General features: G+C 42.9%; 6 protein-coding genes and 1 long non-coding RNA gene across 11 annotated transcripts; 3 read left to right on the top strand and 4 right to left on the bottom strand.

The window, feature by feature from the left end:
• Nucleotides 1-4,440: 4,440 nt before the first annotated feature.
• LOC118315552 (peroxisomal succinyl-coenzyme A thioesterase) lies at nt 4,441-14,905 on the bottom strand. Its single transcript, XM_035642921.2, has 12 exons — nt 14,849-14,905; nt 12,063-12,119; nt 11,249-11,405; nt 10,980-11,079; nt 10,570-10,760; nt 9,619-9,788; nt 6,574-6,693; nt 6,249-6,331; nt 5,801-5,894; nt 5,375-5,455; nt 4,933-5,074; nt 4,441-4,841 (listed from the first exon to the last, which is right to left on the bottom strand). The coding sequence occupies exons 1-12, from the start codon at nt 14,903-14,905 to the stop codon at nt 4,705-4,707; spliced, it is 1,389 nt and encodes a 462-aa protein (XP_035498814.2). The 3' UTR covers nt 4,441-4,704.
• Nucleotides 14,906-17,421: 2,516 nt separating this feature from the next.
• LOC118315551 (peroxisomal succinyl-coenzyme A thioesterase) lies at nt 17,422-24,234 on the bottom strand. Of its 3 annotated transcripts, none has more exons than XM_035642918.2 (11): nt 23,748-24,234; nt 22,482-22,692; nt 22,247-22,346; nt 21,965-22,155; nt 20,996-21,165; nt 20,107-20,226; nt 19,668-19,750; nt 19,230-19,323; nt 18,804-18,884; nt 18,362-18,503; nt 17,422-18,270 (listed from the first exon to the last, which is right to left on the bottom strand). In XM_035642918.2, the coding sequence occupies exons 1-11, from the start codon at nt 23,826-23,828 to the stop codon at nt 18,125-18,127; spliced, it is 1,419 nt and encodes a 472-aa protein (XP_035498811.1). In that variant the 5' UTR covers nt 23,829-24,234; the 3' UTR covers nt 17,422-18,124. The 3 variants fall into 3 exon arrangements, with proteins under 3 accessions (XP_035498811.1, XP_035498813.1, XP_035498812.1); XM_035642920.2 differs by having other exon boundaries at nt 23,991-24,233; XM_035642919.2 differs by having other exon boundaries at nt 24,023-24,232.
• A 10,448-nt stretch (nt 24,235-34,682) lies between these two features.
• kbtbd13b (kelch repeat and BTB domain containing 13b) lies at nt 34,683-37,320 on the bottom strand. Its single transcript, XM_035643637.2, has one exon. The coding sequence runs from the start codon at nt 37,067-37,069 to the stop codon at nt 35,633-35,635; it is 1,437 nt and encodes a 478-aa protein (XP_035499530.2). The 5' UTR covers nt 37,070-37,320; the 3' UTR covers nt 34,683-35,632.
• Nucleotides 37,321-41,531: 4,211 nt separating this feature from the next.
• LOC118315827 (serine/threonine-protein kinase pim-3-like) lies at nt 41,532-47,262 on the top strand. Its single transcript, XM_035643420.2, has 6 exons — nt 41,532-41,877; nt 42,728-42,837; nt 44,681-44,731; nt 45,237-45,600; nt 46,083-46,259; nt 46,408-47,262. The coding sequence occupies exons 1-6, from the start codon at nt 41,805-41,807 to the stop codon at nt 46,590-46,592; spliced, it is 960 nt and encodes a 319-aa protein (XP_035499313.2). The 5' UTR covers nt 41,532-41,804; the 3' UTR covers nt 46,593-47,262.
• A 1,132-nt stretch (nt 47,263-48,394) lies between these two features.
• On the top strand, nt 48,395-56,543 carry ftsj1 (FtsJ RNA 2'-O-methyltransferase 1). Its single transcript, XM_035642306.2, has 11 exons — nt 48,395-48,454; nt 49,329-49,466; nt 50,909-50,978; nt 51,125-51,227; nt 52,234-52,312; nt 52,388-52,440; nt 52,513-52,566; nt 53,608-53,710; nt 53,970-54,053; nt 54,596-54,699; nt 55,683-56,543. The coding sequence occupies exons 2-11, from the start codon at nt 49,346-49,348 to the stop codon at nt 55,857-55,859; spliced, it is 948 nt and encodes a 315-aa protein (XP_035498199.1). The 5' UTR covers nt 48,395-48,454; nt 49,329-49,345; the 3' UTR covers nt 55,860-56,543.
• A 1,806-nt stretch (nt 56,544-58,349) lies between these two features.
• Nucleotides 58,350-74,093, top strand: LOC118315213 (bromodomain-containing protein 1). 3 transcript variants are annotated; one of them, XM_035642302.2, is made up of 11 exons: nt 58,351-58,713; nt 61,054-62,444; nt 62,798-63,173; nt 64,083-64,211; nt 64,428-64,740; nt 65,996-66,748; nt 66,837-66,963; nt 67,373-67,503; nt 69,305-69,399; nt 69,700-69,854; nt 72,350-74,093. In XM_035642302.2, exons 2-11 carry the CDS (start codon nt 61,072-61,074, stop codon nt 72,537-72,539), a joined length of 3,642 nt encoding a protein of 1,213 aa, XP_035498195.1. In that variant the 5' UTR covers nt 58,351-58,713; nt 61,054-61,071; the 3' UTR covers nt 72,540-74,093. The 3 variants fall into 3 exon arrangements, with proteins under 3 accessions (XP_035498198.1, XP_035498195.1, XP_035498197.1); XM_035642304.2 differs by lacking the exon at nt 69,305-69,399 and having other exon boundaries at nt 72,350-72,515; XM_035642305.2 differs by lacking the exons at nt 69,305-69,399; nt 69,700-69,854 and having other exon boundaries at nt 58,350-58,713.
• Nucleotides 74,094-107,987: 33,894 nt separating this feature from the next.
• Nucleotides 107,988-111,304, bottom strand: LOC118315458. The gene is made up of 5 exons (XR_004794858.2): nt 110,734-111,304; nt 109,506-109,596; nt 109,130-109,208; nt 108,707-108,992; nt 107,988-108,125 (listed from the first exon to the last, which is right to left on the bottom strand). It is a non-coding gene; the product is annotated as an uncharacterized LOC118315458 (long non-coding RNA).
• Between the last annotated feature and the right edge of the window lie 10,592 nt (nt 111,305-121,896).

The following is a 121,896-nucleotide window of genomic DNA, read 5'->3' as shown; positions in this document are numbered from 1 at the left end:
AGTGAATGTGTCTTAATGCAGTGACTTTGTTCCGAACATTGCGCCTGTGTTGACTTAAAATAAATAAAATAAATAGATTAAAATTTTAAAAACCCTTATCCATTTCCGCGTGCTCCTGATCCTTGCTCTCGCCCACAAGTCTACAACAACTTCTTCAGTCAAATGGGGCCAAGCCTTGCCCTCAAGCTCCCTTTTGTGAATTCAGAACAATATTGAGGACACACCCTGGTGGCTTTTCCCAATGTGACTTTAATGCCTTTAGACTCAAAGTTCCTAAATTAAGATTTTTCTCCCACAAGGTGCAGCGTGCTTCAAACTTATTTTTAACAAGCTTCAACATGTATCAGTGATGTCATGCCCTAATAGAGGATATTCTGACATTTCAATGTAGATGCCTCTTTGGTCACCCAAATATGGTATAAAGTTGATATACACGTCTTTTTTGGCACATACAGTAAGTTCTTTCAGCCAAGTGCTCTAGTGTTACATACAGAAGTTGAAACTTTGTAGCCTGACAGATTGTCCCCACAGATTGCCTGGTGACGGCCATCACTGGACATGGGAAACGTTCCAAGGCAGTTTTTAGCCTGCAAAGGTAGAGGCACATTGACTCTGCTAACCTGAAAGAGAAACTAATTGAGACAGAGATGAGAGACCATAGGGTCCTGGAATTGACAAGGTGGAGAAGCACAATGGATGAGCCAGAGCTTGGGTTTGACTGTGGGTGGATTCGTATTGTCATTCCTATCTTCTATTCCTTGACCTCAATGGAAAACGTCATGAGGTCAAGGAAAGGTGTGAAGGAGGATTCATCTGACTCCAGTCATTCTATACTATGTCATTATGAGACTGCAGATGTTATTGACTTGTGTCTGCCGTGGTGAAACTACAAATTTCTGAAGATGGACTACAAAAAAACGCAGCAGCTCCATCCAGCATTTTTCAGTGTGTGTAACGACTCTACCTACTGTGACACAGCGGCCCTGATGTAAATGCTTCATAGGCAACAATAATTTACATCATGACGTGCGTCCCTTCTCGGTCATATTCATACTCTTCTTCTTCTTCTTCTTCTACTTCGGACTAAATCATTTACGTTCGTGCATGGCCTGTCATGTTAAATATTGCTGCCACAATAAATTGTTTGGCGTCTATTTCTCCTTTCCTTTTGCATAGGAAAGTCCAGTGTACCCTATGCTAAAGGAGATAGGAAAGGAAGCATTGAAGCACCTTACCTATGCATTTAGAGAATCAGAACAGCTCTTCTGGGTCATTTCAGGATTTAGTAATTAATAATGAACACAAAAGTACTGTGGGAAAATAAAGCTGTGAAGTGGGAGGAGCCCCATGATTTTGAAAGACTTTTACCCCATTTCAATTCTCCTCAGTCCAGTTACACTTGACGCTTCTGCATAGTCTTAATATGGGGTGACAGACAACTCCAAATACTACAGTACCTCAGGCTTCGCTGGCAAGATCCTGTTCTGCTCAAGGCAAGGCAAGTTTATTTGTATAGCACATTTCAACAACTAGGCAATTCAAAGTGCTTTACATAAAACATTAAAAGCATTGGGAAGAAACAGATTAAATCACATTCAAATGAAAAAGAGAAAATAAAAACATGTTAAAGGGCCCATATTATGCCCCCTTTTACACAAGTTACATTGGTTTTCAGGTGTGTGCACTACATGTCTTTGCCATTCCATGTCAAAACACCTCAAGGATCAAGCCACACAGCCCCCTCCTCTTTCTGTATAAACAGCCCTGTGAGACTATGGTCGATTCCAGCGCTTTCCTGCTCACTCCTCGCCATGGAGGAGGCTCCGCCGGTAGCTGCGGCCTACGCCGGCCGGTAGCCGCGAGCTCTGCCGGCTACCAGGTTGCGAGTCTAGCTTGGTCATGCCCGCGGTCGTCGTTCGCTTGCGGGGAGAAAAGTATGGCGTAGACGCGATCTGTTTTTCCGCACTTCAAGGGGGGAGGTGCTGCTCAGGTTGGGGGCGTGGTCGCCCCAGTAGCAGGAGTCAACTTACGTCACTTGACGCCCGGGATGTGAATGGCTCGTTTACAGACCGTCTGCACGATCAACCCAAACCACGAATCAACGACTCATTGTTTTCTTTTCATTCTCCGTGGGCTGGCAGACACCCCAGATAACAAAATATACGTGGAGGCAGGCTGAAAAGGTGCCTGGAGCATAATATGGCCCCTTTAAAGTAGAATAAGACAGGTGATAAAAGTTACAGTGCAGTACAAGAAATGCATAGATAGTATTAACTGAAAGGCAGCGGTCCTGCAGTTTTTCGGGGAGTTTGTTCCAGATATGTGGAGCATAAAAGCCGAACGCTGTCTCTCCATGTTTAGTTTTGATTCTGGGGACAGGGAGCAGACCTGTCCCAGACGAACTGAGACGTCTGGATGGTTCGTAGCAGAGTATGTATTTTGGCCCTAAACCATTCAGTGCTTTGTAAACCAAGAGTAGTATTTTGAAGTCAATTGTTTGACAAACAGGAAGCCAGTGAAGGAAGCCACTGTAAAGATGGCTCTTTGCTGAGGTCTGTGGAGATTCTCATTCACCAAGGTCATAGTTATCCAAGGGTGTTGAATCAGGAGCGACTGGACATGGTTTTAATTTTATTTCTAAAGAGGCTTTTTCAGATCTAACTAAGTTGTGGTGTAACCCAGGTATTTAACCTCTGTGGAGTGTGGGCAGTGCTCGTCGGTGCTCCAGACTGTTATAACAAGTCGATGGAACTGTTGTAACGAGGGTCGAGTTGTTGGAGTCCCTTTGTTCACACTCTCATTGTTTTGGGGGTCACAAGAAGTTAAAGTCCCCCTCCACTCAAAAAAGTTTTTTTCTTCTGTTTCTGTCCTCTAAAATTTCTGACATTTACTATAGGGACTTGTATTTGAGAAAGAAATTGACACTATATCTCCTGGAGTAGGAGATTTCTGTGCACTTCTCTGCAATTTGAAATTCAAACGAATCCTGCATGGGCAAGCTAGATTAAGTACGTTGCAAAATTCAGAAAACTAATCGCTGTTGAATATGCAAATGTAGACAAAGAAACCAGAAACTTCCAGTGCACGCAGAGGCAGCGCATCCACGAGAGGACGGCAGGTGTGTCAGCAGACAGTTGAATATTCACAGTCTCAGAATTCCTCAATGAGGGAGAGAGTGGATGGTTTCCAACCCTATTTCAGAGCCTGTTTGTGTTTTTTGTGGGGGTAAATACAATGTTAAACTAAATATTAGGCATACCAGATTATTTTTATATACTTTAAAATGTGACTGGATGGGGATCTTTAAGTTTGAAAGGTTTCCGGGGAAGAAATGAAAGGACAGCATTGTAAGATGGTGATGCAGGCCTCCTCCTCTGTTTAGGGATGGTTTCTCTATTTTCGACATAGATGGCCCGCTTCACTCCTCTTTAAAACCATCAGTCTTCCCTGTCCAGAATATAGGTCTGTGTCTAGAAAGAAGCGTCCCTTGTCCTTTAAATGTAGATAGACAGTCCTGCCCCGAAGAACTGGCTCTCCTGTGTTGAGCCACGCGTTTGTCTAGTGGATGTAATTTCTCCAATATACAGGTTGGCACATGCCTCGCTGCACTGGACTGGATATCACATTGTCAGAGGGATTGACCGAATGGATTACTGGGAGATTGAATAACATTATATTGTAAATTAGCCTCCAGGATTTCCTAAATTGTATTCACCTTTGTTGTCACAAATACCACCAGATTCGCTCAGCCCACAACCTATTGTTTAAGACTTGCATTTTGAATGATGACCATCAGACAGAATTGTGCCACCTTGTTGTGACCTTCTGTCTCCACTATACAGTGAATAAAACTCATCTGAATCAGCCACACAATAGGACCTGAAGACGTTTTTATTCTTCCATGGAGTCATTAAATATGTATTTAAGGGTTTCTACTGCATTTTTTAATAAAGTTAATGTAATTTTTTTCAAAGCATCCTCACTATATATTAAACGCCTTCCAACACAAGTTCTGCATTTTAATTGTATGTTCTTTTCATTTTTTTGTCAAGCACTTTGTAATCTCTGGTTTTGATAACTGCTGTAAAATAAACTTTTGCTGTTAAGACATATACACTCACCAAGCACTTTATTTTGGCATGGATTCTTGATTTTCTGTTCTTGTCTGACAGGAGGGCAACCTGAAGATTTTGACATGTTGTTCATTTGTTGTAGAGTGGTGGTGTGAGTCACAGTTAAATTTCCGTCACCTCCAACCATGACCTCTCTCATGATCAGTGTGTTTCTGTCCGCAGAACCTGAGAAAAAAAAAAGTCAGCATGCTACACTTTTTGTCTTGATAATGTCTGAGTGTGCTGTAAAAAAACATCAACCTGTGTTTTGTTTTTACACATTGAATTGACAACGTGATGATGAGAACATAAACTGAAACTTCCGACCTCTATGTGCATGATTTTATGCATTAAACTGCCACATGATTGGTGAATAATTGCATGACAAAGCAGGTGTACAAGAGTTTGATTAATGCGTTTTCTAACAGTTCAACATCCATTGTCCTGATGATTCAGTCAAGAAAGTAGAAGGGCTTCAACTGAGAGTCACATTCAATTCAATTCAAATTGATTTGTACGGCGCTAAATCATTACATACATTATCTCAAGGCAGTAAAATTAGCAACTCTATTTCTAATGGTTATCACCTTGATTACAGGTTGGATAAAGAGGTAAGAAGAGGGTTTCTGATGCTGTACAGATTCTCCCTCAGAAAGACCAGCATCTTCTTCCAGGCATCTTCCTGAGCACGACAATGTGCCACCATCTCCCCACCCCACAGATACACCACTGAAAAGACAAAGGGCCACAGAAACAGTTGTCAAAGCTCGAGAGAGTTTCTGTGACTGTCCACAGCTTCCTAGTCTGAAGATAAACCTACTCTTTTGACGTGTGTTAATTGGGATGAAGTTGCTGGCTCTGGCGTGCGGTGTGTACGGAGGTTCAATCAGGTGGCCGGCGTTTGGGTACGACAGGACAGTCAGCAGGTGGCTGTTCCCCGCTCGCTCCATCATCTCCTTCATCTGAAAGTACAAAGCAGTATCTCATATTTCTCAGAAGGTTTCATGATATAATTGATTTCATTGTTATGTACAATGCTGGAATGTAATTGGTATTTTCTTAATGCTGGAAATAAAATCTTGTAAATTATTTTCCAGACATAATGCATTATTTACATGTACTTTATTTGTAAATGTTTTTTTATTTGATTTACTTAGTATTGGCCAAGTATTCATCAAATATCTGCCATTCTGCTTTCTAACCTGAGTTCAATCATCTAAATTTAAATCAGTTTTTCACATATAGGATGTCGTAAAACTCACGTCCATTGCCGACTCGTAGGCAGGCCAGTTTTGATCGTCCTCACCTACAACCAGCAACAAAGGACACTGGAGTCTTCCTACCTGCTCAAAGACAAAAAGCAGCGACATTTCAGATTGTCTTACCTGCTGCAGCTTCAAATATTTATGGATCACCTTCTGTCACCTGGAGGATCATTGAAATAATTTACCCACCAATATTTTGCTTCTTTATAGATCCACTAGGAAAACAAAGACTGAAGTGTTGACTGTCTAATTCCATAGTTGAGAGCACATTATGCAAACAACATTAACTAGGACAACTGACAGAAAACTGTTTCTATTAAAGACCTTCTTCGTCGTTGTAATTTCTGAGGACAAAAACCAGTAAAAAACAAAACAAACTAATCGTATAGGAGTATGACACTGACACTGACTGGTGGTACTCACATCCACTTTGAATGAAGGGTCGGTGGGGATGGGCAGCAGCAAGTCTCGAATGATCACCTGATTCTTCTCATCAATCCGAATATTCGCAGCATTTCTGATTGGACCCCCCCCCCCCCCCCCCCCCCCCCCCCCCCCCCCAAAAAAAGACTTCAGCTTCCAAACTCAGACGTGACTAAAATCAAATTTTGTATTTAATCCGTGTTTCATTTCAGATTCAGCTTGAAAAAATCTTAACAGTTTTAACATGAGTGGTTATAAAAACACAAAGTTGTTACCGGGGTGGCACTAGAGGAAAAATCATTTTGTCATTAAAATCTAAAGTAAATCTCCCCCTGGGGTGCATTAATTACATGTACAATTTTATGCATGCCTGCGAACATCTTTTACACCAAAATCAGGAAGTCCACTGAACAGAAACCTTCAAGTCACTGAAAACAGATCCACCTACTTATGAAAGAAATCCATTATTTGCTCCAAAGATCCATCGACTGGCTGCACATGACTCCCACTAATACATACTGCACACCTGAGCTGAGACACACACACACACACACACACACACACACACACGCACACACACACACACTTGTAAGAAGTTTACATAGGATCAGCGGAGAAAGAAACCTTAGATAAATGATCTTGAAAAAAGTTATGAAAAGTTTTTACTGTCCGGGGCAGGCAGAGAGACTGCAAAACACCTACCTACTCTGTACATCTGTCTTTTTACCACCACAGATAGAATCTACTTCTGTGGGAAACACTGATTGTCTTACCTTTATTACTTCAGAGTAAACAGCCATTTTGAGGGTGACACTGGTACCAAGGGAAAATCCCAGCATGGCAATACTGCTGCCGAGGACCTGAGGATGCTGCTGCAGGACTCTGTAGGCCGTCTGCAGCAGGAAAACACAGTGGGAATTTGTGTGGATTTTAATTACTCACCATTTAAGCAGCAGCAGTTTTGTGATACATGTAACCGAACATCCGATGGATGAACAAATCTTTTTTTGAACTGCATTGCATTTCATTTGAAAATCAAGGTCCCAAAGTCTGGAGTAAAAGTGAACAGAACGCAAGTTCAAAGTTGCTCAACAGTCATTTTTAAGTAGAAAAAATAATGGTCATACATTTTTCATCATATGATTTACAAGTGAAAAATAAGAGTTACAAAAGCGTACAATGATTTATGCGTAACTTTGTGTACTCAGATTACATCTGCGAGACCTATTTTCCAGATTTTCCAGACGGTCTAACAAGAGTTGTTTTGGGCCTGAAGGGTTTTGATAGTGGCTTCTGCTGCAAAAAGCCATTCAAAGTGTTCACCTGCCAGCTAGAGCTTCTGTTCAGGCATGACGGCAGCCCATCCACTGAAGTCTGGATGGATTTGATTGACTCTTGAATTAATGTTGTCTTCTTGTGATTATTACATTCATCAGGTGGACACAGACACACAGGAGTCAAGAAAGGTGTTTGCGTTGATGTATGTGGCTGTTGGATGATTTAAGTAGGCACCTATTTGCTTCCGTGTTAGGTACAAATATTTTTTAAAGGGCCCATATTATGCCCCCTTTTACACAAGTTACATTGGTTTCAGGTGTGTGAACTACAGGTCTTTGCCATTCCATGTCAAAACACCTGAAGGATCAAGCCACACGGCACCCTCCTCTTTCTGTATAAACAGCCCTGTGAGACTACGGTCGATTCCAGCGCTTTCCTGCTCACTCCTCGCCCCCCTCCCTTCGTGTTCCGCCTCGCTCCGCCTCGCTCCGCCTCGCTCCGCCTCGCTCCTCCCCGGGTCTGCTGCCATGACAACAGTCGCACGTAACAAGGCACATACACGACGTAGAGACCCGGGAGGCCCAGCGAACACGTTCTCCATAATTACACACAGAGCACAAGGGGCTGGGCGATAGAACGTTAACGACATCCCGGCCGCGAGTCTAGCTCCGCCGCAAGCCGGCAGCCGCGACCTCCGCCGCAAGCCGGGAGCCGCGACCGACCGCCGGCGGCCGCGACCTCCGCCGGCAGCCGGGAGACGCGACCGGCAGCCGCGACCGACCGCCGGCAGCCGCGACCGAACGCCGCAAGCCGGGAGCCGCGACCGACAGCCGGGAGCCGCGACCGACTGCCGGGAGCCGCGATCGGCAGCCGCGACCTCCGCCGCAAGCCGGCAGCCGCGACCTCCGCCGCAAGCCGGCAGCCGCGACCGGGAGACGCGACCGGCAGCCGCGACCGACCGCCGGCAGCCGCGACCGAACGCCGCAAGCCGGGAGCCGCGACCGAACGCCGGGAGCCGCGACCGACCGCCGGGAGCTGCGACCGGCAGCCGGCAGCCGCGACCCAACGCCGCAAGCCGGGAGCCGCGACCGACCGCCGGCAGCCGCGATCTGTTTTTCCGCACTTCAAGGGGGGAGGTGCTGCTCAGGTTGGGGGCGTGGTCGCCCCAGTAGCAGGAGTCAACTGACGTCACTTGACGCCCGGGCTGTGAATGGCTCGTTTACAGACCGTCTGCACGATCAACCCAAACCACGAATCAACGACTCATTGTTTTCTTTTCATTCTCCGTGGGCTGGCAGACACCCCAGATAACAAAATATACGTGGAGGCAGGCTGAAAAGGTGCCTGGAGCATAATATGGCCCCTTTAATGGAGATTAAATGTCATAGTTGTGTGAGTGTCAGGTTGTTATTTTGATAAGCCCTGTGAGACTACGGTCGATTCCAGCGCTTTCCTGCTCACTCCTCGCCCCCCTCCCTTCGTGTTCCGCCTCGCTCCGCCTCGCTCCGCCTCGCTCCTCCCCGGGTCTGCTGCCATGACAACAGTCGCACGTAACAAGGCACATACACGACGTAGAGACCCGGGAGGCCCAGCGAACACGTTCTCCATAATTACACACAGAGCACAAGGGGCTGGGCGATAGAACGTTAACGACATCCCGGCCGCGAGTCTAGCTCCGCCGCAAGCCGGCAGCCGCGACCTCCGCCGCAAGCCGGCAGCCGCGACCTCCGCCGCAAGCCGGGAGCCGCGACCGACCGCCGGCGGCCGCGACCTCCGCCGGCAGCCGGGAGACGCGACCGGCAGCCGCGACCGACCGCCGGCAGCCGCGACCGAACGCCGCAAGCCGGGAGCCGCGACCGACAGCCGGGAGCCGCGACCGACTGCCGGGAGCCGCGATCGGCAGCCGCGACCTCCGCCGCAAGCCGGCAGCCGCGACCTCCGCCGCAAGCCGGCAGCCGCGACCTCCGCCGCAAGCCGGCAGCCGCGACCGGGAGACGCGACCGGCAGCCGCGACCGACCGCCGGCAGCCGCGACCGAACGCCGCAAGCCGGGAGCCGCGACCGAACGCCGGGAGCCGCGACCGACCGCCGGGAGCTGCGACCGGCAGCCGGCAGCCGCGACCCAACGCCGCAAGCCGGGAGCCGCGACCGACCGCCGGCAGCCGCGATCTGTTTTTCCGCACTTCAAGGGGGGAGGTGCTGCTCAGGTTGGGGGCGTGGTCGCCCCAGTAGCAGGAGTCAACTGACGTCACTTGACGCCCGGGCTGTGAATGGCTCGTTTACAGACCGTCTGCACGATCAACCCAAACCACGAATCAACGACTCATTGTTTTCTTTTCATTCTCCGTGGGCTGGCAGACACCCCAGATAACAAAATATACGTGGAGGCAGGCTGAAAAGGTGCCTGGAGCATAATATGGCCCCTTTAATGGAGATTAAATGTCATAGTTGTGTGAGTGTCAGGTTGTTATTTTGATCTGCTGCCCCTTGTGACCAAAATGTTTAGGTGTTTGTGAAATAATGAGTTGTAATCAGATTTACCTCAATGTATTCATTGTCCACCATCTTCCCAGTTTCCTTTGTGATTTTAGGCGTCAGGTAGTCGAGAGCCAGGGAGGCTAAGCCGTGGCAGGCAAACAGTGCTGACCGATACTCAACTAAATTCCCTCCACCCCCCCACAGGTCCAAGACACCAGGGAAAGGTCCAGGTCCTTCAGATGCGTCAAACACAGTCAGTTTACGTGACAATGATTTTGTATGTTTATGAGCTTCTTGCTTCTCTGAATTACATTTAACTTTGACAGTTATTGTTCGTCCAAGTACCCACAAGGCATTGGACACATTTTTGTTTTGTTTGTCTACATCTTTTGGTGTGAATAACGGAACAAGCTGAATCATCACTCAAGCCATGTGAGTTACTCATGTGATTAATATCACATTACAAGAACAAGCTAATATAATACAAGACATTTACAAATGGGGTTTTTAAGGATGCAATATATCGTCTACTAATCTTAATCGACAAAATCCCCAAAAATGTAATTTTTGTCAAATTGTACACCTTTATATCTGACCCATCACATCACTGTCAGCAGGACTACACCCTGTAATATGGATGTGAAGCAATAGATACATATTTTGAAAAGAAAATTCCTCCATGTTTTTTTTTTAGTAGTGTATTTTTTTAATTAGGTTATGCAGGCTCACTCTTACTGTAAAGACTGATGTGTTTTTATGTGTTCTTTGTGTCACTGAGGTCCATGAGGAACATCATTAAATTTCCCAGTGTGTAAGAAATACTTAACCTGAACCTGATGTGTTGGATTAAATATGATTACAGCAGCAGCCTGTACAACATCACAAGGTTTTTTCCAATTCTTAAATTCCACATTCACTACAATGACTGCCTACTGCACATTCAGTTAAACTCCTCGGTACTAGTCTGACCTAAACCCACAGGACACCTCCCACCAGACTTCCTCCTGGTCCTACCTAGTGGCAGGAAAAGGGTTGCAGTGAGTCCACCCTCTGTGATCGGGATCCTTCTTATACCAGGCGCCATGTACCAGCGCTCCACCAATGCAATAGCCAGCGGCACTTGATCCACAAAACTGTCAGTCTCGTGACCCCGGTAGACTGAAACTGTGACCTCCATTGGAGTCTGGACGTTCATCTTCCTCAACCTGAAAGATGATGATGGCAGAGTCAGATTTTATACGGATAACTCAGGGTTTCTGCTATGTACATATTATTGCCGTCGCTGCTTCACAATTTTATGAAATGTCATGATAGTTGCAATCACACAGCGCTGAGAGGGCTTTTGAACTGAATTATTATTGGTAACTGTAACTGATCGAGTACTAATTTGTATCAGCTGAGTACTTCTGGCCTGGTTGGTGTACCTGAGTCTAGGTTTGCTGCCTGGAACTGGTCTGAGGCTCCACAGCAGTCCCATCGGTTCGACCCCAGAATATGTCCCGCCCAGACTGAGATCCTCTGAAACTGTCAAGTAAAAGGTGTTAAAGATGATCTTGATTTAATGTTCATTCTTTGTATGCAATTCCCAAATGTTATTATATGATTCGGTTTATTTTGGTATGTTTCGGTATCATTCAAGCATTTCTGAATTAATTTTCCTTAATTATCTGAGTGAAGGTCTCAAACAATATACCATTCACAGTCCCAGTGGCATTGGCAGTGTAGTGCCCGAAAGCCTCCCACTTGTCTCCTTGTTCACAGTGGTGGAGGGCGTGGACAGTCAGCTTGAAACCAGGTGAGACCTTCTGGACCAGTACGATGAACTCCTCATCAATTAGTCCTCTGGACGGCTGGACCGACAGATTCACCCAATATTGTTTCCCGTCCATCCTGAACTAAGCAGACCAATAAAATAACCATGTGCAGTATGTGTCAAAACAAAGGCAAAGTAAAACTATCTGACTGTGCAGATAATAAAAAGAAACAAAATTTAAATTAATTAAATACAAAAAAATAGACCCTGTAACTGAAATGTAATTTGTTAATAATATGGAAAATGGAACACTTCCAATTTAAATTCAATAAATTGTCTTTGGACAGCAGGTGTAAAAGATGTCTGCAGGCATGCATACAACTGTACATGTAATTAATGTAAAGGTTCCAGTTATCAGTGAACATGTATGCACTGTTAAATAGATCTGTATGACTTTTTCCAGTCTTGATGTTACTTTTTAAAATCCTGCTTCAACTGCCAATCAATGACTGCATGCTGTTTTTTGTACAGACAGACAGAGAGCCCTCTGAGGAAAATTGTAATTATGTTGACTTGATATGTTGACTTTCCTGGCACTAAGCTTCAGTCTTCCTCAATAAATATTAATAACTCGAGGGTCAGAAACCATGCTACATTTTTTTTGAATTGACAGGGTCATCTTATTGAAGGGGGAACCCCTCACAATGCCTAGAATTCCTTTTTTTCCAAACACGATTTGGAAATTTCATATTACTTGCAAAATAAGTAAATTATTACTCTTGGCAGAATAAACTGTTTTTGATGGACAATACTTTTAATTATCAGAGCTTCAGAGCCTTGTTAATAAGTGAAGCATCATTGTTTTTAGTGTGAGGTACAGTCAGAGAGAGCGGATCAGCCTCAAGACCATCATTAACATGTTCTCATACAACTCAGGTGTATGTGTATGGAGTACTTACTGTACAAGCAGACACAGATCAGACCTCAAAGCTGTAGTCTTCAGGTTTGTCGTCTGTCAGCTGATGAACTCGCCAAGAAGTCTGGAGACAGAAGTGTCTACAGTAGTAGAAGTAGAAGTAGTCTTGGGCTTGGAGGATAGACCAGGGCTTTTGTTCTTTGTGCTTTGGTCCCTTGTGGTTTGTGACTGTTCTTTGGTGGTGCAGTGGTTCCCTCTGGTAGTGTGCTAGGTGGTAGTGAATCCAGTTCCTTGTGGGTTTCTTTGATGAAGGAGGAGGAGGATCGGTTTTGGATGGTTAGCTGTTCGCGGAAGTGCTGGCGTGGGTCTTTAGGGGGTTATGTAGGTGGTGGTTGGGGCTGACTAGTTTTCTGCTGGTTGCTTTGTAGTTGTTCCTATGCTGGTTTGGTCCTGTTGTGGTCTATTGGTTGGTGCTTTTCAGGTTTGAGGGGATGGAGCTGTTTTTGTGATGGGTGTTGACTTTTTCCTTTTATTGAGTGTCTCCTTGTTTTATGTGGTGCAAATTTTGAGGTCCAAATATTTTGCATCTCCTGTGTGGCTTTTAAAGAAAAAAAGTAAATGGGGAAATAAAATATATTCATGTAAAACAAGTCAATGTGAGTGGATGTCAGTGGTGAGGTTGGTGTGGTGGTTTAGTGTGAGTAGTTGAAGTGCTGAAGTGAAAATTATTATTAAACTGAGTGTGAGCTACTATGTAAGTGAATGTGTCTTAATGCAGTGACTTTGTTCCGAACATTGCGCCTGTGTTGACATAAAATAAATAGATTAAGATTTTAAAACCCTTATCCATTTCCACATGCTCCTGATCCTTGCTCTCGCCCACAAGTCTACAACAACTTCTTCAGTCAAATGGGGCCAAGCCTTGCCCTCAAGCTCCCTTTTGTGAATTCAGAACAATATTGAGGACACACCCTGGTGGCTTTTCCCAATGGAACTTTAATGCCTTTAGACTCAAAGTTCCTAAATTAAGTGTTTTCTCCCACAAGGTGCAAAGTGCTTCAAACTTATTTTTAGCAAGCTTCAACATGTATCAGTGATGTCATGCTCTAATAGAGGATATTCTGACATTTCAATGTAGATGCCTCTTTGGTCACCCAAATATGGTATAAAGTTGATATACACGTCTTTTTTGGCACATACAGTAAGTTCTTTCAGCCAAGTGCTCTAGTGTTACATACAGAAGTTGAAACTTTGTAGCCTGACAGATGTCCCCACAGATTGCCTGGTGACGGCCATCACTGGACATGGGAAACGTTCCAAGGCAGTTTTTAGCCTGCAAAGGTAGAGGCACATTGACTCTGCTGTCCTGAAAGAGAAACTGATTGAGACAGAGATGTGAGACCATAGGGTCCTGGAATTGACAAGGTGGAGAAGCACAATGGATGAGCCAGAGCTTGGGTTTGACTGTGGGTGGATTCGGATTGTCATTCCTATCTTCTATTCCTTGACCTCAATGGAAAACGTCATGAGGTCAAGGAAAGGTGTAAAGGTGGATTCATAGGACTTAATCAAATCCGACAGCGCTGCTAAAATAATCTGACTCAGTCATTCTATACTATGTCATTATGAGACTGCAGATGTTATTGACGTTTGTCCGCCGTGGTGAAACTACAAATTTCTGAAGATGGACTACAAAAAACGCAGCGGCTCCATCCAGCATTTTTCAGTGTGTGTAACGACTCTAACTACTGTGACACAGCCGCCCTGATGTAAATGCTTAATGGGCAACGATAATTTACATCATGACGTGCGTCCCTTCTCGGTCATATTCATACTCTTCTTCTTCTTCTTCTTCTACTTCGGACTAAATCATTACGTTCGTGCATGGCCTGTCATGTTAAATATTGCTGCCACAATAAATTGCTTGGCGTCTATTTCTCCTTTCCTTTCGCATATGAAAGTCCAGTGTACCCTATGCTAAAGGAGATAGGAAAGGAAGCATTGAAGCACCTTACCTATGCATTTAGAGAATCAGAACAGCTCTTCTGGGTCATTTCAGGATTTAGTAATTAGTAATGAACACAAAAGTGCTGTGGGAAAATAAAGCTGTGAAGTGGGAGGAGCCCCATGATTTTGAAAGACTTTTACCCCATTTCAATTCTCCTCAGTCCAGTTACACTGGACGCTTCTGCATAGTCTTAATATGGGGTGACAGACAACTCCAAATACTACAGTACCTCAGGCTTCGCTGGCAAGATCCTGTTCTGCTCAAGGCAAGGCAAGTTTATTTGTATAGCACATTTCAACAACTAGGCAATTCAAAGTGCTTTACATAAAACATTAAAAGCATTGGGAAGAAACAGATTAAATCACATTCAAATGAAAAAGAGAAAATAAAAACATGTTAAAGGGCCCATATTATGCTCCCTTTTACACAAGTTGCATTGGTTTTCAGGTGTGTGCACTACATGTCTTTGCCATTCCATGTCAAAACACCTCAAGGATCAAGCCACACAGCCCCCTCCTCTTTCTGTATAAACAGCCCTGTGAGACTATGGTCGATTCCAGCGCTTTCCTGCTCACTCCTCGCCATGGAGGAGGCTCCGCCGGTAGCTGCGGCCTACGCCGGCCGGTAGCCGCGAGCTCTGCCGGCTACCAGGTTGCGAGTCTAGCTTGGTCATGCCCGCGGTCGTCGTTCGCTTGCGGGGAGAAAAGTATGGCGTAGACGCGATCTGTTTTTCCGCACTTCAAGGGGGGAGGTGCTGCTCAGGTTGGGGGCGTGGTCGCCCCAGTAGCAGGAGTCAACTTACGTCACTTGACGCCCGGGCTGTGAATGGCTCGTTTACAGACCGTCTGCACGATCAACCCAAACCACGAATCAACGACTCATTGTTTTCTTTTCATTCTCCGTGGGCTGGCAGACACCCCAGATAACAAAATATACGTGGAGGAAGGCTGAAAAGGTGCCTGGAGCATAATATGGCCCCTTTAAAGTAGAATAAGACAGGTGATAAAAGTTACAGTGCAGTACAAGAAATGCATAGATAGTATTAACTGAAAGGCAGCGGTCCTGCAGTTTTTCGGGGAGTTTGTTCCAGATATGTGGAGCATAAAAGCCGAACGCTGTCTCTCCATGTTTAGTTTTGATTCAGGGGACAGGGAGCAGACCTGTCCCAGACGAACTGAGACGTCTGGATGGTTCGTAGCAGAGTATGTATTTTGGCCCTAAACCATTCAGTGCTTTGTAAACCAAGAGTAGTATTTTGAAGTCAATTGTTTGACAAACAGGAAGCCAGTGAAGGAAGCCACTGTAAAGATGGCTCTTTGCTGAGGTCTGTGGAGATTCTCATTCACCAAGGTCATAGTTATCCAAGGGTGTTGAATCAGGAGCGACTGGACATGGTTTTAATTTCTTTCTAAAGAGGCTTTTTCAGTTCTAACTAAGTTGTGGTGTAACCCAGGTATTTAACCTCTGTGGAGTGTGGGCAGTGCTTGTCGGTGCTCCAGACTGTTTTAACAAGTCGATGGAACTGTTGCAATGAGGGTCGAGTTGTTGGAGTCCCTTTGTTCACACTCTCATTGTTTTGGGGGTCACAAGAAGTTAAAGTCCCCCTCCACTCAAAAAAGTTTTTTTCTTCTGTTTCTGTCCTCTAAAATTTCTGACATTTACTATAGGGACTTGTATTTGAGAAAGAAATTGACACTATACCTCCTGGAGTAGGAGATTTCTGTGCACTTCTCTGCAATTTGAAATTCAAACGAATCCTGCATGGGCAAGCTAGATTAAGTACGTCGCAAAATTCAGAAAACCAATCGCTGTTGAATATGTAAATGTAGACAAAGAAACCGGAAACTTCCAGTGCACGCAGAGGCAGCGCATCCATGAGAGGACGGCAGGTGTGTCAGCAGACAGTTGAATATTCACAGTCTCAGAATTCCTCAATGAGGGAGAGAGTGGATGGTTTCCAACCCCATTTCAGAGTCTGTTTGTGTTTTTTGTGGGGGTAAATACAATGTTAAACTAAATATTAGGCATACCAAATTATTTTTACATACTTTAAAACATGACTGGATGGGGATCTTTAAGTTTGAAAGGTTTCCTGGGAAGAAATGAAAGGACAGCATTGTAAGATGGTGATGCAGGCCTCCTCCTCTGTTTAGGGATGGTTTCTCTATTTTCGACATAGATGGCCCGCTTCACTCCTCTTTAAAACCATCGGTCTTCCCTGTCCAGAATATAGGTCTGTGTCTAGAAAGAAGTGTCCCTTGTCCTTTAAATGTAGATAGACAGTCCTGCCCCGAAGAACTGGCTCTCCTGTGTTGAGCCACGTGTTTGTCTAGTGGATGTAATTTCTCCAATATACAGGTTGGCACATGCCTTGCTGCACTGGACTGGATATTCCAGGTTGCTTTTCTGTGTTTATGGTGTGCAGTCTTTGGGATTAACCAGTCTTTGTCTTAATGTGTTACTGGGTTAGGAAAACAGATAAAACACATTTTAGACAGGCAAGACGGGTGGTTTGTAAGAGAAGTCTATGTCAAAATAGAGCAACAATCCTTGAACAGAGGAGGCGGCCTGCATCATCGACCATCTCTACAACAGTTTCGACGTTTGTCGTTGAAACAGTCTGGAGAACCAGTGAGCACTGCCCACACTCCACAGAGGTTAAATACCTAGGATTCACCACAATTTAGGAAGAGGTGAAGAAGCCTCTTGAGTGAGGGTGAAACGTCTTCAAGAAACTACAACCAAGACCAGTTCCTCCTGACTTGAAGATAACTGTGCTGAGACAAACTATTTTTTTTTACATTTACTGACATATACCTTTGTGTAAACTCTTGATTTACTTAGCCATGTGACCACAGTTTAACAGAAACCCACCATGCAGACAGAGATATCACATTGTCAGAGGGATTGGCCAAATGGATTACTGGGACATTGAATAACATTATATTGTAAATTAGCCTCCAGGATTTCCTAAATTGTATTCACCTTTGTTGTCACAAAGACCACCAGATTCGCTCAGCCCACAACCTATTGTTTAAGACTTGGATTTTGAATGATGACCATCAGACAGAATTGTGCCACCTTGTTGTGACCTTCTGTCTTCACTATACAGTGAATAAAACTTTTCTGAATCAGCCACAGAATGAAGACATTTTTATTCTTCCATGGAGTCATTAAATATATATTTAAGGGTTTCTACTGCATTTTTTAATTAAGTTAATGTAATCTTTTTCAAAGCATCTTGTAATCATGTAATATCTGGTTTTGATAACTGCTGTAAAATAAACTTTTACTGTTAAGACATATACGCTCACCAAGCACTTTATTTTGGCATGGATTCTTGATTTTCTGTTCTTGTCTGACAGGAGGGCAACCTGAAGATTTTGACATGTTGTTCATTTGTTGTAGAGTGGTGGTGTGAGTCACAGTTAAATTTCCGTCACCTCCAACCATGACCTCTCTCATGATCAGTGTGTTTCTGTCCGCAGAACCTGAGTAAAAAAAAAGTCAGCATGCTACATTTTTTGTCTTGATAATGTCTGAGTGTGCTGTAAAAAACATCAAACAGTGTTTTGTTTTTACACATTGAATTGACAATGTGATGATGAGAACATAAACTGAAACTTCCGACCTCTATGTGCATGATTTTATGCATTAAACTGCCACATGATTGGTGAATAATTGCATGACAAAGCAGGTGTACAAGAGTTTGATTAATGGGTTTTCTAACAGTTCAACATCCATTGTCCTGATGATTCAGTCAAGAAAGTAGAAGGGCTTCAACTGAGAGTCACATTCAATTCAATTCAATTCAAATTGATTTGTATGGCGCTAAATCATTACATACATTATCTCAAGGCAGCAAAATTAGCAACTCTATTTCTATGAGTTATCACTTTGAGTGCAGGTTGGATAAAGAGGTAAGAAGAGGGTTTCTGATGCTGTACAGATTTTCCCTCAGAAAGACCAGCATCTTCTTCCAGGCGTCTTCCTGAGCACGAGAATGTGCCACCATCTCCCCACCCCACAGATGCACCACTGAAAAGACAAAGGGCCACAGAAACAGTTGTCAAAGCTCGAGAGAGTTTCTGTGACTGTCCACAGCTTCCTAGTCTGAAGATAAACCTACTCTTTTGACGTGTGTTAATTGGGATGAAGTTGCTGGCTCTGGCGTGCGGTGTGTACGGAGGTTCAATCAGGTGGCCGGCGTTTGGGTACGACAGGACAGTCAGCAGGTGGCTGTTCCCCGCTCGCTCCATCATCTCCTTCATCTGAAAGTACAAAGCAGTATCTCATATTTCTCAGAAGGTTTCATGATGTAATTGATTTCATTGTTATGTACAATGCTGGAATGTAATTGGTATTTTCTTAATGCTGGAAATAAAATCTTGTAAATTATTTTCCAGACATAATGCATTATTTACATGTACTTTATTTATAAATGTTTTTTTATTTGATTTACTTAGTATTGGCCAAGTATTCATCAAATTTCTGCCATTCTGCTTTCTAACCTGAGTTCAATCATCTAAATTTAAATGAGTTTTTCACATATAGGATGTCGTAAAACTCACGTCCATTGCAGACTCGTAGGCAGGCCAGTTTTGATCGTCCTCACCTACAACCAGCAACAAAGGACACTGGAGTCTTCCTACCTGCTCAAAGACAAAAAGCAGCGACATTTCAGATTGTCTTACCTGCTGCAGCTTCAAATATTTATGGGTCACCTTCTGTCACCTGGAGGATCATTGAAATAATTTATCCACCAATATTTTGCTTCTTTATAGATCCACTAGGAAAACAAAGACTGAAGTGTTGACTGTCTAATTCCATAGTTGAGAGCACATTATGCAAACAACATTAACCAGGACAACTGACAGAAAACTGTTTCTATTAAAGACCTTCTTCGTCGTTGTAATTTCTGAGGACAAAAACCAGTAAAAAACAAAACAAACTAATTGTATAGGAGTATGACACAGACACTGACTGGTGGTACTCACATCCACTTTGAATGAAGGGTCGGTGGGGATAGGCAGCAGCAAGTCTCGAATGATCACCTGATTCTTCTCATCAATCCGAATATTCGCAGCATTTCTGATTGGACCCCCCCCCCCCCCAAAAAAAGACTTCAGCTTCCAAATACGGACAAAACTCAGACGTGACTAAAATCAAATTTTGTATTTAATCCGTGTTTCATTTCAGATTCAGCTTGAAAAAATCTTAACAGTTTTAACAGGAGTGGTTATAAAAATACAAAGTTGTTACCGGGGTGGCACTAGAGGAAAAATCATTTTGTCATTAAAATCTAAAGTAAATCTCCCCCTGGGGTGCATTAATTACATGTACAATTGTATGCATGCCTGCGAACATCTTTTACACCAAAATCAGGAAGTCCCCTGAACAGAAACCTTCAAGTCACTGAAAACAGATCCACCTACTTATGAAAGAAATCCATTATTTGCTCCAAAGATCCATCGACTGGCTGCACATGACTCCCACTAATACATACTGCACACCTAAGCTGAGACACACACACACACACACAAACACACACACACACACGCACACGCACGCACGCACACACGCACGCACGCACACACACACACGCACGCACGCACACACACACACACACACGCACGCACACACACACACACGCACGCACGCACACGCACACACACGCACACACACTTGTAAGAAGTTTACATAGGATCAGCGGAGAAAGAAACCTTAGATAAATGATCTTGAAAAAAGTTATGAAAAGTTTTTACTGTCCTAGGCAGGCAGAGAGACTGCAAAACACCTACCTACTCTGTGTACATCTGTCTTTTTACCACCACAGATAGAATCTACTTCTGTGGGAAACACTGATTGTCTTACCTTTATTACTTCAGAGTAAACAGCCATTTTGAGGGTGACACTGGTACCAAAGGAAAGTCCCAGCATGGCAATACTGCTGCCGAGGACCTGAGGATGCTGCTGCAGGACTCTGTAGGCCGTCTGCAGCAGGAAAACACAGTGGGAATTTGTGTGGATTTTAATTACTCACCGTTTAAGCAGCAGCAGTTTTGTGATACATGTAACAGAACATCCGATGGATGAACAAATCTTTTCTTGAACTGCATTGCCTTTCATTTGAAAATCAAGGTCCCAAAGTCTGGAGTAAAAGTGAACAGAACCCAAGTTCAAAGTTGCTCAACAGTCATTTTTAAGTAGAAAAAATAATGGTCATACATTTTTTATCATATGATTTACAAGTGAAAAATAAGAGTAACAAAAGTGTACAATGATTTGTGCGTAACTTTGTGTACTCAGATTACATCTGCGAGACCTATTTTCCAGATTTTCCAGACGGTCTAACAAGAGTTGTTTGTGGGCCTGAAGGGTTTTGATAGTGGCTTCTGCTCCAAAAAGCCATTCAAAGTGTTCACCTGCCAGCTAGAGCTTCTGTTCAGGCATGACGGCAGCCCATCCACTGAAGTCTGGATGGATTTGATTGAATCTTGAATTAATGTTGTCTTCTTGTGATTATTACATTCATCAGGTGGACACAGACACACAGGAGTCCAGAAAGGTGTTTGTGTTGATGTATGTGGCTGTTGGATGATTTAAGTAGGCACCTATTTGCTTCCGTGTTAGGTACAAATATTTTTTAATGGAGATTAAATGTCATAGTTGTGTGAGTGTCAGGTTGTTATTTTGATCTGCTGCCCCTTGTGACCAAGATGTTAAGGTGTTTGTGAAATGCTGGAGTTGTAATCAGATTTACCTCAATGTATTCATTGTCCACCATCTTCCCAGTTTCCTTTGTGATTTTAGGCGTCAGGTAGTCGAGAGCCAGGGAGGCTAAGCCGTGGCAGGCAAACAGTGCTGACCGATACTCCACTAAATTCCCTCCACCCCCCCACAGGTCCAAGACACCAGGGAAAGGTCCAGGTCCTTCAGATGAGTCAAACACAGTCAGTTTACGTGACAATGATTTTGTATGTTTATGAGCTTCTTGCTTCTCTGAATTACATTTAACTTTGACAGTTATTGTTCGTCCAAGTACCCACAAGGCATTGTACACATTTTTGTTTTGTTTGTCTACATCTTTTTGTGTGAATAACGGAACAAGCTGAATCATCACTCAAGCCATGTGAGTTACTCATGTGATTAATATCAAATTACAAGAACAAGCTTATAAAATACAAGACATTTACAAATGGGGTTTTTAAGGATGCAATATATCGTCTACTAATCTTAATTGACAAAATCCCCAAAAATGTAATTTTTGTCAAATTGTACACCTTTACATCTGACCCATCACATCACTGTCAGCAGGACTACACCCTGTAATATGGATGTGAAGCAATAGATACATATTTTGAAAAGAAAATTCCTCCATGTTTTTTTTTTAGTAGTATCTTTTTAATTAGGTTATGCAGGCTCACTCTTACCGTAAAGACTGATGTGTTTTTATGTGTTCTTTGTTTCACTGAGGTCCATGAGGAACATCATTAAATTTCTAAGTCTGTAAGAAATACTTAACCTGAACCTGATTTGTTGGATTAAATATGATTACAGCAGCAGCCTGTACAACATCACAGGGATTCTCCTTTTCGCCAAAAGGTTTTCACAATTCTTAAATTCCACATTCACTACAATGACTGCATACTGCACACTCAGTTAAACTCCTCGGTGCTAGTCTGACCTAAACCCACAGGTCACCTCCCACCAGACATTCCCCTGGCCCTACCTGGGGGCAGGAAAAGGGTTGCAGTGAGTCCACCCTCTGTGACAGGGATCCTGCGTATGCCAGGTGCAATGTACCAGCGCTCCACCAATACACTGGCCAGAGGCACTTGATCCACAAAACCCTCAGTCATGTGGCCCTGGTAGACTGACAATGTGACCTCCATAGGAGTCTGGACGTTCATCTTCCTCATCCTGAAAGATGAGGGCAGAGTCAGATTTGATCCTGATAACTGATTCAGTACTGATTTGTATCATCTGAGTACTTCTGGCCTGGTTGGCGTACCTGAGTCCAGTTTTGCTGCCAGGAACTGGTCTGAGGCTCCACAGTAGACCCATTGGTTCAACTCCAGAATATGTCCCACCCAGACTTGGATCCTCCGAAACTGTAAAAGATGTGAAAATGTATTTATGATTTTGAAGTTCATTCTTTCAATGTAATTTGCAAATTCTGTTAAATGTTGCGGCATCTTCAACCATTTCAAAAGTAATTTTCTGGGTCTAGGATTTGAAGCATATACCGTTTACAGTCCCAGTGGCATCAGCAGTGTAGTGACCGTACGCCTCCCAGCTGTGACCATCTTCACAATGGTGGAGGGCGTGGACAGTCAAATTGAAACCAGGAGGGACACTCTGAACCCGGACAATGAACTTCTCGTCCATTAGTCCTCTGGAAGGCTGGACCGACAGCTTCACGCAACATTGTTTCCTTTCCATCCTGAGCTTGGCCCACTGAGAGAACAACCAGCGAGGATTAATATCAAAACGTGGGCAAAGTAAAACCAAAATCTATGTGACTGGACTTTTGTCAGCCACTACAAAAGCTTGATCACCATTTTTGTGCCTAGATCTCGGAATAGCAAACAGCATCTGGTTGGTTGAACGTTGTGCTCTAACTGTGATAAGATGATGCAAGAGCTCTACTGGATTAAGTATAAGACCTTAAAAACATGCAATAAAATCTTTAAATCAATTATGAAATGGGCATGAGGCCAGAGAGGGAGGCCAATACTGGTGTGAAGTGTTCATGCTTTCTATCTCTAGTTAGCAGATGAATTTATTATGTACTCACTGCCAGACCTTTGCCCACATTCAAGGATTTACAGTAGTATAATCAAGAGGTAATAAAAACTTTTGGGAGGGAGATAGGCCTTTTCTTTGGCTAAAAGTCTTAACTTAAAGATTTAGTTTCTGTGGCTACATTCTTTCTGATACATTTCCATGGTAAAACGAAAACAATCTCTGTCCAGACGGACGTATCATGACTGATCTCCGTCCGCACTAAAAACACCTGACAGCACCTCTTTACGAACACAGCCAGATACGGCCTTTATCTCCACGCTCAGCACTGACGTTGGGTCCGTTAGCATTGTAGAGGGCAAGTAAACCCCCACGATTTGCCCCAAAAAATGACAAAAGCTTTCATATAAACAGTATGTCTCTATGACTCTTTCATTTTTCCTGAACAATTCCTCATTTATAACAGAAAAAAATGTCCAACTTTTTGACAACTGCAAACATGTTTGGCTAATGGTTGATGGACTGTATTGATTTAGCCCTATAGCCTTTTCTAGGTTTGTTGACCACCCAGTCCAAGTCTCTCTCACGCGCGCGCACTCACTCACTCACTCACTCACTCACACACACACGCGCGCGCACTCACTCACTCACTCGCGCGCGCACTCACTCACTCACTCACTCTCGCGCGCGCAGAGTGGACGACCCTCTTTAACTCCCGAGCCGCAGCTGCCCACGTTAATTAATCAACTAATGAGTTAATGTCTTACACGTGTCACTGACGTAGGCTGCAGCGGGATGAATATGTCAAAACGATCGAAACGGGAGAGACGTGCGTTATATCTCGTCATAAAGCATCGTCTTCTTCCGACCTCGGCGGTGCATTGATTGGTCAGTAGGGGTCAGTGGAGTGAGATCAATTCATTCCAATAGAGACACACTCAAAGGCTTAAATCATCTGAAGCGCTGCACACACATCTGAGTGCAGGCTCAAAGTCCACAAAACAAGTTACGTGTGCGAACTGCGCGCAGTTCGAGAGCAGACCGTGGCCTTGGTTGGAGCTGTTGTTTTCGGGGTCGTCGCCTGTCAGTTGCTTCCTTGTCTGTGTCCGGCCTGGTGTTAAAACCTCCTTTGACAGTCCGGAGACAATTCAGTCTGCGCCGAGGGAAGCGCACCGCACCGCCCTGTGCTGCTGGTCAGTGCCTCCTTCCAGCCTCGCCGTGTGGAGTTTCTTTCCCCTCCCACAGAAACACCACTCTCTCTGGACACAGGGTGGAGCCACACTCAGTCCAGGGAGGTGCCCGGATGTTCGAGCTCCGTTTTGCCTAAATGATGTAGGAAACAAAAAACACTTCATAACTTTTCACCTGTATGTATTTGTTGATTGATGCTACCAGTGGAATAAAAAAAATTAATATATGCCAACTCCCATGTAGGTTGCGTTTCTGCTTGTGACCTTCATTGGGGTCTCCATGAAGCACAATACAAAAAAATGTTTATCATCATCTAATAATAATAATAATAATAATAATAATAATTGTATTCATATAACACCTTTCAGAAGCAGCATCACACAGTGCTTTCACAAAAACTTACAAATCACAGATAATTAAAAGTCAGCATTCCAACATAATACGGGTTTCAGGTCACATATCTGTATAGAAAATATATGAAAAACGACTTCACATTTAAAGCAAGTCTATAGAAATAGAAAAAAGGGACCTTGAAAAGGTGAAATATTTAGAAATCGGACATGTCTGTAATGTGAATCCTTTTTTGAATGATTTTAGGAAATATTAATATATTGAGTGCATATATATATACACACACACATCCCACATCCTCTTCATATACCCCGTCTCTCACTGGGATTGCTTGTAAAGCGAGACAAGCTAGAAGAGTTCAGATTCAGAATACTTTATTAATCCCAAAGGGGAAATTCATTTTTACAGTCTATCCCATCCATGTAAATAAATAAAATAAATAGATACATGCAATCAAACCTCAACATCAGCATCGACATCAACATCATTAACAAGCCAGTGACAAGTGCACAGATCAGCAGGTTGCGTTGAGTAGCCTGATAGCTGTAGAAATAAAGTAATTGGCATGACGATTAGTTTTCTGTACAGGCACATAATAGTGCCGGCCTGACGGCATGACTAAAAATTCACTGGAAAGCGTTCGGTCAGGTTGAGTTATTATTTTTTTAGCTTTCTAGACCACTCGTTTCTTCCTGAGAAAACTGATATCTTGTAACTGTACTCCAGTGATCTTGGAGCAGACCTTAACGATGTTCTGAAGACAGTTGTTTGTCTTTCACAGATAACCCATTAAAGTCGCACACAAATTGAAAAAAGTTAAAAGAATCTCGATAAAAGTTTGATAAAAGTTACATCAAATGTTCTTACAGACGCATAAAGAGTTAAGTGTCCTTATTAAATGAATTCTCTGCTGTCCCCGCTTGACAATACTATCTGTATTCTTATTGAATTTCAACTGCGAGTCAAAGACTGTTCCTTGATACTTGTATTTTTGTACGATTTGTACACTTTCATTATGTATGATGCCCGCTTCTGGTTCGACGTTGCATTTTCTGAAATCTATCATCTCTTCCTTTGTGTTTGCCACATTTAGGTCAAGGAAATTGTCATTACACCAATCTGTATGCTATCTGTCTACATGATAAAAAGCAAGGGGGAGAGGACCGGAGCTCGAAGAAGTATATATATATATGCGAATAGTTTAATGTCTAGAGATGACGCTGCATGCCCTCTGACCTTTGATCCCTGAAAACAACGTGGGGGGGGAATATTTTTTAGGTATTGTCGTCTGGTTGTCTCTCTGCACCAACACGTCCATCTATTCTCTTGTGGCCCTCTGACTCTATGAGGGGCCATAAACATACATTAACAGGTACAAGCCTTTTCTTTCCTGTGGCTCTTCTGCTTTTAAGTTTAAGTTATAAGTCTTCCAAGTCAAAACAAAGCAAGATTGTCTCATGGGACATAGTCATTAGTTTTGTGATTCAATCCCAAGTGTGGCGTTCAGAGTACATCAGTTCACACCAGGCATTAGACTTTACCCTGAATGAGTTTCCTGTGCCTGAGAAGCCGACCTATATGCAAATTCACACGTACGTCATTTCTGACAAAGAAGACCAAATGATGTTCTTTTTAGCAAGTTTGACTGTAAAGTGCATGTGATTGTTTGTGTGTGATACATGACTGTGGCATAGGGATGGGCGTTTTACCATTTTCTTTTAAAAGGTTGAGTGATGAATTACTCGGGAGATTGGTGTATAATTGCTTATGGGAGGAGTATACAGTATAGAAAAACATTTTGTTGGGAGTGGAGCAGTTTGTGCGTGTGTGTGTGTTTGTGTGTGTGTGTGTGTGTGTGTGGGTGAGGGAGCGAGAGCAATGTCAGGAGGGACTGAGTGCAGAGAAGTTCTGCTGTAGCTCTACCAAAAAAATAAGAAAAAGAAAAGAAATCGTCACGTGGTCCATGTTGATGTTAATGTAATGTAAACACTCAGAAGTGAAAATTACTTTTGGTTCACTATGAAACTGCAGTGGGTCAGAGGATGTCAGCTGATCAGGACGTCCTTCAATGCGGCCCGGGACACATTCATGTTCATACAGCTAAAAAATGTGGCCACATGCATCCCAGATCACCTCCAAATGTCGTCTAGTGATCAGATCTGAAATGTGTCCTCTTGCGTGTTCACACCTGTACGTAATGTCAACTGACTTCCCAAAGCCTTTAGGCAAATATACTTCATTGATTAAAATAAAGTTCTGGCCAAGACAAAGTCATGATAGTAATGCTACATAATTTACTAACATGGAGTGCAAAGGGAAATGAAAGTCTCCTGGATAAAAACATGAATGCCTTTAGTCCCAGGCAGTGGTAGTGGTGTGCTTTCAGCCTTTAGTGGCTAAAATGAGTATTACAACAACAATCAAAAAGAATTTGCCTCTCAGCTTGTAGACCAGATTCTCATACAATTCTGCTTTAAACAATCTGATGCTGGGTGGTATAAAACATGTAAAAGAAAGGGCTGTTGTTCACTTGCAATATCATATATTGGATGAACAATAGGAACAGCTTTGGTGTTGGTCATCATCATACAAAATTACCATACAAAAACCTGAATATCATGAATGTGTAAGAATGCGAATGTTGAAACTAGATCAGTGACTGATTTACAAAGGCCTCCTGGAGTTATGGTAAATCTGTCTCAGGAATGAACAACGAAACACATGCAACTTTAAAAGTTATAAATGTATAATCTGTAACTAATGCACTATGAACTTAACTTTAATGCTATTGCTGTGGGAGATCAGACAACATATGGTAATGGTAAAAGACCCTGAAGATTTAAATTGGGACCCACTTCAAATATACTGCCGTTGATCGAAAAATTAGTTGGTTTTGGCTACAACATCGGAAAAAAAAAACACAAATCTGAAGAGAAACCTCAAGGCATTCTGCACACCTTGTTGTGTCCAGCACAGAAATAGGTCAAGGATGTGTTCAGCTTAGCTTAGCAAAAAGACTGGAAGCAGGGCTAAAACACTGACCCAGCTCTGTGCAAAAGATACAAATCCACCTTCCAACAACTGTCAAACGGAGTTCTCAGATTGTGTTTTTACTCTTCCTTCCTTCTGACCACACACTCCACAATAACACTTACAAGTGATCAATGCCTCTGTAAATCCTCATTATTTAGTTCAGCAGTGTATTCCCGAAACAACACGTTTGGCTGATATACACCACATGCTGCTACAACACTAATCACTCTAAAAACACTATGAGACGAGTTAAAGGGTCAAAGATCAGCTGTCTCTGTGCCAGTGACAAATGTCTCGAGCCATGCCTCCTCAGCTGTCCACACACACACACACACACACACACACACACACTCGCAGAGTCTAAATCACTGACAACAAAGCCTGGTTAAAGGGAAGGAGACAGAAACACTCAGCGGCTTTAAAATATATTCATACACTAAATACATCATTGTCTGTGAATTTTGAGTGGGAGGCTGAAGTGGGTGTGGCTGTGGGGACGGGTCCCCATTCACAACAAGGAGACACAAAGGAGAGGACACCTGTTACCACCAGGACCCAGGGCTGGCTTTCTTTCTCTCTTAAGGGAAAAAGACTGGGGGGTGTGGTTGAATTGCCAAATTTGCTTCGGAAAAAAATTCGAAATGACCCTGAAGTATTTCATCGGCAGCCATCATCAAGAGCTGTTCGAATTCCCAATTTTTTTTGGAAAGGTGCTTCAGTGCTTCCTTTCCTATCTCTGCTATCTATTTCCTTATGCAAAAAGGAAAGGAGAAATAGACAACCCACAATTCATTGCGGCAGCAGTATTTAACTTGATGTGCCATGCATGAACTTAAACGATTAAATCTGAGGCTACGAGCCATCGAGACGTCTCAGTTGGTCTGGGACAGGTCTTCCCTCTGTCCCCAGAGTCAGAACTAAACATGGAGAGGCAGCGTTCAGGTTTTATGCTCCACATATCTGGAACAAACTCCCAGAAAACTGCAGGTCTGCTGCAACTCTCAGTTCTTTTAAATCAAGACTGAAGACTTTCTTGTTTGCCGCTGCCTTTCATTAAATACTATCTATGCATTTCTTATACTGCACTGTTACTTTTATCCCCGGGCTCATTCTGCTTTAACATGTTTTTCTTTTTTCTTTTTCATTTTTAATTATTATATTTTAATGTGATCTTATCTGTTTCTTCATAATTGCTTTTAATGTTTTATGTAAAGCACTTTGAATTTCTGTTGTTGAAATGTGCTATACAAATAAACTTGCATTGCCTTGCCTTGCCTTGAAGTAGAAGAAGAAAAAGAAGAAGAGTATTAATATGGCCCAGAAGGGACACACGTCATCATGTAAGTTACCGTTGCCTATGAAGCATTTACTGTACATCTGATGTCACAGTTAATAGGAAAGGCAAGGGGCAAAGAGGACAAACCCACTGTAAAACAAATCTCAATCACATTTGGTTGTATATGAATCAGGAGAGACAAGTCAATGAAGAAATTATATTAATTAGAGGTTTAACAGAATTATATGTGATGACAAAATAATGATAGAGACTTTGGCGCTTAGACTCCATGGGGATATATGTAGCAGAGGGCATCGGTCCTGAGCGGCAGCAAAGTAAATTCCCCCCATGGAGTCAAGGGACTGGTGGTGATGGTGGTTGATGACTTGCAGAGTTGATGGATTGAAGAATCCCATGAGTCTGCACAGACTGGGCGGTGATGGGGAGGTGGAGGGGACGCAGAACAGCAGCATGAGAGGACTACGGCAGGGAGAGAACCCATATTTAAACAGACAGCAGCAAGATGATAGGCTAACCAGGTAGGTGTGTTTCAATCATATTGGATAGATGAGACCAGCTAATTAACAGCTGATCTCAGGACTGACAGGGTGCTGTCGAATTGTTAAATTGGCTTAGGACGTTTCCCAAATCTTGAAGTGACGGAAGTATTTGATCGGCAGCCATGATATGAGCTTTTCGGATTCTCTAAATGCATGGGAAAGGAGATATAGGCGGCCCACAATTCATTGCGACAGCGATATTTAACGTGACGTGACACGCACGAACGTAAACAATTCAATCCGAAGTAGAAGTAGAAGAGCATGAATATGATCCAGAAGTGACGCACGTCATCATGTAAGTTAAGTTGCCTATGAAGCACTTACATCTGATGTCACACGATGGTAAAACACACTGAAAAATGATGGATGGAGCTGCTGCGTTTTTGTAGTCCATCTTCGGAAATGTGTATTATCACCACGGCAGATGCGCATCAATAACATCCGCCGTCGCATTATGACGCACCATGGTGAAAGTCGAGTTGGATTCTCTGAGCAGCGCTGTCGGCTTTTCTTAAGTCCTATAAAATCCTTGACCTCATGACGTTTTCCATTGAGGTAGATAGGAAAAGACGATAGGAAGGACAATCCGAATCCACCCACAGGCTCGGGGAATGACGGCAAGAAACTGAGAGTGCGCATGCATGAGTGTATGACAGCCAGGAGGAATGAGCATTAAAGTACAACCCAAGCAAGCATGAGAGTAGTCTTCCTGACTGAACTTACGCTAGCTCTACTTTCAGCTTCAGTTTGAACATGTTTTACTGAATCTACTTTATACAATAAATATCCCCATGAAAACTGAATCAGGAAACTGTTCTGTTGACATAATCAAACTAAATTCCCTTCACCTCCATTGGTTCAAGGCCTGCATGGACAGACACCCCAAGACTAAATGAGAAAATGTTTTTTGCTTTTTTTTGTTATTCGTATGGACTGACACTCAAAGTGGAAAAAATATAAACTGTGTGTTTTGGTTAATGTCCAAGACATGGTGTTTTTTTCTGTTTGGTATCCATCCAACAGCATCAAAGTCCTGATGGAAATAAGGGTGCTTTCACACCTACCTTGTGTGGTCCGGACCTGTGGACTTTTCAATTTGGTGTGAAAGGTTTAGTCGGACCACCAAAATTTGGTCTCTGATTAAAGAGGTGGTCTTAGTCTAAGCAGTGTGAAAAATTTAGGGGGGATGGTTTCTGACTTTCGGACTATTCACAGGAAGTTGATGCAGCGAGCTATCATATAACGGCCAGATGTAGGTATGTAAAGTTCTTTGGTGTGTTGGCAAAATTGCAAGTGAAACCAAAACTAACTGGATCAAATGTATTCAACTTAACAAAGCATTGGTTCGAAAAAATGTGGTCTGGACTTTCAAGTGTGAAAGCGTCCTAAAAAGTACGCTTTTTAATGAAAACGGAATCGCAAAACCACCTCCATCCTGTATTTGTACCTTTTATAAGGAACAGCGAGGTGTAATAAAGGCACAACATTTCTGCCTCGAACAGGCTGTGTATGAAGGGCTCTCGTGTAGAAGGAGAGGTCAACAGGTTCAACGGGGACTGTGGACTGCAGCTTTTGTCTGTGTCTCAACCCTGTGTCCCCTCTTTCTCTACTGCTCTCGTCATTTACTTCACTGGATTTCAGTTTATGAGTGCAGTTGTATAATCACTGCCCTGCTTAAAAAGCCTGTGGAAGAAGGAGGGAAGAGACAAAAGGGATGGTTGTTAGTTTGATGACTCCTAACAACTACGTGTGCGTGTTGTTTCTTTAAGGCCAGGGAAAGCGCCCGGAGATGCTGAAACGGCAGAGAGGTGAACCGAGGACACACTGGCTTTGAGTTCACACTCATGCAAAACATGCAGAAAAAAAGGAAAAGAAGTTAAATAGCGAGGGGGAGAGAGAATGAAAAAAATATAATCCTGAAAAATGAAAAGAGAAGCTCTGCGATCTCCCTTTGTGTAAACGCTCTCATCATTCAACACACAGGGTCGGATGCATGTTGAGGTAACCCCATGTCTCAGTCCCGTCTCCCATATGAATGAGGACGCCAGCAACCCATTATCAACCACTGTGCAACTTACCCCATCAACTACCTGACACCACTGCAGTGACCCCACCAAGACCCTTCAGTTTAATTCAAAAAAGTCAGCATCGCTGACTATGCTGAATGTGGCTCTCGTTGTCCTCATGTCTTAGCTTATAATGAGGAAGTAGTGGACTGTGTAAATGGAGCTCAACTGCTCCCGATTCTCTCAGTGACAGCAGTTATTCATTTAATCAACAAACATTTGAGGAGTTTGTGAAAATATATTAGACATTTAATAGCTGCTATTTTATTTGAGTTTTTAACAACCATCCAACACAAACACTACAGGAATAGCAGCGATGTACAGCCAAACAACCTGGCCATAGCGGTGACCAAGGAAAATACACGCAACTAAGTGAAACAAGAAGCGGAGGGAAAGACACCCCCCAATGCATGCACAAGCTAGGCTGTACAAAAACAACAAAACAACATTCAAAAATTTAAAAAAAAACAAAAAAAAAACACATGACCAGCCATAGCTCATACAGAGCAACAATCCACAAAGTCGTCCCAACACATCCCCATAACATTTATGACACTCTCATCAACTCCTATCCATATAGGCATGATAGAGCCCCCACTTCTGATGGTAAAGCTCCATCCTATTTGACAGCCTGAATGACAGTGCAGCTAATTTCCCCAATTGGACACACCACATAGATGGTGCAGGTACAGTGGAGGCTTTCCAGTTCATAATAATAAGTTTCCGTCCAAGCATAAGTGCAGTTTGAACCCATTCAGTGTGTTGAATCCTTTAATACCATGGGATCTCCCAAGATGCACAAACTTGGAGTGAAAGGGATATCTTGACCAGTAATTGTTTTTTATTTAATTATTATTGTCATGGATACAGACCAGAACGTGAACTTGAACTGAATTTTGAATTTTCCAAGGAAAGGAGATCAGAAAAACACCTGCATCACCTCAGGGTAACGGGTGTTAACACAACACAAGTGATACATTATATTTATGATAAGGGAAAACAGAATAATGCCACAGTCACATAAGAAATTCAGCTATTCTTGAATTCAGCTGCCCTATCAATCTTTAATTTGGTCCAATAAGATTCCTGTTGGTAGGCCCCATCTTCCAGACTAACTTTTAATCTATTAAACAGACTCAGGGGATGTGGTCTCTACCATTGCATTTACCCGGTCTTCTACTTCTGGAACTTAAGCTGTTTTCCTGTGCCTGAAAATAATCCTGGACACTGTAGTGATTCCCTCTATGACTAAAAGTTCACATTTTTGATTTGTTATTTGTCCCTTAATAAAATTAAAACAGGAGGGAATGTTTGATTAAACCACTGACCGAGGGCTTCCGCAGTTGGTGGTATTGATTATGTAAATTTCCACATACATTATAGAAGAATTGTACTTTTCTACTAATTGTGCGTGACAGAATTATGGCTAGCCTGTATAAATTCAAAAATAATCCTACAACAGCCTCTAAATCTTACAAATTTATACTTTAATATATTAATTTTAGTTTAAGATTTGTCTAAATCCTACAAATGTATACTTTAATATATTAATATATTAATATATTAATTATTATTTGGATATTTTGTTAGTTTAGATACAAATTAAGTGAAAAATTATATGTTGGTGTGTCATTTCTGAGGACTACCATAAAAAAAAATTCATAGGACACTGGTGCCAGCAGCTTATTATGAACCCAAATGACCATTTTGCTGTCTAAAATGGTCATTTTGAGACTGCCCCAAAGCAACATGTTTACGTTCAAGTGACGGTGACCTCTAGAGGTCACAGTATTTATGACAGGGTCCAAGGATTATGTGAGGTGACGTTATCAGGGATGGAGGTTCAGGTGGATGGTTCAAACAGCCTTTCTTTTAACTATGACCCTTCTACCTTATCCACATGAAGGTCCTCTAACCTTAACCAAGTATTTATTTTAACCAAGGATCTTTCTTTCAAACTGACAAAGGCTAAACTGAACCAAGACTTTAACATCACGTCACGTCATAAAAGGGTGGATTTTTATTAAAAATTACACCTTCAAACAATGAATTAGATGGTTAATAATTCAAGTGTCATGTGTGTTTGGGTGTCTGTAGACTCTGTATTTAGACTGTCCCATTTCTTCTTTGGGCTGGTGGGATAAAATCAAATTGGATGTAAACATAAAGCATGTCTCACCTCGCTGACCCCATCCTGCAGTCAAAACAAGTATACTCTCATCTGTTATCAGTTCATCAACAGTTTTCCCTCACCAAACTCATTCTGATGTATTTTTTGTACAGCTTTCGTCTGTCAGCTTGGAAAGTATTTGTCCTGAAATATTAAAGGAGGAAGAGACAAGCTTTACCCTTGCAGTTCTTGTTCTGAGGATGGATATTTGGACTCCAAGAGTCTCTCCCAGCTTTAGGTGGTGTCGGAGCTTTGGTTTGATCAAACTTTAGTATGTTACGTTTTGGCTGTGGTAAGTTCTGGTAAGTCTCCAGAATGCAGACACAGACAGTGGAGAAAGTTGGTAACAAGCTTCAAATGATGAGGAACAGCAGACAGGCATCAGAATCCTGGTCCCAAGAAGGACAATGGTTAACGTGAGCACAAAAAACATTTTCTCAGACAGCCCATGAACGCTCTCAGTCAGGCCCACCTCCCCACTCCTGCAAATATGGTCACGTCTGGTTTAAAAAAAACAAGATGGACAAAATGCCAAAATGAGCATTGGATTTGATTTGCTGTCTATTCCTTTCACCATTTTGAAACTCAATAAGAAATGCTACATTACAATAAACAAAAGTATATTTTGAATTAATTATCAGCGTCCAGTTACTAAAGCCACAACATAAATGTAGTTGAGTACAATAATTATCTCCAAATGTAGTGGAGTTTAATGCTGCATAAAATTGAAATAATAATAATGATAATAATAATACATTTTATTTGTCGGCGCCTTTCAAGACACCCAAAGACACCTTACAAAACGCAAACAAGACATTAATAAAAGCACGGCAAATATATTAGTAGTAAAATCAGGTGACTAGTTAAAAACTTTTTAGTCAATAACTTGAGGTGACTACAGTTGAACACATTTAAATCAATAAAATTAAGGTAAAATTCGGAGTGGAAGTGAAAGGAATTGTTGAAATGTAATTTGGGGTTTTTAGGTTTTTGTTGAAAAATAAGTTGAAGCAGAGGATACCCTGGGGGGGGGGGGGGGGGGGGGGGGTCGGCCTGAGTGCTGTGTCCTGGCCTGACCCCAGTCCCTCTCTTTATTCTGAGTTTGATTTAACATCACTGTCTACTGCTGGCATCCTGCCCAGCTGCCAATGGTGCCTGGCTCTGTCTGCTGTTATCCTCCATCGTCGTCATCATCATCATCATTGCTTAGTGCAAATAGGAAACAGAGGCTGCTGCAAGAAACAGAAGCTCTCTGTGAGGATGAACACAGGACTACACATGGCAGTGCAAGACACACTGGAGAACACATCCCATCCTGGTGAGATGGCGGAGAGCTTTAAGCCATACAAAAAATCTCTTAAATTGTTTTTTATCTGTCACAATTAGCAAATGCTGAAGCACAGGTGAGGCAGAGGACATGTTGGAAAAGGGTGGAGCAACGCCAACTGAACCACCCCTAAAAGTGTGGCAAAAAAACATATAGTGGGAATGTTTCATAGTTTTTCAGGATAATGACAAATCAGTTGAATGACACAGCAAAGGGGGAACTACTAAAGGGTAAAACACACTTGCTGAACTGTATTTTTAACCATCTGTGCAATGACTATCAAACGATGTGTCAGTGATGAATCAGATCCCCAGATTACGAGACATTTTCCATGAGTAAATGGAGCCTTTGTTGTGTCCAAAACTGTTTCCTCAATAATTGTGGTTGCCCTACACCGACTTTCTTTAAACCCAACCACAGGGAGCAGCTCTAAAGGAAACTATATTTGCAAACCCCATTGGATGTCACCCTGTTCCAGTTCTCATCAAACACCTTGTTAGGACATTATTATCATTACTAATAGAAATTATGGACAAAAGTATGAAAACAAATCATTGTTATGAACAGTAACTATTCATTTATCAAAGCACAGGTATTTATCAAACATGTTTGAGTGTAAAAAGATGTTGATAATCGAATAAATCCCAGAGGCAATGGAGACACTAGTCACATATACTCTCACACAAGAGCATATGGCAGCCGGAGCAGAAATGTCCACACTGATCCGCTCCTGGGAAAACCCTTCATCTGCCGGCGGGGCTTCCAGGTTTTGCCGTCGACTGCGTACTCCAAAGTCATGCTCCTGTTGAGAGTAAACACGGAGTCGCTTTTAACCACAGCGGTGAACAGCGAACCTTTGCTATTGGCAAAGTGTCCTGGCAAGGATGACCACTGGCCAGAGCTTAGATTGTAACAGTCCATGAGGCATCTCAGGAAGTCGTCAGATGGCCCATTTCTCATGATATATAAGTTGTCCCTGTGGCCGACCATGCAGTGGCCGTAGCTCTGGCGCCTGATTAGTGTCGTAACTAGCAACCACTGGTCTTTTGCTGAGACATACTCATAGATCTCTGTGGTCTCCATCGGCCTCCATAAACACACAAATATTCTTCTCATAGCTTTGGTGCAGGCCACTCCTGCCGCTGGCCGAGGCAAGTGAGCGGCAAACGTCCACAACCCAGTCGTTACATCGTATGTTTCCACAGATGACATCACTGTTCGGTCACATTCTCCCCCAATGGCGTAAAGACGACTGTCTGCACCTACAAGGCTGAGATTGTAGCGCAGCTGTGCCGGACTGGCGATCCTGCCCCAGTGGTTGTTTTCGACACTATAGCAAAAGCAAGAGTCCACAACTTGTTTCTGGACTCCATGAACTCCTCCAATGATGTAGAGGTTGTTGTCGAGCACAGTCACTCCAGCCATGGAAGTGCTGGCCTCCAGTGGAAGATCTGTTAATACTTTCCAGTTGTTGCCAGTTTCATCCAGGTAGCAGACTGTCCTGGAGGCAACATGTACAGTTTCATTCACGCCACAGGTCACATGAGCCCCTACAGCCACGAAAACACTTGGGGTCAAAGAGTCCACGTAGGCAATCAGCTCTGACGGTAAGGTATTCCTGACCTCCGCCTCCAGGTCGACATACATGTCTCGGATGAACAGTGCAGCAGCGTGGTAAAGATCCATAAGGCCAAAGGTTGCCGCAGTGTGATACATCAGCAAGCAATTGTCAGAGTCAATGAGTTCGATCAGGTGCTTAGTAAGCTTGGCCACCTGCAGGAAAGCAGCACATTCAATGGCCTCGACGATATCGTCAGCATCCAGGGCGGGCAACTCACCTCGTAAAACCGCCAAGGCGATAAGGAAGCCTCGAGCACGCAGAGACTTGAGGTGGATTTCTTGTTGCCGACACTCCTTCATCCCAGAGCGGTACAGAGCTCGAAAGTAGTCGCAACTCTGAACGAGTAAGGTCTTCTCCTCACAGAAGTGAGTGTCTCCGACCACCACAGTTAATTTAGTTGGGACAAGCCCGGAGGCAGAACTTGTCAGAGATCCTCCAACGTCTGCAAGTTCGCAACTGTCGCTGACTGCTGATTCACTGTTGTGCGCTGACATTACTGTTCTCTGATCGTGACACTCAAGAAAATATCATTAATGAAAATGCCACGAGAGGCTGAAGCATTTAAAAAGTCTTGAAGTGTAGTTGGAGAGAAGTGACCCTGTGCGAAGCCGCTTCCCTCTTCTGGGAGGATCAGTTGTTTCACAGCTTTTGAAATAGAAGCAGCTAAAAATAGAAGAGAACAAATGACCTTCGTCACAATGTGGAGGGAAGAGCCATAAGTGAATGCAGGGTGAGTGATATCTGCTGCTGCTGCTGCTGCTGCTGCTTCTGCAAACTTAAAGGGTCAGTTCACCCAAATGAAAAAGATTTTTTGGGAGTTATATAGCCTTAGAGTTATATAGCCATGATGATAGTCTTAGTTGGAGGATTTGTGAGATCTCCATTGTTGGGACATTTGATTTTTACCCCCAAAACAGAAGAAAAGAAAATGTAGTCTGTGCTGCTAAAACCAATAAAACAATTCAAATCAAACTTGAAAAGCTTTGCTACATCTCTACACTATTGATAAACCAGAGAGCTTTCTCTGTGTCTCCCATGTAACCAAAACTCAAATTGAGACGTACATTAAACAAACATTTTCAAATTATATTCACAATCATTAAGTTTATTTATATAGCTCTTGTGAAAACCAGAGATTAGTGTATGGTCACTGCTGGTGAGCTAGACAGGTTTAAAGATATTATCTATTTACATGTGACCTGGTCAGTGATTGTGACCACTTCCACAGAGATTGATCCTATACCACTGTGGTTAATGTTTGGTTAGCTTAAGGTAGAAAAACAACTTGGTGCCCAATACTTTGCTGACCCATCCATCCACCTCAATCTTCTCCCTCTATGGACTTTGTATGTCTATAATAGTGTTTTCTGAACATTTTCTGACACACTAGTTCTTCTTGGGGGGGAAAGTGTCATGAAAATACTGCACTATTCCAGATTAAGACTGTAAAGGTATAAGAATTGTCTGTGATGATGCACACGAGAAAGTTGAATTTTTGGCTCAGGTTTCTCTCGATCTCCATTTTTCTATTCTCAACAAACAAGGTTTTAGGCTGTTGTTCACTGATTCAGTGTAGCGTGGAATAATCCTGCTGTATTGTTTCTGGTTTAGAGCAGTTGGTGTGATGTAAATATCCAAAATAAAATAAGTAATAATATCAATATTCACGTAAATCACCCCATTTTACAGGATTATCAAGCCATTGTCTGTGTTAGGATGTGAGCTCGGATCAGTTTGAAGATGTTTGTGTCCCGAGAACATCAGCAGTTCCCTGTGTCTTTAAATCTATTTTCTGTCAACCTTCACTTTACATCCACTTACAGTTAAGGAAGAGGGGCTGGACTATATTGAGCTCACTGGGGCACACACAATACAGTATGTCATGTGATCCCCCCTAAGTAAAAACAAATACAATGGCTCCAGCAGCTTGTCAGTTGACAGAGGGGATTGTCGGAGGTTGAAACTGTTGTTTTGATCTGTCCAACATGGTTATAACACAAGACTATGGAGGACTCGATTAAGTTATAACTTTACACAGACAAATAAGCCGTACTGCAGGTACTGCACAATCAGTGGAAATGTATTATAATCTGAGGAAAATGGAGGTAACCTTGAATATTTTGGAATAATCTTTGGCTTTATGGCACATTTACTGCCTGGTTGGGGTTCAGTGTTTCCAGCAGCAGCAGGCTGTGACAAACCCACTGTACACTACCTGCCCAGCACCAGACAGACAAAACAAAAGTAGAAATAATTTGGGCCATTTATCTGGTGTAACTCAACGCTGAATTTTTGCCATTGCTTCTTTTGCCAATTCTTCTGACATTGACTGAATGCAGCATTAAGGGCATATGGTGTTTGTTAAAGACTACTAGATAACATGAATATAGAAGAAACTACAATGTTACATGATATCTTTTAAAGGATGTCTTTATCAAAACGGGGTCAGCCGTATGTTCCCACAGCCCAATGGTCCCACAGCCTTATGTTCCCACAGCCCAATGGTCCCACAGCCTTATGTTCCCACAGCCCAATGGTCCCACAGCCCTATGTTCCCTTTTTTAAGATTTTTTTTTTCACTGAAAATTAGGCCCTATGTTCCCACAGCCCTATGTTCCCACATTTCTAGGACATTTTCAAAATTAGGGTTAGGGTTAGGTTAGGGTAGGGTTAGGGTTAAGGTTAGGGCTACTGGATAATATGTTGGGTGTAATTGGCTACCAAATTGGGAGAAATTTATGAAAAAGGAAATGTGGGAACATAGGGCCTAATTTTGGAAAATAGTCTTAGAAATGCGGGAACTGTGGGAACATAGAGCCTAATTTAGAAAAAAATCTTAGAAATGTAGGAACATAGGGCTGTGGGAACATAGGGGCCTAATTTTGAAAAAAATCTTAGAAATGTGGGAACATAGGGCTGTGGGAACATAGGCACGCTCCCATCAAAACATAATGCATACACAAAACACATTGTTGACAAAGACTTTGTTCCAAGGTGACATTTTAGTTAGCTGTGTTTACACATGTCATAGGGGATTTTTTCTTCTGATTTGTATTGCCATTCATTGGCCATAGACAGTACATAGAAATGGATGTTATCCGGAAAAAGAGGCCATTGCGGAAGTGCCTGAAGCCTGTATTCTCTGGAGTGACCAGCACAGGGCGACTCACTTGTTGCCAAAAGAATTCAGTTTCTAAAGAAGGCTATTAGAAAATGAGTCTACTCCTCACTTGATTTATAACGTGAATAAACATTTTCCTGAGGAGTTTGTGGTCCAATCACTAGTTTCAAGTGTTCTTCAATACAGCATGATGTTCATTTTGTAAATTATAGTCTTGTTTAGTGTAAAATAAACGATGAAGCATGGTATGCATTGGTGCATGGATACAGCGTGATTGACAGCTAGTAAGAAGGCCGCAGTCAGACCCAGCCAACGATCCAAAATACTAAACTCGATGCTTCAAAACGGTAGTTCACAGACCAATGGGGGACGTCACGGTGGGTTGCCACTTGGGCCCAACTAACTCGGCTAAAATAAGAGATAAATGGGCTTTGTTTAGATCAGGAAACTCACCAGAGTATTTCATTCTCAATATGAATGTTTCCAAATCATGTAGTACCAAATATATGAACAAACCCAAATCTCAATCTCACAAATCTGAAAAGTTGACTCATCTTGTCCATCCACAATCAGTTTTTGCTGTACTTTACGTAATACTAGAGCACCAAGTTTGGATTACTAAAATGAAAATCGTGCCCAGAAATGTCTCTATATCCTATTGTTTGAGTAATGTTAATGAAAAACTACACCCACTAGCTGTTTTAGAAAAACACTATGATTTTTTATAAGATTTAACTTTAGGCTGATACCTGTGGGCCAGCTTGAGCAGAAGGATCGAACACAAACAATGGGTCAGTGTCTGTTTGCTTGAACTAGAAAATGGGTCTTGCCTTTCTTATATAAAACCACTTAAAGGAAACTGGGGCAAAGACAACCAAAATATTGTTATTTTCAGTTGTCAGTGATGTTTTAGTTCATGTTCCTTCTGTCAGACATTTACCTCTCAGGTTAGTTTCTGGTTCTGTGCTGGAGTTGGACTAGTGTCATGACTCAACATGTGATCCTGCTGTGAGTCTGGACACATTATGAAATGCAAACGTCCGTGTTACATATAAAAATACATATTCCTGCTACTTCATTAGAAAGTGGATCTCATTGATTCTGAGTAACACTCACCAGAATGCCGAGTGAGGAGACAGAGAGAGAAGAGATGCAGCATTTCCCTTGATTTTTTTTTTGCAAGTATTTATGCTGATGACCAGGGTTACAAAATTGTCTGTAAAGTATTACTTTTAATGTACTCTTTTAGATGTATGGCTCTAAAATCAATCAACATGCTCTTAAGCCCACAAGCATGTTTATCGATTTTAGAGTTGCACTATATGTGAAAGTTTATTACAGTGTATGACTCATCAACAACTGATCCAAATTTAAGCAGTGAAAACTTCAGCTTTAAAGAAGAAGTATGAAGTAGCATGAAATAAGAATACTCGTCTGTAACTAAAAATTGTACGGTATTTGGATAAATGGACGGACTTAAAGTTCAAACTTTAAACCTTGATAAAACTGCATGTTGATGCAGTTTTAGTTAATAATGAGTAAGAATAAAGAGACGATTATGTATCATTATTATTATTATTATTATTATTAATGTCATTATTATTGTTGTTATAAGACAATTATTTAGAATCGTGTCCTCTGCCGCAGCACTGCCAGAGTGACCCTGTCCGAATCCCTCCGCCTTTCCTACTACGTTAAACGAGTCCGCGTGTTTTGCCGTTGTTAAGGGCTCGTTTGTCATCCCACCGACCCTAAACTCCACTGTGAACTGATACTCCCTCTGGACCAGAGAGCTGTGCCGGTGTAAGAAATAATGAAGTAACCGGCGTCGTTAGTTGTGTTTAATGTTCATGCGGCGGTTAGGCGGAAGGATATATGCTGTTTGTAAATACCGGCGGCGGCTGAGGTCAGCGGCGCTACTGCGGACCGATGAACCGCCTTTTGTTCTGACTCACATGTTCGAACCGCTGATGGAGTTCAAGCGCGTTTTAGTCGCATTCCGCCCGTGAGCAAGGGCGCGTGCTGTTAAGTGTTTTCCACCCGACTGTTTTTTTTTTTCAGGGTGCGTTTTCGCTTGTTTCTGCGGGTGCAGACAAGTCAGCGGCACCATGCTGCTCTCGAAACTGGGCTCCTTCTCGCCGAGCGTGGATCTACCGGCGAAGTTCCACCTGCAGCAGCAAGGTAACCGCGTGAGCGACGGCAGCACGCCGGGCCGCAACGTCTTCTGTGATCCGTCACGCGAACAGATGAACCGATTCATTGCCGCGCATCTGTCAGACACGGGAACCACAGCCGGCCGGGCCCAACTTGTGGCCAGGCCACTGGACCCGACGGGTCACGTAAGACATGCCGCACCAGCGATTGAACCGCCATCTTCTAGACATCAAGCGGTCAACACGCATGTCCTCGTTACTTCGATCAAACAAATCAGCGGACTAACTAATTTGCTCAAATGTACTCAGCCGATAGCCTCAGAAGCACCATGTCTTCACATTGCCACAGCTTGCACTGGCTAAACCTGGCTGCTGTCGCTGGAGAAAATCATATGTATCATTCAATTCGTACATTTGCGGTGCAGCATTGGCTGCGCGTCGGTGTATGACCTTTAAATCACACCGCGTGGGGCCATTTTGACAAGTCAGATGATAAGCAAAAGACGTGCAATTCTCTCTTAATAACTCTTGAACCAGGGGAGACAGTTGCATCTGTTTTATTTGTTTAATTCAGTCAGTATGTAATTCACCATTTTTATACAACTGACGTGAGAACAGCACGAGTCATCTGAGGACAGTGCTCACTTGGTCGTGTTATTCAATGAGGTTTATATAATATATATATATATATATATATAATTTGTTTAATGTCACATTTCTCCTTTAAAGCGTGTGTAAAGAGAGATGCATGTCCAGCTGAAGCGGTGAAACACATCGGGGAACAGATTTATTTTGATGGCGTTACATATTTTGGCAAATCACTCTACTCCAATATGGTAAATGAATAGTTTTTTTTTTTCTTTCTTTGTATTTTGTAGCCAAAGTGGAGAAGCAGCCGTTTGAGAAACTGTACCAGCTGGGCTCGGTGCTCGGCAGCGGAGGGTTCGGCACCGTCTACTCTGCTGTCCGCCTGGCTGACGGGCTGCCGGTAAGGGGGGGGGGGGGGGGTCTGCTTTGTTTTGGTCACGGCACATGGCCGCGGATCGCAGCGTCAGTAGACACAAAGCAAGCGGCTGCGTTTCCGGTGCTGGCCTTCAAAATAAAAGCATCATTACGAGTCTTTAAAAAAAACCCAATAGAGATCGAAAGTTCATTTATCACCTCGGAAACAGTAACTGACACAACAGTGTCACCGCCAGGTCCATTAAGTGGCTATTTTGGAGCTCTGATCCATGTTTCCAGTTTGCATGGTTGTAATGAAATGATAGAATTTCCATTTTTTTTCTGTGCAGTAAAACATAGATTAAAAATGTACTATTGTTATTGGTAAAAGCAGCTATCAATCTCACTACGGCAGTATTTGAAATAGTTAACCAGGACGCAACCAACAATTATTTTTATCGTCAATTAATCTGCCTATTTTATAGGTAAATAAAACAATGCCACAAATTGCTAGAGCACAAGGTGAAATTGTCCAATTGATTTGTCTGACTCGTATTAGATTTTTTACAATGTAAGACACAAAATATATATATATATTTTTTAGAATTGAGAACATGTCACCATCAATTATTTGTGTTACAAGTTTGCTTCAAAATGTTAGCTGGTAATTGATTATCAAGACAGTTGGCAGGCAGCAAATCCATTAATTGATTAATTTTTGCACCTCAAACATGTGTATATATATATACACACACATGCAATGGGACCATACTCAACACTCGATGTGAATATCGCGTGATGTTTGGCTGAAGTCATTGCGGCAAAGGGAGCTTCTCTCACTGCTTTTAGTTTTGTAACCTCTGATATAATAAGTCATCACAGTGATAACTTAATCGTCCTTAACCCCCATGGGTTATGTGATGTTGGATGTTAATCACAGGAACTGTGGACAGTCAGTGATTTAATCTCTAGTTTGTTTTATTCAGTTTACTGTATCATGTTCCATCTGTCCATGGTCCACTAATGCACCTCCACCAACTAAACATGAACATGAACAGTTCATTTTTCAATGAAGTACTGTATGTCTTTGCTTTGTGTTGTATAAAGCTGGCAGTTTCTAGACCTTCTGAACTAAACCATTTTCTCAATCACGTTATGAGTTGTGCTTTTATTTGAAAGGCTGTGCCTTGTACTTCCTGTTTTGTAATCAGCATTGCAGCCTGAGGCACTGCCATGCTGTCTGGCATGTGGTCTTTGTTTTTTCACAAAGAAAGTACCGGTCTGTTTATCATAACTGTCTGCACATACTGAAAATCATAATTATTTAGCTTTCATGCCTTTGGCAGCAGGAAGTAGATATTTGTATCATCCAAGAGCTTTGGGAAAATTAACCCGAAATTCGGAATCAGCTTTACTGGCCAAGCAAGTGTAAACATACAAGGAATTTGACTTTGGTTTCCTGTGCTCTCACACTGAACTTACACAAAATAGACTCACAACCCACAAAAACAAAGAGCTGAACAAGGTGAACCATAAGACATTTAGCTACTATGTACAGATATAAACATATAGAGGAAAATAATGTGTATATATAATTAACAAGATACTCTGTATACACCGGGTAGGAGGACATGACCAAATGTGTATGTATACAATGTACAGTGTTTACCTTGCCCAAAGTTTTAAACTGTATAAAAATTCAGTTATGTATTTTCTGATTAGTAGAGAGATAGACAAATTCGTCGACGAGAGACAGTGAACCAAAGGTTTTGTGTTACTGCTTATTCAGATTTATAGAACAGCCACTGTTATGCTTGTGTTCCTGTGTAATGGAATTTCTACCCTGTGCATGTTATATGTAACTGTATGTTTTGTATGTTTCCATGCAGGTGGCAGTAAAACACGTGTGCAGGGACAGAGTGACAGAGTGGGGCACCTTGGTGAGTCTTTTCTTTTGCAAATCATTAGTTTTATAGTAACGTTCTGTCAGAGTTATTCTTCAGTTCCGCAATTTTTTTATTTAAAAAAAATCCTAAAGACTCGACTGAATAACAAATGGAGCAGGATTCGCTTCACTGTCCTTGAAAAATGTAAAATAAGCTTGTGTTTACTAACTAGCTGAAATAGACAGAGTCTTCGATGTTTGGCAAAATCAGATATTACTTACAGTGAATGGAATTGGAACAAGAATGGGCCATCTCTACCTACTTTAAGAAATGACACGATACTGTATGTTGCAGTTATACATTTTCTGTGAAATGTAAAAATGTCTGCCATCATTGCCCAGTGTGTTTGTTGTCATACTTTTGTCTGAATAATAGTTTATTATTGTATAACAGTGAAAGAAACAAAATGTTCACCTAAAATGATTTCCTCATAAAGTTGTTGACAGTGAATTGACAATGATTTAAAAAAAAAAAAATGTTTTCTTTGGGGCTCTCTCAGTGCGGAGCTGTGGTTCCCCTGGAGATTGTGCTGCTGCATAAGGTGGGTGGGGTGTTTAGCGGCGTGGTGAGGCTGTTGGACTGGTCGGAGCGGGTGGACGGCTGGTTGATGGTGATGGAGTGCCCCGAGCCGGCTCAGGACCTGTTTGATTACATCACGGAGCACGGCGCGCTGGACGAGGCCGCGGCACGAGGCTTCTTCCAGCAGGTGCTGGAGGCGGTGCGTCACTGCTACACCTGCGGCGTCATCCACCGAGACATCAAGGACGAAAACCTGCTGGTGGACCTCAGGACCGGACGGATCAAACTCATCGACTTCGGCTCGGGGGCCCTCCTCAAAGACACCGCCTACACCGAATTCGATGGTGAGTCTGCTTATCTAGCCTGACTGGCCTAATCACCGTTATACTGGGCAGTTGACATTATCACAACTTTGTGTTTTTGGGGGGTCTAGAAATGTGAGGTTTTAGAGCAAACGTGGGAAAACAATCTAAAAATGTCTAAAATATTAGGAATGAATATGTGAATCCTAAATGTTAGATGGGTGAGATGGGTGACCAAACATTAAACACAACAACACACGAACGACATTAGTGAAGAGACATTATCATTTCATGGAACCTTCACGTGTGTGAGCCTCTCCCATCACTCACAAGACCTGTTTTGTGGTAGGGAACCACAAAATATCTTGGCTTTGTGGTAGGGAACCACAAAAATCACCAGCAGCTGATGATGCTCAGTCGCTGCTCCCTACACTAGGTCCACTCTGACATTGTGTACGTTGGCGAATCATCCTACTGTTTTGTGCTGGCGAATATTTAAGATATTTCATGCCTCTTCCTACCAGGCACGAGGGTGTATAGTCCTCCGGAGTGGATCCGGTTCCGTCGGTACCACGGTTGCTCGGCCACCATCTGGTCGCTCGGTGTGCTCCTATACGATATGGTGTGCGGGGACATCCCCTTCGAACAGGACGAGGAGATCCTCAGAGGACAGATCTTCTTCAGATGCCAAATCTCCACAGGTCAGTCTGAGAGTGAAGAGTTATAGATTGATTTCTACACACTTAAGAGATGCACATGAAATATGTATTGTTTAAAGTTTTCTCTTTGGTGCTTCCGTGTGTAATTTTTTTGTTGTTCTTCTTCACCCTCCCGGCATTTCTGTCACAGAGTGCCAGCAGTTGATTGGCTGGTGTCTTAGCCAGCAGCCGTGTGACCGGCCAACCCTGGAGCAGATTCTCCTTCACCCCTGGGTGACCGGCAGCGACAGTCCGCAGACAGACGACAGCAGCATCACACTTCACGCAATCACGGCCGACTCCTCGTCTTCCTCGTTGAGCCAGCAGAGCCCCTGACTGGCTAATGGGACACTCAAGGGACGCGGCTCGGAATTGACTGACAGCATTGCTCTGGAGGTTCAGTGTCCCAATGATCGTTGGGTCGCTATTCAAAGGAAGTGTTTGCTGTTGATGGAGCTAGTCACGCTCACAGTTCAGGGTGCAGTTGACGCTTTGCAGCTCCACAGCATCCCTTCCTGTTTAGAAGCAGCTCTTGTAAACACACCCGTTGTTTTTCCATCCACTGTTACTGTTAAAGTGCCTTGCCTTTAGAAGCTTTTCTGCCCTGCGTCCTCTCTCTCACCCTCGGTCTCTGGGTGAAAAATGCACAGTCAATGCAAATACTTAGTCTTGTTTTTTGAATATTTGTTTGCTTTTTATATGCATATTTTGTACACTTGGTGCATTTTTATATATATTTACAGATACATTCCTCATCCTGTGTTTATTTATTTATCTTCTGTCTATCCTTTTATTAAATATTTAAGTTTTTATATTTGGTTTTCAGCTGAGAAACAAAAGTGAAGCCAGGTTTGAGTGTTATAATGTCAAGTTGAAAGGTTTTAACTAATGTCTCGTGTTGTCATTGTGTTTGTTAGTCTTTCATGTTTTGAATGTAAAGTAACGGCAGGAAAAAGTATTTTTTCACGGTATTTTTTTTACATTAAACCTTTTGTATATAAACTGATTTACTGTGTGATGTGTTGGCTCTTTTTAGACTTTAGAGAAGAAAAAAAAGTGAATTTCTTATGAAATAATGCAGAATCTCTTTGAAGTCAGTTCAAGGGGTCACTGATACAATAGGGAAATGTACAACATTTAGATTATGTCTAGACCCTTCATTTTGTGATGGTAATGCAAAAATCTGAAAAATCTGTGGTAGAGGATGCTTCGGAATTTACCTTAAATTGTAACAACCATTACACTTAATTGGATTGAAGGAAATCTGACATAATATATATATTATTTATATATAAATTATTTATATGATCCTATAAATAGGACACTGAAAAGTTTGGTTCATAAGTGAATAACTGGAAATGAGCAGTGGTAAAAGAAATATTCATATATTTTACTTAAATAAAAGAAACCAGTGTAAAAATATTATAGACTGGCATTTGATATGTTACTTAAATTAAAGATTAGCATCAGAATATACTTATGTACCAACAATCAACGTGGTCAGAATGTAGAATGGCCTTTTTCAAAGTAATACAAAATAAATTGTCATATAATTAGATTGAAACTGCGGATGCATATCTTCAAGCAGCATTTTGATGTTTCAGCTATTAAAGATGGGGCCAAATTGGCCGACTTAATATACTTGTTATTACGTAATGATCTTTTCAATCTATACATTGCATTAATATCTGTCAAATTAATGTGGAGTAAAAAATACATTATTTTCCTCTGAAATGTGAAGTGGAAGTGTAAAGAAGCAGAAAATTGTTGCGCTTTAAGATTTCCTATAAGTAATATTTTTGTTTAAAATAACATAACGCACACAACATAACGTGTGTGTGTGTGTGTGTGTGTTTCTTTTGTTTGAGAATTATAAATGTCCCGTTGATTCTTTAGCAAACTGTTCAACGTTCCTGCAGCGACACCGTGAGGCTAACGTCCCACATTACGTAAAATACACGTTGAAACCATAGGGTGAGGTTCGAATACACCTTTACGAATATAAATAAATTATAGTTTGAAATATATATTCAAATATATTGATGGAGTTATGTCATCAGTAAAGTTTCAATAATATGAAAAATATGAAATCTTTTAATTTGAAGAGTTTTGAGGTTGTCGTCATTTTGAACAGGCGCGTCGGGGACAGCTCGCGGCACAGGTCCTTCCATCGTCAACAGTAGAACAGCACGTGAACAGTGAGTGAAATGCCTTTTAAAGTCTGTTTAAATAAGATATAATGTTGATTCTCTGTCTTTATTGTTAAGTATAAATGTGTGCATATTTAATCAAGACACACACCGTGGCCTAACGTCAGACAATATGTTCAGATAGCCATGGGATCTGTCGTACTTTGTGTACTCGACACCTAACTCTGTTTAAAAAAACGGATTAAGACAAGGTTAACCGGTCCCGGGTGCGGTACTTGTCGATAAGATTATAACTATATACATTTTTAGATTCACCAAAATATGCTCTTTAATTCGGCTAACATTGAATAAGCAGAACACCCCTTGCTTGTGTAAAATCTTGACTTTGGGAGTTCGTTTACTCGGCTGTTAACCATTTAACGTTGCATTAGTCGAGCTGCTATTAAGTCATCATCAATTTATAGTTATATCAATATGAATAGTATATACATTTTTTTAAAGGAGAAGTCATTTGTAACAAAGTGATACTTCTGTATGTGTAATAACGTGAACATATTTTATTATAACACGAAAAAAAAACATCTTTCCAACTATAAGCTCCTCACTTTATCACATAATACTGTTTTTTCTCTGACATGGCAGCTATATTCTCCCAAAAAATATTTGAATTTATGAAGACGTGAATAGAAAAAAGACCATAACATTTCGTGATTTTAGAGTAGTCAATCTTTTACTGACTGAAATTAAAACATGATAATCAGTCCGTTTATAATACAAGCAATGAGCCAAAATAATGCAGATGTCAGAGTTGTGTAGAACAACAAGTCGTCACATCATTGCAGTAAACGCCTCTGACAAAGGACACACCAGTGGAAACGAGGCAGGTGTGTAACAAGGCTATGTGTGCGTTTGTTTCCGTCAGAGGGGTTGGAGGTCAGGATGGGTCGCTCCTCCAAAGACAAGCGGGATATTTACTACCGTCTGGCCAAAGAGGAGGGCTGGAGGGCGAGGAGCGCCTTCAAGCTACTGCAGCTTGACCACGAATTCAACCTGTTCACAGGTGAGACCCAGGGTACGGGACGCCTCACAGCTCCCTGACCTAGCTCACAGCTCCCTCCCTTCCCAGGGTCAGTACGGACCACCAGAACCGAATGTCTTACAGAAAGATTTGAAAATGCTGCTGACATTATCAGACACAGGAACACCCCGGCCAGTTCAATCTCCTCATACTTGTCCTCCAATGTCTCTAACATTTGTCGATCAGTGGTTCAAAACAGCCTTGTTAACATTCAATAGGTTTCACATGACAATCTCTAATTACATTTTAGACATCTAGATATGCATCTGACTAATAATTATTGCAGCATGATTGGTCAGAACATTGATTCAAGATCAAGGGGAATAAAGAAACTGTGGCTTGATAGCTAGTCAGAGCTTTCATGCAAGAATTGGAGTTGTCTGGAGAGTCTGATTTAGAGATATTTTCAGTTCGACTTTGCCTTTCTGAACTGAGCGTTTCCATTATCTATACTGCTTTATCAATTAAGGGTCGCTGGAGCCAATCCCAGCTGACATTGGGCGAGAGGCGGGGTTCACCACAAGGACCCATGCATACACAGGGAGGACAGAAAGGCCCTGTTGGGTTTTCGAACCCAGAGATTCAAACCCAGAACCATCTTGCTGTGAGGCGACCGAGCCCTCTTAGATGTTTTTAAAATTATTTTTGACAAAACTGCTTTTAACCTGTAGACCTTTGAGATCTTTTGATGAAAAGGGCACTATAAATAAAATGTATTTATTTATGTATTCATTTATAACCCCTACACCACTGTTCAGCCTAGGTTCCAGTATCTCCATTTAAATTATGTCTAGTCAAAACTGAAATTCAAGATGTCTTGAGTGAAGTTCTGACCAGTCACTATTTTAGATTAAACAAATCTTCAATTAAGCACGTTGAAAGATTTGTTAATCATTGAAAATTGAGAGAGACAAATAATAGATGTGTATAGTAAAGAGAGGTGAAACTAAACCTAAGCTTTCATCCAGTAATTATTGGATGTAATTGAGAATAACTCAATTATTGTTGAGTATTATTAACTGTTATTCCAGAGTGACAGCTGTCAATAGACCTGCATCATACAGAAGTATGTCATATGTATTAAAGGGGCAGTAAGCGATTCTAAAGCAATTTACGTTTTGTAAAAATTAGCAAACATTTCCTCACCGCTCGTTAGCTGTCGTTTTTTTGGTGCGGACCGCAACTCACAACACTGCGAGCGCAGTTTGTAAACATCACTCTCCGACACCTTAAGAGACCGCTGTCACTTGGCGCTGCAACTCTGCGCTTTTGGCCTAGTGGTCAGTGCGTCTGACTTTTTAAAAACTTGTAACAGAACAGTTTCCTGTCTGGCTCTGGCTCTGGTGTCCGCCAGGCCTCTGTCCCTGCCTGTATTCCTCAGCTGTCTCTTAATACATGTGCGATTGTATTTATTTCTCTCTCAGGTGTGAACAGAGCGGTGGATCTGTGTGCAGCTCCTGGCAGCTGGAGTCAGGTCCTCAGTCGGAAACTCAGGTTTGTTTTGTTTGTTTTTTCTTGTTTTTTTAAAACATATATTGACCTGGACAGAAAGCCAAAAATACCAAATTAAAAGATTTGATGAAATGGTTCTTAATAATACAATAATTAAACTATTTCCATGTAATCATTTCCCCCCTTAGAGGTCAGGAGGAGAAGGCCCAGGAGGTGAAGATCGTGGCCGTGGACCTGCAGGCCATGGCTCCTCTGCCAGGAGTCACCCAGATCCAGGGAGACATCACCAAGGTGAGGAGACAAGTCTGAGAGTCCTTTTCCCCTGCAGCAACTAAGTGAAATATAATGTGTTGCGATTGCTGTTGGTTTTTTGTTTATTTCTACTGCTCACCTCCCTTAAACGTATCACTAAGATGCTTTCACAGTTTGGAAGCAGCGCTCTCATTCTTTAGTATGTCAAGCACACTGCTGGTTCTCCCTGGGGTCCTACGGCCCAGGGAGGTGACTGGTCCTCACTGCATGGTTGCTGCTTGAAATAGCTGGTTGCTGCTTGAAATCGCGAGTTTCATTTAGTGCATGCAAATGTGAATTAATGTTTACGCCTGGCACCGTTATCTTTTTCGTTCTGCAAGTGGAACACGTGTTACCAGGGTGAGTTACGCACACAAACACACACACAGTCCGAACTCTGGATGAGCACTTTTTTCTTTAACACACACATAACTCAAAAATAATGTCCTTTACTCCTCTGGTGCACGGTCCTTCATCACCAAAGTCAAACTCTATTGCTGCGTTCCAGTTTACCTCAGAACTCGGACCCCGGATGTCGGTGTGGTGATTTTTTTTCTTCACTTAAGCATTTTCACGTGCTCTTCCTCCAGCGATGTCCGGGGCTTCCGCTTGATTCAGTTCTGCTTTTGACCCTTTTGTCCTGTTGTAAGCAACAGTTGATTTTTACTTTCTGACATTTGAATCCAGAGTCTGCCGGTGTTTAGTGGAATCTGTCCTTCCTTCGGTCTATACAGCCACGCAACTCCAAGCAGAACATTTAAATCACATGTGCCACAGCTAGTGTTTCATGTTTTTCAGTTTTTTAATTTCATAAAATGAAGACTTATAGTGCATTAACATTTAAGGAAAGGTCAAACTTTACATACACCTGAACAGTTTCAGATGTTCAATAAGATCAAACTAGATGAAATTATCAAAACGGGTCATTCCTGGGTCAACCCTAACCCTCACATAAGGGTCACAGTGCAGCACTGCCACATGACCTGTGTCGTCTCCTTCCTCTCAGGTGTCGACAGCTCAGGAGATAATCCGCCACTTTGAGGGTCAGCCGGCCGACCTCGTGGTGTGTGACGGGGCCCCGGACGGTACGATGCTCACCTCCTCACCTGTCCTCACCCGTTGTTTTGTTTGTTATTCAACTTTCTGTTCTGTTTCCACAGTAACCGGGCTCCATGATGTGGATGAGTACATCCAGGCTCAGCTCCTATTGGCTGTGAGTACGGAGTGCGTGTTTGTATTTCCCTGTTGCTTTGTGGTGTCACGCTGACAGCTGCTTGTGTTTCAGGCTCTGAATATCACCACTCACGTCCTTAAACCCGGGGGAACATTTGTGGCCAAAGTGAGTGCAACTTTTATTCATATGATTCATGAGATATTAATTTCCATGTATTAGAGTGCTGTACAATCCATTTAAGACACAAAAGTGGTAAAGTTAGTGGTGAGGCTCACAATGGAAATGCTGCGTGTGTGTTTGTTTCTTTCTTACACCACTAACTTGGTCGGGCTCTGGTGATTATCTATATCTCACCACACTGTGACAAAATAATCACAACCGACCTTTTCACAGGAAGCAAATTCTTGACATCTGCGTCTTCGCTTTGACTATGTAATTGCGTCACAGGAAACCGAACACACCTCATAAAAGCCAGCGGTAATTCAGCAAAGGCTTCACTGAGATAACACTGTTCTACTCATGAGGATGGATATTAACCTGCTGGTCATCTCAGGAGCTGGGTTGTTGGCTGCAGAGGAAAAATATCAAAACTTAGTAAAGTGACATAATGGCATTCTTAGGAATGCAACTTTGAGATTGATATGTCCAAGATACATTCTGGGATACTGGCTTCCACACAGTCACAGTGCTTGGACTTTGACTGACAATGTTTCAAATGGTGAATAAAATTTTGATTTTGATGTTTCCAAGTCCGACATGTTTACTCACGTTCCATTAGCTGTCACTTCTGTGTGTGGGCTGAAAAAGAAATCTGTGTTTTCGGCTAAGCCTGGCTCTGTAAATTGAAAACAAACAAAATGGTGCGGACCACATCACTTAACAAGTGCAGTTTGTAAACCTCACTCGTCGACACCTGAAGAGACCTGCTGGAGGGTGACGTCGCTAGTGGTTAGTGCGTCGCACTCCCATTACCGAGGCTGCGGGTTCACGGCCTGACCAGAGCAGTAAAATCACAACAACAACAAAGAGAGAGACAAGCTCTCTCCAAACTCGCTTAACCGCCCCTTTAAGTGTCACAGAGAAGCCCCGAAAAGTAAAATCATTGTCCCAGAGACAGGTTTGTTCAGTTGTGCAGTGTGGGCCGTGGACACCCTGTCTCCTGTCAGATTAGACTGTATTAACCTCGTCCTGTCCTGCATGTCTCAGATCTTCAGAGGTAAAGATGTGACGCTGCTGTACTCTCAGCTGAAGATCTTCTTCAGCGGTGTGACCTGTGCTAAGCCTCGCAGCAGCAGGAACTCCAGCATTGGTGAGCCACCGCCGACCAATCACACATACACACCGCTCCGACAGTCAAACCCTGATACGCATCTGAGACCTTCCCACTGGGGACTGCAGTCACAGAACTGAGCCACTGTTCTACTCGAAAGATGTCAAATCTGAGACTTGCAGAATGTTTGACCTTCATTTTCAACTCAAAGAATAAACGGATTCAATTTTTGAATCAATGATGATTGCATCAAATCTGTTGACATCCACTGTCTCTCTCTCTCTGTCTGTGTGTGCAGAGGCGTTTGTGGTTTGTCAGAATTACTCTCCACCTGCAGGTTACGTCCCCAACATGTCCAACCCTCTGCTGGATCACTCCTACGGTAACTATGGGCCCTTTCCCACACTTGTCTGTGATCTGGATCAAGAATAGCTTGTGTTCTGATGGAAACAGATTATTATCATTACGAGTACCAGCGGATCATACGGACCACATGTTGAGGTGGTGGATGATGGAAGTAGCATCGCTTCACTTCTCTTGAAATCACCCAGCCCCACTCAGATCATTTGTACAGTGACATCCAATTGTAATGTGGGTAAAGTGGACATAACCTAAACATTTGTTACCGCCAGTTGTTAATGCAAAGGTCTGTGATGAGAATCGGTTACAAATTAACACCAGATGGAGTTAACTGGTCTCAAAGACCAACGTCTGACACCGGGTACAGACCAGCTGAGACTTTGAAAGGGTGAACTTGTACTAGTAGTAATATGAGATGACATTTCTTCCTTCAAAGGTAACATACGTTAGTCTCTACTTACCTGTGAATAATCACATCTGTCTTAGTGTCATGATTCTGATATTTTCACTGCATGTCAAAGTACTGGTTCTCACTCTGCTCTGCTTCTGGTCTCTGTCCATCAGACGTGGACTTTAACCAATTAGAGGGTCCAAACCGAGTCATCGTTCCCTTCCTGGCGTGTGGGGACCTGAGCGCCTTTGACTCAGACAGAACATACCCTCTGCAGGTGAGGAAACGCAACTTTATCCTCCAGCTCCAAACTGAAACAAACTGAACAATCGAAACATGGTGCATGGTTCAGTCAGTTTATTATTTTAACGGCTATTAATCCCGTTTTAGTTTGATTGTAACTGCTGTGGTAATCCTGCTTTTTTAAGTTGTCACTATTTAACTGTAATTATACATATATTTTTAATAATAATGTTATTATGTTGTTTACATGGATATTAAAGGAAAATGAACTCATGGTAATGTATCATTGTGTTTTCAGTTAAAACCTTAATTTTTCGGTTAAGGTGAAACATTTGGTAAATTAAATGAAAGGCAATTTTATCCTTTAAAAGCATCTTAAACCATGAGAATCCATCCATTCTCGTGATGCCCTGGATGTTTTGTTTAATAACTAAAAAAAGAAATGGAGGCATTTTGAAGGTGTATATTGGAGGATGGCTTTTTTAAGTCTGGTAAATTTTGAGGATTTTTAAAAATAATCCTGCAATGTTATTCAGGGAATGTCTTAAGCCATGCAGAAAACTTATTTAAATTATATTTCAAATCCATTTAAGTGTCCATGAGTTTTCCAAATCTGGGCTAAATTAGTTAAATACTTCAACCCTGACTAAAAATCCATGAAATGATTATTCATGATTGATCATTATTTTCTCGAGCTCTAAAACAAACCAGATTTCCGACTTTAGTACCACCTCAAATGGAACATTAATGAATTTGTCAAATGTTTGATATCAATGTTCACGTTAAGGTAAAATGTGGTGTTTTAAAGGACATCTTTGTTGTCTCTCCAACCCCTGGGGTGTTTTCAGCGATAAATTAGGAATGAATTATGGGTATTTACAAAAAGATTCTTTTTTCAAAGTAAAACATGTAGTTTTCCTGATTTAATTGTATTAATTTATTAATTAGCTTTTCTTGTTCACATCAAAACACTCTCAGACTTGTCATCCATTCTCTCTGCCTGCTCTCTTTCTCCAGCTGGATTCTGATAAACAGTACCAGTACACCCCCCCCACTCAGCCGCCCATCCACCCCCCCTACCAGCAGGCCTGTCACCTCCGCAAAAACAACCTGTTGTCCAGAGAGGACGGCCCGTCCATCTGTCCTGACCAGAGTCGAGACGAGCCAGAGCCTGCGGCACCGGAGTGCACCTGATCCGCCCCGCTGCTGGTGCTGATTTGGAGGGGATCAGGGAGACAAAGGACAGCATTATCTTAAAGGGAACAGTCTGGGATTTTGAGAAAGTATTTTTTTTGTCAGAAATCAAGATGAACATGAGTTTTAATTATATGCTTCCAGTACTGTGCTGTGTAGCAACTGTTAACCTCCCGCAGTATCGTCCTACTTTAACTATTTCTGCTATACTAGGCTAAACACGCTGTGCGTCTCTGTGCCAGATGTTTGTCCAATCAGGAGACCATGTTTCTATTGCCTTGTCTGGTTTTACGTCAGATCCTTCATCCATCAGGCTGACGAATTGTAAACATTTTACATTTTTAAAATAAAGTTATTTCTTGGGGCCAAACCAGCATCAAAGTTTACATTTATTTAGAAAATGACAAAAAGCTGAATTTCCTTTTTTTGGACTTTAAACTATTTTAAAAACAACTTTTCACACTATAAAGTGTTAGTAAGGGGGGTGTGTGTGATCAAAAGATCTTTAATGGTAAAAGAAAGAATCCCTCACGTTTCACTCTTTCGACCTGCAGACAAAGTTCATATAAACCAACATGTCTTTACCTTGTCTGTAGTTACTCTGCCTGTCTGAGAATCATAACTTTGTTAATAAACTGAGTGCTTGACAGTGTCGTCTGTAAACAAATAAAAAGTGAAAATATATTTTTGCTGTAATCTTTTTTTTTTTGAACTTTTGACCTATTCTACTATTCGCCTGCCTGGATTAAGTCAAATTTTGACCCTCTTTAAGTAAGCAAAATGTTTGAAAGACAACTTTGTCTTGCCGTGGTCTGAACAGAAGTGCCTCTCCTGAGACTTTAAAGAGTTCTATTCAAAAGTTATGAACAGACAAGTCAAGTTTAACTATGTGTTACCATTCAGTGACAAGGCAATTTAAAGTGTAATACAGTAAAAATAAGACATTAATAATTTGTATTTTAAAAGCCAATGACTGTTGAAAGCATAAAACAATATGAAACAAAAGTGTCATCATGCAGGCTGCCCTTTGCCCTCTCTGGAGGACATTCCCATCCCTACCCACCCTGGCCATCACCTCTTCCAGCTGTTGCCCTCTGGGAGGCGCTGGACATCGGCCAAGACATGCACCTCCAGATTCAGGAGCAGCTTTTATTCCACAAGCAATTTTAACTTTAAACGAGAAAAAAAAATCATAAGCACTGTCATTGAATCCTGTGCTACACACCTGCACTTTATTTCATGTAACTCAGTTAAATTATTTTACTATTTATTCTAGTTTTTACCATTTTCACACTCTCTGCTCTATGTTTTTAGTGAATGTGTGTTTTTTGTATTTTTATGTTTACACCATAGAGTTGCATTTTAATTTTGTTGTTTGTACTCACAATGACAACAAAGTCAATTCTGACTCTGATGTATGTAATTGGCTATTTTGATATATAGTATATTGTCGATAACCCTGATTTTAATGACCTGAGAGTTTTAGCAGATTCCCCTGGTGGGGAACAGACAAAGTTGAAGCTGCTTCCCACTGTGATGGTTTGACTTTGGGAACACTGATTAAACTTGATCCTGCTGACCTGTGGGGTCCGGACGCTTCGTAGTGAACACGTATCAGACATGTATTTAGGCCTGAGACCATTTAGTGCCTCAAAGAGAAGGAATAGGATTTCAAAACCAATCGTTTGACACCGGAAGCCGGAGCAGTGATGTGATGTAAAGTGCTCCACTTGATTGGCACTCGGAGACCTGCATTTTTAATATCAATGTTTACGTTAAGGGAAAATGTGGTGTTTTAAAATTCATATTTTTTGTCTATCCAACCCCTGGGGTGTTTTCAGGGATACATTAGGAATGAATTATAGGTATCTTAAAAAGATTCTTTTTTCAAAGTGAAACATGTAGTTTTCTTGATTTCATTGTATTTTATTTATTATTTAGCTTTTCTTTTTCACGTCTGCACGCTCCCAGACTTGTCATCCACTCTCTGGGGCCTGCTCTCTTTCTCCAGCTGGTTTCTGATAAACAGTACCAGTACAGGCCGTATTTAGGCCTGAGACCATTTAGTGGCTCAGGGACAAGTAATAGGATTTTAAAAACCAATCGTTTGACACAGGGAGCCGGAGCAGTGATGTGATGTAAAGTGCTCCACTTTTGATTGACACTCGGACACCCGCAAAGACACTACAGTTTAGCTCTCTCACAATAAACACATGGACACGTCCATGGTTTATTGCAGTCCATATCTCTGTCGCAACTGGTTAACAGGGACAACAATGTGAAATAACACCAGACTTCAAATTCAATGAATTGTAATAATAACAATAAGAATCAGTATTATTATTATTATCATTATTATTATTATTATTATTATTATTATGATTGCCGCCACCTACTGGAGAAAAAGCAAATTATCACCATTATAGAAAAGGTAGGCTGTCTTCTGTACATTCTGTACGCGGTGACGTCACGACGCAGCGACGCACACAGCGTACCGCATTGTTGTTGGGGGAAGAGAAGCCGGAGCTCGGGCAGCCGCGGAGCGCTGCCACTTGTGACTGCCTTTTAACAGTTCTGCCCTTTTTTTTTTCCTTTTTTTTTTTTTTTTTAATAAAAAAAACAGTCCGGCCCCGTCGCCGTCCGCCCCGGTCACGGTAGAACACCCGGGCCCTGGGCTCCGTCGCCCTGGATACCCGCCGGCCGCGCTCAAGTCACACGCGGGTCAGCGCGAGCCGCGGCCGCCCGTCGGACGAGCGGACCGAATGTGGATCTAGCTGCCGCCTCGCTCCGCAGGCCGCGCCGCCATTGCTGCCGTCTTTGCGAAGCGGAATTCGTGGGGCGAAAAGAAAAAGGGGTGAGTTCAACGCCGTGCCGCGCCCCGCCTCTTCGATATGTGTCACCCCGTGGCCTGGGCACGTTTGGACCCCGAAGACAACCTGCGCTGCTCCGGGGGAAAGCCAAACTCCCCCCCCCCCCATCGAGCCAGCGTCTTGTTGTGTTGGTCGCCATATCTCCTCCCCCACTCAGTCAGTGTGTAATGCTAGCAGGCTAACGGTAGCCCGAGGTTCGTGGACGGAGTGTCCCCTGTGCCTTTTGGGGTCGCCGCCTCCTCTACAGCGCGTCGCCCGGGGTCGGTCGGTCTTCGTCTCGCAACAGACCCGCACGCGAAGGGGTTCACGTCGACGCAGGTTCGATTGCTGTCGCCGGGGCCAGGGCTGTGGTTTCGGTTGAGGGGGAGCTAACGTTAGCCGTGGCTAGCAAAGACGCCCGTCAAGGGAGAAGAGCAGACGAGCTGCTGCTGTTAGCCTGCGATGTTCGACAACAACAAGGGTCTCTCGGCGGCCGACGGGGGGGGGGGGGACCGGGGACCTCCATGAGGTCGGCGTAGTGGCGTCAAGGGCTCTGCGCCTTCCTTTTCATTCATCCAGTGGACCTTATCACATGCAGTGTGTTTCCGCCCCCCCCGCACTGTCTACTACACCACATTACACCAACTGAAAACACGTTGATCTGAGAAAGGGAAGCTGCACAAACCCACCCTGCAGCCTCGTCCCCTTCAGACGCCCGCGACGGCATACGTGTTGTTACTCTGTTGTTACCCCCCCCCCCCCCCCGGCTACTACTCAAAGGGGATCTTTTCCAAAAGCTATTATTACACCAATAAGCAGGTAACGACCGACGGCAGCAGCACCACTAGTTCTCAACGTCAGCCCGTTGCAGGCCACGAGTGCTGTCACTGCGTTTAGCTCCTGACGGAAACAATGTCGATCTCAGAAGGTTCGACCACACCGGGGCTTCCAATCTTAAAGCACCTAGCGTCACTGCGCGAAGCCTCTCAAGGTATAATTGTTCCCCAGAGCTGCGTCCTACCGACATTTTCATTCGTGTCTAATCTGCACTGCATTTTTCGCAATACACAAATTTTCGCCACCAATGGTAAACGGTGCCTTTTAAAAATATCCCAGAGCCCATGGTGGCCCCCAGGAACGGTCACATGCGGCAACTAGAACCTTAGAATTCTTACCTTTGAGAAGATGGAGCCATCACATTTGTAAATGATCAAGTAATTCATCATTTGGCAAATGTGTCGCTGACACATCAAAGTAGTTTGGTTTCAGTCGCTTGCAATACGCCCATGCATCATGCACATCACAGACGTTCCATGACGCGATGATGAACCTAAAGGATCGTCGATCGTCGTCATCAACTTTTTGACTGTTTAAGTGCCAAATTCCAGACATTCAATAGGTTCATGGTGTGTTTGTTTTCATTGTTTATGGCGTAAACTGAATATCTGACCAAATGAGTGTTGGTCAGACGGACCTAGATCTTCAGTTTGGTCAGCTTGGGCTCTGGGAAACTGCGATGGACATTTTTATAAAGTCTTTCAGTAATCAAGAGAATAATCTTCAGATCTAAACTCTAGTATGCAAACTTGAACATTGTCTGGTTTTATTTCTGCAGCCTTCTGAGTCACAATTGGATTGTTCCTGAAATAAATGTAAAAGCTCCTCCGATTTTACTCAGGCAAAGTTCTTTAGGTAAAACATTGAGCCGTTCGACATTATTTGCTTCATGGGGGAAAATGTTTATTTTCCTCAAGCTAAAGTATTGTAAATAGATTAGGTATCAGCACTGACATATCACGGACTGACATTTTCAAACAATTGCCAGCCTTAATGTAGTCAGGAGAACATTTGCATAATTAGCATCACCCAGTAACAGTTGACAGGGGCTAATATCTGCAGCAAATGAGACTTAGCTGTACTATGTGCAATACATCACAATACAATGACAGTAAATGTTAAAAAAATGCTGTGGGATCACATAAATCCGAAACACGGGACCTGCAGAACAAGTATAAATGACATACTAATTTATGGACAAAAATGTAAACTAGTGTGTTTTCTTATTGCATGATTTTCTATGATTGAAGGCTGGAGGAGGTGGCGACATCCTTGTGTAAACACATTAACTGCCCAACACTGCCTTGAAGGCAACACTGAGGGTTTGAGCTGTTAATCATTGGTGCAGCTTGGTGTTGGATCCAACACACAATGCTCTGTGTGCTGGTTGTTGCTTCACAGGGCGAGCCAATGACATGGAGAAAAAAAACGTTGTTGTTCAGCAGTCGCTTCCGCAGCATCACATTAGTCAGTCATTGACGCTGTTGTTTCATTTCTCTGGTTTTCAGGGTCTTTGCTGTTTCAACATGAAGAAAAAAGGTCGAAATCACCGGCCGGCTGTGCTGAAGAGGGACTCTTCGCCCATCAAGCCGTCGCCCAACCGGGAGACACTGACGTACGCACAAGCTCAGCGAATCGTGGAGCTGGAGGTGGATGGCCGCGTGCACCGGCTCAGCATCTACGACAAGCTGGACGTCATCGGCGATGACGACCCTATGGCTCAGGAAATCATGGAGTGCAACAGCAACAAGGAGAACAACGAGAAGCCCCAGCAGGTCCTGGTGCGCTCTGTGCGCCTCAAAAACAACCAACAGAAGAAGAACGCGGCACTCATGGCCTCACACGGCACCAGCGGCTCCCACGGCGGCACCGGCGGCCTGTTGGAGCCAAAAGTTAGAACGGTTGAATACAATCTGCCGGTGGTGCCGAAGAGGCCGGCAGCGTATTACAAATACACAGAGTGGACGGCGGAGGAGCTGGACGAGGAAGTGGAGTATGACATGGACGAGGAAGACTATGCCTGGCTGGAGCTCATCAACGAGAAGAGGAGGAGCGAGGGCGTCAGCCAGGTATCGCACAACCTGTTTGAGTTCTTAATGGACCGCTTCGAGAAGGAGTCTTACTGGGCCACACAGGGTCAGAGTGACTTGCAGTCGCTGGTGGACGAGGACGCCGTCTGCTGCGTCTGCATGGACGGAGACGGCGCCGACAGTAACGTTATACTCTTCTGCGACTCCTGCAACATCGCCGTGCACCAGGAGTGCTACGGCGTGCCGTACATCCCAGAGGGCCAGTGGCTGTGCCGCCACTGCCTGCAGTGTCCATCGCAGCCCGCAGAGTGCGTCTTCTGCCCCAACCGAGGCGGAGCCCTGAAGAAGACGGACGACGACCGCTGGGGTCATGTAGCCTGCGCTCTGTGGGTCCCCGAGGTCGGCTTCTCAGACACAGTTTTCATCGAGCCCATCGACGGTGTCCGCAATATACCGCCGGCGCGCTGGAAGCTGACCTGTTACCTGTGTAAGGAGAAGGGCGCAGGAGCATGCATCCAGTGCGACAAGATCAACTGTTACACTGCCTTCCACGTGAGCTGCGCCCAGAAGGCCGGCCTCTACATGAGAATGGAGCCGGTCAAAGAGGTGACGGCGTCCGGCGCCAACACCTTCTCTGTGAAAAAGACCGCTTACTGCTGCGGCCACATGCCCGAGGGCTGTGACCGACGGCCCCTCAACATCTACGAGGAGTCGCACCCGAAAAATGGGGCCTGCCACAAGAGGTCCGAGAAGAGGGGGAAGGCACGTGCCAAGGGCTGGCAGAAGAAGAAGAGTAAGAGGGCGGAGCCCGAACCGGAACTGGAACCAGAGACACCCACCAATGCTGGTCCCAGTATCACCGCCTCAAGGTAGGCCGGTGACCAGAATGCATCTCACTATTATTATAACTCAATATGTAGTACAATTTTCAAGAGTGAATTCATACCTGAGATATGATAAAATATGTGCAGGACGAGACGTCTTTACATCTTTACATTCACTTTGTTATTGACATTAGAATAACTACAACGTGGTTCTTAACTTATAACTGTTACTTGTGTGACAAGCCAGAGATTACATGATGTATTATAGATATAAATATAAAAATACATGTTTATGTAGCAGGTTGTGTTTCAGCTTACATTACCCCCTCTGAATACTTACTGAAGGAAATGCTGAGAATGTATCGACTAATATCTCTTTTTGCTTTCCTGTGGTTCAGTTTTGACACCATCCTGAACCAGGTGGCGGTGCAAAGGAAGCGTTCTTTCGTCGAGAGCGTGCTGAGCTACTGGGTGCTGAAGAGGCAGTCGAGGAACAACGTGCCACTGATCCGCCGGCTGCAGGCAAACCCCCAGCCCCCCAAAGTCAAGCAGATGGTCGGCGCTGCCGATGCGCAGCGGCTTCAGAAGGGTGGACCCTCTAAAGCAGTTCATCCGACCGACCTGAAGCCTGCGTGTCTCCTCCAGGACCGCGCGGAGACGAACCAGGCGCTGAAGGAGCAGCTGAAGGAGTGGCACCGCCTCCGCCATGACCTGGAGCGAGCTCGCCTGCTGCTGGAGCTCATCAGGAAGAGGGAGAAGCTGAAGAGGGAGGAGGTAGAGTCAACTCCACATTTACCTGAAATCTCTAGAGAAAACTGTAAAGGATGACAACAAGTTTCCTGTTTGAATTTATGGTTTATTTCTTTCTGTCTACCACACACAAAAAGTCCAGCACTACAACCTCATTTATCAACTTTAGTTTGTCTTTGTACTTCATCAATTTGATTGAAACATTATTTATTTAATTCATTAAATGCTGTTCGGAGTCGCTTATGCTGCGTTCACACCGGACGTGATGCGAATTTCCGTGCCGCTTTTCTCGCGCGAGTTTGGTCGCAAGCAAACATTTGCGCTTATTTGCGTCATTCACGCATATATTTACCCGTTCAATTCCTTCCACTTTCTCCGACAAACCTTATCTGAACAAAGACACACACACACACACACACACACACACACACACACACACACACACACACACACAAACACACACACACATACACACATTAAAAATGAACTGTTGAAGGATAAAACTTCCTTGATCACTTTCTGCCGAGCCCTATCCTACTCACCCGGTCACATTACAAATACCAACATGGTCCGGCTGCCCACACAGTGACAGTAGTGATCCTCCATTCCTGATATACTGACAGGATGTCTAAAACAGGTGTTGGAGGGAGGATCTCAATGCTCATTGGCTATCGTGTCAGCGCGTTAAGTGAATATGTCGCGGGCAACGCGAATTTACATGATTCGCGTCACGCTACTCGCACCATTCACGTCTAGACGCGTCTTTGCATTGACTAAAAATTCATCTTGCGTGTGAACACCCCATTAATCTGTTATAATTTGTGCTGAACACCAACTTAGTGAATTTAACTGAATCTTTGTTCCAATAAACAATAACTACACAAACCCTTACATTCACACATAGGACCCTGTTTAACTGTGTCCTCTTGTCAGATGAAGCTGCAGCAGTCGGTGCTGGAGGCCCAGCTGACCCCCTTCAACATCCTGCTGAGAGCTGTGCTCAGTCAGCTACAGGAGAAGGACCAGTACGGCATCTTCGCTCAGCCCGTCAGCATCAAGGAGGTCTGCAACCATTTCCCAGTCTCCAAAAAAACATGTGAAGTGATAACTTGTTGGGCAGTAGTTTGTTCTTGATATTTGGGAACAATATACAAAACAAAATATTCTAAACTCAAAGGTCCACTTACTAGCTTTAGAAGTAAGTGAATTGAAGAAAACAAAGGACTGCGTGTAATGAAAGTGAATTCCTGTAAATCTTCTCCTCTGTCCTCCCGCAAGGTTCCCGATTACCTGGACCACATCAAAAACCCCATGGACTTCTGCACCATGAGGAAACGCATCGATGCGCACGAGTACAGGAGCCTGGAGGAATTTGAGGTGGACTTCGACCTCCTTATCGCCAACTGCATGTCCTACAACGCCAAGGACACCTTCTTCTACAAGGCAGCTCAGCGGATGCAGGACCACGGAGGAACCATTCTCCGCCGGGCCCGCAGGGAGACCGAGCGGATTGGCTTCGACTTTCCCAGCGGCTTGCATCTGCCTGAAGCGCCAAAACTAGAGGCCCCGCCCCCCTTCTCGTGGGAGGATGGTGAGTTAACCCTCTGGAGCCGAGTGTTTTACTTTCTGTTTGCTCTTGAAAAACTATTCAAAGTGTCACCGCCCTCTTGTATATAAACATCATATTAGAATTGTCAGAAACCTCTAAGGGTTTTCTTTTAAATACATGATACTTAATTGGTAAACTTTTCAAACAATTCTTTCCACCGTGATGAATGTTCTAGTCATGTTTGTGGGGTGTTGTTTGTACCCCGAAGCCAGTTAAAATACCCGATGGCAGATTAAATATAAGAGAAAAAAGTCACTATCCGGTCACACATTAACTTAAATCTTGAAAAAATATCTAAAGAATGAATGTAAGTGTGCTTGTTTCTGCTGAATGTCGCAGGTACAAACCCTTGAAGCAGCTTCATTTGCCATGAAATGTGAAGTAGTAAAGAAAGCAGCTTTTGTGTCAATGACTTTAGCTGTCATTTGAACAGTTGAAAGGTCCGTCTTTCCTCTCGGATTTATTTCAGCAGCAGGGGCAGACCAGAGTGCAGTTCAGTGCACAACATCTAACTGTATGTTTAACACCTTTACTGGAGGAGCTTGCCAGGTGCCTGTGCTGATCAGTAGGCTGTCACAATCGTACTCAGAGCCTGCAGGACAACCCACAGTGTTGCCACATTGCGGAAATCAATGTCCTGCTGCCTTTGGTCCAGATGCGCGGTGCGACCAGACCTGAAGTTACTGCACTTGTTGCCGCTTTCTCTGTTAAAGTACAGGCAGACTTTTGTCTGGTTAACTCGGTCCATGTTTCACTCTGTGGCTCGGATGCTAGCACTTAACAGGCGCCGTTACATTACGTTGATGCATTCTTTTAGGAACCGATAAGCAGAAGGGAAATGTAACTTTTTCTCCCGGGTACCCGGTAACACTACTCTGTCCTTACTCAGCTCTCTCCCTCCCTCTCCTCGGGAGATTCTACAGCGCTCCGTCACTTCCTTGCTTGTCAAAAAAAAAGCCCTCGTAGAATCGTGTAATTGCGACTTCATGACATTTCATGAAATTCTCAAGCAGCAGCAGCAGCGGCAATAATTTTTACGTTTTATGGTTCAAAAAAATGAACGTTAAGGAAACCCTGATGTTGAAGTGTCAGCTGAAGCACCAAGGAAGGGTGAGAAATTAGAGTGTCTATTTAAGCAGTGAGGGCAGTTGAAATAGAAGTTCTGGAGTGATGGAGTAGCGTTATCACTGTGATGATTTCATGTGACTCCGACTGACTGTCTCTATGTCTCTGTCAGTGGACCGCCTGCTGAGCCCCGCCTACCGACGGCTGACCCCTCTGGAGGAGCAGCTGAAGGAGCTGCTTGAGAAGCTGGACCTGAGCGCAGCAATGAAACACAGCCCGTCCCGCAGCAAGAGGCTCAAACTGCTCAAGAAGACCATCATGGAGGTCCGCAGCGAGATGAGCCTGAAGAAGTCCCTCCCGCCGTCGCCCGCTGCCCCGGAACCTGGCCCGACCCACACCGAGTCAGACGAGAAACCACTACTTGAACCCCTGGCAGAGCCCTGCGCGCAACCGGAGGAGAAGTCTTCACCTCCACCAACGTTAGACCTTTTGACCTCACCGTCACACCTCAACATCACGCCCAGCGACTCTGAGCCGCCGCCACTGAATCCCATCAAACCCAGCATGGACCAGACTCCCATGGAGATCGAAAGTGACACCTCTACCTCAGTTCCCCCAGACACCCCCAACGGGCACATCCCAGACCCGCTGCTCCCCAATGGTGACCTCAACACCGAAGCCTCCAGCGCCTGCAATCGACGGACCAACATCCTCTTCCGCAAGTCTAAGAGTGCCAGCCCCCAGAAACCACCCAAGACAGAAGAAGCGTCCGCTGTGCCACCAACGTCGCTGGGCGCTAAAACCTTCCTGTCGGTGGTGATACCTCGCCTGGAGACACTCCTCCTGCCGAAGAAAAGAACCCGCAGCAGCAGCGCCGACGGGGAGGAGGAAGACGAGGAGTCGCCAATAAAACGCCTTGGCACAGGTACCCACTCGGAGAACAGCTGTCATGTTTACCTTTGACTATACTGTGAAAAGTTATGTGACTTTGTTTTTTTTGTTTTAATCTTAAGGAATAGCGAATGGTTTTGTGGTGGAAGAGGAGGAACTCCTAGCATCTCCTCGGCTGGTGGAGCCTCGTCGCCGCTGTGCTTCCGAGTCAAGCATCTCCTCAAGTGGGAGCATCCTCTGCGGCACGAGGTTAGTCCAGAGAAGTGCTTTTTGACTGATATCGATCAAGTTTGAGTTTTATGATCATCAGCAACAATTACAAACTAGTGACCAAGTCAGTGGTTGGCATCGAGGAACAGGGTGACATTATAGGAATGATGGAGAAAAATTTGTAGGTTGTATGAAATTTCCCTTAAATACACCGCTCTTTATACTCCACATGTATAATCTATGTTATAATCATATAGTATATTTTATATTTGTTCTACATGTTGATCGAATAAAAAAGAAAATGTAATACCATGATGTTATATATCTAATCAATGAAGAAAATAATTGCCACATTAATTGATAAAAATAATCAGCAGTTTGATTCTTCCATCAGATCACACACACGGTGTTTCTGAACAGTTTCTGACCTTCCTCTCATTCTCTTCAGCACCGTCATCGTGTCAAAAGGTGGCAAAGGGCGGTCGATGGCGGCCCGACGCAGCACCGTGGATGACAAGAGCGCGTTGGTGCCCTGCGTCGAGAACGGGGAGTTCACCAAAGCGGCCAAAATCTCTCCAGGTGAGTTTAGAAGCGTCATGTCAGCTCAGTCAGTGACGGGTGTTACGTGATGAATGTGCGTGATAGCATGGCAGCGCGTCGATCAGTCGGTTCTCTTCTCCGTCTGCTGGAGACGTTGACTTGAACTTATTGAGCTGTCCCCCTCTGTACAGTGAGTATACTTACACTGTTAATGTGCCAGCGTGCACTGTCCCCCCACATCACCACACTAATCCCACACTTTCCCTCGCTGACCCTCAAACTGAAGTCCCCACATCTGGATGAAATCAGCAGAGACCCAAATGTTCGTTTAACACCAAAGGAAAACTACGACAGGAAGCCTGTGATGGACAAAGAGGAAGTGAAGTCTGTCATTTCCTCTGTGGGGTTCAGTGAGTTACAGGCTCATGCCACAGCCACGCAGACAATATCCAAACCTGGTGCACAGGTAAAGTCAAATAAGAGCAATATGTTTAGTCTATTTATATTTATTTTTAAAAATACATGAGACTAGTTTTCATTTAATATTTGTTTCATTATTTGACTCTATTCGAAATGGTGAAAGTAGAAAGACGCATCAAGAGCCACCTTTACCACTTTTATTTTTAAAGTTCTGTTAAAGTTCTGACCACTCCTGCCCTCTATAATCAAATCGTAATCAAACAAATCATCCTTTTCTTGATTGATTTACCTGACATAAAATCCAGCACAGTCAATGTTTAGTTAGATTAAGTTTATAAATGTCGAGACGACTTCAGACAAGCAGTGCTTTAGTGTGGTACCGGCCTCGGGACAGGTATTGTATCTGCACTCATCTTTAAAAATGTGTAATGACACCCAGCGTGCGTGTGTGTGTGTGTGTGTGTGTGTGTGTGTGTGTGTGTGTTGAAGGCTACATCCATACTAAATGGATTAAAGTTTTAAAACTAAAACAATGTCCATCCATTATCTGAAATAATCTCCCTCCATACTAACACACCTGAAAAACTATATCACGTGGCCATTCACGTACACTGGGCATGTGCGTGCTGGCAGATCGTCTCCTCTGCAGCTGGTTGCTTTGTTACAGAAAAACCAGGAACAGCAATGGTGAAAATTCAGAGCTGGATTTTTTTTCTCGTAGACCAATGGCGACGTGGAACTGTTACTGACAGCAAGTGTTTACATTCACCGCCGGTAGTCGAGTCACGACCGATGAGAAGTGTAGTCCAGGCAACCGTGTCATTGTTTTTAGATATACGACTAGATATTGAGATGAAATCTGTAGCCTCCTTAATCATATGCACCTTATTTTTCATGTTGCGCGCACACACACACACACACACACACACACACCCACACCCACACCCACCCGTCTCTTTCAACGAAGAAGAAGCGCACACCGCACCAGCTTCATTGAATTGATACCAAAGCTTCAGTCAACCGATTTCATAACGTATTATCACAGATTCTGAGTGGTATCTAATACAACCAGATACCGATTTGTATCGGGGAATCTTTACACCCCTAGTAGGAACCCTGCAACAGTAGATGCTGAATTCAGCTCAACATGGAAAGACTCTGTTGTTAAGGACTTCTCGCCACCTTCTCCTCAACACGTGTGCATCCTCATGATTGGCTCTGGAAACATCCACTTCCCCATGGAAACGTTTTGTACAAGCTGCCTTGAATCTGTACTCCGATGTTTTTTAAAGGTAGTCTTTAAAAACGTGTATGTGAGAGAGAGATAGTGAGTTTGTGTATGGCTGTGTTCAGACGACTGCTTGTGCTCTGTGTCTGTTGCAGTGAATCCTTCATAACTTGCTTGTCGTTGTTCCTGTAGAGGTGTGGAATCCCACTGCTGCTTCTCCATTTGTTCTGGAGCCTCTTAAACTAGTTTGGGCTAAATGTAGTGGATTTCCCTCCTACCCTGCCCTGGTGAGTGAGTGTCAGTCCGCTCTGTGTCTCATTACCCATCTGCCCCCCCCCTGTCATCGTGCGTGCCGTAGCTCGTGATTTGTGCTCACAGCCATGCAGGAGCTTCCAGCTGGCCAGTAGCTGCTTGGTGTGTGTGTGTGCGTGCGGTCAGCCGCTTTCGCTCAGAGCGTTTCCGGCTCGACTCGGCTTTGCATGCTTGTGTCTCTGAGCGCGGGCTTCCCCCCTGTGCGACCACCGCCAACGCTGTGATTGTGGCGATGCCGTCTCGCTCAGTCTCCGCCCCCCCGTCTGTCTTCACAGATCATGGAGCCCAGAGTGCGGAGGAAGGGGTGTCAGCACAACGGGGTGGAGCTTCCCCACCCGCCGCTGGACGTTCTCAGAGCCGGAGAGCGGATGCAGTTCAGGTCCGCAGAGAAACTCTTCCTCGTCCACTTCTTCGACAGCAAGCGCAGCTGGTGAGGATCTCACCGACTCACTTCTCTGTTCGCAAAGTTGCTGTCGAGGAAAGAGAAAAGATACCTGGTTAAATAATCTGCCTGTAAAAGCATGAAATAATCCAGGGGTCTGATGTTTTCTTTTTTGTTAAGTTCCTGGAATTTGGAGACAGTTTTGGTAGAGAAACAATCTGGGGAGGCTCGTGTTTAATTTCAGTCCTAATGGCCCAGAGAAAGAAACTGTTCTCGAGTCTTTGTTTGACCTTTGATGTTCCTGTTCCTGCCCACCAGAGGGCAGTACAGTAAACATTTTGTGACCAGGAGGGGAAGGGGCTTTTGGAGTAAAGTACATTTTTGATGCTGTTAATGGGACCAGACCACAGCCCGATTTATTGTCATAGGTTACCATGGAAACTGAAATCTTTTTATATAAATTTTACAACATTCCCACACACATAGATATTAAAGCAATTTAAAAAAGTGATGCAGTAGAAGTTGTAGAAGTTGAAGTACAGCAGCTGTTTTACGTCTATTTCTGCCCAACTTCACAGGGAGGTGCAAAATGGGAAACTTTGTCTGAATGACACCACTGAGAGGTTAAAAGCTACAGGAGACACCAATGAAGTAAAACATAGTGTTGAGTAGGGCTGAATGATTAATCGCATTTGCGATAATATCGCGATATGATAAAATGCAATTTTCTAATCGCAAGGGCCGCGATTACACGCGTCACATGATACGCGAGCGAGTGAAGTGCTCAGTGCAAAGAAAAAACAGCAGTCACGCTGCACTTTAACCTGCTGCGCAATGGCCTCGTGCTCGTTAGAACAGTTGGAAAATGATACAGCGGAGACTTTAGTGTCGAAAAGGAGCAGCACGTCGGTTGTGTGGAAGTTCTTTGGTTTTAAAAGGGAGGATGCTGCGCAGGGTCAGGTGCTTTGCAGAACATGCAGTGCTACCGTTGCTACTTCAGGGGGCAACACCACCAACCCGTATCAGCAATTGGCACAGCGCCACAGCCGCGGTTGTTGGCGCCGCAGTGTACGGCCAACAAGTCAGTGACAGTAGTGACGAACACAGAACTACACGAGAGTTGTTTGAGACTGTTACTCCGAATGAAAATGTCTCACGTGGCACCGTGAGGTGACGAACACCACGACTATTCCCTCATTAGAGAGACAGACTGCTAACAGAGAGAGAACTCTCTCCTCTTCAACATATCTCGCTCTCTGTCAGTGTGTGTGTGCGCTCGCGTTGTGCTAATTATAATCGCAAATCGAATTGCAATCGCAATATCTGTTAAAAAAAAACGCGTTTCGATATTTTCCCGAAATTGTTCAGCCCTAGTGTTGACACAGTTTAAAGGTGACATATTATGTTATATTCAGGTTGATACTTTTAATTTGGGTTACCACTGGAAAATGTTTACATGCTCTAATGTTCAGAAAAGGCATCAGTGTTCTCATACTGCCCATTCCTGCAGCTCCTTTTCACCCTCTGTCTGAAACGCCTGGATTTCATTGAGGCCGGCCTCCCGATAAAGCCCAATCTGCTCTGATTGGCCAGCTGGTCCAGTCTGTTGTGATTGGTCAACAGATTTCGAAATGCATAGAAAATGTCACGCCTCTTCACCAGAGAAGTGGAGATTCTCAGATTGCAGGCCGTAAAGAGTCCCACCTAGACATCACAGTGGGAGAGAAATCGAACCAGTGGTTCAGAAGAACATATTCATTGAATATATCGTCTATAACTATTTGTTCATATATAATATAGTATATTTAACTCATAGTAGTAATATACATGAGGTGGACCCGACCTCCGTGTAAGTCGCCATGTTTGCTACGTCGAGTTGAACACGATTACACAAAACGGTCCAGAATACGTCGTATTTGCGGTGAATGTTCAGCGCTGCCGGAAATGGAATTAGAGGTGCGCCACCACAAAGTGTCCCCTGTCGGGTGCTCAGTTGATTGCTTTTTGAAACTTGACGACCAGGAAAAGAACAAAAATTACACTGGAGCTTTAACTTCCAGTAAAAATCCTGATTTGACGTTTACGTGTCCACTCGTCTTTTTAAGTTCAGCTGACAATTATGCCAATTTTAACAATTGTAATACGGTTGTACTAGATAAAGCTAGCAAAAGTAACAATAAGTATGAACAGAAGTAGTTCTAGTAGTAAGTTTGTACATAGTCTCTTTCACAGATAGGTGTCTTAAATAATTGTCATCATGATAATGATAATATATTTTGCAATGACAATCATTAATCATTAATACTGACTAAAATGTTTTTTAAAGGACAAATCAGACAGATTTGGAAACAAATTCACTTCTCGAAATCAACAGTGAGAATGGGCATCAGCGCAGACATTAGAAGTGAGGACCAGTCACTGAGTCAATAAAACAGTGATTCGCTAAGAACAGAAACTGCCCAGTCTCTGATTGAAGGTGGACTGAGAAGCAGCCACAACACTGTCACATGTGGCTTGACATATTGTCTTCTCTCTCTCCTCAGGCAATGGCTTCCTAGATCCAAGATGGCTCCCTTCGGGATCAACCAGACGCTCGATAGACTCAAGCTGACGGAGGCTCGCTCCTTCCACGTCCGAAAAGCTGTGCGGTTTGCCTTCGACCGAGCCATGGACCACCTGAACCGCGTCAGCTGCGAGCTGGAGACAGGCGCCGGCCTCGTCGTCACAGACTGAACCGCCCCCCCACCCCGACCCCCCACCATCATCCCATCTCTCCTCTTTGACCTTTCAGCCTTTTGTTTTTAACCCCAACCCTGCAGAGACTCTGTTTCTGCCTCATACGCACAACAACCACACACACACACTTAGTATGTTTACTATATTCAACAACTGGATTGTTTTCACGCCTCCCTGCACATCTGTCCCCTCCCGTCTGAAATACTGTAGCTTGTGGCGGCTATCTCGAATTGTCAAAGAGCTATGCAATGAAAATTACTCGGTTAGCGGGTGCAAAAAGTTGGAAGGAAAAAAACAAACAAATATCATACTTGGGCTGTGAGGACCGAAAAAAATCACGGGTCTACACCTGTTGAATGTGTCGGAGTTTGACCTCTGACCTCCTTAAATGTGCTGCAAGACTGCTGCAACAATCTCACTGCCATGAAAATGTCCATCAGTGTGCGAGTGCGTGTGTGTATGTATGGGTGTGTGAGTGTGATGGCAGCAGCTCCTGTAAATATCCTGTACAAGGTCTGACACTAATTTATTCACTCCCTCAGTTTTTTTGCGACCCCGTGTTCAGATATTTATACGGTCGGAGGTGATGATCCACGTCATTGCCGACACTGCTGGTGCTATCTCTGCAGAGAGACAAAAACAAACATGCATACTGTATTTTTTATTTCAGACCCCCCCCCCTTTTTTTCTTACTTTTTTTTTTTTTTTTTTTACAGTTTTTGTAACTTATTGAGTTCCCAAGCTTCAAGTTCTCTTGTATTTGACATAAATGTTTTTGTGTGCATCTTTTTATTTTTTTACCTGAATGTTTTTACTGGACTACTTTTTTTCTTTTCTTTTTTTTCTTCTTTTGTTTGTACATATTTATATAAAATCTATATAGAAGCTCTCACAGTTTAAAATGCCGAAAGTGCATCATTCACACCAAAAACCAAAAAGATTTCCCACTAATGCGTCTGGTGTGGGTTTTTTTTTTAAATTTTTAATTTTTCTTTTACAGTTTAGTTGTTTTTCAGGTTTTCAGCCTTTTGTTCGTGTGCTGTGATGAATTCAAGTCTTCTGTCAAATGTCACAGAATCATCTTTTCCACATGAGCTAACCTACAGTCGTCTGTAGGGGAGAAGAGACCGTGCCTGTACTAATTTATTGTAAAACAGAAAATGTATATGCATTACTTTATAGAGAGAGTATTGTAATAAAATACTATGGGCACACTCGGAGCCACAAGTAGAGGCCCCTGCTCTTCCTCTGTTGTCTGTGAGTTTTTCTGTTTTTTTATTTTTTTATTTTTTGGATTAATAGCATTAAATCTGAGCGGTGAGGTGATAGTGTTTGATGTTTTGTTTTGGCGGGGCAGTGACAGGAGGACTTGCTGTTTCCTTTGGCCCCATCTGGATGTGGATGTTGTGTGTAAATATATTTGGTACTTTAGCTGATTCTCTGGGAAAAACCACAGTTATAGCCAATGGGAGTGGAAACCAGCCGACAGCAGGCCGGTGGGATTTTTATACTAAAACACTGAAAAATTAAAATATGTTATTGAATCACTGATTGAATGTGTCCTGGTTATTATTTCAAAAATAATTCTTTAGAATCCATTGCAATGAATTATATTTTATTCTTTTAACATCAATAATTGATATTGATTCATTTTGTTTTGATACATGTTTTTATTATTTCGTATTCTTTATGTTCTGGTTTATTTTGCCATCTTGGTTTCAAAATTGTTTTATTCAGTTGTATTTCACATTTTTTTAACTTTCCATTTTACAGGTGCGATTTTCATTACCTTTTATTTTCAGGTAAATTTTAGTGTTCTGTGTTGTACCTGATTTACACTTGATTTGATCCTTGTTTCAATTTTATTTTTTTTGTTATTTCTTTCAGTTATATATATATATATATATATATATATATATATATATATATATATATATATATATATATATATATATATATATTGTGAAGCATGCTGATATTGTATGGTATGTACACAGGAAAAATTATTAGTAGAATTGTCACATGTTTTACACAATGACAAAGAGTATCCTGACCCCCCAACCACAGTGAGAATTGAACAAAGACTTGAGACATAACACAGTCCCTCAGATAAAAGGGAAGTAAAGTTTTGCCCACTTCATTTATTAAAGTTCATAGAGATTTGCGCTAACATGAATCAGGTAGGGGATCATAAACCACTTCAAGTTTAGGGATAAGATAAACTGTTTTCAGGAGAGAAAAAAAGACAAACGGCCAGATTTTATAGAGACTCCCTGTACAACAAAACTCTTCCTTCTGAAATGAAATCGTTGTATGTTCAAAAAAAAAATATTCAAGAATATAATTAAAACTGATCAAATCTAGTTCAAGCCTGTTTATTTTTCCAGAAATGGAGCAAATTTCCTGCATTTCATCAAGCGACCACAAGGTGGTACTGTTGCCTTGTTTCTGAAATATGAGAGAAACTGCTGCTCGGTCAGTAAAAAGATAAAAACCTCGGGACTCCTGGTGGTGTTGATGCATTCACATCCCTGCTGCTCAGAATAACAACTGAGAAATGGGAACTTAACCCACATACTGTTTAATATTCCCCATGATTGTAAATGACACGTTTCTGTCAGATAAACCTCAATGACTTCTCCTCTGCTGTGGCAGCAGAAACCTCCCTGCTCTTATTTACATTATACCCTTAGCCTTATTTTAATACTTGGAAATGATTTCCAATCAAGTAGTGTTCATACTTGTTTTTCTTTCTACTGTAGTTATGTGATCCTATTGTTGACATAGAATGTGATTGAAATATACAGAGTTCACCTTCTTATTCCATATTAAGTGCTTCAGTCATGGTTTCGATGATATGGGTGAACCCACTTTTTTTACTACTAATAACTTTTTTTTTTTTACATTAGCCCATTATCTTGTGTTCTTTTTTCATTTCAATTAAACTGTATCTCATAGATACATAATTAGAGCACAACCTCATAACACATTATGCACAATCTGTAAAGAAAAAGGTAAAGTCCAATTTGTTTTGGACTCTCTGGACTTTCCAGACCAGAGAGGCATGGTAGACCGATATCATGAAAAAGGCAGGATGAGGATCTTAGAGTAGAACCACTTCTCCTCCATGTTGAAATGGGACAGTAGAGACGGTTGAGTGTCTGATCAGGATGGGAGGACTGGGAGGACCCTGGAGTTTGACCCGACACAACTGCACAGGGAAACAATGTATGTTTGTCTCCGTACCCTAATTGTACATAACATTACCATAAAAGACAGTATATCAGTGTAGTAGTATCACGACTATCAATTACGTCAATTTCATGCTGTGCTTTCTTATGGGAACTTTTTGTTTTAGAAACAGCCTGTATAGCTGTGCTGCAACATGCTCTTTTCTTCAGAGCAATCTTGAGGGCTTTGTTTACACGATGCATTAGGACACCGTTTTTGTGGCCAACCTTAACACAAAGCTAAAGCTGAATACCCGCCGTCGCCCCTCTGCCTCGGGATCCTCAAACCTACCGCAGCCCCACTCCCCTGCTCGTTCCTCCTCAGTGCTTTCAAGCTACCCAGCCTTTTTCTTTAACTTTTCCATCCACCGCACCATGCTCCCGAATCTTCCTGCCGCCTTGCTTTATCTCCACTGAACAACTTGCTATAGCAGCAACATTTAATAATGCTGAAAAACAAAAACAAAAAACTCACAACAATAATATGTAATACAACAGTTTGAACACAATTTATTTAACGAATGAATTAAAATGTGACGTCAAAATATACATTGCACCTATTTTCTATTGTGCAAGAAAGCTTCATGATGTGTCATGGGACACGATGCCTCAACAAACAATATGAGTATTTACACATAATGAAGCTGCTAGCTGGTGTGACTGGGTCAGAGAGCCTTGAGCCAATCATCAACCAGCCCAGAGGCTGACATAAGAAAACTAAAGGCCTTCTACTAAAGGGGCCCCCAACAGCTCTTACAATGTTACACAAGAGAGCTTGAAATTTTCTTTTTTTTTGGTCACCACCTTGCACTTTTGCTGTCATCTGGAGCCAAACTCTGCACAGTGGTGATCGTGGTGTGGTGCCACAGTCCCACGGTCCCACCGGCTCAACCAATCACGAGTCAGTCTCAGCTGTCAATAATGACATTTACATAGCATTAAATAGTCAAACCAAACATCAGAAAAACAATGACAGAATACAGGTTTTAGAAAAATGTATTTAATGTCTACTTTGCGTATTTACTTTGGTCCATGTCCCATCCACGAACATGGAGGAGGCAGGGTTTAGAACCTTAACTGCAGCCAGCCACTAGGCGGTGATCTAGATGATTTGGCTTCACTTTTTGGGAGCTGTGTGTGTGTGTGTGTGTGGGCGCGCAGCGCTGTGTTTCCACTCTGCAGGCAATAGGCAACCTTTTTTTTTTCTTGCATATTCACAGTGACAAATTGTCAACAAAGCAGATGCACAAAGGGAAATATGGCATCATTTATTCATAATTGTTCATCATTTATCTATCACACTGCTATAGCCAACAGTCAGTGCAGGCCCACTGACACAACTAAGCTGGTCTTTATTAAAAGACGTTGCAAAGTGTCTCTGTGACACAAGTTATCACCATAACTCGCAAACTGCTAAACAACAGGCGTTCAGAAGTATGCAGATCAACAACACCATACAGTTACAGTATAAGTGATCAGTTTATGCTAAATCAGTGCTGGTATGGTATGTAATCATGGCACTGTGCACTTTGTCCCCTACTATAAAATGTGCTCAGTAGAGCACAAACCTCTGCCATGGGGCGTGTTGAGTCTTATTTAATGCTGTTTAATAAGTAAAAGTTGGTTGCATATATAAAGTTATCAAAGAAATCACATGATCTCAAGTATAGGAGACATCTACACAGCTTTAATGGCACTGTGACCTTGATCGAATTATATACAACAATCCAATTATTAATATTCTAAATGTAGTCGTTCACTCCGGCAGTGCACTAAAATGTACTGAGTACAAATGACTCAATTACAACTCCCCAGCAGAGGTTTTTCTATTTAGTCAAAATAGATTTAAAAATCACAATTAATGAAAACTAAGGGGTATGTTATCATTTCAGTAACAGTATTGGGACTTTCAGGCAGGTATCGTATCAAAGTCCTAACTTTGGGTTTCATGGCAAAACTAGACTCTTAATTATTTTCTAATTAGCAGCAGATATTTGGGGTATTCCGAGCGCGTCGTCCAGCTCAGCCACACACACTCTCCCTGGGTCTCTGGGGGTTAAAATGTCTTTGATGTTGGAGATAATTATCCATGCATGCGGGTAATTAACAGTGTCCATCTCATAAACAAACACATTCTCTCTTGCACACACACACACACACACACACACACAAACACACACACCATTAATGCAGCCGACACCGCTGGAACAATCTGTCTCCTTGAAAAGCTCAGAACCAGCTGGAAACGTCGGCAGAGTCGACCTGGATCAGATCGGCTCGGTTCAGTTTGGTCTGGTGCTTTTTTTATGGGCCCCTGATGGAAGATGCATTTTGTTAGGACTCCCCGCACCTCCTTGGCTCATATAATCATAATTCAAGTATTATCCTTATGTTGTTCAGATAAATATTTGGATTAGATATATGTTGATTCGTTTGTTTGTTCATTCGTCAGCAGGATTAACAAGCCTCCCTACCGTGGATCCCAGTCGGACCTAGCTTCCTCACACCTTAAATGAGAGTCATGGTGGGTAAATAATGGCGAGGGACGATGAGTTTCACTGAGTTTCCAGGTTAAAGGGGGCAGTAAGCGATTTTGGAGAAGCATATTCTGACTGCACTGGTCAGGGTTTGTACCCGCAGCCTTGGGTATGGGAGAAGAATGCACTAACTACAAGACCAAAACCCCTGAGTGTGGTGTCTGCTGTTGGTCTTAAAGCCCTAGTGTGTAATTTTCTGGTGGTAAAGTTGCAAACCACAACCAACTGTGCAACCGACAGGGACACTTTATGGTGGCGCACCGCTGATTCCATTTCCAGTTTCCGTCGGCGCTGAAAATCCAGCGTGAATGCCACGTATTCTGGACCATTTTGTGCCACCGTACCCAACGCGACGTAGCACACATGGAGACACACACGGTCCACCTCATGTAACTATATTTAACTCATTCAAAGTTGACGAAAAAACGTTTGTTCTTTGCTGCAGGTGATCATACATATATGAACACATAGTTATGGACAATATATTGATTTATTGTGAACACGTTCTTCTAAATATTACACACTGTAGCTTTAAGTTATGTTTTCTTTATTTTCAAATTTAATAAAAACAACAACTACTTTTCCCGTTTCAGGTCTCCACTTCCTGCCATTGTGTGTTTCCCGCTGCTGTAATTGTCTGCCCCGCTCTATTGTGTTTCACCTAGTGCAATCACCTCGTCCTCCTGTGTGTATTTAGTCTGTGTGCTCCCCCTGTCTTGTTGCCAGTTCGTCAGCAGCGGGCGTACCGGCAATAGTTCCTAGTGCAGTGTTAATTGTTTTCGATCTCTGCCCGTTAAATCTTTGACATGGTCTTTTGCCTCGGCCCCTTTTGGATTTGTCTGCCGTGTTCTGATTGACTTGTCGTGTACCGACCTACTTTTTGTCATTAAATAATCCTTTTTGAACTCTAATACCTGAGTTGTGCATTTGAGTCTAAACCCCGTGAACCGGTCTTAGCTTCTGTCGCTAGCACGTCTCCTATAGGTCCCATATTATACCCCTTTCCGTTTAACTTGAAGTTTTGATGCTTTAAAAAAATGCATTAGTGGTTTTAAGTACCAAAAAACATCCCAATATGGTTTTATAGCTCTTTTCTCAGGAGCTCTGCAAAGAAAGATTTTGGCCTGTCTAATTAATATATGTACTTGACTGAGTGACGCACGGCCAGGCCAACCCCCTCCTCAAAGCCTCTTTGTGTCTGCTCACCGAAAAAGTAAGGGGTTTGTCCCGGAGCAAGGCAGCTGCCCTGGAGAAACTATCTCCCAGCTCCCTGACTACGCAATATTCATCGGTAATTGATTTCGGCGGCGGCCCGCGACGTGGAGCTGTTGCTCGGGGGGCAGAGACGCCGGACGATGTTATGGACGATGGGGGACTGGCGGCAGTCACAGTACCGGTCCACCACCGTCCAGAACAGCCGGCACACACAGAACCGACAGCTAGTGGGCCGCGAGGTAATATTCGTTGAATTTTACAAAAAGTGTATCGGATTAACATACGCAAGATTGAAGTAGCGTCAGAGCAGATAAAGTCTGTAACACCCTGTGTGGGATTTAGAGGGGAAAAAGAGGGGGGCAACTCAGAAATTCCAAATCTATAAGACCTATTCTATCATGCAACAGCCCGGCAATCACATAATCCAAGAAACAATCGTTTGGATGAGCGACGCCCTCAGAATCATCTGGGGGGGGGGGGGGGGGGGGGGGGGGGGAACGTCTGTGTGTACTTGTACATTGTGTGGACATAAATCTGTTGACTCACCGACGTTATGACGACTCCCCTGCCAAGTGGGGACACGTGCCACATCTCCACAGGGACAGTTACTGTATAAAAGTTTAAAATGGGTTGGGAGACAAAACAAATGCAGATCTGCTATCAGACATCAAACAAAACCTCCTTCAGAAAACAAACAAGTGGTCGTTGTGTTTGTGTGAACGTCCTTGTGAATATATGAATGCGATACGGCGGCGGCTTGTCACCTTTGAAGTTTTAATTCTGCTTGGTGCGACGGAGCCTTGCTCGGCTGAATTGCGGAGTAATTACACAGCAATTATGGCTTTGTAATGAAGAGAAAGCCCGTGTCCTCGCGCTGAGTCCCGCTCTTGTTAATTGGATCGGAGGAAACAGGTTTTTGTTCTGAAGGCTGGAGCGTTGTAGAAAACGTCGGTAAAACGTGTTTGTATAGTTTCGGGCAGTCAGAATGTTAAAATGTTCTTTAATCCCGGAGGCTGTCAATCAGCGGTGTTTGGTGCGCGCAGAGATTTAGAGTGGCATATATTTTCATATATATATATATATATATATATATTTATATAAGAGAGAAGTCGTCTGTGTCCATGTTTTAACAGAAAAAGTTTGACAACATACAGTACAGTCCTTAGATCCAGTCCTCACTAATAGACTCAGACTCACAGTTGGAAAAACCCAATGAAGAAAACATAGCAAGGCACAATGTAATGTAATGTGATATAAATTCACAGTGTGTTTATCAAGATAATAAATTGACAAGACAAGACAGAATTGAATCCCGGAAATATATAAAGTTCAGACCTGTGTTGGTCTCATTTTCACGATTTTGCTAAAAACACAATCCTTTTATCATAAACTTTTGAACCACTGCGCAAGGTCTCGCATAGTTCCTGAGGCTCTAATATTCAAACGTTAAGGTCAGGGAGTGTGAGGCCTTACATTTAGAGAGTTGGGGGCGCCTGAGTGTCAGTTTAAGCAGTGGTGGCCACAAATTGAGGCAAAGGCGCTGGATTAAGATGCAAAGCACAAGAAGTGGTATTTACTGGCTTCAATTCACGAAGCCATGTATGATTAACAATACAAACAACATCCAAAAGCAACTAGCTGCTGTTGATAGTTGTCCTGCGACTTGCTTAGACGATACCAACTGGGCTGGAGGACCCATGTCATGTACGTCAACTTGAAACAATCTTACAACAAACACCTGAACTGTTCTCAAGCCCTCCTACGACACTTTGTCAGTTGTTTCCGCCCATTGGTGGAACAGGGAAGAGGCTCGGCCGGCTGGTTGTGATCTGACAGATGCTTAACATAAAAAGCTAAAGGATAAAATCCTAGACAGACAGATGAAAAGCAAACATTAAATGTGAGCATAAAAAGCAGCAGCCAAGCACGACTGGTTAAAGGTCAAATGTTCTGCTACAAAGAAATGTTTTAAGATCTTTTTTAAAACTCCCTCCGTCGTCTGTTGTGCCCTCAGATGGTCAGGAAGGGCATTCCACAGACGGGCGGGTGGTAGAACAGAATGACCTTGTATTCAATCCTTGCAGAGACAAGAAGCCAGTGAAGTACATTGAGGAAAGGTTGCGATGTGTTCATATTTTCGCACTCTCATCAGGATCCTTGCAGCAGTCGCTCTGGATTGTACCGTAGTCTTTGAAGACTCTTGCTAGGGGTCCTGATGAGAAGTGCATTGCAGCAGTCTGGAGGTGACAAAGGCTTTAATAATAAAGCGGTGCCAATATTTTCTGCGACGAAACCTTTATTGGTGGCGCGAAGTGTCTCTGCTGGCTGTTTCTGACCAGCACCCATGTTGTTTAAAAGGGCAAATGCATGAGCGCCCATCTGAGCGGTCTTAAAATGAGGTGTGGTCAGATGTATTGTTGGTGCATTGGTACTTTGATGCAGCACTAATTGATGATTGACCAATAAAAAGCCGAAGTTAGTGGTACAATATTTCAGTGTTATTTTAAGGGCTCATCATGAAGATGGTAATACCCCTAAATAGGCAGGTGCACTCAGCAAACCGCAGACTCTTTTCCTCTGCAGAGGAAGTTCTTTTAACTGACTCTTTTTACTACCTGGTAAATCCACCCTTTATAAGAGCAATAACAAGGAGCAAGTACACTGGGCCTTCTAAGAAAGCGGGAGATAACATTGGTCCATTGCATGTTACGCCCTAAACGCTCCCATGATCAATTAAGAGACAACTTTTTTGAACCATGTGCCCTGTGACCTTTCGTCCTCTGTGGACACTCACCCCACAGGCTTGAAATCATGTGCTCGCATAGTTACAATAGAGCCCGCCATGTATACAGCTCTTTGTCGAAAGTCAGTTTGAACTAGAACACGCCAGAAGTAAGATGAGTAAATGTGTAATTATTATTATTTTTTTTATGCTGTGACAGTCATATATGTCATGATTCCGTGTTTTGATTTCCTGTTTTTATTTTAAATTAGTTTTGCACTTCCTGTTTGCCGGTCTTTTGTCGGTTCCTCCTTACTTTGCCCGTGTCTCCTGCCCCTGTGTCATGTGCTTCCCTTTGTCTGGGTTGGGTCGTCTGTTGTTTTCCCCCCAGTCTGTCCTGAGACGTCGGTTCCTGTTGTCTTCCCCGGTCTGTTTCTGCTGTTTACCCCGAGTCTGTAACTGTGATTTTTCCCCTGGCTCAGGTGTTTCAGTTTTTTCCTTTTCACTAGGTAGTGTGGACACCCTTGTTTGGATTTTTGAGTTGTTTGTCTTATTATTAAATATCCTTTTTTTCCCCTCGCCTTTGCATTTGGGTCCTGCTTCCTGCTTAACCATGACAATATAGTATACAAAAAACAAAAGCCTGTTGAAACCTGCAGCCTGGGTTTGTGTGTTTGTGCGTTGCTCTATTTAGTCGAGCCATTATTTTAATTGGGGCCGTAACAAGCTGAAAGAGAAGTTTCAGTCTTCATTAGAACCACTCCCTCACCTTTTAAATACTGTGAGAGTGGGCTGCTGGGGGGGGGGGGCTGATTGACAACGCACTAATGAACCAATCAAGGAGCGCAGGGCTATAGCGGGCCCCTGTGTGGTCACTGCAACTGCAATTACCTTCTGCCTACTCCCCTGCTTCCTGTTCAGCCAATCTGTCGGCCGCGGAGAGCCTAATGACCCGCTAATAAGACAAGCGTCCCAGAGTCCATCTTAATGAAAATCAGCGGAGCCCTCTCTCCTCGCGGCCGCCGTGATGCGGCCGTGGATCATGAAGCCAGCCCTCGACCTTTCCTCACCTCCGCTTGCCGAGAGGCCACGTGACTTCGGAGAATATCGAAGGGGAGAGATTATTTCCTGAAGAGCCCGTTGGACTTAATTCGCTCCTCGGAAGGAGAAACCAGCCAGTGGAGGACGGCGGCCTCTCAGCACGAAATGAAAAACTTGCTGGCCCTCTCATCTCTCGATCCCCAGGTCATTATTGGATGTGATTGGATGAAGCTGCCGGGTCCACCTGTCTGTCCTTCACCTCAGGGGGAAATTTAATAGCTCCAAATCGTCCATTAAGTAGAGAATATAAAATATAAGTAAAGCCCCCATGTATACCATTTTAATACCGTCATTCATTGCATCTTTATAAATGGTGCTTTATGAGAAAGTGGTGCCAATATTTATCATAAACCTTCCTACAGTTAAGTGGAGATCAAAGGACATATCTAAACCAAAGAATTGAGTTATTCATGATTTTTTTTTCTAGAACCAGAATTCTTATAAAACTTATTTTACATTTTGAGAAATCATTTCTACCTGAAACACCTGATGACAAACTAAAACTGAATGACATCTGGAGCATCATGGGTACACACACACACATACACACACACACGCACACACACACACAGTGTCTTTGGGTGACAGTGATCAACAGAGTTACGGTTGAACACCCTGCTATTATATCTAATGGGATATAGGACCGTGTGTGTGTGTATGTGTGTGTGTGTGTGTGTTTGTGTGTGTTGGTGTCGCAGGGAAAGTGACAGTATATTTTGCAGAGGTATGAATATTTTATGGAGTGAACTCATTAGATGCTCGGCCTCTCAGGGGCTCAGAGGAGAGTTTGTTTTGTTCCACATTATTTGCGTGATGAATTATACATCTCTGGAATTCAACAATATGAAAACAACACAGTAACAATTAGAGGCAAGAGGGTGGAGGGCTATATTTAAACTCCACACATCAAAAAGCAGCCTGGCCCACTTCGTTGTCCACCACGCACAACTCACTATCTGTCTGTGAAGGATTGCTTTGCAACAATAATACTGACACTAATAATGATAATTAATATTATATAACGTTATAATGGATGACCCTCTTCTAAGGCCAATTTTTTTCCATTGTAAAAAAGTGAGTTTTGGATGGAGGCCTGTGCAGCTAACTACAGCTTTGTATCACACTATATTTGCTAAGCTACAACCACCTATCCATGATCCAAATGTAGTTTCTTTGGGAAAAACATTACATAATGGAAGATTTTAGATGTCAAGTTTCAGCAATTATATTGATACTGACATTTGCTGGCACGTTTATTAAGTGCGGCTGCTGAGCAGCCAACTAGCGACATAGCCTGTAAACTGGTGGCTCATTCAACGGGGTACGGTGCAACCATAGACTGTATAAACATAGACTTGGTCACTGGGTCCGGAGAGTGAAGCCAATGCGGAAGTGCCTGATCCCTGTATTCTCTGTAATGACCAGCAGATGGCGACACTTACTGGTTGCGAAAAGAAGTCTATGAGAAAATTATTCTACTTCTCACCAGATTTATGACGTCAATAAACTCTTTCCTTGGGAGTTTTAAGTCTTCTCCAATTCAGCATGATGAATATTATGGTCCCATGTAGCGTCAAATGATAAATCACGGTATGCATTGAGGCATGGATGATGGGTAATTGAAAGCTAGTACTGTCCAATCGTTGGACGTTTGCAGGTGTAGGTGGACGTGCAGTGGACAAGCTCTCAGTCAGACCAAAGCCACAATGCTCCAAATAAGGTTACTTGGGGCTGATCAAAAAACTAAACTTGAGGCTTCAAAATGGCAGTTCATAAACCAATGGGTGATGTCATTGTGGGTTACCAATGGGGTGCAGCAAGCCGGGGCTCAACGTGATTAAGGCTTGTTTGTCAATTCAAATTTGTCCGTTCCATATTAATATCTATGTCCCCCTTTTTTCCCATGTAGTTTTTCAAGCAATGCTTTATCGAACTGCCAGATTATTGAACAGGGTACAGCAGGACGTTCATAAACAAGCATTTGACAAAAAGCAGCCGATATTTAACATTTCTCCCTTAAAAACAGTAACACTGGTTCACAGACATTGTGGAATCGTCATCACAGACGTCTCCTCTCTGCTCTAGTCTGTTGACATTTTCACATCGCTCAACAGACGTCACATGGTTCGTTGCTCTCACTGGTTGTAGGTCTGTCCAATTGCGTCCGGAAGCATTTTGGTCTGCGTCCGTTGGAAACGCCTCTTGTAAACTGAAAATGTCCCAGACTAATACGCATTTGCATATAAGTCTGGCTATGCCAGGCTAGCAAACGACAGATGGGAATAGCATTTTTGCTTGCAGTAACTACTAAACAAAAGCCAGCAACTATTATTCAGCCTGGGTGCGGGTCTGCAACTGCCTGTAAGCATCGCCAATATCTTCACCAAGCAGACTTCTTTTACTACACAGACTTGTGGAGTGGAATGATTTTACCCCAGAGAGCTGCGAGGAAGCAAGAAGCACTCAGTCAGTCAATGTGCAGCTACTTCTGGGTTCATGTCAGCCCCCAGAAGTGATTATGCACTGACTGACTATGCTCAACGTGAGGCATTTCAGTTGACTGAGGGGTGTCCAAATAAAAACTCACATCTTGGACCATTGGGGGACTGCGCTACTTGTTTTCATTGCGGTCCAGAGGTTAAAGCAAGAAAGCATGGCAGGAAAAGAGAGTGGCATGTATAGGTTACTCATCCCTATAACAAAATCCCTGCTTTATGGAAATATGATTAAGATGAATACATTTAAAGGGGCAGTAAGCAATTTTGGAAAAAGCTTGACTCTTGTTTTGTTGTTGTTGTGATTTTCCTGCTCTGGTCTGGCTGCGAAAACCTGCAACCTCAGGTATGTGAGACTGCCGCACTAACCACTAGGCCAAAACAGCGTAAATGGCAGTGTCATCCGGTAGCGCGTCTTTTAAGGTGTCGACGAGTGATGTTTACAAACTGCACTCGCAGTGTTGTACGGTGCGGTCCGCACCATTTTTTGCTTTTCGATGTACGAGGCCCGGGCTGAGCTGTGAACCCAGATTTTTTTTCCGGGGGACACACAGAACTGACAGCTAGTGAAGCGTGAGGAAAACGTGCATTGCTTTAGAATCGCCTACTGCCCCTTTAATTAGCTGTATGGGAACAAGTTTTTTTTTTTAGATTGAGAGAAAAACATTATATAATGGAAGATTTTAGATGTTAAGTCTTAGTAATTATCTTTTTACTGACATTTGCTGGCACGTTTATTAAGTGCGGCTGCTGAGCAGCCAATTAGCGACCTAGCCTGTAAACTGGTGGTTCATTCAACAAGCTACGGTGCAACCATAGACTGTATATAAACATAGATGTATAGTCACTGGGTCCGGAAAGTGAAGACAATGCAGGAGTGCCTGAAGCCTGTATTCTCTGGAATGACCAGCAGAGGGCGACAGTTACTGGTTGCGAAAATAAGTCTATGAGAAAATGATTCTACTTCTCACTTGATTTATGACATCAATAAACTCTTTCATTAGGAGTTTTAGGTCTTCTCCAATACAGCATGATGTTTGCAGGTGTAGGTGAACGTGCAGTGGACAAGCTCTCAGTCAGACTAAACCAACAATACTCCAAATATGGTTACTTCCGATCAAAAGACTAAACATGAGGCTTCAAAATGGCAGCTCACAAACCAATGGGTGATGTCATTGTGGGTTACAAATTGGGTGCAACAAGCCGGGGCTTAAAGCGAAAAAGACTTTTGTTTGTCAATTCAAATTTGGCTGTTCCATATCAATATCTATGTCCCCCTTTTTTACCCATGTAGTCTATCAAGCAATGCTCTATCGAACTGCCAGATTATTGAACAGGGTATCGCAGGACGTTCACGGTGAATGTGATGTTCACCGCACCAAGTTTTTTTTATTTAGATTGAGAGTTAACTCTGACTGATTAATACACATACAGTGGATATTATAAAACATAAATTTCTCCCTTTTTTGTCGTGATTTCTCTGTGAAAGGACAACCCACTTCAACAGAGTGGTTATGGTTGCTGGACAAAAACACAGTTAAATTTCGGTAAGACTAGGAGCATCAGAGAAATACCTAAAGTAAGGCAAGACATTGAAGAAGCAGAGTATTCCCAAGTTTTCCCTTTCTTTATGTACCTTCAACAGATTGACTGGGGGGGGGGGGGGGGGGGGGGGGGGGTAACAGTGGGGTTGTCTCCAATCTCCACCAGCTCTATTACAGAGCTGACAGGGCTGTGAATGGACTGGAGGCCCTGTGGCCTCGGCGCAATCACCGCGGCCATTTCACACCCTGCTGATCCCCTCATCTGCAGCAGACACGAGAGAGGGGCTTGGAGGGCCCTAGAGGCCCCTGATGAAGTCCTGACCTCGCTCTCCACAACTCAGGATTTAAAAAAAAAAAAAGAAGGAAAAAAAAAGAAAAAGAAATACTCCTCCTGCTCAAAGTGAAGACGGCAGCTCAAGTTAGTCAACGGACAAATGAAAAAGTTTTATTCCAAGATTAGACATGTGATTTCACGGGAAAAAATGACTGAAGTCTTACTTCAGACAATTAGTTTTTTTATTTCATTTTACATTTAAAGCTGATCTGTTGATATCTGAGACGTTAAATGATCTTCAAACATTAAATCAACACCCACTTTCATTTTGACGTATGATCTTCTGTAAGTGATGGCTGCGCAGAGGTGGACATGATCAGCAGCTTTCCAAAGTCTGAATAAATGAACCCCCTTTACATTAATTTGATGGCAGCTTAAATAAATATAAATATGACTGATGTCACTTTTGCGTAGAAGTCTTGACAGCAATCCTCGAAAGCTCAACATTTGTGTCACTTTCGACGCGGCACCGGTCTGAAGTGAACTCTGTCAGAGGAAAGGCCACAGGAGCACAAGGTTAAACTCACAGAGAGAGAGTGAGAGAGAGTACAGTACTTTGCCTGTATGATCACAAAAATAAATGTATTACTTCGATCTTTCATGGAAAACTCACGACAATTTCGAGTGGTCAAGTCATTGTTTGGCTCTCTCTGTCACCAGCTGTGCGACAGGATGATCAGCGTCCTCTCTGGTTGTCTTCATTCATTCACTCCTGATTAAAACTCTTCTAAAATTCCTGTCTGAGATAGAAAACCTGAAACTTTTCCCAGTGCACATCAATATCCATCTTTTTTCAAAAGCAAAATAATAACGCACAAACACAATGAAAATGAAATGCTCTATCCCGCCTTACACACTTTTGTACTCACATGCGCATGTACAAAAGTATGAATAAAAGGTCTTCAAAACTATAATTCTTTTTCTCTGGCTAAGAAGAGAGAAAAAGGAGACCATGCGTGACAGAAACCAGGCAGAGTCACACATAGTTTAAGTTGTTGTATGTTTTGTTTTTCCATTAACAAAAGAGTTACCGTTTAGCGGCTGTTGTTCTGGTGTGTTGTGGGTGACCCGAGGTGGCAAGGGTGTTCGCCACAGTCCTTAGTTACCAGGCGTTTGGCAAAATTTGTTTGGGTGAAAAGCGTGGAGTTTGTGTGTTGTCTCAAATTTAAACAAATCAAGAATATGCATTGTTCAACATTGAAAAAATAATAATATCACAAGGACTACCATGCTCATAATTAGTCTGATTTAACTGTAAATACCTCTTACCATTCCACTTTATCCGGCGTGAATTATCTGAGACCATACAGCTCCACGATGGGAACTTGGCAACACTGGACTTCGCGGCTGTGTGGGAGATGCACCTGCTTGCAGGCCGTGAATTCATTGGGACATGTCGCGTTTCGTTTCAAGCGCATCCACGATGCACAGAGATGGAAAAATCCCCACTTTTTTTTAAAATGCAGCGAGCGAACCACAGGTCGCATGACTGCTGATTACCTCAAAGAAACGCACAAATGTCGTAGATATGGTTTCATGGCAGGAGCTCAGTTTTTTTTTTGATGCTCAGATAGTCAAACTGGTCTTTATCCTCTGAGAGAAGCTTTGAACCTCCCATCGCTCGGACGAAGCTCCTGGGAACGTTTGTGAAATTCTCCATATTTTCTTTGAGCTTAAAGGGGCGGCAAGCGATGTTAAACCATTACACGTTTTGTAAAAATCTGCGAATATTTCCTCACGGCCCACTAGCTGTCGGTTCTGCGTGTGAGCCGAAAAAAACAAATCTGGGTTTTCAACTCACTCCTGGCTTTGTGAATTGAAAACAATGAAAATGGTGCGGGCTGCACCGCACAACACACTGTGTGCAGTTTGTAAACTTCACTCCCCGACAGCTTTACAGACGTGCTAGCGAACAGCGCTGCGACTCAAGGCTTTTGGCCTCATGGTTAGCGCCTCGTTCTTCCATACCCAAGGTCGTCGGTTCGAGCCCTGACCAGAGCAGCAAATTCACAGCAACAAGATTGTTTACTGCCCCTTTAAGATGCACCCAGACAGAGTAGACAGTAGAGCGGGAGAGTGTGATTTGCGGTGCTAGAAATCCATTTACTTTTTCTCAGTAAAGGTAGATGAATCAGTCAGGCGTACTTCTTATTGGACAAGTGGTTTTTGGATGGTTAAGAAGGACAGGTCAACAGTAGAGCTACCTCTTAAGTTCTTTGGATAAAATTATGAAAGCGACACGGCTGGGATTTACCATGAGGTTTTTTTATTCGCTATCTAAACGGCCCCTCATAGCCTGTTCATGTAGCTGCAGACTTACATGTTGTGTGGGTCCGCCATAACAAGCAGGCCTGCTCAGTGTGAGCAGGAACAGGGACAACAGCGGAAGCAAAACAGACAATTAGAGCTGCAAATTCCAATCTGCTGCCTGACAAAACCAGAAATGAGCTGGCAGGAGTAAAAAAGACAAAAATGCCACATCCAGGGGCCGATACCGTCTCACTCATGTAATGATCTCGAATCAGAGGCCACTAAATGGACAATTTCCCCCCTCGGGCCGTAATGTGTGATACTCATCAGCCCCTTGGCCTCAAATAGAAACCGATGTGCCTGGCCTCTGCCCGTTTCTGGGGAATGTGAAAATTTCAATTACCTCGCCTCAGCGACAGGCAATCTTACTAGCTTCTTTCTTAATTCGTGTTCACGTCCGCCTCGAGGCATCGCATTCAGGCGTTTCCTCACAATGGGCTGGCGAATACCAGACTGGCACCACTTAGCTTTGTCAGGACCTCCCAGCTCCCGTGGAATAAAGGTCAAGTAATCAGGCATCTGGAAGGACAGCTCATTTGTCATCCCTTGATAAATGCGTCAGCGGCTAATCTGTGGAGCAGGGCCCCGCCGCGCCGCCCCAAAAAAGAAAGGTTAACCGATTCAAAACATGGGAGGGATGGAGGGCCATAACACAGCAAGCAGCAGTAGCATGGGAAGGGGAAAAAAAGAAAACTTCATTTTGATTCAATTGTTTGGTAGCTCTTTCTGGGTTAGCGGATTGTGGGGAGGCGCTGACAATAACCTCCGCCCCGCTGCTAAATGACAGCAGACTGCAGCGAACATTAACAGTGACACGACATTACAGCGATGGGGTGATACATTTCTTCCCCCCTCACATTCACTTTCTTGTCTGCCTTCTCTTATCTACTGATAGGTCAACTTCAACACGGCAAAAAGTGGTTTCACTCTTTTCACTCGACAAGCAATCCTGCAGAGATTCAACTTTTTTTTTTCTGCTTTTACGCTGCGTCTGCTGCAATTAATTTTTTCTTCGCTACATCCAATGACATTGTTCATTAAGCACTATATCATGCTGAAAAAAGACAACATTATTGGCAGATCTTTCATCAGACATTAACTCCTGTCTCCTACATTGGCACCCGGCAGGGAAAGGGCTTGCTGTATTTACAAACCAGTTTCCTGGGGGGCGGGAAGCCCCGATTTAAGGCCTATATTTGTCCGTCAGTCAAGCTGTTGCCTTTTTAGTGACATTTATCCTTTCCAAGTTGTATTAATGTTCGGACACTGTCGTGCAGACGCTGCAGTAGCAGGTCGCCGGTAAGGACGCAGGTACTTTTCCTCAGAGCTGAGTCCTGAGGAAGTTGTCAACACCACTTTGGAGATAACGGAGGAGAAGACAGAAGTATGTACATTGCCAGCAGCCTGGCTACTGTCCAAAGCAGAAAACAACTGTAAAAATCCCAACTCGAACAAATGACCTTGAGTTAAAGGTCCTGTAGTATTAATAAGTACTGTAGGCCGGTTGTGTTACTTACTGGTCTAACAGAAATGAAGCCTCTCCAGGGAATGCCTGTCCGAGTTTCCCTCATGTTTATCCTTTTCTATCACTCTCCATCTTCACCTGCTTTTGTTCCTCCATTAACCGGATTCTTTTTATCTTGCGAGGCTGAGTTGTTTCTGTCAGTGCGGCTGTTCCTGTTTGCCATTTCCATCAAGATCCATAGATCCATCGATACTGGGAGAATGTTAGTCTCTTCCTTGTCTTTGGTTGCACAATGGGTGACGCAGTTCCTTTGTGCTGCAGTCGGAATTTTCCTGCCAAAAAATTGCCTCCTGGTGCCTGAGAGAATAACACGGTGAAAGCAAAGCTTATAGGCGTGGATTCAGTTGATTTTCTATCAGCATTACACTGTGCAATCATAATAATCACAATTTTACCCAAAAAGTTGTTTGTTTCATTGCTCTCATTCGTTGTTGAAGATGAAATTGATCAGCAGAGCTTTATTTCATCTGACAGTGTATCAAAGAAACCTTTAGTAACATTGTTGCTGCTTCATAATGAGCTCTCTCATATCTGTTTGTCTCCCCTCATCTGCAATTACACAAAAAAAACAACAACATGGTGACGGTGGATTTGGTGGCTATAATCTCATGATGTCATGTCTGAGGAGAGCGTGCTCAGAAGCTCGGGCCGCCAGCTTTTTGACCACTTTCTGCAAACTTTGTGAAGCGTTTCCAGAGGAGCAGATAGTAGTGTGGGTATTTTTATCTCCAAACTGTATTACCCCGAAGCCCCTCACCTCGATGATTTATGAGACGAGATTTGCATCATCAGTGGGCACGCAGGGACCTCTTTCCCGAAGAAATGCCAGCTGTATTATTTCCATAACAATCACAGCTCGGCTCATATGATGGAAAAAAAACTAAAACAAAAAACACAGCAGCATAATTAAATTTGCCTTTATTAAATTTTAATTGGCTAGATTTTTTTCCTAGCGTCTGAGAAGGTCCGATTTGCCTGCAAAGTTTTTCCTCACAGATTCCTACATGAAGAGTTACTCACCTTCCCCCACCCCCAACATAATTGAGATGTACTATTTGGAACACAGTGTCGTTGACGGGATTATAGAAAAAGCATTGACAATGAATCAGTGAAAAAAGGACTGGGTGGCCTGCCATAGTCTAATTTCTCATCTTTCATGATGATACGATATTTTCTACACTTTTCATTATAACATAAAGGGTATCTTAGTGTTTTGCATCTTTGCTACAGTGTCGAGCTGTGTGCGGCTCTCTTTGCCCAATTGTTGCTCTCTCTCTCTCTCTCTCTATCTCTCTAGCCATCCGGCATCTGCCCCTCAAAATATCCATCGAGTCTTTACCATCCTCTGCAGGCAGGCAGATCTTGGCGTGATAGTGTTCCTTGGACAATCACAATGTTCAGCCCTCCTAAAGAGGCCAGGCCTTATACCCCTGTCCTAAGCACAGCAGAAAGCTTGTATAATGGCTTATACTCACAAACAGCAACATTATTGTCTGTATGCAGTAGGATTAGTTAGGGTTGGGCACCGAAACGCGGTTCCAGTAGGGCACCGGTTCCGACGTAAACGGTAGTAACGAGACCGAATAAGAAAGAACATTTCGGTGCCTCATTACGGTGCCTGACTGTTTTTTAACACCCCCTGCCCCATGGTGTTCCGCCGTCAACTTGCGTGACGTCAGTGCCGCTACTCAGCACACTTGCTAATCAGAACAGATAGTGTGAGGATCTATGAAGATGCCAAGGGAAAACACTCCACGGTTTGGCTACATTTTACGTCAAGTATGAAGACTCTGCAACATGCAACAGATGCCTTAAAGCAATATCATGCAAAGGAGGTAACACGTCGAATTTAATGAAACATCTGACGACACATGGAGTTTATTTAAAAGCCGAACAATGCACCGTGTTTGATAACCTATGTGACGCAACGCCAAGCACAAGTGCAAGCACTTCATCAGCCGCCAGTGTTGGCCTCGCCAGACAAATTGAAGAGACTCCCAGGCCCGGCCCTGCCGGTGTGGTGGTGGACATCACAGATGATGATGACAGCAGCCTTTCCTCTTCGGGTAAGCCGAGTAATTTAATGCCAACCGCAAATCTTGCATATCAAGTAGGCTAGCAAACACCGTTGCCATCAGCGTGTGTAACAACGTGTGCTACCTGTTAAATATCCTAAACTTCCGCTGACTTTCTGCTTAATGTGAAACTCATAACAAGTCGAAACTAAGTTTCAACACTAGATTTAGAATGCGCAATTTTGCAATTACACGGGGAGGCAAACAGAAAGGGTAAGCTGAGGATTGTAGGCTAGCTACATGACCTGTGTTCGATGTTACCTGCGATCCAGGCAGCCTGCCTCGATCAGAGGCTAAGGAGGCCAATGGAGAGAGACAGGTGAGGTGATGGACAAGAGGGTCCCTTGTAATAATGTCAATTTACCCTTTGTTCTTAACATTATTGTTAATTTTTTCCACAGACTAGAAAGGCTCACCGAGAGTGATTTCGGGAAGGCAGAGGAATTCATGAAAAGCCATGAAAGTGTTGTACACCTCAACCCTCTGCGTGTCAAGCCACAAGTCCCCCACATGCAGCCAAATCATCCCGATCCTCACGAAGCTGGAGGCACGCTATTCAACCTCCGATGATGACAATCTCTTTATGGCTGCTATAAAAGAGAAGGTCTGGGAAGATCTTGAAAAAAGATACCAGGTACTATACATTTGCAGCCAATATCTATGTTCACAAAGAAAGAAGGCAAACTACACCATTTTCACTATTAGACACTAAACCATGTTTTCATTACAGGAACAAGACATTCAGAACTTCCTTCAGGAGGCCACCTTGATGGACCCTCGCTTTAAAGGCAGGCTGGAAGTTGGTGTTGCGGAAGCTTGGGATAATAGGCTTGAGAAAAGAGGGATTGACAATGCTATGGCAGCTCAGGTATTTTACTGTATGTTTGTCAGGGACAGTGTACTAATTGCTAATCTTTTTTCATATGCACTATGTCCATGCCCATGTTAGTTTCTGTAATTAAGTATTGCTGTTGTACGGATAGTCTGTTTGTGTCTACAGCTTCCAACAGAGGACTCTCTTCAGAGTGAGGCAGAAGTAGAAGGTGAGGGTGATGATGAGGTGGAGGAAGACCAAGCAGGCAGAAATGTAAGTTCAACCATATACTCTCTATCTAGTCTACAACGAATAGTTGTTTTTTGTGCTTTACTAAACTTGTTTGTATTTTCCAGCCAAGAGGAGCTCACAAGATGTCAGCCTCGGAGCAGTTGTTTGAGGATGAAGACCGAGAACTTCTCCATGCAACTCAGACCACAAGCAGTGCCCTCTCCATCACAGAGCAGGTCCAGAAAGAGATAGAGATCTACAAAGGCCGGCCAGCCATCTCATCTGGACAAGACCCTGTGGCCTGGTGGTGGGGTAAGAGGGATACCCTCCCTAATTTGTCTGTCCTGTCAGAGAATGACTTGTGTGTGCAGGCCTCATCAACCCCCTCTGAGAGGGTTTTCTCGTGTGCTGGGCATGCAATAAGTCAGGAAAGATGCCGTATATTGCCAGAGAAGGCCAATATGGTGATATTCCTGCAGAAGAATTGTAAACAACTGATGTAAAGTGTCCTCACCAGTCACAAAAGCTTCTTTAAATGTGCAATATCTTGTTCTATACTTGTGTTTTATATATGTATCTATTTTAATATTTGCACTGTTCAGTTCAGGTCATCAGGAGGAGAAAATGGAGATTAGATTACCCTGGTAGTAATCTCTATTAATCTCCAGTACTTATTAGTATATTGTTTTATTTGACATGACATAAATGTGAAATTTTATTTTATATTGCTTTATTTATTATTACCATATGTTACTTGTATTTATATTGTTTAAAGATTTAAGTTAATATTGTCTTCAATTTTGACCTGGAAATAAAAGGGTATTGTTTTTTGACAAATTGAGTGAGGTTTCGTTTTCTTAAGTACTGGTTTGAAAACCGTTTAAGCACCGGAACCGTTTAAAAAATAGGCAGGCACCGGTATCGGATAAAACCCAACCGATACCCAACTTTTTCAGCAATCTTTTCCCACATTAGATACTAATTAACTAAACTAAACAGGAGCTAATGTACATTATTAGCGTTTGTGGTCAGGCCCGACAAATCGTCCTCAACGGTTTTCTCGTTAAAGTGTTTCAGGATATGATGGTAAGAGTATTATTACCCCAACATATAATGCAGGGGCATAAAGGGACCAGTATGTCTGTGCGTCCATAATCATTTCAGGTAGTGAAGTGGGTCTGCTGGGGGGGTATGTCACCTGCTGGTAACTCTTCTTGGCCGTAGGATGCATTTTGGGAAACAGGGCCCAGGTCCATTTTCTCTTTGTCCAGGTAGTGTAGCAGCTGCAACGCCTCAGAAGAAGATCAACCAATCTGACAAAACAACGGGATCCAATCAGGATTCAGTGCTGTGATTTGACTTTTAGATGAGAGGCGGATCCATCCTCTGTACCAGCATGTGTTTTAGCCCTCAATTCGTCTTTTAACAGAGCTGTGATCACACACACTCACACACACACACACACACGCACGCACAAGCTCCGGCGAGCCAAGTGAAATATCGATCAGCTGGTTCATAAACAGCAGGGAAGTATTCAGCTGCCCCACATTGAATAACAGTCATCCCCCACACACGCTCTCATTAGCACATTTCACACCTTTAATTAGTTCTGACATGATTGGCTACTGAGTTTGCAAAAAATAAATTCTTGTACAAGGTCATTGGCTGTGTGTGTGTGTGTACAAACTGCAGTCTAAGCAGGTGACATGTAAAGAAGCTGATTCAATGAGAAAATGACAAATGGTGAGTCAAACTGAGTGGAGCTTTGACAGGTTCTTTTTTACTAGGGTAGTAAAAAGATGACAGGGAATGAAAGGCTACAATCAAAGGAGGGACTGGCTGAAAAACATTTACATTTTTGTAGTGTGCCAAATTAAGAACCTGGAAATTGTCTATTAAACTTTCACCAATGGGATAAGAAAAACATCTTGTTATAAAAAAAACCCTGTCCTTCTCTCCGAGGTTCCAGGATTTAATATATTTAGGAGTCTTAAATCTGCATTTAGGGAATTTTAAATGACCACTTCAGACAAAAAAGTCTGTTCCAATCCAAAGTGTATACCCCTGTGTCACTACAAAATCTGTGTGCTGATGTTTAACGGCAGCAGAGGAATCCATTCCAGCAGCCACAAATGGAGCAGCTGACAGGCTGATGACCCGCCCTCAACCCACAAGCAGCCCTTTGAAAAATGAACTCATTTCTTCTTAATGAAATATCACAGGTAAAATCACCCCTGCTTTTCTAAAACTCTCTGAACTTAACTACAGTGTCCTCATCTTATCCAAAATATGTTCACTTTCCAAAAGTGTCAGTATTTTCCACACGTGTCATAACTTTCAAGAATGGAATGAACTTTCTAAAGCGAGCGAAAAATCTTCTGTGGAAGAAGATCCACTCCCTATGTTACAATGAAGGGCTTGTTCTAATGTGCGACACAAATTGTTCACGCAATTAGATTACATACTAAGTCAATACAAAGACATGACCAGATGCGAATTTCCGCGTCTCTGGTGTCGAGAATGGCAAGAATAGTGCGACAACAATAACACAAAGACACCATTTTTTTCATTCAACAGTTCAGGTTTATTTGTGTGTGTGTGTGTGTGTCTGTGTGTGTGTTTGTTCAGAGGAGGTTTGTCAGAGAAAATGGAACACAACACATTTGCGCCTGGTGTACCATAAGGTTACAAAAACACAAATAAAAAGATCATTATGGATATATTCAATTTCTGCAATTAAAGAGGCAGTATGTGATTTTAATACAATACACTTTTTGTAAAATTCTGTGAATATACCCTCACGGTCCGCTAGCTGTCGGTTCTTTGTGTTCTCTGTAAATTGAAAACCAAAAAAAGGCAAGATATGTTCTACCGATTAACACAAGGACTCAGGGGTTTTGGCCTCATGGTTAGCGCGTGGGTCTCCCATACCCGAGGCTGCGGGTTCTCGGCCCAGCCAGAGCATTAAAATCATCATCAACAACAAAGAGAGAGACAAGCTTTTCTCCTAAATCGCTTAGTGCCCCTTTAAATGCGTTGCTGGAGTCCTAACTGGACCTTTAAGGTTTGTTCTAAAGTGTCCCACGGAGTCAGACCAGATCTTCCAGAGAGGACATCGCCCATCACAGAACCAAGCGGCGACTGCCGTTTTCTTCTTTCGATATTCAATCGGGGACCTGCTCCCTTCATCTGCTTTCATTTTTTCACTCTGTAATGAAATGAAGTGCAAACATGCCGGCCGTATTCCATGCATCACTGAGGCTGCTGACGAGAAGATAATCAAATTGCTCATTTTCAATTTTTCATTTCTTTCATCATTTAAAAAGGCGCTGTCAGCCGCTCGGCCTCAGACTGACCTTCACTGATTATTATTTGTGCAACACTCTCTGTTCATTCCCCATCCTTCACCTCGTCCCTCCTCCTCCTCCAACCCTCTGTTCATCATCTACTTTCAGCTGCCTGTCAAATGTTCATCTGCCCCCCCCCCCCACCACTCCACTAAACTGAAGAGTACATAACCACCACCCCATAAATCTGTTAATTACTGTAGAAATCATAATATAATATAAGTTGGCAATCTCAGATCTCAGTATGATTCATACTGTTTTTCAGCCAGAAAGCAACACAAGTGATAGCTGGCTACATTAGATATCTTGATAATCGACGTTTCCATAAACTGAAGAGAATAGTTAACTACCACTGCAGCTCACAGGAGTCTTGTGACTGCAGGTGGTCAGCATCAGCTGGCTCTTGCTATCTCCTAGTAAACTCTAGGGCTGCATCTACAAGAGGGACAGACACGAGAAAGACTGCGCTCACTAGATTCTATTATATTTAGTGTTATATTATATGTATTATTATTATATTATAAATGCAGGAAAATTCAAACCCAATTGTAACATGATATTTTGTTTGGAGCACATAGGCAGGGAGGCAGATAGAATGGCTTTATCATGCCTCGGGCACACTACACCATTTTCAAAGTCATAAGATCTCTATACCATTCATTCTACATGACGTGCTGTCTTGTAATCGCAGGCTTTCAGTCGTTGTGCTGTTCACACTACGAGACTCATCGGCGACGGGGGTTCACACACTACATGATCTTTCACCAGCGGAAATGTCTCCAAAGAATGTTTTTCTTGACACGGGAAAATATGCGATGCATTCGCGAAACAGGAACTGTTTGTCACTTTCAAGATGGATGTCAAAAAGAAGCTGTGTTTAATTTATTGCAGAATAATCTTATTTTGAAGAGTCAGAAACAGGAAATAGTTTGAGTGGACGCGTGTTTTTTGGACGGACAGAAATAACTTAACGCGTTAAATATGTGGTTCCGCATTAGCCAGCTCGGGGTTACGCTCATCACCTGTTGCAGTGAAAACGCACAACATGACAGAAATATAGTCTGCGCGGTGATTTTTTTCAGAAACATGGAAAAGACAGATAACATGGGTGAAGAGTGTTGTTGTGTTGTTGTGCTACAGTTCCTCCTCCGGGGTGTCCAGGTTGACACACTCGCTGCCTGTCACATCACAGCTCACACATGAGAGGGGTTCCCCCGATTTGTCCAGACATTTAGCCTGCTCGATATCTGAAAAAACGTCGGCAAGGCCTCGGTGAGTCACTGTGATCGCGTTGTTGCTTTGTCAAGGCTTAAAATCGTGTAGTGTGAACTCGGCGTTAGGCGACAGGGTGCCAAAGCTTACAGGCAGGCAGGTCGGCAAGAACAGTACGTCTTCAGCATAAAGGGCTGAAAAGAGGCCAACCGTCCACAGAATATGAAGAACTGAAGAACTGAACGATCCGGCAAATGACTGAGGTAAGGTGCTGGTGCAGGGGAGGGAGTGAGAGAAATGGGAACCGGGGTGTAGCTGGGCAGGAAAGGTCTGGTGCTCGAGAGGAGGAGACCAGTTAGATCATCTTGTGAGATTTAAAATCTGAGATTCAGTTGAGCCGATCAGATGCTGAGCGTAGCGGACCAATCAACAAATAATTACTCCCAAAACAACTTATTTAAATCTAAAACAACGTGAAACTCGGCACAAAACTGTGAATTTCAACCTTTCAAATTTTTTTAAAATAAAATTTGAAAATAAATGTCAGATCAAAAATGCACCTCATCCTTAAACTCAAAGTTGAAAAAAACATATATATATACTGACTCTTTATTGAAGCTCTGACATTTACACATTAAAATATTATAATTAAAGATGCCAAGATATTTATAGTTACATCAGTGCATCCAATGTAAGACTTGTGCACCATTCTGTTCCCAGTTGATTTCAGTAATTTATCTTGTAATGTACAGTAAATGTGTCTGAAATTTTGACTTACTTGCACATGAATTTACAACTGTTCCTACAAAGCACAAGTCTAGATTAAAGGTATTCTCTTTAATGTAGAGGCTGCGGATGAGATGTGGTAGAACAGGAGATGAGCAGCATTTATGCAGAAAGGATGTGATGTAGTCTTGTCAACACAGAGCAGAATCTCAAAGGGAAGTGCTCAGCAAGTTGTATTTTCTAGTGGGCTGTCTGCCACGTATGATGAGTTTCAAGTGAGATTTTTTTATTGTTACCCTAGTTCTGACGACATCTCAAGAACAGTATCAATGCCGGCTATTGGGTCTCTGCCTGAACACCACCTTCTTCCAGTATAAAGGGAGTTTATACAGGCAAAAACATGGCTTTGCAATGGGCCTTCCAGTATCTCCTATTGAGGCCGAACTCATGGAAGAAGTAGAATGCAGGGCCCTAAATCCTTTTAGAGGAACAACACCAAGCTACTGGTTGAGATATGTGGATGGCACATGGGTAAAAATTAAAACCCAGGAAGTGCAAACTTTTATTGAACACATCAACTCTGTGGACAGAAACATCAAGTTCACCAGGGAGGATGTCAGAAACAACAGTTTGATTTCAAACAGGAGCCTTCACATTGGAGTAAACAGGAAACCCGCTCACACAGACCAGTACTTGCTCTTTGACTCGCACCATCCACTGGAACACAAGCTGGGAGTCATCAGAACTCTGGAACACAGAGCCGATAATCTACCCACCAGTGCCCAAGGCCAGGAGAAGGAGCACAGGCACCTGAAGGAGGCACTCAAAGTTTGTGGATAGCGAAACAGGACCTTTGTGAAAGCTGCTACAAGATCCAGGAAAAACACCAGTTCTGTGGAAGGTGAAGAGAAAAAGAACAGGTGCAACAACAAAGTGATCCCATTGGTATGTGAAAAACTCAGGAGGATCTTTAACAAGCATCATATACCTGTGTTTTTCCGACCCAGTAACACCTTAGGACAAAGACTGATTCACCTCAAGGACTGACCACCACACACACAGAAAAGCCGCTTAGTATATCCAGTCCAATGCAGTAAGGAATGTGCCGACCTGTATACTGGAGAAACTTAACAAACGCATGGCTCAACAGGGCAGGACTCAGCTGTCTATCTACATTTAAAGGACAAGGGACACTGTTGAAATAGAGAAACCACTACATATTATCACACAGAGTCCATAACATGTATTGTGTTATTCATCCTAATTTTATTCACGATCAGTTTTTCTTTTTGATTGTTTGTCTGCTCATTTGTTTGCATCTTAAGTTTCACTGTCATTGTTGTAGCCCACAATATGTTTTTCATCAAATGTGTAAATGTAAATAACCATCAAATAAAAAAATAAATAAATACAGAAACCATCCCTGACCAGAGGAGGAGGTCTGACACAACATATTTTTCCTAATAACAATGCGTCATCTGCCCAGCTCTTCCCAGGAGACTTAAAAACGACTTCACTTCTTGTGACCACAACACCTGTTTGAACACAGGTGACTCAAATAGTCTCTCAACAGTTCCCAGAAATGAGCAGCAGCGCATTAAAGTAGCAGCAGCATGGAGTCATGGACCATCTTACACTTATGGAGGGTAAAACATTTAAATTATCGGATTGTATATTATCAGCACATCTGAATCAAATCTAAATGCGCATTAGAGCATGTTAGTGGTTTGAAATTTATGGCTATTTATGATTTAAGAAAATGTTTTGACCAACTACATAGAGTAACCATATAGGCATGTCGGTCTGCTTTATCGAAATCGATACATTTAATAATGATCAAAAATCGTAGCTCTGTCGCTCTAAATAATGGCTTTGAATTGCGAGCCAAGAACTTCCGGGAACTATCTGAAGTCTACATTAGTCACGTGACGTGCAAACATTTTTGACTTCCGTTGTCACGACTCTCATTAGACGGCGCAGGTCTGGAGCATCAACAAACCCCAGCCACACTCCACAGAGGTTAAAGGTGACATATTATGCTCATATTCAGGTTCATACTTTCAATTTGGATTACCACTTGAAAAGGTTTACATGCTCTAATGTTCAGATACTCCCCATTCCTGCAGCTTCTCTTCTCCTCCACTGTTTGAAACGCCTCGATTTCTTTTAGCTCCTCCTCATGATAAATCCCAGTCTGTTGTGATTGGTCAACCGATTTCAAAATGTGTAGGAAATGTCACGCCCCTTTACCAGAAAAGTGGAGATTCTCAGATTGCAGGCGGGGTTAAAGAAAAAGAGTCCAACTGTGACATCAGAGTGGGAGAGAAATCTGAACCAGTTGTTCAGAGCCAGGCTGTAGGGTTTAGCCAGCTCACATAAAACGACAGGGTGGTCTTTTTTCACAGTTTGTCGGCTGGCAGGCCCCTCAGATACACACATGTATGTGCACAAACACTGAAAAAGTGATTTTTGCATAATATTCACCACAACTTAGTTAGAACTGTATAGAACTGAATAAATCAAATTGTAATAATCAAACAGCCATCTTGCATCTTGACAGAGAGAGTTTGTCAGTGTCTACAGTCCAGACCACTGACAGATAAATGGTTTTATAACCTCCGGCCCCCTCCACATCTGCACCCTGCTCATATCTGTCCAGGGTCGCTGGTGATTGAGCGGGGAGGCTGCAAAGGTCAGAGGTCAGGTGAAGGAGGGATACAGTCCATCAGCTCCAGCAGTCGGAGAGGAGCGAGGATGAAGCCAGAGATTACATTCAAACTCCCAGTGGAGATAAATCTATTAGAGGAAGAGAGACGGAGGGAGGTTGAGGTAATACCTCTATTCTCCGCCGCTCGACTCTGAAGTGAATCTTAAACTGGGATTTCATATGAAGTCAATGAATTTTTAAAAAAGGCGTGTTAATAGAGTGTGCACTGAGCACACATGCACTTCACAGGGGTGTAAGGAATGAGCCACATTTAAGTTAAAATCTCTACAGATAAAATGCAAAAGTCACACGATGAAGGTCCCTGTGAGAACTCAGAACAATTGAAAAGACGAGAATCAGCAGCCATAGCAGAGGAATAGCTGGCAAGTATCCCAAATCAAACACACCTGCAAAGCTGCGTGACCAAGGAGTTTTGCCATAAATGGAGGCTTTGGGCACTAAGGTTTTTCCAGCCTACCTAAATTGCCTCCATGAGCTGTGCATCACTGCTGCTAATGTACCACATCCAAGAGGTGTTCTATTGGGTCCAGATCTAATGACTATGGCGGCCGCTGAAGTTCAACAAAATCCCTGTCAGGTTCATAAAAGCAGTTTGAGACAACGTCTGCTTGGTGAAACGGTTCATTCATTCCCATATATCGCAGACAATTATATATGTGTATATATATATATATATATACATATATATAATTTCACATAATTTTACATCCATTTCAAGTGAATATTTCAGAGAGTGAAACATTATCATTATCCATTTTTCCATACGAGCCTGTACTTCTATGACATCAATCATCATTACTAACATAACATTAATAATAGAGCTTAACAAAACTCTTACCGCTGTTTAGGACACGTCTGTCTCCTCCACCCTCAGACTTTGGCTGCAGGTGTTGATGTGGTCATTGCTCCGGAAATCGCAGTCCCACATCCTCAGGGTTTGTAACACCAGGTTTTTATTGTGTCTCGTATTCTGTGTTTTAGCAATTGTGTTTTGTGTCTTATTTTTTTAGTTGGTTGATGAAATTAGGAATCAAATGAATAATGAATTAAAAATGATTTGACTAGATATAGATAGATAGCAGGGATGAATAAAAATACACATGTAGGTGTCAGCGTTTAGACATGCTAGTGGCATGACTCAGGGTCAGTCCACTTCTGTGGTCCAGACTGAAATATCTCAACAGCTACTTGGAATTTTATAGATATTCATGGTCTCCCAGACGATCATTCCCACTGACTCTTGTGATTGTGATTTCCCTGTGGTTGAAATGATTGATTTAGACTTGGCACCGTGACAAATTTTACATTGATTGCCATGAAACATGGTTCAGACGTTTATGTCCCCCTGACTTTTCACCCTGTGTCATCATTGTTCTAAATTTAATTTGTTCAGTGTGATTATGAATGTAAAAAACGATGACATATTGCCATCATGCTCTGCTGTTTGTTGAGGTGTTAGCATTTACCTTGGGCACTAAATAAGTAGCCTACTGCCTCACAGAGCGAGGAGACTCATGTAGAGCATATAGACTCTTTGTCTTGCTGGTTTATTGCACTGGTGATAGCCACGGCTAGGTCAGAAATAGGTTGTATTCATCAGTTAAGGACAAAGTTAACATTAAGTGCACTGATGATTGTTATATATCCAGCGAGGTGTCTAGAGGGTCAGGTTTTCTCCATTTAAGGCTCTTTCACTCTACCAGAGAAGCCCACTTTTTGCAATGAACAACCTACTAATGGTGTGTTGCTAGGTGACAAAAAACATGTGGATGTTTTGCTCTGGAGACAGAGCTACATCCGTCCGTCAGTTTGTAGTGAATTCTCTGAGCATTGTGCCCCTGCGGCTTTTTAATTGCAATCATTTCTCACCTGATTAATTTTTTTTTTTTTTGGTGATGTGTGTAAAGTGGCAGCTGTAATGGTTCAATTTACCCCTTGGCATTAATAAATCAGTACTAAATACTGGATGGATGAATAGCTTTATTTTAAGTAATAAATGTGACTTGTAGCTGGGGTAAAATGGAAATATGGAAAACCCCTGTGTTACGGTGATGTAAAAAGAAAATGGAGAAAGGCTTTTGAGGGACAGTTAGCGCAAACAAACACCTTTGAATTGTATTGTTTGAATGTAGAAATCAATTTATTTGCCTAAATTTGTGTTGTGTTGTGATGCGCTGCTCTGCTCTTGGTACATATTATTTTAGCGCCACAAATCAGAAGTTTGTGTCATGCCTGTCGACATAAACAAACTAAGCCATTGAAAATATAAAGAAAACTGTGTTGTTTTCTTAATATTTTTAACCTGTCTATAAAAATACCAGTAAACATAAACCCCTCTGTATTCAAATCTGTAATTCAAATCTTTTCGATACAAATAAGAAGAAATGGAGTCACCAGAAAGAATGCTGAGATGTGCTGCTCTTGTTATGTGTGTGTATATATATGTACATATGTACATATGTACATATATATATAAATATATATATGGACTACTATATGGACTTTTTGAGCCCTTTATGCCCACTCTCCGTAAGTCAGCATCAATACAGACTTTGCCTGAGGAAATTACCCACAGTTCATAGCGTTGTGACGTGAAACACAGGGTTAGGGTAGGGGGAACTTTTTTTTTTTTAAAAAAAGGTTAACAACTGCCATGCTGGAAAAAAAGAATACATTTAATTGATAATTAAATTAATTATTTGCAAATGAACTCTCGTCCACTCTGTATGGCAAGACCCTGTAAGATTTTCAAATCCAGTTGTTACCTCAAAGGCCTTGGCTGTGAAGAAAGTAATATACGGAAAATAAAAAGTCCTAAACTTTTTTGCGTTGTCAAGGTGACGTAAAGTTTTTGCGTGGTGAAGGTAAGGTGCTGGTCCATTCCCATTGACATCATTTCAGGCTCTTGCAGACTCTCCCACTCAAACACTTAGGTGACATCGATTAAGTCTGTGATCCAGTTTTTTGTTGGAACTGTTTTAAAGAGGTGTTGGCTCACTGTAATCATTTGGGAGGACGTCGTTTGTGCTGCTGTTGATGTGTGCGGCTGTGTTATAGCGACAGGTGTTTTTCCTGTCATGTAGCCAGAACCAGTGGCAGTTCAGCCCACAGGTGTTGCTGTGCTCCTGCACAACGCCCGTCGCGTCTGCTCACCACTAATGCAGTGCAGTCTGTTTCAGGCTGCAGGCGAGCGACTTCTGTTATTTTCCCTGTCGCATACGTCTGCACACCTGCCCCGCTCTCTCCCTGGCACACCTGCTCCACACGCACTGACTAGATCAGGGAAGAAAGGAAAAAAAAAAAAAGACTCATCCAAAACCCCAGTGCACCAATCGTACGGGGGCCATGCTTCCAGCTTCCAGCTACTCCAAACCTCACAGAAATAAGGGTTAAAGCAGGGAACGTCCATACTGGATGGTGCCATCACGACACACAAGATGAATTCACATACACACTCAGTCTCCCTCATGATATTGTTGTGATAAATATTATTATGCACATTTTATGCACATTTTCAATTTATATATCCAACAACACCGGAAAATAAAAAGTTGGCGTATCAATAATGTGACCAAATGCAATGTAAACAGACTCAGAAAAAGAAACTTGAAATACACAGGGTAGAGCGAAAGACCTAGATGACCCTCCTCAGATCAATACATGTTACAAACATAAATTTCATATATTCATCACATTTTTTAAGTTTGACAGATGCTCTTTTGTTGACCTCATCTCCTTGGGTCATCCTCTGCAGTCGTTTTATGGCGACTGGAGAAATACCACCACCCATCTTCTTATCTTAATGAACCAACTCTTAAAACAAACATTTATGTATTTTTTTCCTTTTAGAAGACTTTCTGGAAAGTTGTTTAAATACGTCTGCTGGGCCAAAGGCCTGTGGCTGTTTGATGTGTACGTCCTCAGGATTGAAAACCTGAGTAAACTGAACCAGTTACCAGATACAGGTATTCAGGATCAGTTATTTTCCTCTAAGTGAAGCCAGACTACCCAAAAATAAAGCTGAACTCGCTTTTGTGGCCTGGTCTCCTCATGTCCTCCTCCCTCATTGCTCCAGTTTTTAAATTCTCCACCATGCTTTCTCCTCTTGTTCGCCGCGGCAGCATAATAACTCACGCCAGTTATAAATATATGAATCAAAGCTTATAAATTAATATCCAGCAGGCTTGTCTGAAACAGTTTGTGGCGTTATTCATCGCCTGATGATCATGATCAGGTTATGTCAGTGAATATGGGAGCAATCCATCGCGGATGACCTTGTTAGACGCCCTCAGGGGTCACTGCTAATCGGTGGGAATGATCGAAAAAGCAAGTGGCGCCAGGAGAACGGTGGACTGCAGGCATCAGTGAAATAGGTTTCCTGCTCCTACACAGTGCAACACCGTGTTTACTGAACACAGACTACCTAACAAAGGAAAGCAGAGGTCAAAGGGGAAGAAGAGCTGAATTGATTTCAGACTATCAATATGGCAATATTCGATGGGCTTATTATTCTTCATTTAATGCAAAGTTATACTTCTACTCAGATTACAATTTATCATATGTTTCCTGTCCACTGACTGCCACATATCTCAAAATCTATTGATCTTAATATGATGATTTCATAGAATATGTTGCTGAAAGATTAAGTACCAACAGAGTAAAAATTTGTTAAAATTAGCTAAACTTCTAAACACCAGCACCAGTAAATTGGTATTGATATTTTTTGTAATATTGTTTATACTTAGTTTAACCTATATATATTATAACACTGAACAGGGTCATTTTACTGCACAATTAGCTATTTTACTTTTTATATTTAATGTACATATTTCTGATAATTTTTCCACCACTAAAAATACCCCTAATTTGACTTTTAATATATATATATATATATATATATATATATATATATATATATATATATATATATATATATTTAAGAGAGAGAGAGAGAGAGAGAGAGAGAGAGAGAGAGAAAGAGAGTGGGTTCCCATCAAGCCACCGAGCGGCCCTGATCATCGTCACGTGTGTCAGATGGCCTTGGGTCTGTACACGACTCAAGAGTGCTTTGTTACAGCCAACTCTACCGTCAAGCACTCTATCCTCCTCCAGGGTTTTATCCTTGCAGATGGAGGGTATAGGTGCCTCCAAAGTCAGCGTGCTTTTGGGATGATGAAAACCAGATTCGTGGCCATCTTCCTGCAAAAGCTGGAGGTGCACCAGACCTTTGTACCTCACGCGAGTAAACACTCAAACGGATTTGTTGTAATACTGAAGAAGAGTCTGTTAAGCAGGAATACTTATTTATTCAACAGTTGTATTTTTTCTGGGCTCTTATTTTCTAAACCATTTTAACCATTTCAGGTCATAACAGCATGCGCCCTCCTCCACAACATCTGCCTTGGGGCTGGTGACATCATGGCTCCGGAGGACGTGCCTGAGGAAGTTGGAGTGGAGGATGAGAATGGTTTGGAGGCAGTCAGTGGTAGTCACTGGCCTTCTGTCTGCCCTGGAGGAGGTGCCCCCTGACCACAACTACATGTAACAGCCAAGTAAAAGAATTCCTATGTATTGAACATGTTATTTCACGATTACTAATTATTGCCTCTTTCTGAAAACATCTTAGCAAGATGGCAGCTGTCGATCGAGACATCCCTGCAAAACCAGCTCGATGCATGATGCGGTGGACAGTGGAGAGATGCCCCTCCCAAACCCACTCTGGAGATCACCCCAGATGAATGACATTAATTGTGGCAGCCTATCCAGGTCTAGCAGCACGTCCAGGGAACCCCTGCTCAGCCGAAAAGTCACTTAAATATGTTTTAAATTGTTATATGTTTGATATTATTATGAATATTTCAATGTTTATAATTGTTGTTTTCTGTTGAAAAAACTCCAAGAAAAATAAAGAAGCTAAACAGAAGAAGGATATAACTCTTTGATTTGCAATATAAACAAAATAATGTACATTCACATATGTGAGATATTTGTAAAAAAACAACGATTCAACAGACAGACCTTCATTTTTTGACAACTCGCTCCATCCTCTCCTTGCTCTCCTCTCTTCTGTCTCTCTGTAGCCGTATGTCTTCTTTGAGGATTCTCCTTCTTCGTCCTCCTCCTCCTGGTCACCTACTGCTGAACTTGGCCCTGGATGGTCCTCTGGGATTGAGGCAATTAGGACAGGGTGGGACAATGGAATGCTTCTGTCCCAACACCTCATCCATGAGGACAAACCAGGGCCAAGGTGCCTCAGTGGATTTTCCACTTACTCCCTCTCCTGACCCAGGATACTTCAGCAATCCTAACACACATTAACACAGAGGAAATCTGTTACATTCGTTAAAAAAAAAACAGCAGCAAAACACATTTCAGCATGTGTCAAATTAAATGACATGGTTAAAACAAATATAATTTCAATTCAAAATCACATGCATGTACCTTGATTTTTTTTAAAGATTGTCCCACTTCTTCTTGGCTTGCAGGGTAGTCACCCTTCCCTGCAGGCCCATCTATTGCCCTAATTACAGAGACAAAACCAGAAAAGGAAAACAATTACATAATGTAGATCATGGTTATATAGGATGTACAAATAATAGATTGATAAATGTGATACAGCAGAACAAACACAACCCCCTAGAAACCCTGATGGATGCCCTGTTAAACAACAAGGTGACCGTTCACTGCTTATTTCCCTGTGACAGCCAGAAAGGCCATTGCCCCATCTACTGGTTGTGTTATTAGTGTAGTGTGAGGGCAAACTTTCAGTAAAAGATGATCAAATGGAGAAATTACAAATGTGCTATTGTTATATTACCTCCATGCAAAACTGGAGTGTTTCGCTCCTGTGAATGTGAAATCATCCTCCCCCCTCAGTTTTATAAACTGAACAGTCTGCTCCTTGCTCCCTGAAACAAAATACAGCAATAGTTTTCATTCACACCACTTGCAAATGCAGCAAAACATCCAAGCTCACGTTTGACATTTACGTTTCTAATGTGCTGGGAAATAGCTTTATTCAATCGTCTGAAACTTAGCAGTATTCACAACCTGTATTATGTTCACATGTTCCATTTATGCTTGTAAAATGAGCTACATGTTACCAGTAAAATCACCATAGTCTTATTATCATATATATACACGTCTACCTTTGAACATCTTAAGTAGAAAGTTAAAGTGTTTGCGCATTTGTTTCACAAACATCGGATGCAGCATCAGCTGCAGCATCAGCACGAGCAGTAAAATACAGCAGCTGCGAGGACTGTCACACAACTTTACACAAAACTATTTCAACAGCAATAATCACGTTTTAAGGCCGCTCGGTTTTTCAACCATATGTACCTTTAGCTAGCTAGACGTTAGACTTATATATTATCGAAGCCCTAATACTTACATTTAAATGTCAATTCTCCGCTCGTGATATTTGAATTTGTCCGCCATAGCCATAGATTTACTAATTAAAACCTAGATACCGGATGTCGCCCAGACAAGATGGCGGCCCCATTCATTTCTACAAAAGTTGCTCACCCAGCACGTGACAAAAAAGTTTTTACTTCCTGGACGTGGGCCGAATGATTCTGCGCAGTAGCGTCGCTCCCATCATGCCTCTGGGTCGAGTGAACCGCGTTCTGGATCTCGCTCTGCGCGTCCACAAATGCTACGCTACATCCTATGCTAGCGGACTTCACGGATGTTTACTCCGACTTCTACGGGACTCGCCTCGGATGTGAAACCGCGGATGTATGCAGACGGCAACAGCGACCGACAATGAAGTTCATGTGAGAAGTATGTTTATATTAAAACCGCTAAAATCGTTGATTTCATGGTTAATACGTGTTAAATATTAACCTGTGAAAACGAGTCACTGGATTCTCCATAACAAACCACAACCAGGCAAGAGAGTTTCATTCTGTCATTTTTATTGACACACTGATGCTGATGCTGAGTGTGTGTGTGTGTGTGTGAGAAAGAGAGTGAGAGAGAGAGAGATAACTACAACGTGCGGAATAAAGTTATTATTGGGTCTTTATAAATAAGTTCTTTACCTGTTTATATTGAAGAGTTCACCGTAACCGAGCAAAGAACCTCGTTCCGGGGACGCGACGTGACTGTGGGTACCCAGCTTGCACCGCGGCCGCACTGGATTTTTTCGCTGCAGTACCACGGACTGGCCAACATGTCTTTTTTGCTTCAAGGCTGAGCGAAGTCCCCGGAGCTTGGCCATAGCCTTCATCACCGGCGCGCAATGCATCCTGGGATAGCCCAGGCCGAGTAGGATCCACAGGTCATATCCTTCGTTCCGCGGGGGCTGGAAGGGGCGAATTGGGACAGCCTCGTCGCCACGCTGTGACGCAACCGGTCGACAAATGCACCCTCCGAAGGACGAGGCAGCCCCTGAAATTGGGACCCGGCTAATATTGTGAGAGGATGAAGCGTCAGTATCCTTCATGAGAAGAGAAAAAAGGAGAGAATCTCTAGGCCAGTGAACTTCGGGACCAGCAGTCAGGTGAACGTGTGTTCTCTCCTCTCCAAGTCTGATACGCTGTGGGTTACGTTGGTGTGCTAGTTTGCAGAGCATCTCAGCACCAGGTGCGCTGATTAGCACAGCTGCGGTGCGTTGGCTAATCATGCTCTCCGTTACGGTGGCCCGGAGGGATCACAGCACTGCGACTTAAAGGGACAGTTCAGGGATTTTGAAGTGGGGTTGAATGAGTTACTTATGCATTGTTAATATGTCACCTTGTGGAGATGCTGATCAGCGTTTCACGGAGTTTGGAGGGGACATGGAAGTAGCGTAAGTCACAGTCCCACTGTTGCAGAGGGGACCACCGAAAAACGTATTTTTTGCCACTTTTTTAAATACTTACCTAAAAAAAAAGAGAGGACTCCTTCAGTTTACCGCCAGACAGCTGTTTTAGTACAGCTGATTTGCAGAGTGATACTGTGCCGGCACGAGTTGGCGCAGTAATACATGGCAATGCAAACTTAAACATTTCCCCCTCCAAACTCGTTAAATTCCATCGCTGATCCACATCTCCACAAGGTGACATATTAACTATGCATAAGTAACTCATACAACCCAAATTCAAATTACTGAACTATGCCTTTAAGAAAAAAAACATGCAAATAGACAAAACACAAGCAAATTAATTAATTAATTAATTTGACAACACGTACGCAGCATTCAGAAAACGCACTGCAAAGACCGCAACACAACACATTAAGAAAGAGCGCTACAAAGACCACAACACAACACATTTAGATAAAAATTCGGGCAGCGCAGGGCAGCACTTAGGAATTAAGGGACATTATTTTTGAGTTGAGTGTGTGTCAAAGAATAAAGTGCTCGACCTGGTTCCAAACTGTGTGTGTGTTGTGCCAAGGGAACTCACCGAGGTAACGACACGTGTTACAGTTTATAAATTGCGGCTCGGAAAAGATAACGGCGTCATGCGTATTAATTCACATTCGGGTGCACGAAATTAAACTAGCGATTTCAAGCAGCAACGGTTGAGGAGCGGTCCAGACAATTTATAGATGTGATGGCAGTCCTCATCGGCGCAAATAATTTTAAAATGGACTAATGCAATAGGCAAAGCTATTTATTGAGATTGACTAATGATTAAACATTTAATTAAAAGTGTTCAATGGCAGGGCATACTGCAGGGCAATATAGATGCACATCGCTCAGTAAATAATAACCATCAAGTATTCAGACAAGACAAGATAGTAAAAGTTGTATTTTACATTTGAAATGTATTTTAGGAAATCTTAGGGAGCAAGTTTGAATGGGCCTGACGGAGCTGATAACATTTAAAATGAAAAAATATTAATTTACATTTGCTATATGCTTAAAGTTGTCAGTAGAGGAGACACTTGATCATCAGTAAACGTTGTTCGTTTATACCTCATTCTGTTATGTATAGCTCTTTTTATCCTTAGACTGACAGATGGAGCAAAGAGTTTGAAAGGAAGGAGGATTGTAGTGGTCGGGTGTAACTGTGTGGCTCGTGAGTCAGGTAGGAGGGCCCTTAGCAGAATTTTGCTTGTCGTATTTTCTATACTATATGTATTATTTAATGGAAGCGATGTAAACAACTATACAAGAAAAGAAAAAAAAAGATATATATCTAGGTGTATGACGTGTTGCATTGGGATGTGAGCGTCATTGGAAGGGCTTATATGGCATTCGTCATGTTTTGATTGGGTCTTATTTTTTCTATAGTATGTGCAGTAAGCCTGTACTTTAGCTTTATGTTCTTGTAAATATATGGTGTTCATGCCATAATTTCACGTTTTTTACATGTAAAGTCAGGGGGGGGGGCACTTCAAGAGTAGTCACCCTGGGGCCCCCTAGGGTCATAATCTGGGCCTGCTGACAGGGTACAGATCATCCACAGTGCAGCTGAATTTAGCCACAGACACAGGTAATAAGCCAATAATTACTTCAATGAATATTTTTTGTATATGTTTACACATTCTTAGACTATCAAGTGGAAAGTGTTTTATTGGAGGGGCAGAGCAGGTTTAATGTGTGTCAGCGGCAAACATTCACATTCACATGGCTCTCCGGTCAGGAAGTAGGCCAGGGCCACTGAGCAGAATTTTTTGTAGGGCCCCAGGGAGGCCAGGGTCGGCTCCGAGGGTTATGGTAAAGATTAGCATCGTGTTAGCAAAGCAAACAGAGCCATGATGTTGCATGACATGACCACACAGGTGCATGCTGGGTCAAGCTAATGTGGATCCTCCACTCCGAAACTTTGAACTTTCTGCCGTTTGTGAGAATCCCTGCTGAGCGCTTGCTCAGCTAAAAATGAATGTATTTTTACAATTTTGACGGCGGAGTGCGGAAGAGAGGCCGAGTGCAATTGTACAGTATGTTTGTATTTTGCACTGGGAGTGATCGAGCAGAGAAGCTGAACACAGGGCAGATGGTGGAGGACACAGAAAGTCGTTGAGACAGGTAAATACAGCAATAAACTCACTGATGGATGTAACTCTCACCAGAGGAGAACCCACACTGTTAATACTGTCTCTGCATCTCTGCCTTCTTATTGCGTCATTCTGCTGTTTAAGTGACAGGTTATTTAATTTATGTAATCTACTATTGCAAGCTGCCCCTGCCACAGTGAACATAGCTCTTTTCATTTTCATTTACTGCCCCCTCCACCCCCCACCCCACCCCCTCAGTGTAGGTGGGGGAGGTAATGGTTTATTCAGTCACTCTCCCAGCCCATCTGCCATGTTATGACAACCTATTAAAAACTGAATTAAATGTGTTATTTGCCCCTGAGGATGGCGGCCGTTTTGCCAAATGTTTGACGCTTCCATTCTTGAAAAGCTTGTTTGTTCACCTTCTCGAGCCCCGAAGGGGCGGACGCCACCGTCGCCGCTTCTAACAGAGATAAATGGCCCATCAGCAGAGACGTGGACAGCGTGACTTGGATAACCCCGAAGTTCCGCGGTGCCCGGCTTGATTGGCTGTGACAAAATGAAATGCCACTGGTTGTAACCAAGTGTGTGATGGTGATGGCATCACGCTCCGGCTGTCAGCGTCAGTCGAGAGGTTGCTGATATGAATATGAATATTTACTGTTTTATTCATTGCTTTTGTTGTGTTTAAGGCAACAGCACTAGACTTTTTTTCTCCATTATTTGATGACATTTTATAAACTAAACTAGAATGGCCTAACAGTCTCCTTACAGTCAGTCAAGCCAACAAAACAATGCAGATCCTGAAATCTATAGGTTGTTGAAAAGACAAACCAAAATTTCACTAAGTACAGCTTTTATTCACAAAATAAAAAAACACACAAATTAGAAACAAAGCTACACAAAAAGATCCATACTTTATTGGGAAAGTTTCAATCTTAAATGTTAAAGAAAGCGATTTTCCGGCTCCGCCCGCGTCCCATCCATCCAACAAGTCTTGTGAAAATCCATTATGAAGTTTTTGGGTAATCCTGCTGACAAAAAAACAATCCAGACCAATCAAGTGACAACTGTGACGTCACCCATTCTTTTTTAAGCTGCTGTTATGAGATCCTTGAGTTTAATATTTTGGCCAGTGCCCTCTTGGTTTTTTTGAAATCAGAAGTAACCATATTTGGAAGAGCAGTGGGTGGGTCTGACTGAGAGCTCGAGGACACTGCATGTCCACCTATGCCTGCAACCTGGACCTATTGGATGGTACTAGCTGTCAATCACACGGTATCAACACACAAATGCATATGGTGATTCCTCGTCTTTTTGACTTTGACCATAATTTACAAAATGAACATAATGATGTATTGGACAAGAGTTTGTGGTTCAAACTAGTGATTGAACCATAAACTCCTCAGGAAAATGTTTACTGACGTTAAACATCAAGTCACAAGTAGGGCCATTTTCTCAAAGACTTCTCTAGAAACTGACTTTTTGCATCCCGTGGAGTCGCCACCTGCTGGTCACTTGAGAGAATACAGGTTTCAGGCACTTCTGCATCGGCTTCACTTTCAACAATTTAATGGCTAAGGATTGTACAGTATAATGTCAATGCATGTTCTCACCAGTACAATTTACAGTTGTGTGTGTGTGTGTGTGTGTGTATGTGTGTGTGTGTGTGTGTGTGTGTGTTTGTGTGCGTGCGTGCGCGTGTGTGTGTGTGTGTTTAGTGTTTGTGTGAGTTTAGTGTTTGTGCTCAGCAGGTGTCCCTTTGCTGTTTTATTAATCACAGATTAGTGACCTTTCACTCCGGACAGGAACACACCCTCTGTCACGGGGGGGAATAGGGGGTGGGGCTCCTGGTCAGTGTACCTGGACGGAGTATGGAGTGTGTCTGCTGCTTTCCGCGACACCAACATCCATCACCTCTGGGTGCAGGTCGGCATCCATCAGCAGTGGAGCTTCAACTCTGTGGCGACAGACTGCGCCCCCCCTGTGTGTGTGTGTGACATATTGACCTGTCATGTGAATATCTAATGAGGACCCTGAGAGCGTGTTTCCATTACAGATTCTTTTAAAGTTTAAAAATCATACTGACAAGCAGATGTGTCAGAAGTTTTGGAGAGAGTGGACAGGTTTGCCATTTTGTAAAGTCAGGAGATTTTGGTAAAGTTATTTTGGAAGATATTTTGGAAAAATCGAGTAAGTTGCATTTGTAAATGATAGGGACGTAAAGAAAGATCAACAGAGGATAGGCTCTCTCTTTCAGGACGGGAACCAACAAAAACACAAACAAAGTGATCACTAACAGAAAAAAAGGGGTCTTGCTTAAACTAAAGTTATTCTGTGGACAACAGAGCTGGTGTGGCTATGCAAAGAGGCACTAACTGATGACTCACATCATCAATAGATCAATCAATAAGATTGGCGGTGTGTGACAGAGTGAAGGCTGCTTCACTGTTAATGGTGCATGTTTATGTTGACTTTTATGATACAATAATTCAGGTTTGACTGTGCTGCAACACAAACAGACATGGGGATCAATTTTTTTCTGGTGTGTCACATTCATCAACAATGCATTCGAAAACAGGGTGAGAAACGATCAGAAAGCAACATTAAGGCACACCACACCACAATGTTGCATAGGTCATATTGTCATATCATATGCTCAAATGGAGATGGTTGGAATTTCGTGGCAGAGATTGCAAAGAGATGAAGTAACTGACAGGGCAACAAGCATTCTTTGTCGACATCATAGCTAGTTATTGTTGATGGCGGAGAGGTCGACAAATTGACAGAAAAGTGCAGATTTCACCAGGGGTTGAGGTTTCCGTCACTGCCGACTGGACTCCTGCAGTTGTTTTCGAACACTGATTTTATTCCTTCACTCCGAAGACAAAAGCCCAAAGCCAAATGTTAGTGGGTGTTATTGGCTGAATTACCAGCAAAACTGGCAACTGCCCCCAATGGTCTCTCATTGAAGGAGCGTGTGTCAAAGGCTGAAGTCCTGGTGTTGTCCTGAGGTTCTCCAGAGGGGCTGTAAATGTTCGGGGAAAGTCTAAGTGAGTCCTTGTGAGAACACTGATCTACCCAGATGGCTGATCCGGAGAATGTCCTCCTGTTGTGAACGTGTCTGACTCGGACAATCTCCTGCTGCGTTCCGTCATATGTGAACGGCAAACTCCGGGGAATGTGTGGACGCAATTTGCGGACAACCGTTTAAGAGGCCATGTTTTGTATCTATTCTATTCGTATCTATGTATCTATTTTTGCATTTTGCAAATTCACCCTCACATTTACACCTATGGCCAATAAACCTACATGTCCTTTGACTACGGGAGAAAAGTTGGAGCAGTCAGAGAACTTAAAGGGATAGTTCAGTGATTTTGAAGTGGGGTTGTATGAGTTACTTAGTAACATAGTAGCATAGTTAATGTTACCTTATGGAGATGGTGATCAGCGATGTCATTTAACGGAGTTTGGCCGATCACAATCTCTAGAAGGTAACATAATTACTATGCATGAGTAACTCATACAACCCCACTTCAAAAATCACTGAACTGTCCCTTAAAGAGGAAGACCATGGCCCGCAGGGTCACACCCAGAACCCTCTTGGTGTGAGGCAACAGTGTTACCCACCGCCAACTTACATCTATTATTTTCTTCTTCTTCGTTGTTCCCCCCTAATTTTGTGAAATGAAATCCATTCCCTTACATAACTGTTAGCTAAACAGAAACGCGGCTGCTGCCCCCGTACTCTCCATTGTTTGGCTCGTCCGTTTCTTATCTTGTTGTTCCCTGCGTTTGTTGAGCTGCAGCCAAATTTCCAACCGGGTGGACAATAAAGATATGTTCCATTTTATTCTAAAGCTGTTTTGTGTTTGCTCTTTTCAGGCATGTGTAAAGAAAAGGTTGGTCTCCGTGAAGCGGCATTAAAATGTGAAGGATGACGTAGATCGTTTAATGAAACATCCACCGTTAACAGAAAGCGATTTGTCATCATAATCCAGAGCTCACAGATTTTGAGTGGCCTTTGTATTTTAAAAGGTAATAACAGGAGTCCTTGGCTGACATTGTAACACCGGACCTCTATATTTTAGACCACAGACAGCTCCTCCCCCTCTGCTCCAGTGCAAGTTTCCAGTGTTAAATCAAATTGGAAAATTAATGACACTCTGCAGTGTACCTGAGCTCCCTGTCCGCTAACCTGCTGGATGTTTGGGGAAAAGAAAAAAAAAAGAGGAATCTTTATTTAGGTCAGAGCCGCCCCTCTGGTGACAGAGGATCTTCTGGCTGCTGTTTCTGGAACAGATTGTGTGGGGATTTCAACGGGATGCCTCCGTGGCAATAGAGATTAGGCAATTAACCTCGATGTCACTGTAATTATTAAGACACTTTAGCAAAAAACGAATTAATTTCCCAAAAGGTGCCAGGAGAAAAAAGGATGCACCGCTGCCCGGCCGCGGAGAAACAAAGAGTGATACTGTGCCAACGGGTAATTAGAGAAAATAAAGAGCAAAAGACGAAGCGTGAAGATTCATCCTTTTCAACACTGGAGAGCTGTAGGAAGTCAGACGAAGCTGAAGTCATTTTCCTCTGGGGCCCGAGCTGAGCTGGGCCTTTTATTCACCAGCTGTCAAAACATCACATTCATGTCATGAAGGCTGTTGTGGAGGTGATTTAGTTGACGCGGTACAGAAAAGTTCAGACTCCAAACTGGAGCTGAAACACTCGATTGACCTCGGCCTCTCTGTGCCGAGGTTTGAACACACATCTCCACCCTCCTGTTGATCATTATTTACATCGCCACCACAATGAACAAGTTATGAAGACATAGGCTTCTTAAGATATGAAATCCTTAGAAACATCTGCGTGAGTAGTACTAAGGTCATAACGTACAGATCCGAAGCATGCTGACATCAATCTCCAGACCGCCTTCTCTATTTTCTCCTCCTATGAAAAGGACAAGCGCACACACACACACACACACACACACACACGTAAGGCTGCTGGTCAAGCAGCAGTGGTCCCCGCAGTATGTGAGCTCTACAGGCATTTAGGTCATGGACCTCATTGAAGTGAGTAATGTTTGAGGATGTTTTTAAGGTCAGGACGGACCTCCAACTGAGAGAGTGACTAGATAAAACGTCCTCACAAGCCATACGTCATGTCTGAAGGATCAAAGCTGCTCTCAACCTGTAGCACCCCCCCCAAAAAGAAAAGAAGACGTAACCAATTTAATTCAACGTGCAGTACCTCTCTGTGGCCACTCACCTTCCTAACAACAGCAGCCGAGTCAACTGTGCAGATGACCTACCCCTAAACAGAGAGGGAGAAGGGGGTCGAGGCATATTTAGTAAGCTGTGTTGTGTTCAGGGACAATCAGTCTGTCACAGTTTTATGCAACTTAAACTTGCACAAATTGCTCCTGGCACGTAGCGGGGCGGTCCCAACTTTAGAATCAGGCCAAATTTCTGCCAGGTGACTTTTATTTTTTCACCTGAAGACTTGTATTAATATTATGTAGTCTACTTTACATGTAGTGACTTCACTGAGAGGGCTGTGATTGAAATAAAACTAAAGAGACATCGTCTGAGTTCTCCAGCCATCAACAGCACCACACTATTCTTTATTTTCTCCATTAGAGTCAGCGCACATTAGAGTTAGAGTAAAAGTAACACTGCCTCCGTCTTGTTAGAATAAACGTCACTGGACAAAGCCAACTGCATTTGGAAAGGCCAGATAAATATATCCCCAAAAACCCTCCTCTTCTTTCTCTCCCACACAGATATTCACCTGTTTGCATATCGCTGCTCGTTTCAGGAAAGTGTCTTTGAAAAATCGCGATATTAAAACCAATTAAAAATAAGAAAATCACTTTCACCTTGTCTGTCATCGCAAGTGGAACAGTGGACACGCTCCGCCGAAATGGCTCGGGAATAATTAAAGCTAAAGACTCTGTTGACAGAGCATCGGTTTCCGCCGGAGTCTGCGGTGGCATGAATATTAACACCTCCCATGGCCTCGCTGCTGCTCTCCGTTTGATGGACACGTCTGAACATGTGGGCGGACGCAGGAGCCGCCGCCCACATGTTCGGCACCTGCAGTGATTGATATTCACCTCCAGCCGCTCCGCCGGCTCATTAATTACACGTGAGTGCGCAGAGGAGTAATGAAATCAGTGTCATCATGGCAGCACTGTGGGGCCAAAGGTCAGAAGTAGACCAGAGGGAGCTTTGTTAGTGAATGGGGGGGGGGGGGGGGATCTGTACGCTTCGGGACGTGATGGTATTTTAATTAGTTTGCTGATGTGTGACAATGTGAATGCCCATTAATTCTAATTATTTATGAACCAACAGGTGAGATGAATTGAATGTTGACATGAATGGTAAAACATGTAAATCTCAAATTTTACTGCAGCTTTGTCAGATTTGGTAAATAAAAACCTTTTTTTTTTTTTTTAAATGGCCCAGGCGGAATTAAAGGGAAGCTCAACATGTGTTAATAATAATTTTTTGGTGCTTTTGTATATTTATTTCAAAAGGGGCAGCCTTGTATAAAACCAGAATAGAACCATCGAGCTGTGTCGAGTTGATTTGTTTGCACAGTTAAAAACGGCACAGTGAACAATCAGTAACAAAGCAAATGAACATTTGCGTGAGAGGAAAAGCCAGGGGTGTGCACAAAGTCCAAAATAAAACTGGGGATAAGATAAAATCAAATCTATTGAAATTCTGTGATAAATATAGTTAGGGATCATTTGGCATGCTCCCATTTGTTTTCATTTGAGTTTTCAAGAAAAGTAACTATGTCATTGTTCTAGAGAGATGGAGACCAGAGCCCACCCAGTACGCGCAACGTTCAGACCCGACTCCACCAACTGGGAACTGACGAATTTAAGACCTGAACTTCAGCCAAAGACAATTATGTGCTCGCTCCTGACAGACATTGTCACAAATAGCAGCAGCTGTAAAATAGAGAAGAGCAATGGATAAAAGTGCTATATATACGAATATGAGAAGGAAAGCCTGGAGTACCTTGTTTAGCCTGTTTGGCCCATGACCCCATCATTGGATAAGAAGTGGAAAATGGTTGGATGGGTGGATCACGGACAAGCAAGAGGCTTAGTGAGAAGGGTATGGCTGCAGACCGCTGGAGACGTGGAGCTCCACGCTAGACCGGAAACACGTGACCTACATACAATAAGGAAGTAGCTGGGTGATTTTCGTTTTAATTCTACAACAGAACTCAAATGAGTGTATCTTTTATCAATATCTTTGACCAACTAATGCAATTAAGTAGATATGAGTTTTGTTTTTATTATTATTTTTATATAGTAAATGATAGCGATGTTGAACCACACTCGGTGGCAATGCGCACATTTGTTGTTTGCCAGCCTGCAAAAATAAGAAAAACCTCAAAAAGAAGATTTTCGTTTGAGCAAATTTGCAACCTGCAACTCATCTATCAGTGAAGTTATCAGTAATCGGTTATATGGACAAACCCAAACAAACATGAAACATTTCAATTTGTTTTTAGGACATTATTTGAACACTTCTGAGGGACGTGAAGGTCACGTGTTTCCAATTTAGAGACATGAGACATGAGAGACAAGAGAGAATTCTCCCTTTTGACATGCATGGATGCAGACGATTGGTACAAGCAGGGCGAAAAGGTATGGTTATGAATGGTTATGCACCAAAATGGCCCATTTTAAGGCCTGAATCAGACTGCTGAACTCCTTGATCTATTTCATTACTGCATTTATTATTTTTTATAATTTTAAGTTATTAAGTTGTTAAGTTATTGCAGAAAAATATGAACACACCTCCGAGAATTGATTGAAACATTTAGGTAAGTTCGGGTAAACAAGTTAGGCTGAGTTTCTATCTTTATCTCATAAAACTGAAAATCCGACGGAAAATTGTAATTTGCTTTTGCAAAGAAATCAGTACAAGGCTCCCCTGTTTGTTTTGTCTTCTGATCTCATTTGTCCAAAATGAATGTTAATTATTTCTCCGCATTAATGAGGTTATCGTCAAAATATTTCAACTCTGATGCTACTTAAATACAGTGCCCCTAATACTAATTATCACAGGAAAAAAAATGACCAGGAGAAAAATAAACATTTTGTGAAGACACTTGGGACAAAAGGAGGATGGGGAAGGGAAACGAGCAGGCAGTGAACACAGGACGTGTTTCTCCTCTGGTTGTCAGGCTGTAAACCATCGCAGTCAGCACAGACGAGACGTGGGCTCATTCAGCAGGTAATGATTTTTTCCTCC

This window comes from Scophthalmus maximus, chromosome 7 (genome assembly GCF_022379125.1).
Source record: "Scophthalmus maximus strain ysfricsl-2021 chromosome 7, ASM2237912v1, whole genome shotgun sequence".
Classification (NCBI taxonomy): Eukaryota; Metazoa; Chordata; class Actinopteri; order Pleuronectiformes; family Scophthalmidae; genus Scophthalmus; species Scophthalmus maximus.
This window is presented reverse-complemented; position numbering and strand designations above follow the sequence as displayed.

Coding starts and splice junctions, on each gene's coding strand:
- LOC118315551 (XM_035642918.2), bottom strand. CDS start 23,828: ATGACGAGATATAACGCACGTCTCTCCCGTTTCGATCGTTTTGACATA. Junction 19,324..19,667: donor ATAATGGATTTCTTTCATAA/GTAGGTGGATCT, acceptor GGGTCCAATCAG/AAATGCTGCGAATATTCGGA. Junction 18,271..18,361: donor AATTAACACACGTCAAAAGA/GTAGGTTTATCT, acceptor TTGTCTTTTCAG/TGGTGCATCTGTGGGGTGGG.
- kbtbd13b (XM_035643637.2), bottom strand. CDS start 37,069: ATGTCAGCGCACAACAGTGAATCAGCAGTCAGCGACAGTTGCGAACTT.
- LOC118315552 (XM_035642921.2), bottom strand. CDS start 14,905: ATGACCAAGCTAGACTCGCAACCTGGTAGCCGGCAGAGCTCGCGGCTA. Junction 10,761..10,979: donor GGCAGCAAACCTAGACTCAG/GTACACCAACCA, acceptor ATCATCTTTCAG/GTTGAGGAAGATGAACGTCC. Junction 9,789..10,569: donor AACCCTTTTCCTGCCACTAG/GTAGGACCAGGA, acceptor ACGCATCTGAAG/GACCTGGACCTTTCCCTGGT.
- LOC118315213 (XM_035642302.2), top strand. CDS start 61,072: ATGAAGAAAAAAGGTCGAAATCACCGGCCGGCTGTGCTGAAGAGGGAC. Junction 66,964..67,372: donor AGCATCCTCTGCGGCACGAG/GTTAGTCCAGAG, acceptor CATTCTCTTCAG/CACCGTCATCGTGTCAAAAG. Junction 69,400..69,699: donor TTCCCTCCTACCCTGCCCTG/GTGAGTGAGTGT, acceptor CTGTCTTCACAG/ATCATGGAGCCCAGAGTGCG.
- ftsj1 (XM_035642306.2), top strand. CDS start 49,346: ATGGGTCGCTCCTCCAAAGACAAGCGGGATATTTACTACCGTCTGGCC. Junction 52,313..52,387: donor GTGTGACGGGGCCCCGGACG/GTACGATGCTCA, acceptor CTGTTTCCACAG/TAACCGGGCTCCATGATGTG. Junction 52,441..52,512: donor AGGCTCAGCTCCTATTGGCT/GTGAGTACGGAG, acceptor CTTGTGTTTCAG/GCTCTGAATATCACCACTCA.
- LOC118315827 (XM_035643420.2), top strand. CDS start 41,805: ATGCTGCTCTCGAAACTGGGCTCCTTCTCGCCGAGCGTGGATCTACCG. Junction 45,601..46,082: donor CGCCTACACCGAATTCGATG/GTGAGTCTGCTT, acceptor TCTTCCTACCAG/GCACGAGGGTGTATAGTCCT. Junction 46,260..46,407: donor CAGATGCCAAATCTCCACAG/GTCAGTCTGAGA, acceptor TTTCTGTCACAG/AGTGCCAGCAGTTGATTGGC.